Source organism: Photinus pyralis, unplaced genomic scaffold (assembly GCF_008802855.1).
Source record: "Photinus pyralis isolate 1611_PpyrPB1 unplaced genomic scaffold, Ppyr1.3 Ppyr1.4_LG6, whole genome shotgun sequence".
NCBI lineage: Eukaryota > Metazoa > Arthropoda > Insecta > Coleoptera > Lampyridae > Photinus > Photinus pyralis.
The window spans coordinates 37,561,891-37,706,069 of record NW_022170663.1 but is presented as its reverse complement, the minus strand read 5'-3'; the positions used below and the strand labels follow the sequence as shown (position 1 = coordinate 37,706,069).

The following is a 144,179-nucleotide window of genomic DNA, read 5'->3' as shown; positions in this document are numbered from 1 at the left end:
CTGCGAGCAGAGAGGTAGCGAATTTATCGCCGGTCACAAAAGCCATATTTTCCTGTACGAACAAGGTAAATCCAACACGATTTTCCAATTGCTGACTCTTGACTTCTGTAGGCGGTTCCGCCTCCTTGGCAGGCGCCCAGTGTTCCCTAGTGAAAAATAATCCCGACGGAACTTTCGACTTAGGTGAGCTACGCAAGAGAATAAGAGTCAAGGTGGATTTTCACGAGCCCATCACCTCCCTTATTCTTGTCGAGAACACCCACAACATGTGTGGGGGACAGGTAAGACGCTATTTTGAAAACCCAAGTACATTGTTTTTATTATTATTATTATTATAGTATTATTTAATCATAGATTATGGTATCTGTAAACTGGAAAGATTCGGTTTAACGCCAAACTTTTACTATCATTTAGTTCGCCTTATCACGTCCATTATAATTATTAAATTATATATAATGTTTATCAACTAATTGCAGTAATCCTATTGCAAAAGACCTCAATATCTTATGGCAATTACACATAGTTAGCAAATAGGTAAGTCAGGCGCAGATCGATTGATTTTTTTGGGCGTGGAGTTACACAATTTGTTTTTCTATAAAAGCGTCAATAATTAAAAAAAAGAGCGCGTTTTTATAAACAAACTATCCGCAATAGTATATCAATTTCTGAATGAAACGCCAAATGTACCGTGTGTCCTATTTTGGTTGAGACTGCAGTGTATCTCAGTTGTTTTTAAAAGGTTTTCGCAACTCAATCTAGTTACGTTTGTTTCTGAGACACAGGGTAGAAGTGAAAAGTTTGACTTTTATATCTTACTACCTATAGAAGGTAGCAAAAAGGTAAAACTGCCTATTTTAGATATTTATACATAGAATCCAGTGGCGTAGTCAAAAAAGGTTTTGGATTATGGCTTCTGGGATTTAACCCAATGTTGATATTTTTTAAATGCAACACCCTGTATATCTAAACGTAAGTTTTTTGCATTATTTTTCCTGGTTACGTTCAATCATCACAACCCATATTTTTTAAAATTTTACCCATGAACTAAAAGTAGAAACCTTATTTTACGGTTTTTAAATACCTAGTTGGCCATGGATTCATCGAAAGATTTTGTTTTGTTCATTGTATCTATCGGCTAAGGCAGCCCATACCAATCAATCAAAATGGCTGACGATGGAAACATGTCATTTCAAAAATTTGAACAATAGGCTAAAATATAATTATACAAAATATATGTAATCAGGAAAAAAATTGAAGTTAAGATATACAGGGTGTTGAATTTTACATATACCAAATTTGGGTAAAATTTTAGAAACGGTACGTGGTTTACCACGCCACGACATTTTACGTAAAAGTATCTACAATGAGCAGCTCTTACCTTCTTTCTATTTTACATGGGTAGCTAGATATGATATCATCCCCAATAGTCAAACTTTTTGTTTTCACCCTGTATCTCAAAAACAAACGTAGTTAGATTGATTCATTGGTCACCAAAATGAACCGTACACAAACACCTCAAATCTAGCTACCTCTCTAATTAAATCTCTCCCAGAACTTATTCGGATCCTGGCACAACAAAATTTCAAATTTTACTTCAAATTCCAAAGCAAACAATGGCCACCATCAAATTACTTAAATTCCAAAAGGATCACTTATACAAATTTTAAAAGCTCCTGAAGTAAACTTTGAGTAAGGATCAACAAAATTAATTATAATTAAGCATGAGACATCTATCTGGATCATTAAAGGAATCGAATAAACACACGATTTACTTGATGATTTGACACAAACCAAATTTAGTCTACACATACAAATGAAAGTGTGCACGAAATCTTAATTATCAAAATTGGACTACAACAGTGTCCTTTTAAACATATCCCGCATACGCATTCGAATAAAGTTAAACAAAATCAAGAAATCTTGGACTACTTACAGTTTTACAAATCTCAACAAAAAAAAATCGGGCACACTGAACACTTATTGCAAAGAAAGCAACGCACTTAAACAAAACGTAACTTGCTCTTCTTAAATTCTCTTCGAAACAGGTTGCAACAGCGTCGATTTTTTTCCAATGTGAAATACGTGACTGAACGTAAACACATGACCGATGAATCTATGACTGCCCGTTTAACGTGTACGACAACTTTAATGAAGACTGCTATCCCAAACTGAACGCTTCAAAACTTTGACTCGAACTTGGCTGAACTCTTGATTACCACGTACTGAATTTTACTTGACCAATAACAAAATTGTTTACACGACGAAAAGTAAAAATTTTGCCACCAAAACCATCTTTTACACTTCAAATGACAGCAACTCGGCCTCGAAATTGGTAAAAGGCTTCCTAAACAAACTGCCACTCGAAATTGGCAAAAGGCGACCTTTTCTTATAACGGACACTCTCTTCAGTCACATAGGCAAAATTTATGCGAAATTATCTGATCTAAAATACACAATTTTCTACAAAAACAATTTTTTTCTGATTAATCTCTAAATAATTACATCAACCTTTTATGAAAATAAACGAAGTACCCAATAAATTAAATTTGAACTGACACCTAATTGATTTAACAAAACAAAATTGATAACGAAGATGAGAGAAAAAAATCCTTATACTTAACAATTCTAAAAAAAATCTTTTAACAACGAAAAAAATAAACAAATAACTTGGCTACAAGCTAGATACGCAATAATCATTTTGTGGTTATCCGTAAAGAACCTAAACAGATTAATTAAATCAATTGAAATGAACATTTGATTAGTAATTAACGACCTGTCATTACTTCAGGCGACTGAACCTAAAACAACAACGTCCACATCGACATTGTTTACACAGCAATATATTTAGTTAAACACCTGACATAACCCTAGGTACCTACAGAGAATTTAATATCAGATAATAATAATAATAATAATAATATTTATTCATGTTTTATACACATGTGCATGTACATTCGTCAACATCAACAATAGAATTTACATAAATTAACTATAGATAGAAACTATTATACGATTAACATTATAAGTTAACGAGAACAAACAAAATCACACTTTAGGAACTCTTCATACGAGTAGAACGCTTTATCTTTGAGGAACCTTTTAATTTTATTTTTGAAGTCTCTAGGAGTTAGTATTTTAATTGTATCCGGAACGTGGTTATAAAATTGTTTGGCCCAGAATTCAGATCCATTTTGAGTTTTTGACAAGCGACAGAAAGGAACACATCTCTTATCTAGGTCGTAATTTAGGCTCGATTAAACACAAAGCTGATCATTTACAGATACAAAAATATTCGACTTAAATCAATCAATAATACAATTGAAATAAATAATGGCGATCAGGGCCAGCAGAAAAATACCACATAAAAGCGATCGATTGAACAAATTAATTAAAAGAAGTTTTAATTACCTTAAAGTATGAAAAATCCGTACATTCGGTCAATTGAGCACAAACACACAAACACCAATCGATATTACTCCAAATATTTACTTTTTTTTAAGTTTAAGAGTTATCGTCACATCAATTACTAAGATTATTAGTGACGTACTTATACAATGTATGTTGAAAATTAAAGTAAGGAATTGGTTTTGTTTACAGTATTCTAATATATGTTTAGGGTTGTTATATAACGAATCCGGGGCTATATGTAAGGAGGCTCTGATTTGGGAATGTTTCTTGTACTCGAATAATATGTGATGCACTGTCAGTGGCACTATGGAGAGATCACACATTGGTTGGCGTTCCTTCATTGATTGCAGTTGAATCTTGATTTAGACAACACTGGGAGCGTTGTAATTAAATATGTAAAATTGGCTCTTTGATGGTGTAAAAAAACTTCCTTTGACGGATGTTGGGAAACCTTAAAAAAAGGGTTTACTCAAGCAACAATCGCACGATGGAGACGACATTCCGACAAACTTTTTCGTTAGCGTAGACAAAGGATTCAGCGCAACCATAATTAACGTTCACGACGTATTCATAAAACAATATCTAACTGTATTCTATTGCATCTTTTCAGTTAAGCGAGACTGACTGTCTGTCAAAAACAAACTCGACTACGGCAGACTGCCATACACTAAAAGCGTCCACCAAACAAAAGGCAACGATTAATGTACACAATCAAAAAAGTCATTTTAGATTATAGCAACCACACTTAGGGCCAACTGCACCGTCAAAATTAAGTATCCCTTAAAGTTAAGCATAACTTAAATACCATAGCAACGATTGTCTTAATAATCTGTGCCATAGATTTTAACGACTTAGCTTTAAGCAAGGTTTAATTTTGTTGGTGCAACTGGGGCTGAGTGTCAAAAATAAATGAAACTAGACACATACGGAGTGATCAATTGTTATAGGCGCGGTATTGATTCGAATACAAAAACGGAAAAATATGATTATCTTAGTTACAGTAACTTACAGTAGCAATATCCTTGAGTAGTACACCTCGAGTGCGATCTTGTCTGATTATACGTCGAAGTTCAAAAATCCATGGATGGAAACTCCTGGACCTCGTAAAGAAATGCGGTTTGGCCTTTTTGAAATTTCACGCGATTGCACCCAATTAAGCAATCCGTCTGGAGGCGAAAATATCATTATAAGTTATCTGTGCACAAAGACCTACAGACGGACGTCTGAATTACGTCAGGATCACACAGCTAAAACTTCTTCCTGTTCAACTTTTCTTTGGATTAAAAAGTCTATAATTTGATTGACTTGTTTCACATTTACACGTTGTACACTTAAAAATTAGAATAGTTCCACGTAATTTTTCTTTGCAATGCAAACCTTTGCTTGCGCCGCCAAGGACGCAGTGTTCTGTTTCAGTCGCTATGGTACAATCTAGGATTTATGGTAACTTGCGTAATTGCCCACGGCGCTCGTACAAATGCACCTTAAATTGTTGAAACTCCGCCCATCGACCATTTGAATCTGTTCAACCAATAGTATTTTGAGGATACCTGCCTTATAGTGACACTACTCTATATTATGTTACCTAACGCAAAAAATTCGCGCCTACAAACATTCGATTTCAAAGTTAACTTTGAGGAAACCACCGTTAAAACCATTTTATCTACCAAAATGAGATTAAATTTTCGCCCACATGAATCGAGAGAAACTAAGAACTCCTAATTAAATAAAACACGTTCGCGGGCTTCCGTTACAACCGCTAATGCCAAAGGCGAATTAAAATTGAATTTATTCACTTGCAAATAAATTATCTTTTTTATGCTCAAGAACTGATCAGAACAAATCAGTCAGTGTACTTACCCGAAACAGCGCTAATACGTAAATTGTTTTTGGGAGTGGAGTGACGTTACCATTATAAATGTAATTACTTGTGTAATGTTCCTAGGGGGTCTATCAAGCCGACACTGAAAACGTTGACTTACCCTATACTTACCGTTGGCAATTCTGGGAAAACACTACAAGCAGAGCCACCTACCTTTCAAGTCCAAACGATGGAAGTTTCGCGGCACTTTTGAATTTGGGCGGCAGCAATCAAATGCAAGAGAAAATACACATAAATAAAACATCTCAAATTGTGTGATAAAAATTCACATAATCAAATCAAATGCAATTAAACAAGTTCATAAAAACAAAATACACAATAAATGCAGTGGAAAACATGATAAATCAATTCAGTACAAAAACACTTCAAAATACCTGTACGATCAATTGCGATAACACAACTCGTAAAATAATAAATTGCATGTACATAGGAAACATGTAAATGGTGTGGCTCTACTCCAGCCTTCAGTTAACATAATTTAGTTTAACACGAAAAGTACATGTGAGAATGCCAATGGCCAATAGCAAGTATTCATGTGAAAATCGATTATCGCTCAAGTAGAACATATTTTAAATAGTGGAAATGTTAATGAGAGGGCCCCTACTCGTATTGCTAAGATGCTAAGAACTGCAATTCGCACGAGACGAGTAGGCAACAGATACATCGAAAGATCGAACTGTATTAGGTACCTACTCCACGGAGACAGAATGAACCACTCGCACACACAAACATCGAAACATCAAATAAGAGAGCCCCCTCTTCGTATAGCTAACGCACAAGAACTGCAGCGAGCCACGAATCAGAAAGTAACAGATACAGCGAACAATCAAACTGTATTAGGTACTTCCCTCACAGAATATTTACGAATCAATCGGACAGAGCAACATCGTACTGATAATCAACTCCTCGTGAATACAGAAATAAATACCTAGTAAACAAAATAATGGCATAATCACCTGTACAGTATAACAAACACGATTCATCTAACGGTACTCAAAACAAAGGCATGGAGTACGCCATGATTCAGATATAGTAGTTTATGCAAAATCAGCAAAATGTAAATAATATCAAATTGTGTAGATCGAAGTTCGTGAATTGGCAATGTAGCCCAAAAAATAAAGTAGGCCCTTTTGACATCTCCGTTAGTTATGAACCGAATTGCATGAAATTCAATATGCGCATAGCTTTTAGCCATATAAAACACAATTCCAAAAGTTGAACCTAATCGATCAGCATTCACAGTGCCCTTTGCGCATCTCGACCATTTACAGACCGAATTGCAAACGTTCTTATTTATGAAGGTATTTAAATGAAATTTGATACATAGCCACTTGGAATAAAACCAAATTTAACGCCAGTTTCAAAATTTGGTTTTGCGCATGCGCAGTGACACTTTCTGATTTATAGGGGGATTTAAATGAAATTTGGTACATAACCACTTGGAATAAAAGAACATTTAACATCAGTTTCAAAATTTGGTTTTGCGCATGCGCAGCTTATTTATGGAGGCATTCAAATGAAATTTCATACATATACACTTTAAATAAAAGCAAAACTAACATCAGGTTTAAAATTTGGTTTTGCACATGCTACAGCCATACCCAGGAGCTCGTTTGCTATATTTGTTTAATTTACTAGTGGTAAGTATCTTCGCACTGTTTAATAATTTTTACTTATAAACTTGGTCCCTATCAAAAGGCACCCGCTTCTTAATCACTCTTACGATTTACGATCAACATCTTTTAACATAATACAATCTCATGATAAAAATAAAGTTAAAAATATAATGTGGCCTTTTATGCTAAAGTATCCCAATTATAAATTTTGTCGGGCGAGTCTGCACAGACATTAGTATTATTGCTGGCAATTTGGTAACCTTGGTTACAATCTAGTCTAGGTAATACGAACTACTTATTTCAGGTTATTCCACTATCTTGGCTGGACGAACTTCACTCAATCACATCTCAACACAAAATCCCGATCCACATGGACGGCGCTCGCCTCGTGAATGCTGTGATACAAAGTAAAGTGCCCGCCAGTCGTATAGTACGCGACATGGCGTCAGTGTCCTTATGCTTGAGCAAGAGTTTGGGTTGTCCAATAGGATCGATGCTGTGCGGTTCGGAAAAATTCATCACTCAGTAAGTAGGCCCATTTTGCGATTCGTTTTGATAGACCCTCTTTTTAAAGCGCAAGACGCATTCGGAAACTACTCGGCGGTGGACTGAGGCAAAGCGGTATAGTGGCGGCCGCAGGTTTGGTCGCCTTTGATGAGATGATCGATCGGCTACAGATCGACCACGACAACACCTACAAAATCGCAAAAGGAATACACTGCCTTCAATCCGAACTGATTAGAGTGGATCTGGATAGGGTTCAAACTAACATCTTAATGGTTCACGTTGCCGACGAAAGAATGTCAGCCGATGATTTTTCCAAACGAATGGCCACCATTAAAGAAACTGACACTGTTAAAGTGATTGTTAAAGTAAGCGTTCGACATGCGAAATGCGTCCGAATAGTTTTGCATTGGGAAATTGATGATCACGATGTTGAAAAGACTGTTGAAAAGATATACATGGTTGTTAAGGAGTTTGAAATGAACTCTTTTAGAAAAATGCAGGGTTTGTGCATCGGCAGCACCGAAGACTCACAGAAGAAAAGCTTTGACTCGGTACATCCTCGATTAAAAACGTAAATTAGGTATTAGATTACACAAGCGTTTATTACACTGTAACATATTTTTTTAATTAAAAACGAAAGTATCTTCAATAAGTAGTAAATGGTTCTTATTGACCCGTAGGGACTGACTCTCCCCAGTCATTTAATTACTCTTAAATGAGGTGACAACGTCTGCAAAATCACAGGACAGATCCTCCTCAAGATAATGATTGAATGCAGACATTACATTCTATGGATCAACAAAAACACTTTTGGGTTCATAATTTTCCAGATAAGGTACCAAATTTCGAAATGAAAATATTAAGAATTCTTTTCAATGCATATAATCAGATAATAAATAAAAGAATGAATATATTGTCGGAAATAATCTCGTTCCAACTCCAGTTTGGGATGATAAACAAAAATTTAACCCACACAAAAATGAACTTAAAAATCACTTCACAATTAATGATAAAAGCTACCAATATCTTTGGTTTGAGTTCACTTATCGTTCATAAACAAATTGGGTTACGTGATATCCCGTAAATCGACCCTTCAGGAACGTTAGAATTAAATGTAAATTTCTTATACAAAATTAATTGTCTTTAACCTTTTTACTGGTAGGTCACAGTATACTATCTCTTAAGAGGCCACATTCGATTTGCTTATATAGCAAATAACACTCTTTCAAGAATGTTCTTAGAATGTTCTGGAGTGCTTCAGAATGTTCTCGAACTAGCACGTCATATTTCCAGGAAATATTACGTTATATCCGAATACCGATAACTAATCTTTTGTGGCGCCTCGATATCTATCCCGATATTCGTTACAATATGGCAAACTCTTCGGATATTATTTTAGGAAGGTCCACACATCCTTAGCACAGAGAAGAACTATACACTCTTCGCCCAGAAAGAACATTAAGTTCTTCTTTTAGCGCATTTTTTAAGAATTAAAAAAAAATGCGCTATTGTTTGCGTTTTGTCCGTCCGGACCCACTTCTACCGTTTTGAACTACTTCTAGGGGAATGGTCGTAGAGTCCTGGAGTTTTTTGCAGTAGGTAGCCTATACCTTGAAGGTGTGCCAGACAACCATCAAATTTCGCTGTCTAAAAGGACCCCCTCCCCCACGAATTATTTCCTGAGATGCTGTTTTTGAAAGTAAAACGTGCATAACTTTTACATACGACAACCAATTTGATCTCAGATTTTGCATACGCATGCCTTTAGTGGCGCCAAGTTAAACTTTATGAAATGGGGGGGGGGGGGTAAACGCATGTTGTACCCTTCATGGTATTCTAATGAAAGGTCTCAACGAAAGGAATTAATTTCTATCAACTACAGCCCTCCTCCTCGACCTCTCATTGTGATCGGGTATATTCCCTTATACCTCAAGAACTGATTGTCGGAAGAGGGTACTCACAAAGGGCGATTGAGACGTCTGCAAGAAATATATCCATTGGTGATGTCAAAACAAAAGCTATTTCGGTAAAAAAAATGCACTTTATCTGCACGAGAATTGTGCACAATTTATACTTTTTTTAAAGTGTTAGGAGGCGATATTTCGGAAACGGTTTTAAATATTTTTATGAAATTTTGGTGGATGAGTCGAAAAATTTTAATATATTTTTGTGCCTAGTGGGGTGGGCGGAGTGACTTTAAAATTTAAATGAAATGATCCGCTAGTGTTTTTGTCCACATTTTGAAATATCTACTTGCATTCATTTCCCAGGTACCACTATAAATTGATCTCAACCTTAGACACCCTGTACAGCAATATGTAAATCTAGGGTAACATCGTTAACGCTGTATATTACATACAATTTAGGTAAGCAATAAAATAGTTGTACAATAATGGTTTGGTCGTTAGTGTGCCGTAGAAATTCAAATCAAGCACAAAGAAAGGGAGTAAATGTAAGTAATTGCGTTTCAGATTTTATCACTTACAAATTCGAATTTTAAGCAAAGAGCAAATAAAAATTATGGAAACGCACGTACGTATAATTGTCATATGCGTTTGACGTTGACAAATGATGGCGAACCAAAAATATCATGAGAATAATTTCGTTTTGATTGCTTGTAATTTAATCGACTTACAAACGAGAGTATATGCATAAATCCCTGATTGTTGTAAATAAACATTACAATAAATTACCTACGGCAGTGTAAGGACGAAATTAAAATATTCACTTGAATTCATGAAGAGTTTCATTATAAACTCAACAGGTAAAAGCGTGATTGAGCTTTCGTGAGATAAAGGATCTAGACCGTTCGCAATTAGTATTTCGTCAGTTTTTGTAATTTTTAACTTCCAGGTGTTCGAAGCTGTTTTCTAGACCCCACCAAAGAGCGATTATAATAAACTTGGTGGGAAAATAACAATTAATTGATAATCATAGGTCGCACTTATATATGATCTCACCTCTTCATATAACATCAAGTACGCATTCTTGTAACATTATTCTTGTGGTTGCATTACTCGATTGCGTCTCGTGTAGTAACAGCTATCGAAATAGTATATTGAAAGACAAGTGTTACAATGCGACCTATTGTAATACGACTATCTTGTGGCACGAGTGGCGACGCGAAGCGTAGCCACGAGTGTCCGCAAGATAGGAGTATTACAATAAAGCATTGTAACACGCGTTTTTCATACTATTTTTTCTATTTCGGTGCTTTAATTTAATTAAAAAAATCATTATCAGAAACTATAGGGAACATTAGAACTAACATGTTTTTGTTGGGAACACTTTTTATGCCGTTAAGTTTTAGGTTGGCAGCATAGTAAGACTGACATTTTGAACTTCAAACATGGAAGTACCCAACGAAGTACCTACTTGTACTAACTAGTAACTGCCAACTTAAGAGATGAGTTACCAAAAAAAAACGACTATAATCACTGTCTTTGTGCAACTGTTTTCGGCCGAAAACAGTTGTACAAAATCATCATTGTAACACCGAAATAGAAAAACGACTTTGTATGTGTATCATAACCTAAAATTTGTGTAAAACATAATTTTTTGTGAATATACAGGCTGTCCCTGGAGGAATGGGCAATATTTTGGGAAATTAATGTAGAGGTTTTTTAAAGACGAAAACGCTAATTAGGTAGGTAACTAAATTTTCCGAAGATTTCCCAATTGTTGTTTTATTTTAACTGCCTAGTTTTAATTAGGCGGCTTTTATAAAATAAATGACGCATTATGGGCCACTTTTCTCCTCCTTTTATTTTGAAAATTTTTTTTAAAAACTTCAGTAAAAAATAAAAACGATTTTGTAAAATTTCGTGTATTTTTCGGATATCTCCGAAAGTAGTCGGAATTTTTTCAGTTTCAAAACTGCATTTCGTTAAGCATCAAAATACGCAACTTTGCCAAATTCAAACTACCTACCTATCTCTTACAGTTTCCGAGATCCTCATGGTGACCCTCGAATTTGAATCAACGTGTATACCACAATTAATTTGTACAATGACTCACTGTTTATTTATACTCAATTGTTACCCCGAGGTCAAAAGATGCAGTAGTTTAAATAGTTTATTTTATAGCATATGTTAAATTGACATTTAAATAGGTTTGAATGAGTAGACTAATGGCCGTTTGCACCGACAAATTTAAGCGGTGCTTATAGCTTAAGCATAGCTTAAAATGCATGACAACGATTATTGAGACAATGGTTGCCATGGATTTTAAGCGATGCTTAAGCTAAGCACCGCTTAAATTTGTCGGTGCAAACGGCCATAAGTCACTTTAACCGTAAGGGTAGATAAAGTGAAACAAATGATTGTGCATTCTATTGACATCTGTCATCCTTATTTCAAATGCACAATAATGACGTTCAGAACATATAACAATTCTGTTTCTATGGAAACGATCGCGCCGGCTTGCTATTTTTCACGCCTCTAAATTAATTTCAGAATTGTCAGAAGCTTTACAATGTTTTATATGGTTTCTGCTATAAAACAAAGTTTTGTATTATACACGACGATAAAGGGAAAATATGGTAAATAATAAAATAAAATAGGCAACCTTAGATACATCAGGTGGTCAGGTTTGGAAAGCCGCGGATTTATCGTTGTCGCTGTCATAGGCCTGATGTGTCGTTTGTCTTCTTTTGACTAATAATTTGCTGTAATTAGGATTATTTGCAACAGTGAACGGTACAGTCCGTAACGAGAGGATTTACGGACGTTTTCACGTTGTCTTACTTGTTTCGTTTAAACCTCCGTAGCTCAGGTCAATCTCATATTTTAATGTAGTCTCTGTAATGCAACTAAGACTCCGTTGCAATTCGCATCAATTCTTCCAGCCACATGCACATGACACTCTGATTATTTAATAATTTAATATTTTGGCACCTTCACACCTTGAATGTACTTGGATCGGCGAGCAACCTTTGGATTTTCAATGGTGAGGAATGAATTTTGATCAGTTACTAAATTTTTGATTTTACACCAACCTTTGGACATTAAATGGTGAGGGATGGACTGTGACGGGTCGTCAACCTTTGAACTTTGAACCGCGGGGAATGGAGAATGCAACTTTGAACCTGGATCGATTATCGCATAGAGGGCTGTCGGTGGAGCAAGTAAATCTAGAGTAAATTAACCTTAAAACTTTATCCGAGCCCACCCTTTTTTCGATGAACCTGTATATTGTATAACATGTTACGTAATTTATACTTTCAATTTTATTATTTATTTATAATATACCGCCCTGCTTATTGACCTTTACTCAACCTCTAACTATAAAATTGTTAAAGTCTCCGTAGCTAGAATGGTTACGCGCTAGCCTTCAATTTCAGGTATCGTGGTTTCGAATGCCAACGTCAATAAAAAAATCTAGCAATGACTGATGACGTCAAAGTGTCGGGTCCAGCATCCAAGATGGATCCAGAATCCAAGATGGCGGGTTCAGCATCCTAGATGAGTCCAGCATTCCAAGACACCGGGTCAACCGCCAAAGTACTCCGGTCCAGCCATCGAAATACCCACGGGTCAACTGCCAAAATATAACCGGGCCCCTCGGTGCAGCCGACCAATTGCCAAATACACCCCGGACCAATTGCCGAAATTTGACCCGGCCCAACTGCCTCAATATTTCCACGGTCTCCAGAATTTTTTCCAGGCAGTTTCGAGCATTAATGCCGGCTACTCCGAATTAGGTTTTCCTGCAGTTTTCCTAATTCGTAAGGTAAATACCGGAGTAGTATAGAACAACTTAAGACCTTCTGCAGGGTGCTGGCCACTCTGTAATGGGGGGAAAGCCCGTTGAGGGCCCAGAACAAAAGAGGGACAATAAATAGATAAATAAATAAATAATGCCTACTGCTCTACTGGGTTTTGAAATAAATACGCGCGAGTGTAACTTTCGTAAGAAAACTCCATAAAACTTTACTAGTGGAAGTGTGATAGATTGAGCCGATTTCTTACCGCCTCTTTTACACGACATCGACCATAAACAGCATTTACTTTGCGCTAAAAATAGGGAGTTCATATAAGTTTTATTAATTTCCACCGTGAAAATAAGCAGCAAAAGAAAGCATTGAACTAGTACTTCACTTTTTGGTAGTGGTAGAAGGTAGTTAATTAATTAATGTTTTTGTTCCTACGGTAAGAAATAAAGACATTTAGAGCCTCTTTTTAGGCATACCACGCATGCAGGCGTTTGACAAATAATTAAAGAAAGAAATCTAAATCACATTGTAATGATACTAGAGGTCCCCCGCTCTGACACTGAAAATGGGGGTTTACCCTATACTTACCGTAGGCAACTCTGGGAAAAAACTATGTGCAGAGCCACCTACCTTTCAAGTCGAAACGACGGACGTTTCGTGGTACTTGTCAACTCGGTAGCAGTCGGCCCAATATGTAGGGTACGAATTGCTAATTTTTGTGTGTTCGAAGGTAATAAAAAATGAAATTTATTACGCACGAGGCTTGGTTCCGCGGAGCAAATCCAAACCGAAAAAACCAGGAAAAAAGAACCAGCAATAAAAAACCTGGCATAACACACAAATACACGAAATAAATCAACTGCAGCAACAAAATGCAAGAGAAAGTAAAAAGTAAAACATCTCAAATTGTACGATAAAAATGAGGTAATCGAATCAAATGCAGTTAAATAAATTCATAAAAACAAAACACACGAGATAATAAATCCAAGTGGAAAACGTGATAAATCAATGTAGTACATATACCATCAAAATCAATTGAAAACAACTTGTAAAATGATAAATTGCATGTACATAGGAAACATTAAAATGGCGTGGCTCCGCCCCAGCCTCAGTTAACAACCCGATTAACATACATTAATTTATATATAACTAGGTATTCATGGGAACACAATAGAGGAAATGTTAATTAGAGGGCCCCTTAATTCTCATTTTGCTAAGATGCCAAGAACTGCGATCCGCATGGGAGGAGTGGGTATCAGATACATAAAAAAATCAGATGGTATTAGTTACCTATTACACGGAGACAGTTGAACCATTTATACACACATCACATTAGAGGACCCCCCCCCCCCTCATTTTCATCTAGCTTACACACAGTTCGGCAGCGGGTCACGAATAAGAACGTAACAGATAGGTACAGCGAAGAATCAAACTGAACTAGGTACTTCCTTCACGGAATAGTTAAATTCAATCGAGCAGAGCAACATTACACTGATAATAGACTTAATTGTAAATCTAGAAATAAATACTTAATAAACAATATTACATTCTCAATTGGACCCATCTTCTCACCAGAACCACATGTGCATTACTTAAATTTCGCCTAATAACCAAACTTTTTATCGGAAACGTTCAGATATAACCTTTTAAAAATCACGCAAAACTCGACCACATGTGTCTTACTTGTGCCACCGTATCTAAATTGTTCAATTTACAAAAACGAAAATTCCGCAACTATACAAATTTCTAAAAGGGAAGCCAAATGCTGAAATACAAATTCAAACGAAAAGATCACAATTCACACTTTGCTTAACTTTATTGACAAAGCTCGAAGTACACGCGCTATTTAATAAGCGGAAAACAAAAAAGACGTGTGTACTTTGTTATCGAATGAGGAAACGTATCATTTTCGAAGGGAGTCGTAGAAAATATAGGTTCAATGATCTACGCAAAGAAAACTGGGGTAATATTTTTCCAATTGAATGACTTTTTCACACCTTCTCCAACTAAGCTGTGGCGTTAGCCATTGAGATACACTGAACAAGTTTGAAATCCGTTCCAAGCCTCGGGAATACGTGCGAGTATCACATTTATAGTGGTAACTTTTGCGACAGAGTGGATAAAGGTAATGTAGAAGAAATGTGTAAAATTTATTCACAAGATTCTGTTGGGTGAAAGTAAAACCTTTTCCTTGGGTAGGCTCTAAAAATTGTGCCCTCTAAATTATTTGTCAATATATCCTTTCACGTTTTGTTTTGGGATGTCGAAATTACGTAGTTTGCTTTTGGGGGTGAAAGTAATGCGTACAGATTTACAGGAGAAAGACGTATGCATTGCAAGGCTAGGTAAGGAAAATCATGTTCCAGCCAGGAAAATCCTAACAGTATAGCAATAATCAACCCTTATAGAGGTGGTGCCGGCGATAGTGGGGGCGGAACGCCCCTAAAGGAACCGCCACTTGCGATATTGCTTCCTGCCATTCCTGCCGGCGCTACGTGTTCCGCAGGACCTGCACTACACTTCCTGTCAACACTGTCTTCCTGCATCATTGACTGATTCCTGCTTTGCCCGTAAGTGTTACGGCAGGAAAGGAGTTCGCATAAAGTGGTGCGCAAGCAGGAAGGATCCAATACATTCCTTCTGTATTATTTCGAATTCGCGTGCTTAATGATATACCTATCTTTTTGGGTTACCGCGTGTGAGTCTTTTACTGTCCGTAGAGACAATTCGAATAATAAGACGTTTTTCATTTCTACTGTTTTTTTACGGTGGACCGATAATAAAATTCTTCAATAAAAGTGCTCCTTCTCATTAAAAACGCATTGATGAAGATTGATTATGATTGCGGCCGAACATATTTTGTAAAGGTAAGCGTAATTAGTTGCTCTTTTTGTATCTATTGTCAGCGTTTTATCGGTCGTTTTGGCTTCGGGCCAAAAGAACCACCAACCCGCGCACATTCTTACTTTTTTTTAAGGAAATATTGTCATAATAAATTTGTCTACATAACCATATCTCCTCAATATTCTTTCTTTGTTTATATATAAAGTTAAAAACCACAAATATTATCGCATGTTTTCTTTGAAAATCGATCCTAGTGCTTATTTCCCTACATTTTGATAGTTTCTGTGTTAGATGTGAAAACCTCCTAGCATGTAATTACCACCGAAGGAATTTATTCCTTGTTGTTAAGAATTATGATTGTAAAAGCAGTGATAAACGCAACTTCAAAGTTGCGGGCAGGTCTAATCAGATGGGGATGGTATTTTAATTTATTTTAATTTAACTAGCTATGGATTGCTTTCAAATAAATCTAATAATTTTAGAGAGAGGGCCCAATTTGTCAGTTTCCAAAATTTCTGTTTTAGAATTTGGAAGATTTGTCATAAACCTACACCTACCCTCAAATTTTGAAAATGCAGGGACACACTTTTGAAGTCCGAAATCGTACTTATAATTTATATGTCATTCACTTCCGTGCTATCATAAAAAACCCCTTTGTTCTACAATCTCCGTTTTTAAAGGGATGTACCCTGGGTATGTAAGTTTAGTAGCGATGGATCTCGTACTACAAAACCTCTAAACTTTAAACGTAAGGGTTAGTTCCATAGAATACGAGCCGGATTAAAAGTCGTGTTTCCGAACGCGAGCCGAGTGTCAAAAAATTTTCCTACTGAAAATCGTATGCGATTGGTCGTATCTTGCTTACATTATTTTTTCTCCGCCTCCTTAATATATAATGTACATAAAAATATAAAAAGTTCCTTGTCGTCCCCCTAAAGGGGAGTGAAAAAAAATTACGATTTTCAAGACCGCAACCTTGGCTTTTGAAAATTCATTTAAAACTGGCAAAGATTTTGAAAAAAACGATCTGTAATGTACCAAAGTCAAATTCTTGTCACGTCATCAAAATTCTGTAATGGACCAAGTCCGGCCGGGAAACGACTGCGCAACTCAAAACCAAAAATCAAAACTAACTGAAACCCCTGGGAAATGATCGTCAAGTAACAAATCTGTCTAGAGATAGGGCCCAAGTACGTTGTGTTGTTAGGATGTATGTGTGTCACTCTAAGGATCGGCCAACATAAATAAAACATAAGAAATGGGTGGAGTGAAATTTAGCTAAAAACGTTAATAACAAAAACAATCAAATCCAAATTTAAATTGCGGTTGCCCTCTTAATTTCACAGGAATAGCTCTAGGGACTTCTTTGATTACAAGGGAGGAAAGCTATTGAAAACCTTCAAGAATATGTACTCACTTTCTTCTTTTTATGACTTATGCAAAACCTTGTTAACGCACTAATAAATTATTATTATTATTATTATTTTTATTATTACTACTACTTTTCAAAGTTGCATTTTACAATTTCACATTATAATAGTTTTCAACTCGTACAACAACATCGGGAAATTTTAAATATTGTGCCCTCATCTTTCACGGAAATGAATCTATTTATTACGGCTGTTATGTAACGGAGTCTGACATATGAATATGGGTAGAACTCGCCTGCCATTTTGACCGGAACATAACCTGTTTCATTGTAACAATATATAGGGTTTGTGTTTGTGGATTGGGCTCAGACGCTCGTCTTTGGTTAGGACATGACCAGTCTCAATGTAATATAGAATTGGGAGTTTCGAGATGTATTCCATAACAGCTTTGATATAAAAATTCAAATATTCAGGAATCATATTTCACATTTGGCATTTATTCAAAATACGATAGCGGCAAAACAGCACTGCAAACAAATTCATCAAATATATTACGCCCCCACATAAAACAAACAAAATCTCCGACCCATCGCACAAGCCGACAACAAACATCATAATTGAATTTAAAAGTTGTAGCGAATGGTTAGAATATGAAATAGGTGCTTGGGAATTATTGCCATAAGAAATACACTGTAAACTTCATGGCAAAATGGCAAGTTGTGGGATTCGAACTGATCACCTGTGAGGTTAGAGTCCGAGTCTTAAACCGTTACGCCAAACTGGCGTAATAATACAGCTTATAGCGTCCATAAAAAATAAGAAAGTTGATTTTATTTAATCGAAAACTTACAAATTTTATTTTAGCACCATCGGAAAGCTGACCAAAAATTACTAAGGCTTTGTTAAAATAATTTTTTGATGTCTTTGAAAATAACTGAACGCCAACGCATTCTCGAAAATGACATTTTTCAGCTTTTTGGCTATAACCCTGTATATATAGACACGCATTTATCGAATACGCACCTGCAAATACTTTACAGAACATTACATTACCTTCAAAGATTGCATCCACAAACAAAGCGAACAATAAATATTTAAATAGCTGTTTAAAAACCTTTGAATAGCTTTTATGAAAGTTCATTCGATTATCAGGATGAATTTTTTGTAACACAAATTATCTGACCAACGACGGCTAGCTCCAAAACACAAATTCTATCTATCACCCTTTCCGTACGAAAAATTGTCCTGATATTTGACCCAAATAAAAATCTCTGGCATTTTTCATATTTATGTTTTTCTTACGATTACGACGAATACTAAAACCGTAATTCCTACACCGTGACCACGTTTCTTTCCTAACTTAACCCTATTTAAACCCGCAAAAACAATAAAAATGTGGCAATTTATACATAAATCAAACGCGTTATAGATAACATAAATTGTTATTTTAAGTAATCCAACAACTTCAGAGGAGAAAAGCAAAATTCCTTTAAAATGAGTTCACACAATTATTTTTTATATACTTAATACAATTCGCCCTTTTTGAAGGGAGCTGATGATTATTTGAATATAAATCAAAAAGGATTACGTTACCTTAATTACAGCATTTTGTAGAACCGATGGTTTCCCTATGGTACAATTCGATACGGCCCTTCTGGAAGGTGCCTTAAAACTAGACAATATACAATGAAACCTGGATCTCCGGAAGAACTACTGTTGAAATGTTCTAGATATTCTTTAACGCTACCTTTTTGTATGCAAATCATCTGGCAATGTACTTTCCATTTATAGTCTGCTATCAAAGAGGTTCAACGCTGAAACTGGGTTAATTTGTCTGTTTTAACTTAGAATGATCTAACCGTTACTCTAAACTCTGATTTATGGGAGGGAAAAGTCCACTCGTACCTTTGTAATTTTTTCGACAGTTCTGAATACGAGTTTGCACGTACAAAGACAGTTGATGATATAAAATTCAATTGAAATGCGTAACGCACTTTCATTCAATCCGTAACACTTTCGTACCTACTAAGTACTAATGGTTTTTGGCAGTTTTTTCAACTCTATTTTGTGGACTTACTAACGATCTGGCAGTAATTTTAATCACGGCTTCTTTAAATCGAAGGATTTTTAAATGCGGATTTCCCCGAATTGAGCTCTATGACGGTCCAAAACCAATTTTCCTCTTATTACTCCCCTTAAAATGAATTAAATGCCTTTATATTTCACGTATCTGAGCTTATCGCGTGCCAAGTTAGAGCCACTTAACCCTAACACGCAATTTAAACAAGTTAAAAAGTAATCGTAAACGATTTACATAAAGCGCATTTCCACTTGCATTCATTTCCCATTTGTAAGATGCAACTTCTATTAAAATCGTAAAAATCCGCCCACAAATATGAAAGATAGCGTTGCACATGGGCAATCCATTGTTGACGTGCTACTTCAATTTCAGTTTATGAGAAGAATTTCATTTCAATGCTTTTCTAAATAAAAAAGTTGGAACTGCGCATGCGCAAACCTAAATTTTAAAACTAATGTTAGATTTTCCTTTGTTCCAAGCGCCTAAGTATCAAATTTCACTTAAATGCTTCCATAGATAAAAAAAGTTGGCACTGCGCATGCGCAAAACCAAATTTTGAAATTGGCGTTTGATTTTCCTTTATCCCAAGTGCCTATGGATAAATTTCGTTTAAATTCTTCCATAAATAAAAAAGTTGGCACTGCGCATGCGCAAAACCAAATTTTGAAATTGGCGTTTGATTTACCTTTATCCCAAGTGCTTATGTATCAAATTTCGTTTAAATTCTTCCATAAATAAAAAAGTTGGCACTGCGCATGCGCAAAACCAAATTTTGAAATTGGTGTTTGATTTTCCTTTATCCCAAGTGCCTATGTATCAAATTTCGTTTAAATTCTTCCATAAATAAAAAAGTTGGCACTGCGCATGCGCAAAACCAAACTTTGAAATTGGCGTTTGATTTTCCTTTATTCCAAGTGCCTATGTATCAAATTTCATTCAAATACTTTTATAAGTAAACAAGTTTGCAATTCGGCTTATAAATGGTCGAGATGCGAAAAGGGCACTGTGAATTTTGAATCGATTCGATTCAACTTTTGGCATTGCGTATTATATGGCTAAATCTATGCCCGGCAGGCGACAGATAGCAATGCAAAATTATAAACGATCTCTAGGATCGTTAATAAACGGCAAAAGTGTAAAATTATGGAACATGTAAAAAACGGTTTTTTATTTTTTTTACAATAACTTTTTTTGTAAGCGGTACAGAAAAAATTCCTTCCTTGGTACAAGACTCGACACCATAACGAGCCAAATAGCGAAAAAAGTAGAACAATAGCTCTTAAGATAAAAAACTAGTAGCGTCGCAAAGTTAGCGGACGGACGGACGGACGGACGGACGGACGGACGGACAAAGTAGCCACAATAGCGCATTTTTTTTTTATTTTTGTGGAAATGCGCTAAAAATACCATGCCGCATCCTGTAACCATCCCAATGTTTCGATGATTCCCGGGCTCCTCACAACACAGAGAGTAGCCCTCGGCTATCTAAAAATTGCCACAAATCGGGGGAGAAGTCATAATTGGTAAAATCTTGTAAAAAGTCAACGAAAAAAATTGAATTCTAAAGAGAGTGTACCGTTACATTTCACGGGCGTAATGATTAGTACTTGTACGGTAACTTCGCCTACGCAAATTAACCCAATGAATATTTGCCATCAGTAGAATTCCCTCTCCCTCCACCACAGAATATTCGCAGCGGAAATATTAGGCCCCAGGAAGTTGCGTCTCCGGAAAATTAGCACGTGGAAGGTTTGACCTCGTCAGATACGCTCCCAGAATATTTATCTCCGAAAAGTTCGGCCTTAAAACTCGCGCGCGGAACATTTGCCTCCAAGGAAAGTCGCCTCTGCATTTTCGTCCGTGAGAAAAATCGCCTTATAAAAATTTTCTGTCAATACCTCGTTCCCAGGAACTTCATGATACTGTCTCACGCTTCTGAAAGGTAACGTCACAACCGTCTATGCCTCGTGAAGCTCTCCTAAGGTGATGCGGTAAATTCGCCGAAAAACTCGCCACTGGAATATTCGCATATTCGGACTCAAGAAAAATGACTTCTGATGAAGTCGCCCCAGATAATTTGCCCGCAGAATAGTCACCTCCGCGTTAAAATTCACGCTCAAGAAATCCAGATCGCAAAAATTTAAATTCTAATGTTTACTTCTATTTCTGGAACAAAATTCGTTCTGGTAAATTCGCGTCCCAAAATTTTCCCTCTATAGGCGCGCCCCTGGAGTTTTCCTCTCCGTAAGATCCGTTCGTTAAAAATTTGCTTCTGAGAAGGAATTGTTAAAAAAAACGTCCTTTTTGTAGAGACTACCACTACAGTCTCTACCATGAAAGATAGAAGAATTTTTAGCACACTCTTCCCGGGCCCCCCTCTATATGGAGGGTCTGCCCTCCAACGATTTTGTCCCTCGATTTGGAGTTCTGTCAGACGTTTTTGCTATTCTAGTGCGACTTCTGTCGGACCCACAGATACCAGGGAACACTACGTTCTGCGGTTTGTGAACCGAGCATACTATCTTGGAAACAGACCATAACGCGCAAGCTTAGAATGCAGGCCACTATAAAATATCATGTGCAATTTGAAATCAACACACCCCGCTAATCGGTCAGTTAGCTCCGTTAGCCAAATAGTTAACAGCGTAGAGAGATATGCTCTTACTCAGGATCGTAGGTAAGTGTATTAAAAACTTTGACCACAAATTATTATAAAAGGTTCCAAGTAAATCTCCGCCACTAATACTTACTGGTGCTTCGATTCAAGTCTTTCGGGCGCCACCTAATTCCTTTAACGATTTAATCTGCAGTCACCGGAATTAGGAAAGGTAGCTTCAGTATAAAAATAGTCAACAATTGACCCACAAGAAAGATTATTGTTTATTCACCAAAGAGTATGCAAAATACAAAAAAATTAAATCTTTCCATGAACTATTAACACAAAAATTAACCCACCAACAACCCCTGAAGTTATGTGACACCTCGTACCGCTAAGCAATGACAAGTATAATTAATAGAAATTAAAATTGAAATGATGTAATATAATCGGTAGCTTGAAGTGTTGAAGTTAATCGTAGTAATGAGCTCTTTACCGTACAAGTGATTACTTCTTAATTCGTATTTGATAGTTAAACAGTCCTAAAGATCAAGTATACTAATTACAGGTAAAAATTTCCACTTATATATGTGGGTCAAATAAACTGTTCATAGATATTTAGGTCTTAACAAGAAACAAAAAGGTTGAAGGTACGTCACCGCTAACGATAAATGGTGTCTGCAATTTCACAGGTTCCTGGTGTAACCAAAAATAACTCCTACGGAGGTAACAAAGCTTGTGCTACAGGTATATTTCTCCCACGATCTACGTTCGGCTGCCCTAAAGATCTTAATGATCCTACGGGATGTTTTACAGCTCACTCATCTGCAGTAGGCCGATTGTTTCCCCGGATTCAGCTGAATATTAATCCCCTTGCAAAGACTAAAAAGTAACCTAATTCGGACTACGTTATAACCCACAATAAATAACCTCTTATTCAGAGAGTATACAAAAGAAAAGAGCTGGATAGGTCCCAAATGACTTCAAAATTTACTATATGGTCGGTATTTGTTGCCCTACAATAGAAAAAAGAACATCGGTATCCTCAATTCGTGCACAAGAAAACACTTACGATTTGGAATGCTTGAGTTTTCCGTATTAAAAGTCCATTTCGGAAAAAATTGTAACCGAACGTCCAAAAACAAATTGTCGGCACAACGAGTAATCGATTGATTAAAGATGCTTCCGTTAAGTATTAAATCAATTCGACCATTGGAAAATATATCAAACACTCAAATTCGGGAATTTAGCACGACCGATTCTATTGCAGGTTGCTGGAAGACGCCACAAGTTTCGAAATTTTACCCAATCCAAAGCTACAGATAGTTATCTCTCACGAATAGTAGAGCAGTATTTGATACATGACCATATAAGGTAATTTTAATGGTTAACATAAAAAAAAACAAAACAAACTAAATGTCCCCTAACGACAAGAAGACAAGTTAAATCGGAGAGGCAAACACAGAAATGCAAAAGTAACTAGAAATTGGTCGCATTCAATGACTCGAGAAAATTTAGAAAGTATACAGGTGGAAATTGAAATATGGACAGAAATGTTATTATATATTTTAAAACTGCTACAAGACTGGTATAGTCGTACTTTAATTTCTAATAAAGTGACGTTACGGCAAAGAGTAACCATAGGATACTCTTTGGTTACGGTAAGCAAAACTCTTAATCGAAGACTTCGAGTAATTGATACTTGAACTACAAAATAACTTCTGATTTAAAGTAATTCCAAAACGACAAAAACCATATAAATTTGAATTAATTACGTTTGGTTGAATCACAAATTTGAAGTAGATAAGTATGTTACATAAGAGAGATAAATCAGAAAGTTTTTACAAGATGATGTCACGTCTGGTTCTCACTAAACTCTGACGAGTTGATCATCTTTTCATCGGCGGGTGGTTGTTTTCTTTTGTTTTAATATTCAATGAATTTCAAGATAAAGATAGAGAATGACTGATCATTTTCGGAATATGCATAACAATGTCTCATTGAAGTCCCCCAAACATCAAATCAACATATCAAACCGTTTCAGCAGGAGAGCCGCATTCTATTACTTTATAACGACCATGGAGCGAGCAAAAATGAGTGGAGGTCGAGTCGCCTTTGGAAGTTCAACTTAAGTACGATTTCCCATTTAAACAAAAATTCCAAAGGTGACTCGACAGCAACTCATATTTGATCGCATAGTATATTTTAGCTTAAGAATTCAAAGGTAGAAATTTTTTTCTGAAATTTAGATATTTCAAATTCAATTTCAATCCCCAAGGTTGGGAAATACACTGAATTTGAAGGTCATAGTTTTGGACCTTCAAATTCAGTGTAGATTATTTTAATTTTAAAACTTAAACGGCAGAATCGTAATTATGATGATGAGAAATCTTCAAATTCAGACTTGAGAGTTGATCCTTCAAGCTTCCAATTTTAATCATACCACATATAAAATTAGGCAAATCTAATGATGACAGACCATTTTTAACTTATCGAAGGATTCATCTCAATTTACTCTAAGAGTGCGAGAACTTATATCTAAACTACCCTTAATTACTTATAAGGGATTATGGGATTCCACTCGATAATTTCTTTTTAGTTTTTGGAACAATTTTTGGTGAATGTCCACAAATTACAAGAAATTGCGACAAGTAAAACGATTGATTGCGTTCCTAAATAATTGAGAAACCGCAATTTACCAAAAGAAGCTGTAAAAAGATAATGATTTCTCCTTGTGTAGCCCGCATACAAATTCTGTTTCAGCAAAATAAATGAAATAAAAACAGCTTTCACTGCTGGTATCAATAATAATCATAATTTACGAGTATATACTGTTAAGATGTCTCGATAGGGTTATGGATTTTGATGACAGACTCTAAGATTTAGCTGTGGTTTTCGCCAAGTTCATCTATAACTCCCTTGTACACTGGACTATATTTCACCTTTTTATCAGTTCCGGGCGACTACAATGCCCTTGTCGCCATAAAACAGCGCCACCACCTTTCTATTTTGTGCGTTGTTATCGTCATCTCTTCTTTATATAGACAAAAAAAAATATGTCTACGGTCTGATATACCAGCATTAATTTATTATACAAAACTGTGCTTCAATGATACTAAAGACAGTAAAACCTTTATCAAGATCCTTATAGTTGGCAACTACATTTCGAATTAGTTCGCTTCCCTTACCTAAACCTTTTATATGGAGGTAATCAAACGACACTTTACTGCAAAAATTAACGCGGAAAAAAATCAAATTACATTAAAAAGTTTCTGGCAGATGTGATGTTTCCCGGTTCAAAGTCATCTTAAATTAAAGAGACAAATACCCAAGCAATCAAGCAGTGGTACCTTGTTCTAGGCACTTATGAAAGTTTAGGAGAAGAGGTCGCCAGATTCAACATTCATCTCGGTCGTAATTTGTTGGGCTCGATTAATCACAGAACGAACCATTTACAAACGTCGACATACAACAATTATATAGGGTGAAAGTGAAACAGGCACTCAGGGCCAGGATAACACATACCGCGCAACAAGCGACCGAAAGAACAATTCATTAAAGAAATCTTAATTACCTTAAAGTGTCAATAATCCAAAATCTCCGGTCGTAGTTGCGATTTACAAAAAATAACGCACAAACACAAAACACCAGGTGATATTGCTTCGAAACTTCGTGTCTCGATTTCAATTATAGCACTAGAACTTCGATTTAGATGACACTGCTTCCGCTATAATTACAATTGACTCTTCAATGGTGGACAAAATTCAAAAAGTCTGTTCATCTGCTTTCGCAGCGATAAGGACACTTATCGCAACGACCGGAAAAAACATGAGATAAATTTGTATAAATAATTCCTAACTGATAAACCTAGTTTTAACACATAGTTTAAATTTACAAATTACCAAAACAAAGTAAACAAAACAATTAATTAAACAAAATCAAACGTCATTAATTCTGATACGAAACATAAACATCGAAATCAAACAACTTAATCCTACGTTTTTTAAAATGTGCACTCTCTGAGAGTAGCATACACGGACGTGGTAAGTTAATAATTAATTAATTACCTTACTCTTTGTACAAAGAATACATACTACAATTGTTTATTTAAAGAATAAACAATGAGAATACCTTTCTTAATTTATAATTTCACAATCCAGTTTATACACTTTCAATTTAAACACTTAAAAAGAAATCGGTCCTAAAATCTGAACTTTGCCAATCTTAATCTAACTAAAGATTATTGTCTCGAAGACTCGCTGTATTACATGACTGCTTGCTCCTTCAATTAGACGAAACTTTTTTCGTAAACGGACAACAGGCGTTAAACTTCTCACACCAACTTGCTTTTGTACAAATCACGAACTGCGTCTTAAACTAAAATAAATAGGGCCGAATGCCCGTAAAAAGATGTACACGCGCTTCAACCGTTGCGAAACCGACAGCCTCGTTTTATATTAATTCAGTATTTAAGGAAACACCACTTCCACTATATAAAACAAACTCCTTCTTCATCAATATTCAAATCAAGCGCCAATCACTTCATTTTTACACATGAAACGTGCAATTTTTCGTAACACCTTATCAGTTTAGCGTAACGGTTTAAGACTGGGACTCTAACCGCACGGGTTGTAAGTTCGAATCCCACAAGCTGCCAGTTTTAGTGGTACAGAACCTCTCTTGACTACCATGCTTCGGAGGGCATGTAAAGCTGGCAGTCCTGTCAGTGATACCACGACTGTTGTTAGGTCACACATACGGCTGCTGATGCCATCTGAAAACGTCTGTACCACGGGAGTGGGTGAGGGTGAGTGTGTAAGTTTAATTAATTTATAGTTCACCTGATGATGGCGATTATCGCCGAAACTATAGTCGTGTTTTAATAGTGCAACAATAAATTTATGGGGAAGGCTTTGAGATCCGATTTTCTTAATCTTTGATGTGCAATTTAACACAGAGAAAAAATTTAAACGAAAGTTACGCAGTTAGAAACAATTCTAAAAAGAACAAGTATAAATTTGCACAACTCATGTGCAGATAAAGCGCATTTTTTTAAACCAAAATAGCTTTTTTTTTTGACATCACCAATGGATATATTTCTTGCAGACGTCTCAATCGCCCTTTGTGAGTACCCTGTTCCGACAATCCGTTCTTGAGGTATAAGGGAATATACTCGATCACGATAAGAGGTCGAGGAGGAGCGCTATGGTTGGTAGAAATTAATTCCTTTCGTTAGAGTACCATGAAGGATAAAACTAGGTCCACTACATTTGTTGTTTTCTTTGAAAGTGAGATCCTTGAAGGTTGCTTATACGAACCCTCACGTTTGTGCATCAAAACGCAGCGGTAATAAGTTGCATTGATACTTCGGATGTGACTATTTTTCTTCTTCTTACTCCGGCTTAATCTTGGTAAGTACCTTCGTAAGTATCAAGGACATGTAGGAATTTTAAAATTATTTGTCAGGTTTCAACTAAACGATTTTTATTAACTTGAACAACAAAAGTAACGTAGCAAACACAGAACAGCAAATAGTAAAAACTAATATCAAATAATGATTTTTGGAAGGATTTCGACATATTTAAATTGACAATTAAGTTAATATTGATGTGTGGAATGGAAAACAGTCACTAAGCCACATACACCTACGTTGGCTTTAAATTTTATTAATTTGAAGAATTCAGTGGGTGGCCTCGATCAACTTTCGCCAATTCCAAAGAATTAACTAAACAATTTCACCTGACATAATTCTTGGGTACGACTAGAGACTAGAGTAGAGAAATCTGACATGAAAACTCTATCTGGGCCGCACTTTGGGTTCGATTAAACACAGAGGTAATTAATTGACAAAACACAATAATGTATTCCGCAAAACAGAAATTAAAACAACAATTGTGGCAGAATGAAAGGTATTTAGGGCATGTTTTTACAAATACCACGCACGCAGGTGGTCAATAGATAATTAAACAAAGAAATCTTAATTATTTACAGTTTTTCAATAATCCAATCCGTTAACACTTAAATCCCTCAATGCGATTACTTAATTTCTTTCACATAACTTTATTATAATATCGATTAATTACGTCTCCAATTAAATATACGGCCGACTGCTCAACATAACCGCGTAACAAATATCACGCACTCAAACCGTCATCAAAAAAAGTCCCGTTTAATCGTTGTCGTTAAAGGATCTATCATTTCCACCATAAAATAATCTCCTTCTTTATTAATTTTTACATAAACCGCCAATCACAATGGAATAACTCTCCACTTATGCCGAGAAACACGCACGTCTTCGTAAAACACCTGCATCTTTTTGTTAGAACCACATGTGCATTAATTAAATTTCGCCTAACAACAAAACTTCTTATCGCTCACCCAAAATTCGACCAGATGTGTCTTACTTCTAACACCTTACGTAAATTGAGCAATTTACAAAAACGAGGAAATTAAAACGGAAATTACGCATCTACACAAATTTCTAAAAGGAAAAACAAATACTGAAATACAAATTCAAACAAAACGATCACACTTTGTGTTTATTCGTAAAAACCCATCAGATTTGCTGTACAAATTGAAATAATTCACATACAGAGTGGTCCAACCTTATTGAAGGTGCTGAAACCACAATAGTGTATTCTGTCACAATTTTTGGAGGAAACTGTTTTTTTTTAAATCAAAATGGCATGGCACATTTACATTGTTGTCATAACGTGAACATTGCGCTAGAAGCTTTACTAGTGCACATCTAATGCTGACCTCATTTTGTGTCACTCACAATAAAAAGATGAAGCCAAACGAAAAAGTCACATTTTTAGACTTTTCCCGCAATTTTTTTTGCATTAATCATTCAGTTTTACACACCAAGACAAACGGATGTTTTGCTTTTTAAACGTTCACGTCTATTGAAGTTGTCATGGAAGGAAACGCTTTTTTAATGGAAATAATTGGAGCACGTTTGCGAATCCTACGTACCTATTTCTGAACGGAACCGAATTTCCAGATTTACAATCTCGCCCCCTTTTTTTGCGAGGAAACGCGTAACCTTGACATAATGCGACGTCGCGCGAAAAATTTCGAAAAGAAAAACCCAATTTGTCGCTGACTTCCAACGATATAATCTAAAAATAAAATTTGTAAAACAGTGCATAATGAGATGAGGGAGTTCTTCCTGTACGCTAATTGAAACGGAAACGAACAATCGAGTTGGCTGCGACAAACTCGCGTGGCCCGACTTCAATCTACTGATAACAGTACTGATAACGCGTATAAACTTATCACGTAATCATTACGTAAGGTATCGGGAACGAACTTTTAAGGGAAATAAGCGACCGGCGAAGGGACGTTCCTAAGATGAGCGGGTGTCGGTTGTTTCGGTGACGGTTCTGATTTGCCCACCATTCATGATTTGTGATTTTTTTAGGGGATTATCCTTCATAATGAGGTGAGTTGTTTCGTACAGAAAAATGTACTTCTTTGCATGGGATGCGTGCAGTTTACTAATAAGCTTTCGCAAAAATTTACATTTTTGACCAAGATACGAGTATTACTTACACATTGGGATTGTATTCGCCACATAAATATTATTTTAAAATTGTTCTGCTTCTGATCCTCAACCCTTTCCTTTTAAATCACTTCTTGTTGTTCGGTCTCTTACTAAGGCTGCACACTTTTCACAAGCATGGGTTGGGATACCATTATTGAGAGGAGTTTAAAGCACTCACCATTTCTACCACGAAAAGATCAGTCCCATTCCAAGGGAACACTATTACAGTATCACTAGTTCATCTAGTGATTTGTATAATTTTACTATACCTAATGTCTTCCTCCGTTCACTGCCACTGACCACGAGCACTTAAAAGGGAGTTCATGATTTCGGACTTTGTGTCCGTCCGTCCGCCTGTGTACATGATAACTCGCGAACGGTTACGAATTTTCCAATTCCGTTTTTAGTATTATGTTTAGCATGGCCTAAGGAAGAACTGATGCAATTTTCAGTGACCCATGAGCTCGTTTGAAATATATTTGTTAGGTACAAAAAGAAATGCTGGTTTATTCTTACTATCAAATTGCAAAATAAAAATTGTCACCACCTTTGAATACCGTATCATGCAAATACAAAATATTTCCCCAAATATTCAAAATTATGAACTCACAACTCTTAGTAAATTCACTCTACAACTGAAATTCCCTCAATTTACCAAACCCCCAATCAAGAATGATCGATTAGCAAATTAATTAGTGAAGCTTTCTGAAACTTTCCACAAAGAAATTGATATTCCGGGTAAAAATTCGCACGTATAGTGCCAAGTATAAGTAAAACATATAAGGCAACTCTTACCTTAAATAAACCTAGCAGTTGATGCCATCCAAATCTGTAAACGAAAAAAAGTATTACGTACACAAAAAGGAAAAAATTGGGAAAACCTTCTGTGGGACAAAAACCCCAAAATAGCTTACATAAATCAACTACGATAACAAAATGCAAAAGAGAAAAATTAACAAATAAAACATCTCAAATTGTACGAATCAAATGCAGTTAAACAAAGTCATAAAAACACAACACATGAGGCATCATAAATGCAAGGGGAAAGCATGATAAATCAATTTAGAACATACATACATTAAAACACACATACGCATTTAGGAAAACCATAATGGTGTGGTTCTACTCTGGCGTCAGTTGACGCAAATTAATTTAATTAACTAATTCTGTGCTTGTAACGAAATCCTTTAGATCAAAATTGCATTTAAACATTCGTATATACAGGGTCTCCACATTTGAATAGCGTATCACACAAATACAAGATATTTCTACAAATATTCAAAATCATGAATTACTTCACTCACAACTCTTAGTAAATACTTCGGGATTTTTGGTTTCTTCATCATCTTCCTCGGCCTCCTCGTTTTCCTGTGGTTCATTAATTTCCTTCTTTTCCTTGGCCTTTTCGGGTTCTGTATCATATTGTTCGGACTCATTGCTTTGACAAGCTCTTCGACTTTTTCGGTTTCTTTTTCATCTTCCTCGGCTTTGTCGTTTTTGTACGGTCTTGTTTATTTCATGATCTTTCTTCGTTTCTTAGTTTTTTCCCACGCTCAATTAAATTCTTATTTTCTTCGGGTTTTCTCTCTCTTCATCATCTTCCTCGAGCGTTTCGCTTTCCTTCGCTTCATTTATTTTCCTTCTTCTCCTTTGATTATTTTGTTTCTTCATTATCTTCCTCGGCCTTCTCGCTTTCATATGCTCATTTAGCTTCTTTATTTTTTCTTTTCTTCGACTTTGAAGTTTTTACATCATCTGTCTCGATCTCATCGCTTTCATAAGCTTCTTTAACGTTTTTTTCCTTTGTTTCCTTAAGTTTTTCGGCTTCTTCATCACATTCTTCGGGCTCCTTGCTTTCACACGCCCCTATTTTCCTTCTTCGGCCTCATCATCTTCCTCGGTTACTTCGCTTAATTCTTTACTTTCTATTATGCCCCTCCTTTCTCTGCTTTCTCGCTTTTGTACGGTCGTTTAATTTTCATATTTTACTTGTTTTTCTTGACTTCTCCCATTTCTTTCTCGGTTTTCTCGTCTATCCATATTTCCTTATTTTTATTTTTCTTCTTTTTTTTGAATTTTTCCGGTTTCTTGATCATCTTCCTCGACCTCCTCGCTTTTCTACGCTCACTTAATATCCTTCTTTTTAGCGTATTTTTAAGAATTAAAAAATTTTTGCTATTGTTTGCGTTTTGTCCGTCCGTCCGTCCCACTTCCACCGTTTTGAACTACTTCTAGGGGAAGACGGTCATCAAATTTGTGGTGCTTAGGTTTAGGAAATTTGGTGGGGGGGGGGGGGAGGGGGGTACCCTACCCTTCATGGTATTCTAATGAAATGTCTCGTCGAAATACATTGATGTGTACAAACTATAACTTTCCCGTGCGAGATCAGTTAGCGACCGGGGGGGGGGGGGGGTTAAAGATGTATTTTATCTCTCATTGTACTCGTATTCTAATTAAAGGTCTCACCGAAAACCGTTTTCTAGCAACGACTGTTTTTCTTTCTGTCCTCTTATCAAAGTACGGGGTGGAGGGGGAGGGGGGGTTGGAACTAGTTTTATCCTTCATGGTACTCTAATGAAAGGTCTCAACCAGTCTCAACGAACTAAACTGCACAGGGTACTTTTGATATACCGACTTTGTGGTTCAATGGTAGAGCGTTGGGCCATAAATCCGGAGGTCGGGTGTTCGGACCTGGGTTGAAGTGAAGTTTTTATCTGTGGCAGAGTTGGGAATTACCTTAGACCAGTTTTGAGCATTCTGCCGGCTTCTCCGAATTAGGTTTTCTTGCAGTTTTCCAAATTCGTAATGTAAATGCCGGAGTCTAGACCGGAGTAGTATAGAACAACTTAAAACCTTCTGCAGAGGCACCTTTAAAAAAGCACTATGTTGAGGGCCCAGAATTGAAGAAAATTGGTATAAAAATAAAATAAAATATAAAATTAAAATAAAATAAACTGATGACTGATTTACAATCCAGTTTTATGAAAATACATATAAAATAATAAATTTTTTGCCTAAATGTACATGTACAAGGGGCTGTACAAGGGTAAATATGACGGGAAACAAAATGAACTATTTAACAGAAAATTGAAATTGGAGCTATGTAATTCAGGGTGAATAAAAAATACAGTAACCAAATGTTTTACGGTACCTTCTAAATATTTTACTCCTGGAGTTGCGTTGATCCCGTAGAAGTTGTCTGAAGACAGGGTCCTCCTACGAGTTATGTCAAGTTCATGAATGGACAATGGCCCTCAAAACGTAAGTTGATTTGCCATACCTACGTCTCGCCCAGATCTATGGAATTGGTATTTCGTCAGCGTATCTTAATTTATATTATTAATTTATGAAAGTACGATATCAGGTCTTTTTCACCGCGAAAAATTAACAATGTGAGTATGGCAATGGACTAAGTTTGTTTTTTAAATGCAGTAGTTCGTCCCTTTCCACCACAACAAAATTCTTATACCGATCCGCTGGAATTTTACGGAAAAAACCACGAAACTAACTGCAGCTATGATTTCGCCAACCTTTTCAAACTTTGCGATCTAGCTTTCGTAATCGCAAACAGAGCGGAGTACCGGCTTGTTATTGCCTACCTCTATCTATCCCCTTTTTCTCCCTTTTCTATTTATAATTGCCCAGTAGAAAAATCGAAACGGACCCAACTTAAATACCGAGACCGCGTCCGTTTTCAGCCAATCCGAGAGTCCCGACTTTTGCCCACTCTGAGAGAGAGAGAGAGAGATTAGGCTAGCTTAGGATTTGCCATTGTGCTTTTTTCGTTTACTAAACAGTTACAATTGCTTATTTTGTTACAGAAAAAAGTGCCAGTTACGAAGGAAAATGTACGAGAGCTCGTGCTCGTATCAGAGTGCCCTCGAACTCAAACGTAGTGGAAGTGCCGCGTGCCCCTTAACCATTAAAACCGAAGAGTTCGGCACCGCCGCGGACTGGCCCGCGTACCGATTTTGCAATCCGAGCACCTTCGAACAGCTCAAGCAGAGCGTCGAAAAGGCGAAGGCCGCCCTTCAGGTAAATTCCATCGTCGATTTCCCCAACTTGAACGATCCAACTAAAAATTGGTTACAGGACCGGAGCGGTTTTCTGGGGGCCGGTAGTGCTTTTAGTGATTTGTATAGTGGTGTTAGTAGTACAGGAAGGACCCAAGATAGTCTGCAGGATTCGAGCCGATTACGCGATACCGATGTCGACATTAAGAGATCGTCGCAGGGTAAGCGAATTTACAATTCATTAAAATAGGGCTATAAAAGCGCGCATTTATTACAGTCGAGATTTTCGTTTTGTGTTATAATTTTAATGTCGGGAGAAATTTTATGTGCCTACAAAAGTTTGTTGCAAATTCGCCCTTTATAAAGCGCTGCGGGTAATGTGAATCAATAGGAGCTAGTTCAGACGCCCTACGTCCTTGCGGCGATAACGTGCTCGTCTCAACAAAAACTTTCTTTTTGTACAAAATGAAAGAGTAGCAACGCTTTGATCGCAAAAAAACCCGTAACATTGATATTAGTGAACAACTTCTGTTATTTTTTGTTAATGTCATATGAAATCTTTTTCCACCGTACGGAAGTATACAGTGCGTTCGAGATGAGAGGCTCACCTGAATATTTCTTTTATTTGGCGAAATACGAAAAACTTTACTAACCTTCTAATGTTAAAACTGTAGCATGAGAACTTTGATCTTGGTCGTAACTGGGCTCGATTAAACACGACATAGAACATTTACATATGAAACAAATTAATTGGACAAAATCAATCAATAAATCTGAAATAAAAATAGGCACTCAGGGCCAGAATACACATACCACGCAACAAGCGATCGATTGAAACAATGAATTGAAGAAATTTTGAAAGTTCCAAAATATCCGGTCAGTTGCGCTTTCTATAACTGATGCACAAATACACACAACAACCAATTGATGTTGCTTTTGGAACGTCACTCCGTTACTTTAATTGCACTTAAATCCAGATTTAGATGACACTAGGTTCGTTTGAATTGCAGTTTGATGGTACTCAAATAGTATATTAAGAGACAAGTGTATAATCAAGTCTTTAAAACACGCGCAACGAGTTTAATGGCTCAGTTCGTAAATATTCCTCGAGAATAATAGCTAGCATTATTGACTCGTGATATAATCTACTATTACTTGATCCTCCTATTTTTTGAGGGACAAATATTCCTGTTGATAAAGTTGATATCAGTCCATATTGAAAAAAGAAGTAGGTAGTAGTAAAAAATTTACCGCTTTCTGTCGCTACATAGTATTGGAAATTTGAAAAAAATTCGCCAAGTTGATGTGAAATTTGTTGGACTCCATCAAAAGGTATTCTCAAACGGAAAGATAAATAGTCGAATTTTTTTAAAAGTGCAAGAATTTTTTATATCCACCACTTTCACTAACTTAACTTTACATGAGCAAAACAGTGACACTTTGTTTTAAATAAAATTGTCAGTGTCGGCCATTAGCTATCGTATCCCGCTTAGGAATTTAACTAAAAAGGGGAATTGTATTTATATCGGTAGTGTTTCTTTTATATAACATACCACGACGTTTCCTATGTTTATGTTCCGCTAATAAGTGAAAAAATGCATATGTGTCATTTGTTATCTATTGGGCGCAACTTTATGGAAAGCAAAGGGCATGTGCATCTTTTGCTTTTGGTCGAATTTTTTGAAATAGATAATTTTCACGAAGACTTACTCTTAGTCCAGTATGCAGATAATTTTGACCTGCAAAAGGTGGTGTAAAAGATTTTATTGTTTTAAATGGTCCATTTGGGTTCAAATAACATGTATTTGAAGAGTGCGCACAAATTTTCCCGGCACAACTTTTGGCAGCGAAAAAACCTCAAAATGTTTGGCATTTTTTTTAGTTTTTCGCCTAAAACTCGAAAACGGTCCATATTTTATGAAACACTTCGTTAGTAAATTAAAGAAAACAAAATTATGCGTCGATACAGAAAAAACAAACAAAATCGGTCCAATCGAAAAATTTTTACAAGCGATCAAAAAACGCCCATTTTTTCCAACGAATTTCAAAAATTGGTCCAATTTTAAATTGGTGGTACTTTTTGAAATCTCTGACTGATGTTCTACAATATTTAGGGAGGGGGGTAGTGGATTTTATCGTTCCTTTAGGAGCCACAACGCATTAAAAAAAGGTTAACTCAGTTCTTTAGAAAAGTTGGAAAAGATGGGCGTTTTTTGATCGCTTGTAAAAATTTTTCTAATGGACCGATTTTGTTTGTTTTTTTTGATCGACGCAGAATTTTGTTTTCTTTAATTTACTAAAGAAGTGTTATTCATAAAATATGGACTGTTTTCGAGTTTTAAGCGAAAAACTGAAAAAAGGTCGAACATTTTGAGGTTTTTTGGCTGCCAAAAGTTGTGCCAGGAAAAAATTGGTGTGCACTATTCAAATACATGTTACCTATTTGGACCCAAATGGAAAAACGTTAAAATCGTTTATTTTTTTATTTTATTTTATTTTATCCCTCTCTTGTTTTGGGCCCTCAACAGGCATGCGCCCAATTACCTACAGAGTGACCCGCATAATGCTATTTAGAGGTGCCTCTGCAGAAGGTCTTAAGTTGGTCTATACTACTCCGGTATTTACCTTACGAATTAGGAAAATTGCAGGAAAACCTAATTCGGAGCAGCCGGTAGAATGCTCGGAACTGGTCTAAGGTAATTTCCATCTCCGCCACAGATGAAAAATTCACCTCAACTCAGGTTCGAACACCCGACCTTCGGATTTATAACCCAATGCTCTACTACTGAGCCATAAATCCGATTTACACCACATTTTGCTGGAATCGGCCCTTCTGACTGCTCCGCATACTGGACTATCTGAGGAAACTGATAATTTTAGATGAGAAATATACACAAACGTGTAATTTAATGATATTTGATTTGATCTAACTAAACAAAGTGCTGCGCTTCTGGTAGTTTGAAAGCATTGTTATAAAACAGAGTTCATATTCAGCACTACTTATGATATAATATTGTAGTACCTAGTATTGTACGTACCCCCCGCCCCGTCAAAGGGAAATATTATTACAGCCTCATTATAGGGGTTTTTAAATTTCTTGAAGCATCCTGTTGGGATGCAAAAGGTTTTAGAAATAAAAAATTATTTCCTATGTATCTATAATAGGATATCCATTTTTCGTCTTGGATTTACATGATTTACAAATCAACAGCATTCAAATAAATAAATAATAAATAGTAATTTATCTAATCCATATCATTAGGAACGGCGTAACAATGTGTAGGGTAATGCCAGGTAGTTTCTTTTGTTTTCCCTTTCAAGTAATGAGTTGTCGCCTCAGGCATTATAAGTGCAATTTAAGTTGCCTATCCTTACGTTAGCGTTTTGATTTTTTTCTGAAGATCGCGAAACATATTTTTTAAAATATATGCCTTATCATAATAGATGGAAATAATATCTTTAAGTACCGCCGTAAGAAATACTGTCGGATTTCCAAATTGGTGCTGTACGTTTTTCTACCCTCATTACAACGGCTGTTATCTACAAAAAACGATTTTTCTATTCATCGATCTTCCTAAAAAACTAAGACCGATATTTCAATTTTTTTTAAGTACCGCCGTTCTTTTCATCATTGCAAAGAATATCCACTATCGAGAATTTGTTAGACTTCAACTACAAAAGCAGCATTTCATAAGGAAGTTTAGCTATTTTTCCAATATGGCGGATTGACTACAGAGGAGCCTAGCCATGTATTCGAGTATAACATCCAGAGACTTGCTATAAGTCTCTAACGTCAATATGATTTCATTGTATTTCCCCTTATTTTTAAATTATATTGCAGGTATAATAAAAAATACTATAAGAAACACGTGTATAATTGGTGTTTAAAACACTTGCAAAGTTTAAAGGCACTCCGCTACGCGTCGTGCCATTAACCTCTTTGCGCGTTCTTTAAAGACTTTATACACTTGTCTCTTAATATAGTTGAACTAAAAATGGTAGCGTTAGGATGTCCAAAAATAGTCAAATATCGAATGGTTTTTGAATGCTACCAATTTTTTCGCATAAACAGAGCGTGATGGGAGATGATGAGCATCAGGAAAAGCAATTTCATATCTCACAATTTGCATCGAAACAACCTCTAAAATAAGACTGGGGTTAGAACGCTCATTGTTCCTTCTGGCATTTCGCACAGGTGAACAAACCTTTTATCGTCTTTTGCCTAAACACTATACCTACCTAGATATTTTATTGTGTAAGTAGTCGATAATTGCAGAAAGCTTATGGGGAGCCAGTTATTATCTGTCGGCAAAAAATGGGGTTGCAATATTTCAAATGTTGCAAGCCTCGTAAATATCGCCTCTTTTTGTCTGTTGGAAGCCACTTTTTCAAAGTTATACTTCTTATTGCTTTTAGATTTGTTCCTTCCTTCGAACGGGTAAAAAACGACAAAACTCATTTCGTATAATTCAATTTGTTGGCGGAATTTATCGAAACGCGCGCCTCTCGCAAATAACAGCGGCCACAAAGGGCCCTTAATTTAGTAATTGGTCGCAAACACTAAAAATCTCTCCGACGCTGAAAGCTCGAAAATTTAAGATGGTAGTCGAAGATGAAACGTGTATCCATAGCAACCCCCGTCACAACCCCATTGGCCGCGTTTTATCTCTTACGCTAGCGCAGTCACCTCGTGCTTTTATAGTATGGAGATTTCAGACGCCATTGCTCATAGATATACAAGATCGCAGATTACGCACCTTGTTAATGTAAACACGTGCACTGACCTAACGTAACCGCATCGATTGGACCACGTATATATGACCACCGTTACGGACACGTGGCGATACCTCTCCAAACGCGGAAAAATGCCGGAGAAAAAAAGCTCTAAATTACGAATTCAAAGGAAACAAAACGGGGGAACGTGACAAAGGAGCGGAGACATTGTAAAGTTCTTGAAAAATATAAAAGGAAAATAACAAAAGTTCGCTTTTCAAATTAATGATTTATTTTGGTTGAGGCCAAGATGGCGGGCCCGGATGTGCCCAGAGAGATGCGGAACTCCGGAAGTGACGATCGTGGCACTTCTGAACACCTGAAGGAATTTTCTTACGACTTTTTTTTTATTAAATTGTTTGGCTCACCCTCGAGACATTTTCGAGAGGCGCACGAAAAAAGTCCCTGTTTATGTTAATGGCGTGTGCTGACATTGTCCTGTAATGGGGGAGAATGAATTACGCCTTCAGCACTAAGGAGAGTTGCCATTGTACTAATAGCACGGAAGAAATTGCTAATGTCGCGTTTGGTATATTTAATTATTAAAAGGTTATACCTATAGAAGACGTAACAAAGTTATTAACACAGGTAGCCCCAAAGAAATGTACAGCGAGTGCTTTCATATTGGAATCGGTATAGGTAGGTCTAGATCGTCGTCACCGCAGTAGGTACACAATTTTCTTCCTGAGGCATAGTAGCGACAGCGTTTTTGCGTAGCATTTTTGGACAATTTCTAAAGAGCAGTCCTAAGAAGTGAATGACATTTAAAAGTAGCTGTACTTACTGAAAACTAATAGCCGGTAAGTTGTTGTATTTATTGAGAAACATAACCTTTACAATTAATTTCGTTTTCAGCCAGTGCTTACACCTGCTTTGAGGGTGGATTGCACGATTGCTATCCCATCTTTTAGTGCACGTACAATTTCTTATTCATAGAAATAGAAAATTATGAACCTAATTACAAGGTATCCGCTATTTGAAATTGGTAGTAAAAGTAAATTCTTTTAAATCCTTCTAGGTGGATCCGCGTATAAACGTTGTGAAAGTTCCGATTAATTCTTTTTACCCTTAAAGGCACGATAATGAATTGAACATACAAATACAAGAAAAGTGAGATTCTCTTATTTCACAGTATTAAAGACAGAAATCATTCGAGTCAATCACGGGTTTCTTGGATAACGTAATTCCAATTGTCGAACCAAATCAATGGGTGGAAATCTTAAGGGAAGGCAGTTTCGCTTTTGCTCGGAGATTATAAAAGCACACAATCCGATACAAAACGTATTTTGGTAATGAAGTTTAATTAACTGCGAGCAATTTGTACCACTTGATGCCGGCTTGGGTAATGCTGTTTATATAGGGTGTTAAAAAAGAAGTGTGTTCATGAAATTTGAATAAAAAGGTGAGTTCACGTCCGATTTGGAGATTTTGTATTTTATTTGTTTGTTTGGTTGATGGCAATTAGGTGTAGACCATAATATCATTCAAATGTTCCCTTTGTCTACATTTTCGATGGCTTGGGCGCATAAATGCCCCTCCGCGGTGTTTATCGATGCGATGATGGCCGTCTTTAACTCTTGAATACTGTTTGGATTACGCACATATATAAAAAAGTCCAATGGGGTCACAACCCACGATCTTTGGGGCCAGTTGACATCACCGTTTTAGGAGATAATGCATCCACGGACCTAATCGCACACAACCGGACTTGACGAACACGTGTTTTAGACGCTGGCGTAACAAATTTCTGCACGATTTTGCCAATTGTGATTGCGGAAAACCAGTTACGTTCACCAAAATAATCGCACAAAACGCGAAACGTCCTTTTTTTTGAACGCTCATTTTCGTAAAACAGAACCTCACGGATGGTTGCTTTACATTTTTTCTCTTGCAGCGGATTTCCCTTTCTGTCTTAACTGATTCACCACTTAAAGATGACTTAACTATGACGCAAAATATTACTACCCTGCTATACTTATGCAGACGGTCTTTTTTTGGTCGCTCTTCGTAAAACTCGCGCTTTCGTGGCTTGACACTTAATGTCCCGCGACTTTTATGACCGCGCAGCACGACGCTCGCTCGGCTCTATCGCGTAAATGTCTCCAACTACCTTCCACGAACGGGCCTCTCACCATGTTCTTTTTTAAAGAAAATGCCACAAACCTCGCGCTAACAATTTCCATGCAGGGTAATACCCTGATGGTAAAGCGAATGTAACACATAAATACGGCCACGTACTTTCCATTACTTGTCTCGTGACGCGATAATCTAGCGTTTCTAAGTTTTAGCACGCACTGACAGGTCAGAGCCACACTTGGGAACCACTCGCCCAAAAATTTACGTTGACGAAACCCGCCCATATCTTCCTCCTGCATGACTTGTAACACTCAATTCCAAAGGGAAATCGGAAAAATTTAACTCTGTAGTGAAGTCCCGTTACAGGGGAATATGTTAGATTCTTAATTTAATAAGCTGAAAAGTTTAATTGAGGTGAAAAGGCCCTCCAGAGTTCAACTTGGCAGTTTACTTCAATCGAAGGAGTCTGGAAAACATTTATTAATAGACATTTTACCTGGATCGGGAGTAGAATCGTCTATAAATCCTAATTAGGGTACTAAACATTCATATCCAGTTTTATGTCTTTCGTCTTTGGGTAAGATCTTAAAATACACCTTGGAACATGTTTGGTGCATTCATTTTTTTTTCTATTTTCTCAATATTGCAGCGAATATTCTAAAAATCCATAATCATCGTGGTGGCATCAGCATAAGGAATGATGGCGGATGTGATGCATTCTTTCCGGGAAATACGATGTGTTTATTCAAGAATGTTCTATAGAAAGAATATTGTTTGCTATGTAAACAAGTTGAATTGTGTTTAGTATGTCAGTTCCAACATTGACGCTGAACTGATAAATAGTTCGCACTCGTTTACATGTTATAAATTGTGTACAAGTGAGTGATAAATATTGAGCATTATAATTTCAGCTTTACCGGCTTTTGTTTTAGCTGCCATGGCCTGGTGACCGCGGTTTTGATTTCTTGCATTAATTTCAAGCAGTTATTCCATTTTTTCTGGTCACTACTGGCGTCAACTTTTACTAATCGTCAACTTAAACACACCCCACGCCTGACACAATTGTTACTTAAATTTAATTACGTAATCTATTCATGTAAAACTAATTATTAATTGAATTATTTTCTCTTACATGTACATTAATAACATGAGTGCGAATGTCACTATTTATCACTTCTGCATCGAATTTGGCACTTCCACCAAACACGATTCAATAGAGCAAAGAAAAACTAGAGAATTCTCGAATAAACACATCATATTTCTCGGGAAAAAAGCGTTACATCCGCCTTCATTCTTTATCGCCGGTGACTTATCCTGGCGATTTGACGGCGCCGCGATGTCGCTTTAAAATATTCACTAGAGTATATTTATTACGCGTTATATTAAAATTATGTCAAAAATACTGGTACTTGATACCTTAAAACTAGTTGTCGCTGTTTACAAGAATGCCGAGTATCTCGGCTTAAAGATGGAGATTTGTGGTCTTCACCACCCTGTGGCACTTTTTTGTGAAGCTTTCAATACCACAGACTCAATCTAGCTACGTTTGTTTCCGAGACAGTGTGAAAACGAAAAATTTGGCTTTTCAGGATTTTATTACATTTTACTACCCATGTAAGATAGGAAAAGGGTAAGGGCAACGTTTCTGAGAAGACACCTTGTATATCTTAACGTCCATTTTTTGCATTATTTTTCTTGATCACTTATTAAACACGCAGAAATGGCTTGTTAAAATTGTTTCATGTTATCTCCGGGCGTTGTGATAAGAAGTTTCTTTGTAGCTACGGAAAATAATTAAGTTTAGATAAGCAGATGTTTTTCTGTCGACCTAAACACATGTGGTAGTTATTATACGACGTAGTAATTTTGATAAAAAGGAGGAAATGGTTCCGAAAGTTGAAAAGAAAGCAAAGTTGTTTTAAATTGTAGAGGAAGATCGTTGCTGTTTTGGCGGTGGAGGGTTTTGGTGTATCATAGTTAGCGGTAGTTGGGTGCAATAAATTGCAAGAACATTCTTGGTATTCTTGAATAATTACTGTACGAGTTGATACCAACATCGTTAACAACTGCGTTTCATGCCTTAATCTAAGCATCAACGACGCAATCACATATCAGCAAAAGCAGAATCGAATGCTAACGCGTTTCTAAATTATCGTGAAGTTGGGTGCCTGGCACTGTCCCAGGTTAAAGGAACGTAGGCAATGGGTCCGAGTTTTCTTATTTAGGTGGGTGCGACTGAGCATGCGCTATACACTACTAGAAGCACAATCCGAGCCGCCCGCAACATCACCGACCCTCCATATTTTGGATCCAATTTTATTGGCTTTATATGCCATGTTATACTTCCCGGTAAGTGTTAAGTCAAGAGGTGAGATTATACTCACTTCTTTTTTATTGACACGCGTGGTGTGAAGTTATTTAGTGAATATTTTATTGAATTGTGTTATTTTCGAACATCCTGGCAACAACACTAAAGAGAATGAAGCGTGTTGACAAATTATTATCAATGTAAATATGGCACATTGACGTTCATCTTCATACACGTTGAAAACTTTGTGAAAATGCCACGTATCAAAAAAAGTGAAAGACAATTTGAGTGTCGAAAACAATTCCGTAAATGAATACCTATATAGTTGAAAAACGTGATTAATGAAAAAGGAAATTGTAAATGGAGAGATATTTCACATTTTCTCTGCGGTCGTAAAAATAAAATTTAGTCGTATTGTGTATAAAATTTATTTTTCGAAAAACAATCAGGATAGAGTTTGATGGCAAGTATTCCAATTAAGCTCTCGTATCAAATATGGCGACCGGAATCTGAGCATCAATCACTGTGCACACGTCAATTAGTATCCGGAAACACGTCACTATCAATTTAAGCAACGCCCGCTCATCACCGGATCACATAACCTATATTGATTTGCTACACTTTTTATGAATTGTTGGAAAAATTGCTTGTCGTCGACGTTTCACCGCGGCGACTGCTCACTTTTAGTTTATTTAACAATCATTTTTAATTGCATTGTGCAGCGCGCCGCTTTGTTTGGTTAGTGGTTGTTGTCACGCATCGACATCAAGTCACCCGTGGGAATCGAGACTACCCCTAATAGAGAGACGCACTTTATAATGCGATTCTGGAGTGCGTGTTTGGGTCCGTGCCCCAAATCGTTAAATGGATCGAAACATATGCCTTCGGTCCTCCAGAGACCCCTGTCAACATACATTTGTAGCAATAATTTTTATCTCCCCAAGCACCGCACCTGAATAACTCCACCAGCTACAAGAAATGTAAATTAATAATAGACTGGCGCAACTTTTCGCACTTAACAAACGCCAGGGAATCTCTTAGGGGATGATTTTAGCGCCTTTTATTATCACCCCAATCGCTTATCATCATACCACCTACCGGCAAAGGAATGACTTTGCACAATCGCGAAGCGAAGCGGAGTGCGCCCCCTTCTCGCATTGTAACACTTTAGCGGGGTTAAACGCTGAAAGATCGTAAAATAAAAACGCGTGCACCTAAAATTAGAATGTTTGTCAGGGACGTAATTACATTTATCAGCGTTTCTTCGCATCGGAAGTCGCCCGTCTCCACAACACCAAAACGTCGCTGACAGAATCTCGATTTTGTTCGCGCAATTTGCGAGGAAGACAAAAAAAAACGAAAACGAAGCCGCACGTATAATTGATTTTGATCGGCTGTCAGATGAAAGTGCAGATATAAATATCTGGTGTCATAAAGATGTGGGGGGTCGGAGTGATACATACAGGGTTGTTGAATTGTGACCGCCACGCCCTGATGGTTAGCGGGTGCTACTAATTGATATATTGGTAATGGTTCGGGTATCTGTTTGATGCGTGGGAACTGACGTTTCTTTGTTGGAAATATACTTAACGCGTATTTTACACACCCTTTTACCTAAGGGATGATTACTATATTGTAAGGTAAACAACTGTTTCAAAACTAAACTTTCTAATTGTTGAGTTTAGACACTAGCTTCTTAATTGTCGCTTATGATAAAATGAATACCGATATATGTCATACATTTTATGACACTTTTCGCAGACGAGGGCGACGTAAACTACAAAAACTCCCTGTATTCAAAACGTTAAACCCCAATGATTAAATTGAACAATTTCAATAATTCTGTCTACGCGTCTATGAGCATTACGGTGCATATTCGAGCATCCTCTCAATTCTTTTCACCACTTTCCTTTTTATAAACAAGCGTCATTGCGAACCACATCCACTTTTTTAAAATCCTACATTATTTTTGTGGAAATCACATAAACAAAATGTTATCAATTATTGTGTTATCTAAACCCCCTTACTTTTACTGGTTTGTAAATTCCTACCGGGAAATACTTTTAAAAGGGCCCCCTATAAGGTTTTTTTTTTCGGGAAATCGTGTAGGAGGCAACTGTTACCATGCAGTTAGCTGGCAAACGAAACAATAGAGATAGATACCTACACATAACAGATAAAATAAAAACATCGATTATTTCAAGGTAACATCTACATGTTTTATTACACAAGTTTCTATTATAATTGATTGTACGGTTGATCCGTTTCTGATTTCAAAATTATTTAGAAAAATCAAATGGAGGCTAAGTGAATCCCCAGTCCTCCAAGAATTGAACTTTTGTATGTTGAGACGACGGTATGCGCGATTAGATTGTGTTTAATTGCACTTTTGTGTCTTTTTGGTTTGAGAGATATTTGTTGGGGCACAATGAACGCTTAACCAATAGTAGAGGAGCCCAATAGAGTATTTTGGAATTTACTGGAACGCGTCAAATTAACGTGGGTTGACTACGTTTTAATAATCTGACCATTTAAGTGTCGCGTGAAGGAGTGTGAAGGTCACAAACAAAAAAAAAACGTTACCTCTACGTCCTCGAGTGCGTTGGAATTTTTTTTCCGAATGAAATTATTCAAGAATAACCGAGGTAATATAATCTGCCGATTTCCAAACGCCAAAGTGAAACAAAACGTCAATAAAGTTCAGTGGGTTCAGCAGTTGAAGCATGTCAGTTGACTGATATTATAGGCGGCCGTGTCATAATTTAGAGTGCGTTTATGTTGGAGCCGCGATAAGTGATAAGAGCGTCGATACTAGCGAAGCGAATAGAAGTGTGTATGTTTGCGCATGCGCACATCTGATTTTTACGATATGCGATATGTTTGTCTTTACTACAAGAATCTTTGGTTAAAATTTCAAAAAATATCTACATATATTGTTGGGTTATTTTGTTTTAGTTGTAACTTGAAAGAAATTATAGAGCGTCTGGATGTGACAATTTTGTTTAGTTCAATTAATTAACCGGGGGGATTATTAATAATTTGAGACACAGGATTGCGTAAATTTCATGTTATAGTTTTGGTTCAATTTCTTAGAAGTGTTCTGTTTTTATTTTATTCCTAGAATTTTTTTCGATGTAAATTTCTTTTTAAATTTTATTTGCCGTTAACGAGGTATAGCGCGAAGTAGAGATAAGGTTCTTCGCAGAATTGCCGGGCGTACGTGCCGTTTAGCAAGAAGTTGAAAAATCGACGCTTCGCGTGATTGGCGGACGGGATGTTGAAGAAAGGAGAAGGGCTTTTGGCTTAAATAGAAAATTTTGGAAGAGAGCGGGGCTTTTTGGTCGTTACAAAGCCAACCGGCGCTTCTTCGGTTACGTTATTTTTTTGAATCTTGTGGAAGTTTCTTGCGTAGTGGATCCAGGTTTAATTAGAATTTTGTGTCTGCCGTTTTAAGAAGAATTTTTTGAAAAGTTTAAGAAGTTTGTCGTCGTCCTGTTTTTTTTTATTTTGCGGAAACACGGAAGTTTTGAATTTGTGGGTACCCGAAGAGAGAAGACGTCGGTGTTTGAGTGTTTGGTTTGCGTGTTTGTGTACGGATACCTCTTTTTATCGGAGTACGTTACTCGGACTAATTTTAAAAGTAAGTAGTAGTTAGTGTTTTGTTTTGTCTTGTTTTTTTTGTAATGTTTGAGTAATTTGTTTTTTTTTTGTGTGTCATTTATCTGTTTAAAATTGTAACATTTTGTAAAACAGAAATTTACGCAATTTTTTGTTTGAAATTAAACCAGTCATTGCAATCCAGGTTTTGTTTATTAGAGTCAAGGAGAGGTAATTGTCGGCGTCTCTTACTTTGTTTCAAGTTTTTTTAAATCTGGGGGTAAAGTTTCATATTGGAATTTAAGGATTTGGTTAAGCCACCTATTTATGTCATTGTTGGAATGCTGTAGGGTGGCAGAATCCAGCTGGACCTTGAGATGCGGGTAAAATTTTGTTTTCATTTTAATTTCAACTGAGCTAGCTAGAGGTAAATCGTGGGATTCCCAGAAGTGAAGGTTAGGTCTCACAACAATATACATAAGAAAGATGGCAGTCTGCGCATATTATTCGTCTAGATTTTTCTTGGTTGAGGTGCCAGAGGTATAAGATACCGAAGCAAAAAGAACGAACCAAATATTTTGAAAGTGTGTTAAGGCCGGCGGACGGACGGACGGATAAAGTTGCCATAATAGCGCCTTCCCCAATTTGTACACAAAATTGTATAAGTTTTGAGTATACACTTAGCCGTCATTTAATTTTTATAAATATCTCCGAAACAGAGGGGCAGAGATTGTGAGAGTGGAAGGACAATAGAAGTACCTACTATGCAGTGCCGTCGTTCCAGTGTGAAGGAGTTTAATTTTTATTTTTTGGGCAGGGTTTACATATATTAGTGTATTATCCTGCAAAGATTATTTATAGGTAAAGGTCCTACCAGGGACGGACCTAGACAAAAAAATCGGGGGGGCAGACATGACATTTTGCCAACTCAACTGTAAAAATTCCAACTCAAACGGAGTAGTATCTATTAAGTATTAAGTGGTATTTCTAATAATCATGTAGAAAATGTAAGATATCAGTATACGGTCTCTAATACTAATTAAAAGCATTACCAAAATACCAACCTTGTGTTGAAGAAGAAGGAAGCGACTTTCCTATTAAAGAGTCCTTTTTTATAGATTTTGCCGCAATTTCTCATTCCTTCAATAGTCGACTTATCACATTTACGATTTACCTACTTTCGCGGCATTCGCCAACTAGTAATGAAAATTACCAACTCTTGTCAAAATTGCCAAATAGTTAAGTATTGGAGGGGCAGCCTCCCCCCCCCCCCCCCATAGGTCCGTCGCTGGGTCCTACCTAACAATATTTTATCGTGCCATAAACTTATTAGAAAGTTTACGTTTAACACAAAAGAAACATTGACAAATTCTTGTTTTGAAAAGAAGAGGAATGCTTTAAATCTCACCGTAAATCCTTTTTCTTTAATACCTTTTCAAAATAATATCCGGATGAGCGGGTAATCCGTGTAGCCAATGCCCAGATAATCGAGTTTCTATTGTAATAATAGCGATTTACTTATTAATAACAATATTAAGCATTGAATTAGCCCCCCCCCCCCCCGTGAAATCTCCCGGAATCCCTCCTGTCCAGTCCGGCCCTGAACACACACGTTCAATTTAATAGGTAAATAATTTATATAAATTCGAAAATTCGACACGAAGAAAACACCTGCACCTTTGTCATGTTGCAATGTCGTATCAAATGTACGAAAACTAGTCGACAAAAAAGAAACGAAAGAATTTGGCCTGACCGCAGAGATCAGTAACTGACCAAATCCCATACATTTCTCTCTGCATTCTCCAACAGTTTTACGTTTAGTAGGCTAGTAAGGGATAAGCACACTCCATACTCTCAATGATGTTTTTTTGACTCAAAATGCCCCCTTTTGAGTTCAGTTCAGTTTGACGCGGCATTGTTTCTTGCACCTAGCATCAGCTGCAATTAAATCCTATACAGGAGGAAGACGATGCATCACCTCCTCGACGTCCAGCTGCTTCTAGAAAACCTGTCAAAAAACTGTTCAGTAATTTCGTCTTCATAGAGAAAACAAATATTCTGCAGGTTACAGGATTCTGAAGAGCCTCTTGATCTTCTTTATGTTGATGGTTGAGAAGGTTCATCGCACCGCAGCTAACCGACGTGACATTATGTACCTCTTTCTACGTCAGAGTTGGACTAGGTCAAGCATAACGTGACCCAGTGAGTCTACTGACCCAGCGACCCAGTGACGTAGCAACCCGGTGACCCAACTTGACTCGGTGACCCATCTTAACCTAGTTACCCAGCTTATACCATCGATCTAGTTTAAGTTTTCACTTTGGCGCAATTTATTACCGCAGAGAAAAATTCAGTCCAATGGAAACAATGGATATTGACACATTAGGGATCTTCAGGGCGTAGACGTGCTCATCTTTTCTTGTAACCTTGTAAGCAAATGGTAAGCCCTAAAGCAATGAAATGGAAAGTTTGTTCATTGTCACAGATCGAGTATATTATTTTCAGCAGATTCGTTTATTTCATAATCTGTACACTTGAACCGAAGTCACAGACTCAAACTGGGTTAGTGGACCAAATTAGGTTACTGCCTACTAGTTGAAACTGAGTCACAGGGTCAAAATGAGTCATTGGGTGAAATTGGGTCAAACTGGGTCAATTTGAGCAATTGAAGAAGGTATAAGTGACCTAGTGACCCAGTTTAACCCAATAACCCAGTGACCCTGTGACCCAGTCCAACTCTGTTCTACATGCGTTGTGAACAGTGATTTCATTCAACCTCTGTAGAAATCATTTATTCTGCAGTAGACCACGTTTCTCACTCACTCTAATTGAAAAAAGAATTCCGCATTTGCAACTACAATTTATCTTCCTCGACTGTATATTGCAACAATTAAAACATCCCCGCGTACGGAGAAGGAGAACTCTTTTTCTGAAGGAAAGAATGGAGGAGTCTTTCCTACAATTTTTCCCGTAAAATGAGTAGTCTCCTTGATATCAGGGTCGAAAAATGACCAGATTTTAAAATTTCACTTTTTTTTAAAAAAAGTTATCAACATTTGAAGGGTTGTATTTCGGCAAGAATTGAACCTACGGAGCTGGCTCTGATTTCAATTTGTAGAATTTTAGTCTACTGTAATAGTTATTTATACAACTAATTTTGAAAGTGATACTTTTTTTCATGAATTTGCAGTTTGATTCATGGAAAAAAAGACACTTTCAACACGTGTTGTACACAAAATTTTTTTGCATAGTGATCCATAATAACCCACAATTGAATAATTTGATTGACATTCGCCATTTACTGTCACTCAAAAGTGGATGCTATTGTTCATAGACAAGACTAAACTCCATGGAAACGCATAGTAAAAATCGTGAAAAAGAGTACCACTTTCCATACGATTTTTCGTTTAAAAAAGTCCGATAATTTCATCACTATGTAAAGCAAACATTTTTAATAAAACGCATAGTGCGAAAATGTCGTGGTTTTTCAAGTGCTGCAAAGTTAGCACAGGTCTTTCAAAGCCGGAAACTTAGATATACACTGCTGGTAGTGGTCCTAAGAACATGTAAAAAATCAGAAGTAGCCGTTAGTTTGCGATTTTAGCGATTTCTAGTGTTAGATATGATTGGCCTATTTACTATCAAATGAAATTTGGCATTTCGATAGTAATGTTACTCGTAAATGCGAAAAGGTTCGGAAAGGAAGGAAACGTGTCGATGATGAATTGGGTAAGGGATTATTTTGGGAGATTTTGGATCCATTCGCGTTTCAGCCACCGATGCGACCAGTGCGTGGTCCATAGTAAAATTTTGCATACTGTAGTGTGGGTCACTAGACCAAGCAGTGTTTAGAGAAAGAAGTAAATTAATTCTCCGAGAGATTTTAGTAGTTTACTAGGTAACCCGAGGACGTTTTAGAAGGAATCCCGTCGGGAACTACCAAGAGGTAATCACGTAGTTTAGTCGCGAAATAATTTCGTTCTAGCTTTGCAATAATATGAGGGTTAACAACCTTTAATCGTACTAAATAAAATTAATCTTCTACTGTAACTGATAATTTTTTGTGTAACGCAAATTGTTTAACTGACGACTAGCTCCAAAACAAACTTCAATGCCCTTACCTTTGAATTCTGAAAATAAAGGCTTATCGCTTTGGTTTGACTGCAGACAATAAATACAAACTTAAAATGAAATGATTGTATATATTGGTAAACCAAAATTAATCCAGACTATTTTTCCTTCTTTAAATATTTTATACGTTGACAACGTTTACTCGAGTGGCAACGTTTCTTTCTACCCTACATTTAAACTTCAATAATCAAAAATTTGGGAATTTTAGTAAACCCTTTATAACTAATAATGTTGAATTTTCTCATTTAAATGACAATTTAAGTACTATTTCCAAAACCACTAAAATTCCTTCTATATGAATTCAATTCAACACACGCAGTCAATTTACAGAGTTCAGCTCCTTTAAGAATTTTCTGATTATCTTCAATATTTTCACAATTTCTTAACGAGAATCGATCGTTATTTTTTACACAAATCAAAAAATCTACGTTACCTTAATCGATGGTTTCCCTATGGTATAAAACGGGACGGCCCTTCTCGAAAGGATGGTGCCTTAAAACTGGCCGATATAGGAACACGATTGGGTAATGAACTTCTATTTATGGCCCGCTGTTAAACCGCGTTACGCGTCACCATGTAAGTGATTATTAGTGCACTATCAGCCCAAACAAATACAAGGTTACTTTGATTTCTGTCCGGAAAAAATTCAGCCGTACTTTTATGGTTTTTTGACAGATTTTAAAACGGATTTGAACAAGGATATAAATTATTCGCCGAAGTTGTTACCTCTTTTCAATTTAGAGTAAAAAGAAAAGAATTCATTGACCATAATTACAATTTTTTGACTTTCGGTTTGGCTGGAAGCAAATTAAATTTAAAAAAATAGAACATACCTTATACTGTTTTTTATGATTGAATACGCAATAAAAAAGAACACAAGTACTTTTAAGTTTTATTTTTTTACTGCGTTTACGTGGGCCTCTTTTGTCAGTGTGTAACAAAACTGGATCACAAAATAAGAACTTGTTTTGCAAAATTAACCTTAAAAGCCAGTTTTTATTTCAATGGAGAAAAACAAGATTGAAGATACCAATGTGAAGTTTGCCAGAATATAATGCATAAAATCGGGTTTTACCAATTCTTGTAATTATACCTACTGTAGTGTTTATATCAAGGCAGTGACGAAGAAACGCCGAAGCAAGGACGACAATACGCGACGCCTTGCGGCCCATCCCCGCGAATTCCCGCCGGAATAGTTACACTACAACGTTGCCATTTTAGATAGTGTATGGTTGGTTGCCTAAGTGCCAGTAAACTTTCGATTATCATTACATTTGTCTATGATTGTACCTTCCTCCAACATTTTCGAGATATTCACAAATAAGTTTTTACATCGCCAGTAAATATGTCTCGTCTAGACGATCTTTCCGCACTTTGAAAGCACCCTCTTCCCACACTTCGTTTTCAAGATATTCGCTTTGACTTCACCAATATGTCTTGTCCAGATGATTCATTTTGCCTTTGTGAGTACTCTTCTCCGACAAACCGTTTTGAAATCACCATTGGATATATTTCTTGTAGACGTCCCAATCGTCCTTTGTGAGTACCTACCCTCCTCCGGCAATCTGTTTTTGAGATATAGGGAATTATAGCCAATCACGATAAGGGTCGAGAAGAAGAACTGTGGTTGGTAGAAATTAATTCCTTTGGTTGAGACCATTCATTACAGTACCATGAAGGGTAAAAAAAGAAAATCTATAAAACATTTCCAATTGTGTAACAATACAGGCTGATTAAATTTCGAGGGACAGGTAGGTAGTTTAAATTTGGCAAAGTTGCGTATTTGATGCTTACCAAATTGCCGTTTTGAAACTGACAAAATTCCGACTACTTTCGGAGATATTCGGAAAAAAACGAAATTTTGCAAAATTATTTTTATTTTTCACCAATGTTATTTAAAAAGATATTTTAAAATAAATGACACAATATTATGGCCACTTTTTATCTTCTACAAGATGCTAGTTTTAAATTTTAAGTCTAACGTTTCGTCTCTGGTCATCCATCATCAACTTTGTTTTTTTTTATGAAAGTCATTTTTACTTTTTGTCATTTGATAGAGCGTTTTTTGCTGATTTCAAAAATGTAAACATCACTATCGCTCCAGCTGGTTGTTGAACATTACAAAGGCGATAATTCATAATTCATCATCATTTACCGTCATATCGTCGCTGTAGGTCTGATTCGGCGCCTGTATGAAACCATCAACATCGCTAAGGGGTTTCTTACATTGAGAGAGGTTTGCCCGATTTAGAAATTTGTTAAATGGAAGTCGCTGTTAGGAGGCTAATATTTAATGCATCCGCAACTCTCTGCGAAATGAAACTTGTTACGTATACGAATTCTTTTATTACAAAAATAACCACTCACCTCTCCCAGCAAACACACGTTACGTTTAAACACAGTTTTAAAGCGTTTTGAAAGGATAAATTCGGTATAGGTAGTATGGTATACGTTTTTGTGTAGACCGATTTTATACCCACGTTTAAAATACGATTTTTATTCATATATATAAATCATAGAGTTCAATTTCTACGTTGATAATACGTATATAAATAACCGTTTCTTAGCAATCGTTTTAGTCCGTATATATATGTTTTACATATTTTTTTGTAATTCAACAATTTGAGAAGGGCCTAGATAAAAACAAAAGTGGATCGCAGAGACGCAGACTACACTTAAATTAATGTTAATCTGTTATTGGTTTCTAAGTGTTATTCTTAACTATTGTTTATAGAAATAAAATAAATACAATGTAAAACTAGCACTGGCCTACTGACTAGTAAACAGTGTATATACATATAACTACCAACAACAATTGAGTACCAAATTCTTTAGGGAAATGGCAAAACTCTCTCCTTCGATCGGTAAGAACAAATGAGGTTTGAAGATGCAAATATACAGCGATATAAAGTCGCATCTAATTGGATTTGCATGGGGCGCAAGATTTGCCCTTAAGTGGACGAAAAGTGAAATTAGTTTCGGCGTTATCAATAAGTTTGTAAACTTGGGCGAAGTTTCGGTAGCGTAGAGATGATATCTTTAATAATCATCATTTCGTATTTATGGCCCTGAAAATGTAGACGAACGTTTGTGCAAATCCCCCCGAAGCATACTTGATTAATAGACTACAAGCAACCCATTTAGTAGTTTGTAAGTTTGCCATTGGGGTTGAATAATCTGATAACGACTTTATGCCACTGTAATAGGGTAAAGTTTTGATATAGAGCGCCGATTAACTTTTGTAGTTTTAATTTACATTTATTATTTCTATTTTTTCAGGTACCGATAAGACGTCACATTCGCACCTCTCCCCTAAGGGTTACAATAGTATTTCGGATACATTAAGTCGATCCAAATGTGGTAAGTAAGTAACTATTAAATATTCGAATTTGATTTAAGTACCTAACGGTTTTTATGGCAAATAAATTTCAACAAAGTATACCGTACACGTACCGTTAATTTTACACCAAAATTCCTTTGTAATATCGCCTTTGTTACCTCCCGCCATAATGCTGCACAGTCTACTTTCAATATTTAGTAGGTAAATGTCTACTTAAGATGTTCAATTGAAATGATTTTGACGGCAAGTAATACAGCGGTCTCACTCGTATCACAGATTTAAATCTGTGCTCGTATTAAACGGTTTTTTGACATTATACATGTATAACATAACTCGGATACTTAAATTACGCCGAAGATATTTTCCTCGCTGATTTTTTGCGTAAACAAACGTTGAATTCTCCCTGACTTTGAAGCTAATGGGTAAATAGTGATGCAAAGTTGCAAATTTTCCATTTTCTCCTAATTCTTCTGGTTGATTAAATTAGGGGTGGTTCTTGTTGTATAATTATAATGATATACCGCGGCTGCTCGTCGGTCAATAGCCCTCTTCTGGCCTCCAGGATTAGAGGTAAAACTAAAAGATGAAATAAAATATCAAATATCTTTATTCAAAGTTAACGATTCTTATTTTCATATCGCGTTTACTGTAAGAGAACACATTTTAGTGATTGGAGGGAGGGGGTTTGAGGCGAAACGATCCTGTAAGGTAAATGGTTAGACCGCATTCATACGTAAAATCCTACTTCGCATTGGTAGGAAATACTTAAACTTTATTTATAATCGTATGTGAAACCAACACAAGGTGAAATGAAAATTACTTCTATCTGTACAAACAAGACTGTTCCTCGAATCCTCGGCCATATCTCGGGAACCGTTCGTCGTTTGACTTAGTGGTAAAAAAATTATTGGGTAAATCGGTCATGAAGAATCGCTGGGAAATATTTTCAAGTTCTAAAAATGACCACCAGAGGGCTTACCTGCCATCTTACATTTTAAAATTGCATTTTCTTTAAATTTCGCATAAGAAACTGAACATTCTTTTTTCACATTTTCTATCATCTTCGTAAAAACAAAAACTCAGTTATTTCAAAAACAAAGATGGCGTGGGGCGTTCAATTGTTTTTGCAATCACCTGCTTTAACTTTTTAACTGTTTGAACGATTGTAACAAATTTCGTATTGTTGAAAAAAGCATTCATTGGGCAGCAAGAATCAATCAAAATGTAGTTAATTTAGTTGAATCCTTCTCCGCCAGGGGGCTAGTTTTCACACTATGATTTCTTTATGAAAAAGTAGCCAAATAACACCCAAAGAGGTCAGAGAAAAGAAAACCGTTTTTCAAAATCTTGTTCCTAACCTCAAATATTGGGAAAATGAGATTGATTAATTAATTAATTAATTAAAATGCTTATAAATTGTATCTTATTTGACGTATTTTTGGTATTTGTCGATGGCGCGAAAGATTGTTTGGAAAAGGACCCTACACTTTTAGGTAGGCCTTGGAAAATTAAACAAATGAAACACGATGATTTATAAGATAATAACAGCCGTAATTGTAAATTATTCTGCTGTGTTTACATACAGAAAGTGCAGTTTTTTGATTTTGTAATCTTTTCTAAAATGCCGATTTCTAACCAAGAAGCATTTAATAAGCTGGCGGGGTTGGTTCGTGGTCGATTCGGATAACGTAAATAGAAGATGCGGGCAGCGATGGTCGCATTTTGAAAACACTCAAAATATATCGCCAGCATATTAAATGCTTCTTGGTTAGAAATCGGCATTTTAGAAAAGATTACAAATTCAAAAAACTGCACTTTCTGAATGTAAACACAGCAGAATAATTTACAAATTACGGCTGCTATTATTTTATAATGCATCGTGTTTCATTTGTTTAATTTTCCAAGGCCTACCTAAAAGTGTAGAGTGCTTTTATCGACAAATACCGGAAATACGTAAAAAGTAAATTTAAGATACAATTTAAGCATTTATATTAATTAATTAATTAATCTCATATTTAAGGTTAGTAATGAGATTTTGAAAAACGGTTTTCACTGGCCTCTTTGGATGTTATTTGGCTACTTTTTCATAAAGAAAAAGTCATTTCATTTCATTTGATTTTTTTAGAATCTTGGATCGTAGTGTCAAAACTAGCCCCCTGGTGGAGACGGATTCAACTAAATTAACTATATTTTGGTTGATCTCATTGCCCAAGCAATGCTCTTTTCATCCATAACAAATTTGATAAAATTGGTCAAACCGTTAAGAAATTTAAGGCTATTACAAATTCAATTGAACGCCCCACACCATCTTTTTTTTGAAATAACTGAGTTTTTGTTTTTACGAAAATGGTAGATAAACTGGTTCTTTTTAAAAATGTGAAAAAAAATTTTTTGTTTATTATGTGAAATTTAAAGAAAATGCAATTTTAAAATTTAAGATGGCAGTTACGCCCTCTGTTGGTCATTTTTAGAACTTGAAAATATTTTCCAGCGATTCTTCATGACGGGACGAGGGTGGTGGCACCTTCTTTCCTGCTGCGAGTTTTCATAAGTATCGTAAATTGCGGTGTCTGGGCGACACTGACCTGTTGACCGGACTCAGTCCGGTGGTGGTTGTGGTGGTGATTGTGGCCGGCTGCTGTCGGTTAAGGCGGGTGGTGGTTCAAGCGCGTTGCTGAGAAGTTGGAAGACGTAGGTAGAATAACGTGGCGGTTTAAAAGAACACATATTACATTGTATACGGTCAATAAAGAACAACATATATACATCTTAAAATATATTCAGGATCAGATGGCGAGTATCAAACTACTAAGGGGTAGTGGTACATAGGTCAGCCGCCTCTAATCGCTAGTTAGAGTAGGCTTCGCCTGCTGAGTAAGGGTAACATTGTTGTCCTTCCAGCTTTCTCACGGTTAAACCAGTTACCAAATTCGTGACAGAACAGCTTCCTAGCTCAATCCTCTTTTAGAAGACTGTCTTCAAAAAATAATAAACTTAGACAAAAACGTTCCCCACGAAAGTTTATTATTTTCCGATGTAGAATAAGAATATTCAAGGTATCTATTTGAAAAAATTAAGTTGCCCTACACTTTACCGGAACTAGCAGTCCAAAAGAAATGACCCTATACGCCCTCGTCCCGTGTATCAATATATTTTATGCAAAAATGCTTGCTTCAAAACTAACAAACCTCCTCTCTACCTGGTCTCTACTTGTCCTCTACCTGCGCATTACCTGCTCTGTTCACTATCACTACTCCACCTCACTGGGTTTTGATTATATAAATAATAATAAATAAATAAATAAATAATATAAGTAATCTTGCTACTGGTTTATTGATCTGGAATGTCTTATCCTCGTTGCCTTTTTACTTATTCGAGACTTGCATACCACGAAAGGGTTGGAGGCCGATCAAGACGTCGTTCGGAACCCTTCTCCATTTCGGCGGTCTAGTTTTCTTGGAAAGCGCAGTAAATTTATTACCCTTTTCAACAAAATTACAATTGACAAAATTATTTAATACGATTCTGAGTTACTGTTTTTATTTATAAATACAGATTGCTAATATAAACATCAGATTTTACGTTCTGAATCACTTACAGCTACGTTTGGTATTATTGTCAATTCACAGAGGTTTCGTAACGCTAATAAGCCCCTCCCCCAAGGGAAGATCATGAAATTAATAAAAAGGGATATAGAGCACCTTAATTAAGCGTATTGAACAATAAAATTTGCGGAATAAGCCCTAAATTTTTCACAATCTTAATTAAAAGTTTAATTCGATGATGTACAACTATTATACATGTGTTTTTAATTATACCATAATAGCAGTAAGTAGTTCTCTAGATAGAAAAGGCGTTCCAAGTTAATCGGTGATCGCTACCAAAGAGGCGATCTACGGAAGGTGCGAGAGATATTCCTTCCCCTCTCGACTGTATGAGGCGGTGGATGCTACCGCCAACTTAAGAATGACGAAATATAAGTAAAATTACACCAGATTTCGAGGAAATGAAGTGAACTTTCAATTACGATTGTGGAAAATTTAGGGCTACTTCCGCAATTTTTTATTATTGAATACGCTTAATTAAGGTGCCCTGTAGCCATTTTCATGTACCCGGAATTTCTTTAGGAACCTACTCTTTAGATGATGTCACGCCAAATATGGAAATCGAGTATAACAATTTTAAATTTGTACCACATTTTACTACGAGTACAAAACATGGACACAACGTTTCACCATCGCAATCATCGTAAGCAATCGATAAGCATAAATCCACCACCAATCATCGTGCCAATACCGACCATCACGATATCTGTCTGATGACAAACTGTCGCCAGTTTCACTTTTGTTTTAAATTCCACCAGTGTGAAGAATCCCGTTATCATGCTTAAGACGCATCCGACGAGTAAAAAGGCCTTTTCAGTCGGCCTGTGAGGTTCGTCAAATGCGTACGCCATAATGATGGCGAACAAAACCAAGGTATAACCATAAGCGCAAGCAATATTCATTTCCAGTAGACCTTTGCGAAAACACCAACTGATAGCACATCTCGAAATCAGAACGCAATTTATTACACAAAACACCTGCAAGCGGAAACGGAGATGCTTATGCAAAACGTCATAACAGTTACTTACAAGTTCTATTATTTTGAACAAGAATCCTAGTTCTTTGAAAAGATCGATCAATGTTTTTGGCATTTGTAAGTTTTGCTGCCAACTTTAGCTGTCAAGACGGCAAGTAGCCTACTCGATTTCACATTTAAATCAGATTTTGACACTCCATAGCACTAAACCCAATTCTGCTGGGAGCGAAATAATATGCAAGAGAAAATAAAGCGCGTTAAGATTAGAACGAGTGTTCAAGTAGATAGGGAGTCGAAACGCCACAGTGCGGCCGGTTTTAAAAAGCGTCGTGACGGAATATGAGAGATCTTGTTTCTGCCATGTATAAAAAAAATGAATAAACGCTTGGTTTTCGTTAGAGTCGTTTCTGCATTCGAGCCCGGCGAGTATATAAGTAAAAATCGGGTGGGAGAGAAGGATTCTTAGCCAAACTCTCGAGGCTTGTAGCTTAATTCCTACCGACCTTGTGAATTAATTTACGCTCCTTTCAAAATTACGTCTAGTAATTAATTGAACCATCTTTCTTCAATAGCCTATCGGAAGCTATGGACCCCACGATTTCCTAAAACCATAAAAAGGTCAGCACGCTATAGAATTCAATTACGCAGAAGAAAAATATGATGGCTAACTTTAAATGGAAACGCTGAACGCAGAACTGGTTGAATGCTACTTGTGAGAGAATTTCCAACCTTCCAAATACAGACTGCAGGGTTGTCCTATAAAAAAAAAAACAAATTCGGAAACCAATTTTGCTCCCAGTTTCAAAATCTGATTTAAATTAGAAGTCGAGTAGGCCACTTGCTGTCTAAACCTTGAAATGCCAAAAACATTGATAGCTCTTTTCAAAGAACTAGGCTTCCTGTTGAAAATAATCGAACTTGTAAGTAACCCTAACGACGTCTTGCATAAGCATCTCAGTTTCCGCTTGCAGGTGTTTTGTGTGATAAATTGCGTTCTGATTTCGAGATGTGCTATCAGTTGGTGTTTTCGCAAAGGTCTACTGGAAATGAATATTGCTTGCGCTTATGGTTATACCTTGGTTTTGGTCGCCATAATTATGGCGTACGCATTTGACGAACCACACAGGTCCACTGAAAAGGCTTTTCTACTCGTTGGATGTGTCTTAAGTATGATAACGGGGATCTTCACACTGGTACAATTTAAAACAAGAGTGAAATTGACTGAAGTTTGTCATCAGGCAGATATCGTGATGGTCGGTATTTGCACTATCGTTGGTGGTGGATTTATGCTTATCGATTACTTACGACAATTGCAATGGTGAAACGTCGTAGTATTAGTAAAGTGTGGTATAAAATTAAAATTGTTCCTTGATTCTTTTGAAGAAAGTCACGTTATTATTATTTATTTTTAACAGAAACTCAAATAAAGATGTTTAAATTTCTCGTGATATAATGAAACTTAAGTAACTTAACCTAAAGAAAGCTACAATTAAGTAACTTAATAAAACTTCAATTTGAAGAAGGTAAACGGAATCCAGCAACACAACATGTGGAAAAGAGGCATGGGGAAACGAGGGCATCTTCTGTCACATAACAAGAGAGAAAAGTAAAGTAAAGTAAGTAATGACAACCGCAAGAGGCTCATTCAATTTGTAGTGTAGTAGGGACGTATGTACCTGGACCAATCCAAGGTAATTCGCCGTCTGGCGGTGACGTTAGAAAGTAGGTCAAGCTGAAGTTCAATGATAGCTCACCCCCAAAGGTCAATAACCGCATTTTTTTGTGGTGTAATATTTCGGTTTCCACATCATCAAGGTTCAATGACTCCAGTTTTGTGACACCACTGTTGCGGTGGCATATTTGATTTGCCTGAGGGAAATGACCCTTTTTTGATGTGTCATATGTCATTAGGGGCGACCTTGGAAAATAGGTCAAGGTTAGGTTTGAAGGTCGCTCACCTTCTGGAGGTGACCTTGAAAAGTAGGTGAATGTGAAATTTAAAGGTCGTTCGGCTCTTGGAAAGTCTTTGAAGATGTAACTCTAAAGGTCCGTTGCTTCGAAAAATGAGTCAACACCTAGTTCGAACGGTCGTTAACCACTGAACCTCAATCCCCTCTCCAAATATCAGGTGGAAAATGGGTCAAAGCACATTCGGTCGTTCAACCCAAGTGTCAGGTGGGAAATTGATACATAAACGCTGTTTGGTCGTTCACCCCGGACAATCGGTTTAATATTAGCCATTAGACCTTATAAAACTATGTACCTTGCACTTTATTCTTTGGTAACATGTATTTACTTTATTTGATCTACAGCGCTATTTATTGAAAAGTAGACAGTAGAGATTTACGTGTATTGTTTTTCCCTGTCTACTTTTAAATGACAAATTCCTTCTGAAGGCCGCCTAATTTTATGCAACCAAAATAACTTCTAAAAACAAATAAAGATCTGGCTGTCAATTAATGAATTTGAATATTGTTGCGTTGGGTTGACAGAAAATAAATCCCTTACGCTTCTTAAACTGCTACCGCCACTCAATTGACAATATTAACGTTTTCTTCAGTTGAATACATCACGCGCGAGAATAAAAATACGGAAGCCAAAACGACAATATTCAAATTAATTAATATCACCGAAGTTTTGTACAAACCAATTTCATTCGATTTTGAGACCTTTCATTGGAATATCATGAAGAGTAGAACATGTGTTAACCCCCCCCCCCCCTTTTTGTTAACAGTTTTACTTGGCATCACTAAAGGCTTGTGAATGCAAAATCTGAGAACAATTGGTTGTCGCATGCAAAGGTTATGCACGTTTTACTTTTAAAAACAGCATGCCAGGAAATAATTCATGGAGGGCCTCTCCCTTCAGACACCGAAATTTGATGGCCGTCTGGAACACCTTCAAGGTATAGGCTACATATTGCAAAAAAATCCAGGACCTAGGACCATTCCCCTAGAAGTAGTTCAAAACGGCAGAAGTGGGTCAGCCGACAAAACGCAAACAATAGCACATTTTAAGATTTAAAAATAATCACGTGATCGATAGCTTGAGTTACTTTTCAAAACCGTGTAAACAATTCTCCAACTTCACCTTGACTTAATTCCCAAGGGCCCCACCAGGAGTCACCGACCGTTGAGCTTCATTTTCACCAACTCTATAAAGTCATCACCAGGAGGTGAGAGACCGTTAAGCTTCATCTTGACCTACTTTTTTTGGGAGAAGAGCAAGAGTGACTTTAATTAATAGCTACAGCTGTAGACGAGCGACCTACTTTTCAAGGTCACTTGGAGAACGTAACTTTGACCTATTTTCCAAGGTCCCGACTAATAAAATGCCCCATAAAAAATGGGGCCATTCACATCCGTGACTTTTGAAAATGAATTATGACACCACAAATCGGGTTACACAAATGGAGTCACTGAACTTTAATAAAATATGACACAAGAAATGGGGTTATTAACTTTTGGGCGCGAGCGATCTTTGAGCTTTTCCAACGGGATTGTTACATTTACAGGGGTTGAACACCCTGCTTCATTTCTACGGCACTGGTAAAAATTAATCTTTTGTAATTAATAATATACCACGGCTAGCTCAGTAATATATAAACTTTTAATTACTATTACCACAGATATACGTTATGTATATCTGTGCTATTACCCTGCAGAACGTTGGTTTTTTGCGTCTCTTATAATCTGAAACTCAAAAACCTGATGCTCTGGTTTGATCACTCTGAAATAAATACTCATAAATTGACTGATTTGAAATATTATTAAACTTAAAAGATGTACTTCATGTAAAAAAAATAAATTAAAGCCCACGCTAAAAAGTAGTATTTCTGAACTTGTAGTTTACAATTAAAAAGAGAGGCAAAAAGAAAGAAATTACCATTATCTGTAGTCTGAGTGCACTACTTTTTACATTTAATTTATAAAAAATACCCAAATCAGCTCACAGGATAAAACCGTATAAGTCGACCTCTTCAGCAATATAAAAATGACTTCTAGCGTACTTTTATCGATGTGTTGAAATTTTCTCCAATTGTCAGTTGGATTTCAACAGCACCTCTTGTATTACCAACTGTGTGTAAATGTTAAAAATGTACCCTTGTAACTTAGGGTTTTTACAGATAATTAAACTAATTGTCTTTTAACCTTTTTACTGGTAGCTGTTATGTTCATAATTTTTGTTCGCACTTCATATAAAGACATTGGATGCACAACTTTGATTAATAAATTGGTTTTTTATGTAACTTGGCACTACAAATATGGTGCAATGGAATGTTTTGCACCTTAGACCCTAACACTTTCGTGGTAACAATTTATTTAATTGCGAACACCAATAATGCACCAAAACGAAAAATGTTGGCTTACGTTATTAATACGGTAACGTTTCGCAATATTCAAGGTTGATGATTATATCAGCAGTCCGATCGCTTCTTTCGCCACGCAGTGAGGTTCTCCTTTTTCACACTGTTACGGTAAATTTTTAATTTATTTTTTGCGCTATTTATTTTGAGTTTTAGGTTAGGAATTTTGTTTATTTTGTTTTGAATATCATCCGATAGGCGTACTCATTTCCTTAAATCTTTTCTCTTGATTTCTTCGCTTCCTTCGGTTCTTGCACCCTTCTTACAATTTTGATCCAACTTTTCACAATCTAAACGCTTCTTCTTTCCTTACTGTTGTCACTCTTCTAATTTTCTAAGTATATGTGTAAAACATTTTATTCAAAGATACGCTTCTGATCCACCATCTGTTGTCATTTCTTCTAAACTACGCTATTCCTCCCCGCTCTTTTCAAAATTCTATTCTTGTTTTCCCGCTTACTTTTTATGTTCCTTAATTATTGGTAGTACTGATAATTTTCTACGTTTCGTTTCCGTTGTTATGATTTGTCAATTTTTGTCTTGTAGCCGCTTAAATCCAAAAATGTTGGGATTTCTACCTTCTTAAAATTCGCTCTACTTATTAGAAGGGATTAGAAGTTTTCCTTATAAACCCTATTTTGGGGATCACGAGTTTGTGTTTGTGATTTTCCATTTACAACCAATATATACGGGGTGAATATTCCAAAACCGACACATAGGGAATTAACATGGGAATAACGTTTTTTTGTAGATCGTTGCCCCCCATGTTAACTTAGAGGGTTTATAATGGCACCAATCGAAAGAAGATTTTTTTTCTTATCTAATGGTATGCGAATTAGTTAATTTTCAGTTGTATTTCTCCTTATTTTATCAAAAATTCGGCAACACTGTTTAGTAGCGTTTCGACTCTTATCTGATTGTACACTTGTTTCTTATCTTAACGCGCTTTCTTTCTCGAATATTAGTTCTGTGCTCTTTCATTAAGAAGCGGTACACATATAAAATTTATTATGTCATTATAAAAAATCTTTAAAGGATAAACGACCACCCAGGCCAGGTGACCACCTGTTATACTTCACCTTGACCTACTTTCCAAGGTCACCGCTAGATGGCGAACAAAATGGAACTGATCCAGGTACGCCCCTGCTATACTACTCACAAGGTGTTATATGATAGCAACCTGTTTCTTCTTTCGAACACTGTGCAAATACCTTGACTACCAAAATTATAAATTTTTTGTATGGTATGCAAAATTCTAGGAACAGACATTTACCTGTACGGAGAAAAACGAGTTTTTTTGACAAGATCATGGGGTGGGGAGCATTTGCTGTATTTTCTGGTAGTTGATAGGATGAAGAATGCAGAGAGAAGAATGTACGAGATTAAAACAATTCTTACATAAGCAAAACAAAAAAGTCAAAGAGGCATATGAGAACAAAGGTCAAATACAATAATTAATTGAACAGAAGATAAAAAAGAGAGAGAAGAGATTTTCGATTAGTGCAAAAAAAAGGATTTAAACGAAGGGAGCATGGTAATGAGGAAGAATGCAACAGGAAAAGTTTTTAAGCGACATAGAAGAACGAGAAAAAGAAGAAATATACATCATACAAAAAATGAAAAAATAAAGAAGTGCTGAATACAATGGGATAACATGTGAAAATGTAAAACATGGTGAAGAGGAACTAATGCAAAAATGTGATTTAGTGAACGAAATATGGAAAAAAGAAAATATGTTGAGGGATGATGTCATCATACCCATGCGCAAAAAAGGTGACAGAATAGAATATGAGAACTACAAAGGCATATCGTAATGTATCACATGAAGTTTTTGAATTGTAGTTGAAACTGAGGTAATTGAATCGCATTTAAAAAAATATCAACCTGGTTTTCAGAAGGCAAAATCCACAACGGATCAAATTTTTGTGGTGGTGGTTTTGGGTTAAGAAAAATTGCTATCGTAAACAATATGTAATTACTGAATTTACGCAAACTTTCTGTCATGAGTTACTAAGTGTGTTTCGCATACGATCCAAATGTAGGAAATTCAAGGAAGCGGATATGCATCTTAAACAGTTCTACTTTTGGTCGAGTTGACTTTGTAACGTGTGGTTTACCTAACCGCTAATTAACGACATACCATTACAAATCGCACGAAATAAAGGATCTTATTTCCGCCAAAATTCACTTGTTCTCGAAATATGGTTTTAAACGTAGCCAACATTAAAAGTATAATATTTGAAAAAGTAAAATTTACATCAACGTATACAAATTATAAACATCAGAAGAAGTGCAATAACTAAACCAGAAAGGGGATCGGAATCCGGGACTCCGGAAACAGTAGGGACGTGTGGCTCTACCATTCCATTCCGGAAATACTGTGTATTAGTCATAGTTACAGAAATCTATTGCTATGCAAGATGCTTTTACTTTGCCAAGTCCTTTTCGTTACATTATTATCATGTTTAGAGGTGCATTGTGCGTTTCATTCTTCCACGTTAAGGATCCCCTTTATTGTCCCTTCCTAACGACCTTTACAGAAGGAAATTCGAAATTCAGTTGATTTCGTTAACTTTTGTGTACCGTTGTTTGGCGGGTGCATTAATACAAATAAAAGGACGCAAGGGCGCGCGTGTTCCTTTTACAGTTGGAAACAATGACGGAAAAACTCGAATGTGGCAGCTACGCTTTAATTATTATAAATGGGAGTTTACAATACGTTTCTGCTAAACAATGCTTCTAATTTTTTTCTTTATTCTCTTAGAACAAAGAAAGTAGTCGGTTGTTACAGAAATGCTTGAAGCATGGCACCGCTCCCGGTGATCAGTGAGCGGTTTTGGTAGTTCATACACCATCTGATTTAAAGTGAATTTTTCGTACTCCGTCATCCACCGACAGGTGTAATTTATCATGTGTAGAATTCAAATAAAATGTTAAAAAATTTTCACTTCACCTAATAGTCTGTGGAGATGGATTTTTGGTTGAAATTTTTCGAATGGCATGAAATCAGCTAACCTTTTTCTTCACCGTTTTATTTCACTGACTTAGAGAGAAATATTTACAAACTGTCTTTAACTATTTGTTAACTCCGGTCCCTCTCTTTATGTCATTCGGATGAGGCTGTCTTTAAAGCTTAGAACATTTTAAAAGCCCTAAACATAACCAAAATCCTTTGTTTGGATTCGATTCTTATCCATAAATAAAGTAGAAAATCTGTTTCGTGCAATTAATTCCCACGGGTCGTTTCTTTTAGGAATATTAAAATTGCTTCGAACAAAATGGAAATTCCTCGAAATTATGAGCCACTATTTTAGAACAATTAAAAATTGTAAAATATCTTACAGTAATTGACGTAGATAATATTTTCTTCTGGTAACAAATTGATATTGTCTCCTTGTTACATGCTGCATACTTTAAAAATATATTAACATACCGCTTCGATGGTTCAATTAACTTTGTGTACCAGCCCGGTAGCGTTCGTGATGAATGCAAAACTAGGCGGAAGACAAGTTCGTATGAATCGCGAATCCAAGCAAACCGGCTACAAATTCTCGAAACTATTACTCGAGATCGTGATTATGACCAAAAATAAAAATCCAATTTCCGTTGTGTTGATATTAATTTAGCCCAATTTATTCACTAGGAATAGGTATTGGGGCACGACCGGGGTGCTTTTGGCAGTTTAGACCTATTTCTGATGAACAGACGTGTTCCTCATCGATGCATCTGTTTATTTAACCAATGTTTCAGTTAAATTGACATGTTCCCGATGAATTTGTGTTCAGGTTCGGGATTTGGATCTGCATTCAAAGAGGTCAATGACACTTAAACGACCAATAATCCAATGGCAATAATCTTTAATAAAATTTAATTAATTACTCCCTTCCCAGACGTTTTAAAAATACGGGAATGGTGTCAAAATTCAAATTAATTAAGAGCGCTCCTCTGGGATAAGGCCCAGCTCAATCGGACATATTGTCTGCAACTTCGCATTCGGGATTAACCCGCGGAGTCGGCGCTATCAGGCTGATAACGACTAAACTTGTATGACCTTGAAGTTCCAATGGTAGTTTTAATGTACCATAGGAAAAAAACCTGCTAATAATGGCTTATCATGGCTGAAATTCTAAAATATTAATTTGCCTTCTTCCCCTAAATGACGAGAGCTTTCGGACAAAACAAAACCCACTGAAATATCTGGGCGAGAACGGTTGCAACCGGAGGCGGGCGGATTAACTGCAGTGTTAATTACGGTAGCGGCGTTTGAAACACAACTCAAGAAATTAAATCTATTACTTTTAGCTTCTATCTTCCACTCCTGGACCTATCACTAATAGTTTCGGCACAAGAACCGCCGCTCTGTACCGACTCCACAAATATACTGTGTGATCATAACTGCGGGTATGAACTTAAAGGCGGGAAACGGGTGCTTCGTTACAGTGCCTAAGCATTCCGGGCCAACTGCCGAAATATAGCAGACCGGGCCAACTGCCGGAGCACTCCCGAACCAAGGACCGAAATATGATCTCGCACCCTGGATCAACTGCCGAAATATAGCACCCCGGATCAACTACTGAAATGTGATCTCACACCCCGGGCGAACTGGCGAAAGATGATCTCGCACTTCAGGTCCACTGCCAAAATTAGGAGGTGGGCCATTCAGAATTTTCCCACCGTCAAGTTTCCGAATACCCACCACTAGGTTTTGTTGCCGGTAAATACAATGATTAACTGTCTTTAAATTCTCTACCGTATGTCATTGTATACATAAACTTTACTAAACTTTGAGACTTTAACTATTAGCGATCCGAAAAAATGTAAAGAGAGTTAATATTAGTTTATTTAATACCGTTTTTCTTTGACAAGCGGTTCTCCGATTCGAAAATGTTCCTTCGCGTAAATTTTATCACTCGTAAATTAACTGGTAATACTTTATCGTTACCTGATAATAAGTTAAATGCTATTAGTCGCAATTATGCAAAAATAAAATTCGCACACACAAATAATACGTGCGAACTATAACTCGAAAACCCCCTTACAAACAATCTTATTAGCGTTTTATCTTGAAAATGCACACGTTGTTATCTAATTTTATGTTCAGCAGACATACTTTTGTCTACGTTGGCTATGAAGCGGTATATGTGTAAATTTTCTTATTCTTATTCAAAACCAAATTTTTGAAACGGAAAAGCGGCCACCTGCTGCATAACATAGAAAACTGAAGCTTCGTACGTTGTTTCTAACAGGAAAACCATTTACACGTGGTATGGGCAGTTTTTTTGCTATAACAAGCATAATTCTCACCCCGCCAAATTGTCTCAACGCCCAAATGGCAGCGGTCAGACGTGATAGAATGCTCTGAGAAGGTACATAAAGCACCGGGGAGGATTGCTTCGGAAAAGCTTTATTATGTTACTCTTGAAAACCAGAAGAAGAACGAAAAACCAATGTTAGGCAATATTCCATTTTAGAAGAGTTTCTAATGTTACATTTGCGCTTTTTAAAACTAAGAGAGCCAAGCAGCACCTGTAAAGCTAAAAGCTATAAAAAAAGACGTTTGAAAGACTGTAAGGGCGCTGAAACATCTTTAGTGTGCTTCACGGAGCGCTTTCCAGAGTGTTTTGAGAGTAGAAATTTGACAAATTTTTAGACCTGATTTCAGAATTTTCAAGGATTTTTGCAGAGCTAGACGAGTGTATAACGTTCTTGAAAGAATCAAAAGTCTATTTGGTAGGTCGTGTACTCGAACAGGATGTTGAGCAGAATTGAAAAAAAAAATATTACGACCCGGGCGTGTTTGTCTTAGGGTCGTGAGATACGGCGTGATTGTCTAAGGTTACAGTATGTTTACGTTACAATCGCTGCAGTCTAAATCCAGGATCGTAATTTGGGCTCAAACTGATACAAAACTGTTCATTTAAACACAATACAAATTTATTCAATAATTGCCGTAATAAAAAATTGTGACAGTGCCAGCCACAAATACCATGCACGCAGGCGTTCGTTCAAAGATTCAACTACCGCGTAATGTCAATAATCTAAAAATCTAGTCTAAACTATTCCCAATTCGCCAGTGCGCACAAGAAACACCAACACTAATCTGTATTTGTCTCAGAAACTCCAATTTCACGTTCTTCAATAAACCTATAATCACACAGAGCAGTTGGATGTACGGCTTCAAGAAATGGGTGCGACTCCAACCAACGGCCAAAGCGTGGCGGCAGTGGCGGTAAAAAAGCCAAAGGCGGACGGCAAAAACCCCACGGCCACGTTAAAACACTTCCCTTTTTCGTCCCAAATTCAATTCCATTTTCTAATTCTTTAGTTACAATAAACAAAAATCCTTTTATCTAAACGCGCCCCTACGACAAACATCTGTTTACAAAATGAATTAATTTTGAGCGATAAGTGCAAAGCTTATCTACGACCGGAGAAAAACATGTGATAAACTTTTCAAATATGACACAAATGATTTTACCTATCTTACAACACGCAAATTCTTAACAATAAATAAAGAAAATGAACAAATTAAAAAAAGAATTTAATTAAATAAACATATTTCAGACTACGTAACTTTACACAACAATGTACTATGATAAAAAGTGCTTAATCGTCGTTTTCGTATTAAATTTTGTTAACTACGTGTATTTTGAAAAAAGGCGGCGACGCCAGGCATATTTCAAAGTTTCAAGTTTCAAGTTTCAAATGTTTGTGGTTTCGTTCACTCCATCGCTGCACATTTTATATATCCTTGGCTTTGAACTCAAAAACAGCACGAGGATATGAAGGTGTGACACCAAATTCGAGTATCTATCCATCTGTCTGTCAGCACACTTATCGATTTTGCACTTTCAATTGATACCATACATGCCTTCATTTTAATTTAGTGAATTCTTATGGTACTTGCAATAATTTCTTATAAATCGTGCTACTTTATCGCGTATCATGAACGAAACAAATTCCTGCAATGCCATTTAACTTATTCAAATCCCTAAATTATGACATAGCAAAAAATTAATTAAAACGAAAGCTATTTCCTATAATATCAATGTCGATAAGGAAACATCAAATGTAGAGCTTTAAAGTTATTGACCTTTGCCTTTATTTACACACAAAGATTCGTACGGCTTTTATTGTGTAGATGTCGCCATAAACGCGGACGCTATAGGGTTGCGAATTTCCCTTACAGCTTTTCCGATCAATGTAATCTTACAGCAGCCCTTCGATTACTTAGAGGCGTCGCCACGCAGATGGCGACTCCAACGCGAATGGATAACGATTTTTGTCGCGTCTATTCTGGATAGATGCCTCTGCAGTCTTAGTTAAAAGGGGTGCGTTTTATATTGTTCATTCTTTATTTTCCAATAGAGAAAATTTATTGGATTTCCATTCAACGTCGCCGTCGGTTCGGTGTTCTCATGATAGTTGTTCAGGCAGCACACCTTTACAGTTTTGAATTACTTTTAGGGGATTTGTTTCAGTATTGAAATTTCTCGAAAAGACCCGATAAGTTCGTGTTATGTACCTTCAGTTGTTTATTTAAAAACAAACGCTCCACCCCGCATCAATTATTAGTGAGATGGTAATGTGACATTAATTTAGATTTATAAAAAATATGATATCATAGATTCGAAGTAAATACGTACAAACTGGAGCAATATTACGAAGGCGTGGAAGGGCCATAAGTATTTTATTTTATAATTCCGAGTTCAAAGTCGGAATTCCTACGTTTTGAAAGACCAGGTCGCGCTCCCTCTGCCCAAGCTCACTATCGGAAAGGTAGAACGCAAATAACACACTTAGTGAATTGGAAAAGCAAAAGAGAGTTTATTGACTACCTAATTAATCAAAAGTATAAAATGAATCAAAAAGCCAAAAGAGTTCCTACAAATTTAGACAGAACCTATTTAAAGCCTTGTTCCCTTAGAACTCATCGGACAAACGAACCAAGCCGAGGAAAATTCAGAATCATTGTTCACAGAGTTTAAATATAGGTAAAAAATCTGGACTAATATCTACAATATACAAAAACTAGCAATATCTCTTGAATTTTAATAATTTAAATCTAACCTTAATTGAATACGAAATTTGATAATTCTCAAAAGTAGTCAACTCAAACAAATTTGAAAGCAACTCCACTCCTTTCTCATTTGTGAAAAATAACATTCCAAAGTCTCTTACATAAAGTACATAAAATACTTTGTTAATTAGCGGGACCTTCTCCAGTTCAGAAGGTATCTGAAGGTACCTAACCTTAGACTGAAGTTATATTTCGAGTTGAATGCCACTAAGTAATTTTAACACTCCAGCATTTACCTCTGCATGGACGAAACAGTTAGCGACATTCAAAAAAGGCAGCTTCATACACAAAGAATTGATATCGCTAATCAAACTAAATCAATTTAAATTTATCTCTAGCGGCGGCGTCTGTAGATACGCCAACGGTACTTGTCGTTTGAAATTTCGAAATCAGACAGCTCATAATGGATAAAAATACCATAGTGGAACCTCCAAGAGACGAGCGTTCTTTTTTCCGTTAGAGACCCATATGTAACTACACGAGATCCTCAGATTTGAAGAACGGGAAATCTAATTTAAGGCACTGCTCCCTGTCTGGAAGAGTGACTCTTTGGTTTTACTAAGTCAGCTCGGATCACATCCCTTCTTGCGAGGACCGGATTGGGTCTGAGGGTTTCCTCCCAGATTTGCCCGTGCGCAAAGTTGCTTAGACCCCTCCACTTATCCTTCCGAGCCTCTGCGTGTAAAGGCTCTAGTAGCAGAAGTGCCTCCACGGCCAAAGTTGGCCCTAGAGAGTCCCACACAGGCGAGTCTCGGTACCTTACCTAGCTGCTTCCTGTACAGCAAGGTCTGAGTTTCATTAAGGTGTTCTCATCGTTCCTCGAAAGGTCCGCAGTTTACAGCTATCCTCGTATGACGCTGTTACGGCGTCGCTTACTAATGCAGCCTCTTCCACCTGCTCTGCTTTCCGACATTGAAAAGGAAGCCAACGTCAGATCGATAACCTGCCCCCGCGATGTGGCGACGGCTGCTCCATGATTTAAAACATTCAAATCACTTGTTTGGAAGAACCTCAGAAGGTGGTTGCCCCTCATGGTGTGCGTTTGCATCACAGCCAAGCACATGAGGGAGCCCACCATTTCGACAGTACTCTATCAACTCAACCAGCTCCCTGGTAGGTGGAACCTCTGCCTAGTTATACGGGAGATAGGCTGAGCAGACCATCAATTGCTTGCTGCGTCCTATGCCATCTTTCAGCTGAAATTTTATAGATCTACGAGATCCCCAGAAATCAGCCATTAGAAAAGACTCGAATCGTCTAGCCATAGACAAGTCCTAGGGTTCAGTTGGCTATGCCTCTCGTAATAAAGGGAGCCTGGTCCAGACCTCCTACGCGTCCTCGGTAAACCCAAGGATCTTGTATCTTGTATGAGGCATACGCCTGTCTGCTTTACAACAAGTTGACGGCTTCAAATGCTTCAAATTGTTCTGTAAGAAGGGTACTCCGTCCATCACGGATATACTAGGTTCCCCCTCCTCTAGTGATTCTGACGGTTCGTCTTTGGTCTGAGTCAAGAACCGCCACACGAGCCAAATGCTCGTCGACATCTTTCTTTACCTCTGAGGGCCCAGTAGTAATCCCAACACCTTTTGAAGGTTGACAACGAGGCATTGAGCGCTCTCCCTTACCTGGTGCAGCCGTAGCAGTCGCTTTATTCACAATTTGACGTGCGAGACCCCCGCGTGCGCTTGAAAGTTCTGTCGCTGGAGTGCCCAATAGGATTCACCAAATGCGAGGAGGACCCTACCAGGCTCCTCCCTGGGGAAGAACCTTCTCCATAGGCCCGTACTGAAAACAACATTTTTCCTCTGGAGGTGTTTCAAGATAGTGAGCGTGTCATCCGGGCGCCCGTATAACACAGCCACAACCGTGCCTCTGCACTTTCAGAGAGAGTTCAAGAACAATGGCCGCCAGAAGTCCCACTCCAGCGACTTGCCCATAGGTTCGTGGTGCACCAGCATAACTTTAGGTGCCCCACAACCGATGGCCTTCTTCTCAGACTGTCCTAATTAAACCCTGGGGTGCTTATCCCTCCGATCTGAGACGCTTGGTCGCTAACGTCGGGTCCTGACCACCAGGTCCTGGAGCCGTCCCTTCTTTCGAAGAGACTGTTCCGTTACCGGGCCCCTTTTGAGGGCTCGGTTTGTTGGTCCCCTCTGACCAGGAGCACAGAAAGGGTTTGTTTGAATAATCGTGCAAACAATTCCCACGGGTAGTGCGGAAATGCGATTTAACCTAGACAGAGAGCCCCTTGCCTAGGGTTTCGCTGCTAGCCCCTTCCCGAAGGAAAGCAACCACCACACAGAGGTCGCCCGGTATCGACACAGCACCCCAGTGCAGTCCTCGGCTCGGTCGCTAACACCGTGATTTGGGAGGTTGGGCCGAAGCGACGACCTTCGTCGCTACCGGTCTGTGTGGGCGTCCCCTTATTCGATAGTGTTTCCGCCGCACGGGCACACTAGAAGTGTAAGGATAGCATGCAAAAGTCATTGACGTTTAACTTCTTGGTAGATGATTAACGGGAGGGGGGTAGGAGTTCTTTATAAATAAGCATTTAAAGACTTTCAAAAATATATACGTCATATAATGCAAAAAGAATTAAGCCATTGGGAAAATTTGCAGTAATATTGCATTTTTGCTGTGCAAGTATAGTACCACGGAAATAAAATCAACCTGGCAACGTTTAAAAATGTCCACCGGAATCGACCGGAATGGCCATTCCCTCCAAAAGCCAACCGGATTCGGTTTAAATTTTTGGCTAAGGCATCAGGGTCCCCTTACGTTAATCTTTGCACTTTTGATAGTGAATAATCTCGATTGAACAATAATGAAGATGAAGATATAAGATAATTTTTTGCATTAACGATCGATAATAAAGCATGATAATATCACATGCTCAAAACATAATATAAAAAAGGTTAGAAGGAAGCTGCAAAACAAACAAATGATTGGGGTGCAAGCAGATAACAAAACAAGGTTGTTGTACAACCAGTGACTCACAATTGGGGTAATAAAACCGTTTTGTTAAAAGCAACATGGAAAATTACACAGCTTTTGGAGTCAAATTCAAGGTTAACAACAAAATGCGTGGATACGAAATAATTGCAAATATCCCAATAGATTCATAACCGAAGAGTTTTTGTTAGCAGGGTCCCCTTCCTGGGGACATGTAACTTGTCCCTCGTGCTTCCATGCCTAGTTGAGATTTGAGATAATCACAGCTCTAGATGTCGTAACTAGTTTTGTTACAGTAACGTGTAACTCAGGGTCAAAAGTGTTAGTTTACACATCAATTAGATAAATTTCACAAATTTAAAAGAATGACCAAATATATCATTTTAACTTGGGACAAGGCCATGTAATCAAAACATAACCATAAATTGAGAAAACATTTACACCAAAAATATATTATAGTAATCATCTTGTTTATGTACAATTTAAGATGTTACCAATCAGCTTTCATGACTTAAAATAATCTTGAAAAATACTTGGTAAAAAACTATACAAAAACAAACTTAAAGAGATCCAATTTTTGCGCGAAAAATGTGTTTGGAATTGCGTTCTCGATTAGACTGACGCCAGTCTGCTTGGTAAAGGGGCTCCTCAGGTTGCAATCGAACCAAAACCTATTCAATAAAGACTAGGAATGATGTCACTTAACTTTCAAAAAAGCTCAAAATATGGGTTGGTTAAATTTGTTCAACTAGCACTCGTTCTCTGAATCAAAGTGATAAATTGTACGCATAATAATTTTATATTCGCAATTCAGAAATCTACACAACTCAAGATGGTTATTTTGACATGGTCGGAAAAGTATCATTTCCAACAATATTTGTTATCCACTTTACAAATGGTGGAATTTTAGTGTATACTGTCGGTATGTCAACCTTTTCACAACCTTTCCCCCACGAAATAACGCCAATTAATACCTCGCCATCCACCAAGGGACTACCTGTATCATAACGACAATCGAGCTTCTCTCTTGTGTACGATCCACCACAAGTCATTGATTCTGTAAGCAACTCCCTGGTCGCACTAAGCAAACTACTACAATATTTCCGACTGAAAATTACAATAGACGTGGCAAGTTCGATAAGTTCTTCATCGAGACCCACAGCACTCACACTAGAATTCACTAAGTAGTTATAGTCACCGCGTGGCAAGTGAATACCAACTCCGATGTTGTACGGTTCAACAACTTTCAGTAAACCAATGTCGGCATCTAAAGTGCTACTGTTAAATTCTGGGTGACGTATGGCCACTTCAACATCGTTAACCAACTCATTCAATGTACTCGCCACGTATGTGATAACCTTCTGCTTCGCGTAGAATTCTACCACGTCTACGCAATAACCGGTCGTCACAATCCAGTGAGAACTTATAATGGCGCCCCCACAGTGTAGTTCTCCAACTTCGTTGGCGAATGTCACTATTTTGACTGCAAATGAGGGCTTCTCAAGGGCACGCCTCGACGGTAAGTTTCGATATTTTCCGTCGCATTTCTTCAAACCGGTTTGCCACTTAATTACAACTCCTATCAAAAGAAGTGCATTTAGAAAGAAGAGGGAAATGAGCAGTGTCATACACTGACACTGTATCTTATTCATCTATTGTGATGTACCTAACTATGTAATGACAAAAGAAACACACCTACTAATAACTCAATTATTTTCCGCTTTGCCAAGTCGCGATTATAGAAACTATCCATAGGTACAGGGTGTTAAATTTGAGCTGTACAAAAAAAAATCGGGCTATAGAGGACAAAACGAATAAAGCGAGGGTTGCAAATGTTTCATTTGGAAGGTACCCCGAAAAATTCCTCAAAATTCATTTTATCGAATACTGGCGGACCCGAAAATGTATTTTTTCCCGAAGGATCCATGAGGCTCAACCTGAAACACACTTATCTCTCTGACTTTTGTCAGGTGGTTTATTTGCACTTTTACTCTCAACGCACAAGTCGAAATTTCAAACTTGAGGAGGTATATCACATATTCAAAGGTTAAATATTAATTATTCCCTGGTTCAAATATTGTAAGGAGCGTTTACGCTAATTACCATTACAACAAAACAATGAAACCTGTGGCAAAATAGTAGTACAAAGTATTTGATAGGATGTCAAGTGCAAATATTCATGTCCCTGAACTGAGCAGGCCTACTACAGCAGGCCATGGTTCTGCTTACTCATATCGTTAGTGTTCCGTTAGTGCACGGGTTGTAGATGGCTATATAAAACCGAACAGTTGGACTTAAAATGTGATACTAGCAGTTTATAGAAAAGAAAGTTGCAATGAAGTGTGTAGTGTACTTAACCCCAGGTTCTACACTAACTTCGCGCTACAAGAACACGGAAATAAAACCAACCCGGCAACGTTTAAAAATGGCCACCCGAATGACTATTCCCTCCATAACTAAACGAGATCCCGCTTAAATTTGAAAAGTAGCACATGATAAGATATCTAAGGCAGGGCCTCCGTAGTAGTAAACAACGCTTTGACCTGAAGCACAGTAGGGAAGGAACGTAAAATAAAACACTCAAATTGTGAAAAGTTTGTTTAATAATTATCGCAATTATTATTAAGATTGTGAAAGCTCGGAAATTTAAGTCGAAATAAATTACATTGCAAAAATAAACTTTGAAAATGGTAGTTCACTGAATAAAAATAGAAATAGGCTGGGAAAAAAACAACTTACCAATAAAAAAAACCAGCCGTCAAATTAATATCAAATTGTGTTGTAAAATTAATTGTTTGTATTGATGTGAATGCGTAACATAAAATTATAACATCACAAATGTAGCAGGTAAACTTCAAGAGGTAACATATAGGTTAAAAACAAGTTTTGGGAATTATGGGTCAGGTAAGCAGGTACCAAGATTCTAAGAAAGGGTGAAATACACAGGATGTGACTCATCTCTGGTGCAATAAAGTCATTTTGTTAAAAGCAAGATGGAAAATTACACGGCCTTGTAGGCAAATTTAACTAAAAACAAGATATGTGAAAATTATCTAATCGCCACTCATTTATCGCACATAGATTCTAAACTGAAGAGCTTTGATTAGGGTAATCCCGCTCCTGCAAGATGGGTAGCCCGCCCCCGGTTTCGGGGTTTCGAGCCTACAGTTGAATGTCGAAGACAATCACGGAATTAGGTGTCGTAGCTCAATTTATATTACAGTTTTTACCACCCCCGTGACTCCTTCATTCACGGAGAAAATTGTTAGTAACAAACAACAAGTCAGTACATACATCAAACGAATCTGTAATTTCCACATAATAAAATAAAATTATCAAAACTTACATGAATGTTACTTCAGGGACAAGTCCAAGTAATCAACACCAATAAACATAAATTTAGCAAGCATTATACCAAAAACGTAAACAATTACAAACAATAGCACACATATGATTCTGCATTGCGGTTAAACCAAGTAAATTTCAAAAACAAAGATTCAAACACACAAAAATATAAAAGGTGGCATTCAAAACACAAATACGATATAAAGAAATGCAAAAATTACTACCTGCATTAAAAAAACCCAAATAACAACAAACATTTATGGAGCGACGCATTCACGACCGCCATTCAAGACAAGATGATCAACGTGCTTTTCGTGCTTATTAGATGGTGCAGGCAGCTTTTTCCCCACCTAGAAATTGCATGGTTGCCAACTCTCAAAAATGTATGTATCGTCGCAAGTTGTATAGGGTGGAACCTTTAAAGTTTCATCTTTTTTTCCAACAATCTCTTCGGGTAAAGTAAAATGAAAAAAGGAAAATCTGATTTTAGTTTTTTTCGGTTATTTTCGAAAGTATTTAGAATTCATTCCTTTTCTCAGCAGCCTCCATATTCCATATTCTCTATCTCTGGGCCCTATCTGGGTCGCATTTTGGATTCGAATAAATATACAATTAGGTAATTGATTGACAATAAGAAATATTTATTCCGAGATACATCATAAAAGAATTAAAACAAAGTTTCCGAAAGAAAGTAAAATTTACAAGGCCTATTGGGAGATATTACTCTGTACGCAGGCGGTCGGCAATTAAAATAAAAAAATCCTTAATCATATACTTACAGTTTTTTTCTTAATAATCCACGTAATCAGGTCGTAACAGGTTTGCGATACTAGGCGCACTTATGCTGACTGGTTCTGAACTTTACTTTGCTTTATAGCACAGAATTAACACAATTGGCTTGATAAGTAAGATGACCAATTTTTGGTGACTGTTGGGACGGTAGAACTTTTAATAAATGATGTAGAAAGATATAATGCTCCCAATTTTCCACGGCTATTGGAATCGGGGTTGGAAAATTGAGAGTTCAAAGTGCTGGTTCGGGTAGCTCAAGTCGCAGCAGGGTTTGGTAGTAAAACCAGTAAACAGCGGAGACCGCTTAATACAAATATTGTTCTTCAATACAAAAGAAATAATGTAACAATAATTTAAATTAGCACGCCTATGTTGACTGGTTCCGTACGTCAATGGGTTCTTATCGAAATTGACGGTCAGTGTGACACCTCCAGTTGACGCTAAACACTTATCGGGTGCTTGTGTTTGTTAAAATGCTTTAACAATCGGAAGGATCGCCTAAATAAATTATAAGTAGTTAACGAAATTAGTGTCCAAACAATAGGTGAGTGACCTTATTGTTTATTATTTAGTATAATAATATACGTGGATTCTAGCTTTGTAAAATTCCCGTAATATGAAAAATGAAACGGTTCCAAAACAAAAAATAACTGATTGGAATAACATGAAACGGGTATTTGATTACTATGTAATTGAACTTTAGTGAAGAGGAAAATAAAATTAGAACGGGTTTTAATTAACTCAAAAGGTGTACAGGAGTCTTGAGATTAGTAATATGCAATTCAGGATGGGCCCCAGAACATAGGTAGAAAGTATGGTTCTAAGATACCAAGTTTTTGACAATGGCTAGAACAATAGGAGGTCCGGAAGTTGACCAGCAATTCTTCGTAGCACTTGCACCTCTCATATCACCGAAAGAACAAGGACGTTAAAACTCCTTATTGCAACGACCAAATGTAATCCTTTATAAAACACACAAATTTGACCAGATGTGTCTCCTAGCACCTTACCTAAACTGAATAATTTACAGGAGCAATAAAATAATAAACTTTCTAAAAGGAAAAACGAACACGAAAGTACAAATTTAAATAAAACGAACCAACTCTGTGTTTAAAACGGATTTTGTTATAGTTCATTTTGTTTGCTAGAATTTTGTGATCAATTTGATTTGTGCTGTTTTAGAATAAATTTTTGTCTGTCTTAATTCATGTAAATGGAACCCGATCCCGATAGACGTCTTCAAAATTTGTTGAAGTAATCCTTTTGGAATTTACGGAATTTGATCGTGCCATTATTTGCCTTAGAAGTTAGAATTTGAAGTCGAGATTGAAATTTTTGATTGTGTCGGGATTCAGATGTGTCCTGGAAAAATATTATATTATACTAATAAGAGAGCTATTGCTCTTCTAGTATAAAAACGGTCACGTCAATCATCGCAGGTAACCGCCCACTGCAAAATTGGTCGCCCCTGAGGTGTACACAAATTGTGCTTTAAATTTTTATCTTTATCTAGCAGTGGGTAGCCACTAGCCACCGTGTAACTTGTAGCTTATGAGTATGCCAACAATGAAGTTGGATTTTTTTAATGGTTCAAAACAAGTATCCTTAAAGAATCAACGCCCTCCAAATTTTAAAAACTGATGGTTCAGTCAAAAGTATGGATTTTTTAATCAGTACTTGCAAGTATCAAAAATAAGTTTCAATTTTTAAACGTAGTTTACTTATTACAAGCTTTACAGAACAATATAATGTAATTTGTAAATTGTAACGTGGTCACACGCCCAAAATCCAAGTTGGTTGCAAGTCACTTTTTGCACGTTCTATAAAGATTACTCTTATGGCATTTGTATCATAACATATCATTTTGGTTCATTATTCTTGTTTATTTTCGATTCCAACTTTTATTTTCTTAATTTATATATCAAATTGACCTTGTCTTCAACGAATCTTGCAGATAACACCCCTTTGCATAGGAAACGTATTAAAGTGCGTACATACATATGTATCTAGTGACAACGAGAAAGAAGGGTGGATATGAATTAATCTGTTGAAATATTTTTAACTTCTGGCCCGATTAACCCCAACAACTACAGCTTAAAAAATTACAATTTTACATAAATACATAATTTCTTGTCGTGATTGTAGAGGCGATATGTATATGCACTGGCAATCGCCCCGGTCGCGTGGCGCCCCTGGGGTGCCGGGCGCAACTTGCCACGCGGCCACCACTCAGCGGAACAGTGCACGTATACATATTAATATATCACGCTTATTTCGCCTGACCGCCCATCAATACACCTCGAGGTTCGTCCATAGTTCGAAATTATAAACATTCGAAATTTTATGATCTATCTGCTTGATAAATTCAATGATTATTCTTGTTTATTGCCGTCGTTTGGTTGCTGTCAAGAAGAATTAACGGTGCTCTCTTTTGCCAATCCTAAATCGCAGTTAAGTAATATTGTCAAGAGATTGGGACTGAATCCAATCCGAGGACTTTGACATCGAATGGTTTATTATTAAAGATATTAACGGCCAGTTGCTCAAAAAAATAATCCAGGATAATTTTTAGTCCGGTATTAAGACATTTGATTGGCTTTAGACTGCAGTATGCAGCCAATCAAATGTCAAAATTCTTGTTTAAACTCAGATTTGGCAAATAATGTAGGATTTTTATTATAATTCGCTTTCCTGCAACCGGCCGAAAGCAATGTCATATGAATCTATGCACGGAGTTTTGCAAGTGATTAAACCGAAATAGAGCTACAGATCATAGAGACATAATGGCTGAAGGTTGTTCTGATTGGCAGTATTTCACCCATTTTACTAAGGATCTACTTTGTGCCGACGCGAATTTTGCAAATTGCGAAATTCGACATTTTGAAATTGCGCACTTTGCCTGCTCCTCGTTAGGGATTTTCTGAAATACCCAAACATTGAGGCAAAGTGAGAATGCTCGGCTATTTTTTATAGATTGCGCGTACCAAACGGGTTCAAGGTCATCAAGGATCAATACCCTCAATTTTTTTGTGGTGTCCTTTTTATTTTCAAAGTAATCAGTGGCCAACGACACTTTTTTAATTGTGTAATGTTTCATTTTCGAAGTTACCGAAGTTCAATGTCCTCAAAGTTCTATCTCTCCTCCTGAGGAGAAAGTTCAAATGTTGCTCACCGTTCAAAGTTTAAAGGTTGCTCGTCGTTCAAAGTCAAAAGGTTGGTCGAAATTTAAAGTCCAAAGTTTCTCGCCGCTCAAAGTCCAAAGGTTGCTCGCCTTTGAGACCCCATTTTCTAATGTGATATTTTATTTTTAAGGTAACCAGTGGTCAATGTCTCCAGTTTTGTGGGGTCATATTTCATTTTGAAGGTTATCAAAGTCCAATGATCTCAATTTTTTGTGGTGTTCTATTTTATTTTCAAGGTCATCAGTGGCCAACGACACTTTTTTAATGGTGTAGTAATGTTTCATTTTCAAGGTTATCAAAGTTCAATGTCTTCAAAGTTCTAGCTCTCCTCCTGACGAGAAAGTTCAAATGTTGCTCACCGTTCAAAGTTTAAAAGTTGCTCGTCGTTCAAAGTTCAAAAGTTGGTCGATATTTAAAGTCTAAAGTTTGCTCGCCGTTCAAAGTCCAAAGGTTGGTCGCCGTTCACGACCCCATTTTGTGGTGTGGTATTTTATTTTTAAGGTAACCAGAGATCAATTATACTCAGTTTTGTAGTGTCATATTTCATTTTCAAGGTCATCAAGGAAACGACGTCAATTTTTTGTGGCGTCCTATTTTATTTTCAAGGTCATCAGTGGCCAACGACACTTTTTTAATGGTGTAGTAATGTTTCATTTTCAAAGTTATCAAAGTTCAATGTCCTCAAAGTTCTAGCTCTCTTCCTGACGAGAAAGTTCAAATGTTGCTCGTCGTTCAAAATCTAAAGGTTGGTCGTTATTTAAAGTCCAAAGTTTCTCGCCGCTCAAAGTCCAAAGGTTGCTCGCCTTTCAAGACCCCATTTTCTGGTGTGATTTTTAAGGTAACCAGTTTTGTGGAGTCATATTTCATTTTCAAGGTTATCAAGGTTCAAGGGCCTCAATTTTTTGTGGTGTGCTAATTAATGTTCAAGGTCATCAGAGAGAAACCACATATTTTTAAGTTGTAATGTTTCATTTTGCAAGATTGTCAAAGTTCAATGACCTCAATTTTTGTAGTATACTCCATTTGCAAGATCATCATATCGACACGCATGATTAACGTGTTTATTGACTAAGAATACAAAGAAGTAAATTGATTCTAATCTTGATTTGGTGAATCGATACTGCACATGTACTAGAAATTGGAATGTAAATATGAATGAAAGGACTTACGTAGTTGTTGTTTCGAAGTTGCTTCAATCAACAAACGAAGGCAATAAACTCATAGGGTAAATATTTTGACGGCGAATATTTTTGGGGGTGACCCCTTAGGCGAATCTTTTCACGGCGAATTATACGGCGACGAATCTTGAAAGAGAGAATATTCCAGGGGGCGAATCTTGTTGAGGCAAATTTTCTGGGGCAAATCTTCCAAGAGCAAATTTTCAGGGGCGAATATTCCGTGTTTGTAGGATTTCAGGACGCTTCATGAATAATTCCTGGCGACTGTCTGGGGCGAGATAAGGAGCGATAATTTCAAGTCACATTTTAATCATTAATGCGGGTCGAGCCGACGTAGACCTCGTTAGTTCATTGTAAAATATTGAGAGCGCCCAACACTTAGGGCCGGTTGCACAAAGACAGTTTAAACCTAGCTTGGAGTTAACCAGTGGATTACGGTCTAGGATTGGTTGAAATTTGACGTTTTGTCAAATTTCCACTAATCATATGTCTTAATCCATTGCGTTAATTTAAACGAAGTTTAAACTGCGTTTGTGCAACCGGCCCTTAATTGGTGTTTATCCTGTGAGGGTTCTTCGTGGGGCACGCGGGTAGCTTCAGTCGTGACTCCAAGATTATAAGAGTTGAGTGGGAAGAGTAACAAATTGCTAACACTCCGCCCACTATAAAATTAAAAAAATAAAATAAATAAAAAATAAGTAAAATTTATAAACACACAACTTACATCTTTATTTGCCATTATACATCTTATACATAACATATCATCAACAAAATTATGTTGGTATCCCTGGATGGATTTTATTATATTCTGTGGTATCACGGTGAGCTGTGGGTGTACAGGTACTTCAAAATGGCGTCGATAGGGCAATGGGAGCTGCGATATAATATTTCGACTAGCTGTAATTAACGGTTAAAATCGATTTCCAGGTAAACTAGATCAATACATTATCAAATTACTAGTAACGCCGGGTTTTGGTTAGTATGAAACCACCACTTCCGATGCACAGTTTGTTAGTGTGGTATGATGGTAACCAGAATCTGAATGGTATACTGGACGTGACGTAGCCACGACCAGCTAAAATGTCGAAACAAACCCAAAGAAGCGCAAACTTAATCTTGGCCTACTTTTTAAAGATCATCTCCAACCTTTAAACCTTACCTTAACCTACGAAAAATGGGACCTTTTGCCTTTTGTTGACCTTGGAAATGAAATGACACCCCAAAAAATAAGTCCTTTGACCTCTGATAACCTTGAAAGAAAAATAGGACAACACACAAATGGGTTCATTGACTTCTACTTACCTCAAAAATGGAATGACACTAGAAAAAATGGAGTCATTGACCTCTGATGACCTTGGAAATAGAATATGACCCCTACCAGAAATGGAGGCAATTGAGCTTATACTGGAAAATGAAATGACATCGCAAAAACTGGGATTATTGACCCTGAAAATAAAATAAGATATGGCAAAAATGAGGTCATTGATCTTCCTCGGATGAAAACGAATTCCCTTGAATCTTGACATACTGCCTGAGGTCACAGCCACTTGGCGCGCAAATTTCACCTTTCGCAAGGGAGGGAGCGACGTTGAACTGGTCCAGGTTCTAATTTCTACAGTAATAAAGTAAAAGCAATTTAATAAATCAATTAAATTTAAATTAAACTTGCCATATTCATGAAAAGTAAATGCAAATACGTCAAAATCATTCCTAGACGAAACGTAGGGCTTAACTTACCTCTGGAACTAAGACGGCTACTCATACAACAATGAAATTAGAGCAGCGACCTAAAGAATGCATCAGATTACCAGGTGGATAAGACAAGGTTGCCAAACTTACATAATTAGTAAAAACCAAAATAAGCCTCCACAAAACTCCAAGAAAAATACAGAAATCCGTCTCCCAACTAAATCGAGATCCACAAAAGTGTAGGTTCAATCGCGAGAATATTATAATCGGAAATTGTAATTACAACTACATGGTTTTCACCCTACGCTACTTAACGTGTCGAACGAAATCGTGCTTGTGCTCTAATGCAGAAAAGCAAATGCGCCTTGAAGCTATAACGCGTAAGCTTAGAATGCATGGCACTGTAAAATAGCATGTGCAATTTGAAATCAATACACGCCGCTGATCGGCCAGCTAGCTCCGTTAGCCAAATAGTTAACAGCGTAGAGAGATATGCTCTTACTCAGGGTAGTACGTAAGTGAATTAAAAACTTTGACCACAAATTATTATAAAACGTTCCAGGTAAATCTCTACCACTAATACTTACTGGTGCTTCGATTCAGGTCTTTCGGGCGCCAGCTAATTCCGCTAACAATTTTATCTGCAGCCACCGGAATTAGGAAAGGTAGCTTCAGTATAAAAAGAGTCAACAATTAACCCACAAGAAAAATTATTGTTTATTAACCAAAGAGTATGCCAAATAAAAAAAAATGAAATCTTCCCATGAACTATTAACACAAAAATTAACCCACCAACAACCCCTGAACTTATGTGACCCCTCATACCGCTAAGCAACGACAAGTATAATTACTAGAAATTAAAATTGAAATGATGTACTATAATCGGTAGCTTGAGGCGTTGAATTTAATCGTAGTAACGAGCTCTTTACCTTACAAGTGATTACTTCTTAATTCGTATTTGATAGTTAAACAGTCCTAAAGATCAAGTATACTAATTACAGGTAAAAATTTCCACTTATATATGTGGGTCAAATAAACTGTTCATAGATATTTAGGTCTTAACAACAAAAAAGAAAGAAAAACAAAGGTTGAAGGTACGTCACCGCTAACGATAAATTGAGTCGGCAATTCCACAGGTTCCTGGTGTAACCAAAAATAACTCCTACTGAGGTAACAAAGCTTGTGCTCTCACGATCTACGTTCAGCTGCCCTTAAGATCGTAATGATGGGATGTTTTACAGCACAATCATCTGCAGTAGGCCGATTATTTCCCGGGATTCAGCTGAATATTAACACCCTTGCAAAGATTCTAAAAAGTAACCTAATTACGACTACGACATAACCCACAGTAATGCTAACCTCTTATTCAGAGAGTACACAAAAGAAAAGAACTGGATACGTCCCAAATGACTTCAAAATTTACTGTATGGTCGGTATTTGTTCCCCTACAATAGAAAAAAGAACATCGGTAACCTCAATTCGTGCGCAAGAAAACACTTACGATTTGGAATGCTTGAGTTTCCCGTATTAAAAGTCCATTTCGGAAAAGATTGTAACCGAACGTCCAAAAACAAATTGTCGGCAAAATGGGTAAACGATTGATTAAAGATGCTTCCGCTAAGCATTAAATCGACCATTGGAAAATATATCAAACACTCAAATTCGGGAATCTAGCACGACCGATTCTATTGCAGGTTGCTGGAAGACGCCACGAATTTCGAAATTTTACCCAAGCCCAAGCTACGGATAGTTATCTCTGACGAATAGTAGAACAGTATTTGATACATGACCAAATAAGGTAATTTAATGGTTAACATAAAAAACAAACTAAATGTCCTCTAACGACAAGAAGACAAGTTAAATCGGAGAGGCAAACACAGAAATGCAAAAGTAACTAGAAATTGGTCGCATTCAATTTAGAAAATATATAGGTGGAAATTGAAATATGGACAGAAATGTTAATATTATTTTAAAACTGTTACAAAGCCTGCGTGGCAAAATCCAGTTGACGCCATGATTTATGCTCAACTCAATCAATTACAGTGACTGCAAACCAAAAATATCCTATATGTGCTTAGGAAAATATACTGTTACAAACGAATAACCAACGACAAAAGGTAAGCGGTCCCGTTATCCCACTTCCCCTTCTGCTTAAACTATTTTCCTTTCCCCTTCCTAATTCTGTATTTTTAGCACAAATATATATTATTATTATGGTCTGTGTTTCTTGTGAGAACTCAGGTCTAGCCTGGTTAACTAATCGCACGGATTAAAATCAAGTAACGATTAGTGTCTGTGTCTGTGTCTGGTGAAGTTATGTAGGGTCCTTAAAAAAAAAAAAAATAAAAAAATAAAGAAAAAATAAAAATCACACACGTACATTGGACATCTAGGGATAATGTAATTCGTACTTACCAACACACCTATTGATGGGCACAATAGCCAACGCTATCAGGAAAGAGGAAAACAAAACAAAACAAAAAAAATCATTATAATAATTCCTGTAATTTTATTAAATGGAGTTTATTGTGTAAGTGTTTCTTTGGCTTTGCGTTTGGGTTCAATACGAGTGGGTTGTGATAACGTGGTGTGTTTCTGTGAAGAAGGAGTTTTGTGTTTTTTATTTGTATTTATGGTGTTTCTTTGTTCCTGAGGTCGTATTTGTGAGGTTGCTTGGGTTTTTGGTGGAGATATTGCAGTATTTTGTGAGCCTGTGATGCTGTTAAGGTTTTTGAGCTTCGGTTGTATACGAGTGGGTTGTTTCTGAGAAGAAGGAGTATTATGTTTTTTAAGTGTGCTAGGGCGTGTAACTTTATTGGATGGACCTGTCTTTGTAGTGCATGTTGCGTTACTTGTATTTATGGTGTTTCTTTGTTCTTGAGGTTGTATTTGTGAGGTTACTTGGGTTTTTGGTGGAGATATTACAGTATTTTGTGAGCTAGTAGTGCTGTTTAGATTTTTGCGCTTCGGTTGAATACGAGTGGGTTGTTTCTGAGAAGTAGAAGTATTGTGTTTTTTAACTGTGCTAGAGCGTGTAACTTTATTGGGTGGACCTGTCTTTGTGGTGCATGTTGTGTTACTTGTATTTATCGTGGTTCTTTGTTTTTGAGGTTGTATTTGTGAGGTTGCTTGGGTGTTTGGTGGAGATATTCCAGTATGTTGTGAGCCCGTAGTGCTGTTAAGGTTTTTGCGTTTCGGTTGAATACGAGTGGGTTGCTTCTGAGAAGTAGAAGTATTGTGTTTTTTAACTGTGCTAGGGCGTGTAACTTTATTGGGTGGACCTGTCTTTGTAGTGCATGTTGCGTTACTTGTATTTTTATTATTATTATTATTATTATTGTCGGTGTTTCTTGTGAGAACTCAGGTCTAGCCTGGTTAACTAATCGCACGGATTAAAATCAAGTAACGATTAGTATCTGTGTCTGTGTCTGGTGAAGTTATGTAGGGTTCTAAAGAAAAATAAAAAATAAAATAAATATTCGCACACTCACATTGGAAATCTAGGGATAGTATGTAATTCATACTTACCAACATAGCTATTAATGGCCCCAATAGTCAACGCTATCAGGAAAGAAGAAAACAAAACAAAAATATCATTATAATAATTCCTGTAATTTTATTAAATAGACTTTATTGTGTAAGTGTTTCTTTGGCTTTGCGTTTGGGTTGAATACGAGTGGGTTGTGATAACGTGGTGTGTTTATGTGAAGAAGGAGTTTTGTGTTTTTTAATTGTATTTATGGTGTTTCTTTGTTCCTGAGGTCGTATTTGTGAGGTTGTTTGGATTTTTGGTGGAGATATTGCAGTATTTTGTGAGCCTGTGGTGCTGTTAAGGTTTTTGCGCTTCGGTTGTATACGAGTGGGTTGTGACAATGTGGTGTGTTTCTGTGAAGAAGGAGTTATGTGTTTTTTAAGTATGCTAGGGCGTGTAACTTTATTGGGTGGACCTGTCTTTGTAGTGCATGTTGCGTTACTTGTATTTATGGTGTTTCTTTGTTCTTGAGGTTGTATTTGTGTGGTTGCTTGGGTTTTTGGTGGAGATATTGCAGTATTTTGTGAGCTAGTAGTGCTGTCAAGGTTTTTGCGTTTGGGTTGCATACGAGTGGGTTGTTTCTGAGAAGAAGGAGTATTGCGTTTTTTAACTGTGCTAGGACGTGTAACTTTATTGGGTGGACCTGTCTTTGTAGTGCAAGTTGCGTTACTTGTATTTATGGTGTTTCTTTGTTCTTGACGTTGTATTTGTGTGGTTGCTTGGATTTTTGGTGGAGATATTACAGTATGTTGTGAGCGTGTAGTTCTGTTAAGGTTTTCGCGTTTCGGTTGAATACGAGTGGGTTGTGATAACGTGGTGTGTTTATGTGAAGAAGGAGTTTTGTGTTTTTTAATTGTGGTAGGACGTGTAACTTTATTGGGTGGACCTGTCTTTGTAGTGCAAGTTGCGTTACTTGTATTTATGGTGTTTCTTTGTTCTAGAGGTTGTGTTTGTGTTGTTGCTCGCATTATTGGTGGAGACATTACGGTATTTTGTGAGCCTCTAGTACTGTTAAGGTTGCTGCGTTTGCGTTGAGTACGAGTGGGTTGTGATAACGAGGTGTGTTTCTGAGAGGAAAGAGTATTGTGTTTTTTAGCTGTGCTAGGCCGTGTAACTTTATTGGGTGAGGGCGTCTTTGTAGTGCATGTTGCGTTACTTGTATTTATTGCGTTTGTTTGTTCAGGAAGTTGTGTTTGTGTGGTTGGTTGAGTTATTATTATTATTATTATTATTATTATTATTATTATTATTATTATTATTATTATTATTATTATTATTAAAATACGCACAATTCTCTAATCTAAACGCGCACCTGCGATAACACAACACCTGTTTACAAATTAAATTAATTTTTAACGACAAAAATTCTTATCTACGAAAGGAGAAAAAAATATGAAATAGTAAATTAAATAAAAAAAATAAACAAATTATACATGTCAATATTTTGATTGTGTTTTTATTTGCCATCAAGGTTATTGAAGGGGGAAGAGAGCATTTTTTTCAGGTATAAAGCAGAATTGGATCAAGTTTATTTTTAATGAGCTAGCCGTGGATACATTTTTGGCCAAAAATTTAACTTTACCGTTCAGGGATTTGCCCAAACCCTTGTTACAGTAGTTGACAAGTAGACCTTTCTTTTTGTTTAAATGTTTAACCCGAACGTCATGGCATTGCAAACGATGATTTTGCAATTTCCAACTCTTGTTTTCTAAATCACGAAAGTAGTAAGACTAGCGACGTTTTGGTTTGTAATATTAGACCATAATCAAGTCAAAATTTGCGGTGTAATAGTTTGCCACACACTTTTTTTTTCAAAATTATTACGGCGAATGGTAATAAAAGAAGAAAAAATAGAAATGTAATGGGTAATATGTTACTATAAAACCTATAAACAAGGAAAGTTTGGAAAGTCGTATATCACGGTTGAATTTGTTTTTAAATTGGCGAACTTTGAAAAGTGGGTACATAATTTATATCACATAATCGCCGTATACCTACGAATAAAATCTGTAAAGAAAGCTGTTATGAGAAATTCGCCATTCCTCGACTTATAAAACTCGTGACTTCGTTTTCAGGTATAAAGAAATTTATATGCAAACGGGGACGGCGGCGGCGCACATTTATCAAAGGGCGCGGGTTGGCAAAAATCCAACCGTGTAACTATTTAGCCTATTTACCTTTTATTTATTTTGTAGTTAGAAAATGACATCCGATAGCAAAGTACGTAACAAATAAAATAAATTTGGAGTGAAGTGGTCGTAGCAGTGTAGTCGGAAGAGCTGGATGCCGGCGGATACCGCTGTCTCCGGGACACTTCCTCCCCGGGGCGGCCAATTTCACTCAGAGCGAGCGCTTTTCCGCACTCCGGACTTGCTCGTGCCATTTGACCTCTCGCTGATTCGTCCCATTCAATTTCGTTCTCTAATTTATAATCACTTGCAAAAAAAACATTTGCGAAACATCTCTCGCTTCGAGTGCATACCTATAAAAAGAAAATCGTCGAATATTAAATTTCGACGATATTTTGCGTATTCCGCGGTTCGCCAAATAAATTTCCAGTAAACCGAAATCAAATTTCAAAAACATAAATGGATTTCCAACAAGTAATGGCAATATTAATAGCAATCTACCTCGAGCCCGACTTATTTCCTGAACTACAGTCAAGTTTCTGAGCGTAACGAAGAGTCTTTGAAAGATAGTACATTAGATAATCCAGGCGACGCTGAAGCGTCGGGGGGATGAGGTGTTATCCGGGTTTAATTTAAAATTAATATAGCGCAGGCGGCGAGTGCCGGAAATGAGCTTTAGGGGCTCTGACGGGGTGCGAGAGGAGTCACTTTGGAGGTGGAGAAAAAGCGTTAACTTTGCAAAGTTAAAATGTCTACATCGCGTTGTTTTTGACAGGTTTATTTTACTTAATTCGCACAGATTTTCAACCGGATCCTTTAAAACGTACTTTCACTCACAACCCTATTGTACAACATTCGGGCTACTCGATACGTTCGCTATTTTTTTATAGACTAATCATTTCATTTATCATACCTTTTGTGGATTAGTTGAATTTATTTTAGTAACACACTGAAACCATAAATAGCAATGCCTTTGAATGGACTCGTTTCGATTTTAGCTAGACATTGCGCATGGAAACAATACCATTATGTTATGCGTTGAGACATTTTCGTAGCAAAACCTGTCAATAAATAACGGTTTTAATATGGATTGATCAATATTTAGGTACGTAGATAAGGTCAAGCAATTGCAAAAATTTTTCTTGGCTCAGACTGCAACGGCAGTTTCCAAATTGAAACCCCCCGAACTCACTATTTTGGAAATGAGACTAAAATTTGGATGCAGCCGCGACGTCGCGCCGTTGAGTTATCCAGTCAGTCACCCCCTAGGTGGTAATCCCTAGGTTCAACATATTCAATACTTCCGAAAAATAAAAGATGCAAACCTCCCCTTAATTTAGTATGTTACTTTTGTAACGGTAGTTATATTCCAGGGTTAAAATACCTAATGCGTTAAAAAAATTTATGTTTATACATGGTGTTACATGACCGCATGTAAAAAAATTGGGTAATAGAGCGGATCAGGACAAACATTTTTTCCAAATAAACCGAGGGTCCAACTTCCAACTTGTTTCGTTTAGGACCTCCCCCCCCCCCCCCAAAGAAGTACTGAAATTTGGATTTTTTCTTTAATTTTTTTCTCAGCAACCATAAGAGTTACAAAGTGGCACGTCTTGGAATAAGTTTTCGGGTATGCCCTATCCGATTTTGAAAATTTTTTTTCAAAATTCCTACCACGAAAGGGCGCATCCCTACTTGGGGGTGCAAAAAAAATTCCGATTTCGACGAAATTTGGTATCTGGGGGTTTTTGAACATGAAAATGACGAATCTGGAATTAATTTTTGAAAATTGCATCCACCCAGCTTTGTAACTCTTATGGTTGCTGAAAAAAAATTAAAGAAGAAATCCAAATTTCACCACTGCTTCGCGCGTGGCTCCCAAACGAAACACGTTGGACCCTCGGTTTATTTAGAAAAAGTACTTGTTCTGATCCCCTCTATCACCCAATTTTTTGTTACATGCGGTCATGTAACACCATGTATATTACTAGATTTTCCTCTGCGACTTCATGCGCTCGATATTAACGGATTTAAATACGGTTAAAACACCAAAAAGCAAAAGCTGATGATTTAAATACCTTACTTACAAATATAATTGGCAAAAGCCAAAAGATCCCCCGTAAACAACGGCTCTACCTCATACAAAATTCGTCTGTTGCCGGGAGGGAAAGTAGGAAATTCCAAATCGGTCGGCGTGTCGTAGAGATAAAGCTCCGAAATTAAAACTTTTTTAATTAATTAAGTGCGACCTGTTGCCATTCTAAAAATCTGCAATTGCAAATTAATTAAGCGCGCTTCCAATGACACCCGTCCCAACATAATCAGACGAAGTTTGCTGCAAGAGAGAAGATATTTATCCTCATTGAAATTTCCAAATTAGGTAGCCCAGTACTACCCATCGTCACCTGGAATTTCGGGTCAATCGTAGAAGGTCTGCAATAAAAAATAAACTGCAAGACTTTGCAGCTTTTAATGCTCGTTTAAATTTACCAAAACCTGCTAATAATGGCATATCAAGTATGAAATTCTAAAATATGAATTTGCTCTCTTCTTCTCAGGCAAAAGAGCTTTCGGCGGCTGTACAACCAATTTAAATACCGGAACGATTGAAAAACTTATAAATTCACTACTTAGCGTACGTGCATTATTGGCGGTAAAACAAACAATTAAACAAAATGGAAGCTCATTCTTCGTCTCCTGGAGCAAATAAGTAAATTCAGAAACTACTTAGTAACGAAGCGACCAACTTAAAACGCTTCTAGATACCGGGTGTTCAGCAAAGCTGGTCGTTAACTTCGGGTATGAATTTCAGGGCGGAAAATGGGTGCTTCGTTACAAATTTGATGACTATACGCCAATCCTCTCGGCTTCCGGTCTGGGACAGTCGCCCCGCAGTCTTTACACTTATCGTCCTCTTTTTCTTCATTTTTTAAAAGCTTTAACTATTAGGTACGATACAAGTATTGACCAACCTCGATTGTATTGATTAGAATTAACTTTCTATTGCAACAAGCGAGGAAATATTGAAGTACGAGGCCCTTTGAGGCCGAGTATTTTAATTTTCGAGTCGTGGTATTTTACTGACGAGCTTTTATTATGTTTTATCCGAAATCGTCTTTTTAATATTTCAATTTTTATATAGAACTGTATATTAATATGAATGTGTCAGCTTTGACAGACTAACTGACAGGAAGCAGGAAAAGTTTATTTGGCCCACGGCTAGCTCCAAAACAAATTCTAATGTCATTACCTTACACCAAGTTGGCCTATTCTTTTAGTTCTGAACATGACAGAACTCTTTACATTCTAACCAAAACTAAAATGCGATTTTTCCTTCTCGTTTCCATAGTATCCATTTCTTACTATTCCCCCCCTCTTCCAGCACCTACAATTTGGTGTCCTCCCTTTAACCCCAATACCCAGTTATAATACCTTCTTTGTATTCCTTCCAGTTCATCCCATTCTTTCCACCTCCATATCTCCGCTCCCCTCTCACCATTGCATCGAAACAGGTGTGTTTTTGTTTTTAAATTGTTCTTGAAGCCCCTCTTTTCTATTCCCCACACCTGTCTCATCGCCCACCGCCCTCCCTTTCCTTATTTGCGCATTTGTTACCCTAAATATTTAATTTCTCTAACTTCTTCTATTCTTTCCTACCTTCATTTCCATTCTATCTTCCTTTCCCTACCACCCCCTTCCCAAACATTTAGGTCCATTCCTTTCCTTTCCCAATACCTCTCTATTCTTCCCATCGTTTCCTTCATTTGTTCTACCTCTGTTGCTGTGATCACTGCGTCGTCTTGGCCGCGTATATGACATGGACCATATCTTTCATCTTCCCACTACGATCCCTCCACCTTGGCGCTGTCTTAATACTTTTTCCATGCCTCTTACGTAGAGATTATATAAGGTTGGGCTAACTGGGCGTCTCTGTCTTAAGTCCTTTACATGTTTAAAACACTTTAGACTCCTTCTCTCCTCTCCTTTTCCTCAATCTTGTCTCTCCATATAGTACCTTGTTTCTGCCCCTTAACCTTTTGCCTATTTTCTCATCTTCCATAATTTTTCTCTCTTAGCTTTGTCAAATGCTCCCTTGAAAAAGGCAAACACCTTTCCGCCGTTTTTCCCAATACCTTTTCCACCAATATGTGTAATACATATATACAGTCAATCATTCCCCTCTCCTCTCTGACGTCCACCTATGTTTCCTCCGCCATCCTCTTCTCTTCCATTTCTCTTTCTAATTGTTCATTCAGTACCATTGCTTGGTTGTTATCGTCATTCCCCTATAATTTTCAGCATAGTCTTTGCCGCCTCTTTTGAAAATCCCTTCCTTCGGGTAAACCCCCTCCTTTCCATATATTTCCAAATTCCTCATCTTTCCTTCTCTGGCAAAAATCCCACGCTCACTTCCTATCTTATCCCTCCCTGCCGCTTTCCACTTTTTAAGTTTGTTTAGGTGCTACTCGATCTCTTCTGTTGTTATCTCATCTCCTTCATCCTTCCCTCTTCCTATCTCTTCCATAGCCTCTTCTTTCTCCTGCTTGTCTTGTAGTACCTTGATAAAATGTGGTTTCCATTCCTATAATTGTATTTTCCTCCCACTTGTTATATTCTTATTTTTTCCTATGTTTATCACCACTTCCCAGAATTCTGTTTTTATTGCCTTGATTTGCTCGTATTCCATCTGTTTTCATCTTTTTCTCTTTACATTTTCTTTTGTAGGTTTTTTGTCTGTTTTCACGCAACTCTTCCATTTTCCCTTTTCTTTCTTTCTTCATCATTTCTCTACATTTGTCCCATCATTCCTTTCTTTGTTCTCAGTTTTTTCCACGTTATTGTTTTTTAATACTTTAATTGTAACTGTAACTGAGAACAAAGAAATTCTTCATCTATTTCCTCCAGTAGTTTTTCATTTATTGCTGTGTAATCAATTACCGACCTCGCTCTACCTCCCATGTATGTGAATTATCCATCTCTATCTCCCTCCATATTTCCATTTAAAATTCTCCAATCCCTCTTTTCTAATAATTCCAGTGATACTTGTCCTCTTTATTGCACTCTTTATCACTTGATTTTATATCTTCTGTCTTTCCTCTAATTCCTGTTCTGGCATTAACACCCCTCCCCCCACCCCCCTTTATCAGCCTCTTATTCTCCCTCACATCATTCTTTCTCTGTTGTACATCGTTAGCACTCTCACTTGCTTTCCTTCCACTTCGACTCGCCCGTATTCCTGTATTCCTTGCTCCTCTTTTGTCCCATCCCCTCATTCCCTTAAATAATGTTTGAACTAGTCGCACTCCTGCTTTCAACCACTTGAACGCACATAAGAAAACAATCGAGATATTAAACAATTACGTATATTAATAAAAATGTCAAACATCCACAATCTTAATCCTTTTTTAAACAATAGTGATAATAATTACTGCCTCGTTTTTCAATACAATTCACAGTCTCAAAAAATGGGATTTCCGAATCCAGCTATAGAGTGCTCCTGCCAAGTTTAAACCTTCTAGATTAAAAGCTTTTTTTACTATTATTGGACAAGGTACGAGTAATATTTTAACACCCTTAAAGGAAAAGACAATAAGATGAATAGAAAGTTGCAGAAAAATGATTACCTTACTTATAATAATTAACAGAGCGGCGGACTGATCTGCTGGGATGATTCCAAAAGTTGATGATAAAGAATCAATGGATGGAAAATGCCTCGTAAAGGAATACAATTTGACCTTATTGAAATTTTACAAGATTGCACAAATTACGCAATCCTCCGGGAAAAAAATTTGTTTGCGTGCAAATAGCGACCGAGATAGCGACCGTGTTACACAATGATTCCTTGTCCTGAAACTTATGCACTATTGCTCTTCTAGTATAAAAACAGTTACGTAAATCATCGCAGGTAGTCGCTCACTGCAAAACTGTGAGTTGTACACAAATTATGGTATTATATTTTCATCCCTATCCAGCCAATGCGAAGAAATAGACAAAGTTTTGCAGTGGGCGGCTACCTGCGACTGTTCTTATACTAAACGAATATAAGACCGTTTATTCTTTTAAAACAATAAACTGGCCTTACCGCCTCTGTATCGATTACAACGCGATTGGGATAATCTACACTTTCGTGGAAAGACTCGTCACTTTTGAACCCTCGTAACAGTTATAATTAATTCACTTTTCTTTATTTGCGAAAAAAAGAGATAATAAATAACATTTAACAATATTAGTAAATATACTAGTTAACCATTGATAAAAATTCGCAGATTTCAAAAGCGACCCTCTCTTTTAAACGTATCGTATGCACGTTAACGTATAATCTCGCACACGTCGGTCGAGTGGTTGATGCTCACTTCTTTTGTTTACGACAATGGGGTTTGTTTAGGATGGCAATTGACATACGCTGACAATTTAACGACAATGACAGTCGTTAACGCGAAGTGAGCTCGCTGGTCGATAAAGTGGTTACCTTTGTTAGGTGAAGTTACCCTGTGGGAACGTTTAGCGACGATTTTCGTGTTTTCATCGAAATGGGGGGTTGGGATGTTTAATTGAGCGCGTTCGTTTTATTCGCAAAACATGCGCGTTTTTGTAACGAAACACGTCTAATTTCTAAAAGTCACAACTGGTACATTGTATATCAACGCGCGATCTCCCGCCGGTGGGAATTTTCGGGCGGTGCAGCTTGTAATGATATCCCTTAATAATTAACTGGTATCATGTTTGCATGTAACATAATCCCTATGACTTTATATACCCTATTATGTTCACCCTTGTTAATCAATCGTGTGGGTTAAATATAAGATTTTAACTTTTGCACTTTTTTTTTAGTGATATCCTCTCATCAATTTTTGTAAGCTTGTCCTTATCTCACTTTTGAAATGTACTTGCAACATAAAATTCAGGAATTTTTCACCCGCGAGGGTATTTTTCAGTCAGATTGCATATCTATATTTTAATAGTGTTCGCTTCTGTATACATAGGTCTTTATTAAGAAGTAGACATAGAGATTTATGTGTATTGTTTTCCCTATGTCTACTTTTAAATGACAAAATCTCTTCTGAAGGGCGCCTAATTTTATGCAACTAAAATAATATTAAGTAACAAGGGATTAAAAAGAGTTTTTGTTCCTGAAAGAATGGTTTAAAGCCGAGGGCTTTAATATTCTTGAGGGAATTATTAGGTACCCTTGACACATTACAGTCTACACAAAGGCTTGAAATAAGATTATAGTTCTCTCATAATCAATTAGATCTACTACATACAGGCACTGCTACCAAGGATACAGGCTGTTTCACGCAAACCGTTACCTACTAGAAGTATTCAGACTCCCATTAATAATTTAAATCTGAAAATTTGCATACCAACATACAATTCAGTCGACCTACGTAGCTCAGATGAGTTAGTAGCGCTAATTTGACTACAAGGGTCCTGTGTTTGAATTCCATGTAAGGCATGGCTGTTTGTGATTGTATAGTGGGTTGAGTGGGGAGAGTAGATAATTAGGTAACACTCCGCCCACTGTAAAATAAAGGCAATAAAAAAAACAAAAAAAAGCATACTTTTTTATGATCTATCAAAGGAAAATATTATCATGATCATTTCACTTCCGGGTTTACCAGATGTGGATAGCAACATTCTTATTTTAAATAGAACACCCTGTATTTTATTGCATTTTCGAAATCTACATGAAAATCTATGTCGTTTGATACCCCATTTCCTTACACCAAGCATCAAAGGTTTTCAAGTCATTCAAGATTTTTCAAAATTTTTGATGTTTGACTGCTTTTCTTGAGCGCCCTGTACCTATGGCTCCGTTGACTTCAATTTCAAACAGTCTTCCAAAATCAATATCGACGTGATGCTTACACGCGAATGATTTAAATTTTGATCGCCCAGGGTGTTTTAAAATTTATGGTCAAGATTAATAACTTCAAACCTTAAAAAGTTGATTTTTTCAAATGAAACCGGCTGTATTTTTTTGAACCTTTAAATGTAGAAAAAAATTTTACATCAATCAATTATTAAATTCCCTATACCTATCTGTTATGATTTTCGTTTCATTGAAGATTTTCTAAAATTGTGAACGTTATATGCATAATTTTCTTAGGTGGCCTTGACATAAACGCGTTACTTAGGACACGAAGAGCCCCAAATTAAATGTGTAGTTGTTTAATTCGTATAAAAATATGAACTTTTGTTTTGTGTAACTTTTAGGTATTATCAATGCACTTCTATTAACGATTTGGCTTCAGTGCACTTATTTTTATTTTATTTTGATATTTTATTTTATTTTATTTTATTTATTTTTTATTTTTTTTATTTTTATTTTATTTTTTATTTTTTTTTTATAGTGGGTGGAGTGTTAGCTAATTAGCTATTCTCCACAGTCAACCCACTTTACAATCACAAACAGCCATGCCTTACATGGGATTCGAACCCAGGACCCTTGTAGAAGGGGTCAGTTTCTTGCTCCGCTATGTATGATTTCCCAAAAATTGCGTCGCAACTGAGGACCCACCTTCGTCTTTCGCGATATGGACTCGTCCGTCGTCACCTTGACGTTAAATTTTTTTTCTATTTCGATGTGGAAACAATACCGAAACCGTACTTGATTGGCCCAGTTTGCGTGCGTTTCTAGACAGAAATGATGCCGAAAGAAATAGAAACGCATTATTTTTTTATTTTGTTGGATTGGTACCCCTCGCTTTTTTGCTGTCAACGGTATCCGTCAAATCAAAACTAAACATAACGTACGAGGAACTTGACCGATGGTATTAATTCCGATTAATTTTGAATAGGTATATACTCCAAAGGGTAGAACTTTTTTTATTTTTACTTAGCGTAGTAAAATATGCCAGCAGTATATTCTTGCTTACTTTTTGAACTCCCTTCTCGGCCAGCCAGTTTTCAAAAATGTTGTACTCCTCGTACTTTACTTTCGATTTTACAGGCGGTAAATTTAACGTCGCTTCATTGGCAATCTCTTGGATCTTTGGTGGGGTACAAGAGACGTGTTTGTCATCCGTATTCATCATAACTGCCGCAAAATGGAATTATGACCAAATACCTAATTAAAAGTTTGAAGTTTGAAAATACAGGAATCAGGTTAGCCAACGTGAAAATAAATGAATTGTGTCTATTACCAACATACACTGAATGATAGTTTAAAATTACCTAACAACGCCTAAAGGCAATATTTATAATTTGTATAATTTATTATTTAAAATAAAAGTCGAAATAGAAAAAATAGTATAAAGCACACGTGTCATTTGTCTACTTGTCGCGCTCGGCTTTTGCCGCATTCGCCGCTACGCGGCTTATGCGGCAAACTACCTCGTGCGACAATCTTCGTCAAATGACACTTTTGCTTTAATATACTATTACCATTCTCATTTTAAGGAAAATACGCCTTTTCGCGACGGTAAAAGGCCTAAAAAAATTTAAGACCCTTCACGAATGTTTCTGCCCCTATTTAACTCAAAACCGTCAAAAAACGCTTAACTGATGACGTCATCGGTGCATGATTGTGCACATTTAAGGGTGAAGGAGTGAACAAATCACATTTTGAACATATGAATGTCACCTCAACTTTTCACGGAGGACTTGATTCCGTCGAGAAATTTGACGTGACATGACCATTATATTGAATGAGTATTATAATGTATGCAGGGTAGTTTCATCATAGAGTAGTTTACTCCAATCACCAATGTATTGTTGCTTTAGTGTTTTTTTAAGTCAATAGTTTTAAGGTACGTCACTGGCCGGTTAATTGCGTGCGAAGGTAGGTAGATCCCTGTAAGGCCACAGTGACTCAAAGGAGTAAACTGCTTTTTACTGCACTGCTCAATACCTTTCCTTGTATATGCCACAAACCCCTGCGATTCTGGATCGGCTGATGTATGTTGTGCTGCCTACCTTCCAGTGGTGTGCATAACTTTACTCCCTTTTTAGCGCATTTCCACAAAAATAAAAAAAAAATGCGCTATTGTGGCCACTTTGTCCGTCCGTCCGTCCGTCCGTCCGTCCGTCCGTCCGCTAACTTTGCGACGCTACTAGTTTTTTATCTTAAGAGCTATTGTTCTACTTTTTTCGCTATTTGGTTCGTTATGGTGTCGAGTCTTGTACCAAGGAAGGAATTTTTTCTGTACCGCTTACAAAAAAAGTTATTGTAAAAAAAACAAAAAACCGTTTTTTACATGTTCCATAATTTTACACTTTTGCCGTTTATTAACGATCCTAGAGATCGTTTATAATTTTGCATTGCTATCTGTCGCCTGCCGGTTGGTCTGTCCGTCTGTTCCTTTGTCTGTCTGTCCATCTATCTGTCCGTGTGAACGATAACTTTGTTTAGAAATGTTCGATCGCTCTTACATCTCCGTTAGTTATGAACTGAATTGCATGAAATTCAATATGGGCATAGCTTTAGCCATATAATACGCAATGCCAAAAGTTGAATCGAATCGATTCAAAATTCACAGTGCCCTTTTCGCATCTCGACCATTTATAAACCGAATTGCAAACTTTTTTACTTATAAAAGTATTTGAATGAAATTTGATACATAGGCACTTGGAATAAAGGAAAATCAAACGCCAATTTCAAAATTTGGTTTTGCGCATGCGCAGTGCCAACTTTTTTATTTATGGAAGAATTTAAACGAAATTTGATACATAGGCACTTGGGATAAAGGAAAATCAAACGCCAATTTCAAAATTTGGTTTTGCGCATGCGCAGTGCCAACTTTTTTATTTATGGAAGAATTTAAACGAAATTTGATACAGAAGCACTTCGAATAAAGGAAAATCAAACGCCAATTTCAAAATTTGGTTTTGCGCATGCGCAGTGCCAAGTTTTTTATTTATGGAAGAATTTAAACGAAATTTGATACATAGGCACTTGGTATAAAGGAAAATCAAACGCCAATTTCAAAATTTGGTTTTGCGCATGCGCAGTGCCAACTTTTTTATTTATGGAAGAATTTAAACGAAATTTGATACATAGGCACTTGGGATAAAGGAAAATCAAACGCCAATTTCAAAATTTGGTTTTGCGCATGCGCCGTGCCAACTTTTTTATCTATGGAACTATTTAAGTGAAATTTGATACTTAGGCGCTTGGAACAAAGGAAAATCTAACATTAGTTTTAAAATTGAGGTTTGCGCATGCGCAGTTCCAACTTTTTATTTAGAAAAGCATTGAAATGAAATTCTTCTCATAAACTGAAATTGAAGTAGCACGTCAACAATGGATTGCCCATGTGCAACGCTATCTTTCATATTTGTGGCCGGATTTTTACGATTTTAACAGAAGTTGCATCTTACAAATGGGAAATGAATGCAAGTGGAAATGCGCTTTATGTAAATCGTTTACGATTACTTTTTAACTTGTTACCCTCAGTTATCACCACATGCATTAAACTACTCCTTGTAAATGTGATATACTATATCAAATAAATTAACAAAATAAAAGTAATTCAAAACAAAACATAAATTAACTTCTGGCTGAATGCGCCCCAAATCCGGAATTAACAGGTGGCAGGCCTGCGTTTTTCGTTATCTGGAACAAAATGCGGTTTATCGCCACAAATTAATATGGCAGATAGCTTTGGGGCAGCACAATTAAAGCGGTCTTACATCTTGGTCAATGAATAAGGGAAGTCAACATTGTAATTAACTTGAGGCCCATTCAACGGTATATCCCTAGTTGGCACAGGTAGAGGGACTTCTCACACGATCGTACGAGAGGAGGTTGTTAATAACCGTACGAGAATCTGGCACTCCGCGAGCTCGTTCTTCTGATCGTACAATATTTAGTAAACAAGTGCAGGTATCGGAAGCAATCCAGCGTGTTCATTTAATCGCATAAGGTTTTGCTAAGATCGGGTGTTAAGTCAGGATGGCTTTCAGTGAAGGTATCTCAAAAGATCCCCTTTCTGGTTGTTTTCTGGTTTATATATCATTTTAGAAGGAAGTGAGAGTAAATGGTGGGAAAACTGGCTAATTGTATTCGTAAATGTAGGATTGGTTAAAGGGAACGAGGTTTATTGGTCGAAGTATAGATGGCCGTCGGAACGCTGTGGCCGCCATTTTGTAGGCGTTTTTTGCGACATCCGTGAGTTTGAATCAAGCCAGTAAGTTAAATCGACCATCCGTAGAAACCATTGGGAAAATTAGTGTGTGGGATACACACTAATTTTTCCCAATGGTTTCTACGGATGGTCGATTTAACTTACTGGCTTGATTCAAACTAGTGGTTTTCAGAGAAATTTCACGAAGCGAAACTTTAATTGACAATTATATCAAAAGTGTAAGGTGCCCAACCTGAATTAAATTAATTGGTTATTAAACCAAAGTTAGTCTGTGCGATTTTAAAAAACAATATTGCGCAATACGAACGATAGTGGAAATCAGACGCGAGAATTTAAAAACCTCGGATTTTTGAGAGAAAATTTGTTCAGTTAAGTGACGTCAGCCTTACGCTTCTGTCGCAACAGCGTTTCAATAAAATTAACATTTGGATTACGTAACATCAAGCGTTATTTTGCATTTCTAAATCAATAGAGCTTTACACCACGAGCCAAGATTCGGCATTAACAATTTTCGACCTAATAGACCTAATAGAGGATGATCCAGAATTCCAAGGTTGGACGACTCAAGAGGTAGTTTTAGACGCATAATAACTAAGGTAAAGTGTGATCTTTTGTTTGTATTCAATACAGACAGTTTCCTTTAAAGATTTTGACGAGTTGGAATTTGGACGTTTGAATAGTACAAAGGGATCGTATGTCTTCTAGTTGTGTAAAGTAAAATATAATAGTAAAAAATTTAGCAAATACTGTAATACCTAAAGGAACAAATTGTAGGATCCTTCAAATGGACGAAATGTATGTGTCATGGTTGAATCTTGTGTAACTGAACGTTTATTTGTAACATACACGTTTCAGAGTAGCACGGTGTCGGAGAGTTGGCATGAGTCTTTCGCACGAGATCATTCCCAATTCAATCGGATGTAAACTAATACTCTTCATCCGTGATTGTAACAGATAAATGGATTTTCGTCTCTAGGTCTCGGATATGCCACTGTCACTATCATTATTTGATTCAAATATCCGTTTTGAATTAGTGATTTTCGTGATTTTAAATACGACAAACGAAGCACTAACCCTTTAATATCATCATATATGAAAATCTGAAACAAACGTTCCGTAAATGATGGGAAATCTAACACGTACTATTTAATTCCGCGACAAAGCACACATTTCACTAAAAATGTATAATTTAGCACTCGAAGCGCCCCCCTTCTCTATAGAAACTCTCTGTATTTTTTGAGCCGTAAATCCTGAAAATCTTTTAGAACGAAGATGATTGCTATCATTATTCCAGTGCAGCTAGTTTAGCTTGAAATCGGAACTAACCCCTATTTTTTGTAAAATGTTTCTTTGATTCTCTATACGTATTGCGTTTTAAATCCGTTTTGCAGTGTCTAACACTAGAAGCGATTTTCCTTTTCTTTCGCATAAACGACACGCAATATAAAAATAGAGACGAGGAGAGAAAAAAAATATTGAACAAGAGCGCGGAGTGAAAAGTGCCCCAATCACCGTCTATATTCATTAGTCACTCTTTCGCAAGTAGTTTCTAAAGTGTTAAATGACTAGCGCAGTTGTGACAGGCATGTGATAAATTATGTTGCTTTTCGCATTTTCCATATAAATGTCGTCATCGAGATTTTATGTAGGTCGATTAAGTGCTAATGATGCGAAATTGTCTATTCTTTGTTACCTACGAGGGATTCTATTCTTCTTGGTTCAGTTGTCAAGTAGGGAATGTATGTACAGGGTGAGTCAACGATTGCGCGGAGTAATTAATGCCTTGAAGATTAGATTTTTCGATAGAGTGCTTTTGGATTATGATATGGTTGAATATTCTCCACATTTTAAGAATATTTGGAATTATACAGAGTGCGCCCACAAAGTAGGGCGCCCAAATGGTACATTTTTTTTAATAGAACCCCCTGTATTTGAATGCATTTTTGAATTCTACGTGTAATTGTACGTCTTTTTTATTATATAGTTAATATCCGAAAAACTAATAGTTTTAAAGATAATTCGATTTTTAAGAAAAATTAGGCATTTGCAAGCATCAGTATATATTGTCAAAATTATTACTTAAATTTTGATTCCAGGTTTTATATCAGTTATCCTGGGTTAAGTAAAAGTTTTTTTTGGTAGGTCCAAAGATGCAAAACTTCATATTAAAAAATCTGACTTTTTTTAATGGAACACTCTGTATATTTTTCTGTCATCATTTAGCTCCTCCAAAAACCTTCAACTTTTGATAATAATGTCCTATCTCTGATAGTTATCGAAATATTTTGCTTTTCCGGGTTTTTATATTCTAATCATGTAATTTATATAATAGCAAAGAATACTTAACTAATAATAGAGAGGTGGCCATGCAAAAAAATCCAATTTTTATCTATCTCGTCCAAAACGAAACTCATATCGATTAATTTAGTTTTCAAACAATTTATTTTAAGTCCAAAAACTGGAACATTTTACCTTACAAAGATTAAAAAAAAGCAAAACGTTCAAGTATAAAAAATAACCATCGACCTTATTTCATTATTTTCAAAATGGCGGCCATTTTAATATTTCAAATCTAAATAGCTAGCTATTAAACTGACTGACATTTTGGAAAAAAATGGACACCGATTTTAAACATTAATAGGGTTCGCGTTCACGTTTGGGTTCGCGTTTACGTTTGGGTTCGCGTTCACAACCCGGTGAAATGGAGAAAGTGACTAACAAGGGAATATTTGTGGTATTGTCATTCGTCCAGGTGCTTAGACTTAGCGGTTTACCTGCATCCCATAATGGGTAATATAATACTTTCTAGTCTAAACGCCAATACACCCCCAAAAGACAACTCGCCCCCGCGGAGTAGGACCCAAGAAGATTCTCCCTTGCCAGATTTTAGGTGCGGTTCCAAACCTGGCATCCTTAGACATTTTTTTAAGCGGCAGAGCAAACCGATGCAAGGGGAGTCGATGGTGTCCGTCTGTCCGTGAACACGATAACTGTCAAACGCTTGGACCGATTTGGTTCAAACTTTGCACAGTTGACGTATATGCCACATGTAATAATCCTATTGAAAATGGGTCAAATCCAATGACTCCGTGGGGTCACACCGAGGTGCTCTGCCGCTTTTTTAGACGCTCTTTATGAGTTTATTTTTTCGAAATCTGAGTGAACTTACAGCATTTACAGCATACGCTGTATTTAGGGGAAGAGTTCCTTTCTGCATTTAAAAAATGTTAACTTACTAGCCATTTTTTTCGGCTACTGTCCCCTTGAATCTTTCTTTTGTGTTTCTTTAAAATCACTGTCCCGAGACTTAAAGAAAGCTGGTCGTTCATAAGTACAGTATAATAGCGTACATTGCAGTGACGTTGAATTTCTTAAACCTGCTATAAAATTTCATTAAATTCACTCCTTAGAACTACAAATTTGACGAATATTTATAGACGTCCGAGATCGAGTTGAGGTATTCTGTAATCTTTTGATGTTATTGTATGTTCTGTAACGTAAATTTAATTACGTGATTTATTTATTTACATTCAACTAACAATAAATTTATAACGGTCTTGAAATGGATTAATTTATAACAAATTTTTTTAAATTATCGCTCACAATTTATAACATAACACGAGCGGGAGCTTAATACTTCAGTTCGCATCGATGTTAGCACTCACTGAAACACAAATTTTATTTGATTATATGGCATACTTCCCTCTTTCTCGAAAGTTCTCGAATGCTTCCGCACATTCCTGAGTATTCTAGAATGTTCTCGGACACACACGTCATATTTTCCAGAAAAAACGCGTCCTATCCATCACTTTCGATTTCCTATGTCTACTTTTAAATGACAAAAATTCTTCTGATAGACGCCTAATTTTATACAACCGAAATAACATTCGCACGCATTTTGCATTGTCATTCTAGATTTGCTAGATGCTTTTAGGTTATGATAAAGAGATATTAAACACGGCCACTATTTCCCTTAAGTTTCTTATGGGGTTCTCTTCCACAAAAATTAAGACATTCAGTTTCATATCCTCCGTTAATATTAACGGTTGTTTACGGTGTCTTATGTGGATCGCATTTAAATGACCACTAATTTTAAAGTGATCAACATAGAAAATAAGTGTTACGCTCCTTAAACTATCCACGACCCTATACCAATTCACAATATCAACTTTTTCTTCAGTTGAATACATTGCACTCGAACGAAAATAAAAATATGGAAGCCAAAGCAATAATATTCCAATTAATTCATACGACAGCAAAATCATAATTTGTTTTAAGGTTGCATAAAATTAGGCAGCCTTCAGAAGAGTTTTTGTCATTTAAAACTAGACATAGGAAATCCCTATGTCTACTTCTAAATGAATATCACGGTATATTACTGTGGGCAAACATTCAATTAGCTAATCTCTTAGATCTGACTGCTTCAAACAAATTTGGTGTTACTTTGTATGCCGTTTGGTATGGCGAACGCATCGGCTACATATTAGTTGAATGGTATCAAGCCGAACCGGACTATTTAGCATTAAAAATATAGAAAAAGTTTATACAATTGGACGAAAAAATGGTTTGATATTTTTTAATTTCGGAATTTAGAACGAATAATGTGCACTAAAAATGCACTGAAACGTTTTAGGCTCATTCATTCATTCGCTCTAACAAATATTGTGACTTTTTTTATTAACAGCGAAAATAGAGCTTTAATCAATTCCTTGTTAAATGGCAGCGTTTTAAAGCAATTAGCTACCCATTAGCAAAATTGAATTCCACTCATTTCCCATTGATTTCGAATGCAGTGTGACGCGTCATCTCTTGCGATACATACCTATACCTAGATAATGTATGCGAAAGGAGGAGCTTTAATTTTTCAAAAACGGCCAACATTATAGCGGAGTGTGGGCCCTAACGAGGATTACATAATTCGAGTTAACACGCTAGCAACGTCAATCGATGTGGCTGCCTGGTCGCCATAGAGACACTTCCGGCGCACAGCGCCGCTGTTACGGAGCGACGCCTAACTAACTCTCGAGAAAGATAACAACAAGACGCTTTTCCCGAATTACTAGACTAATACCAACTTATAATCGCAATGTGTTGTATTATTCCCTCCTTTTGTTATTAAACAGAGGCCCGAAGCGAGCCATTGTCTTGCTTTGAATGTAAAATGGAACCCGTTTGAGGGTTTTGATAACGAAACAAATAACGCTTTGTTTTCGGCCCTTCTCAGTTGCTACCTATTCCATTTTTTATTTCTGATTTTAAGCAGACGCGCTAAATTTCATTGTGAAAATTTCAATTCTAATTGCTTGCGTAGTTAAGGGAATTTTATGCAAGGTTGATTAGAGCCAATGAGTAGCAAATGAAAGTGAGAAATGTAAACAAAACTGGTTGCTCACCAAGTGAGACCTGAACTTCGACCAGGCACTCATCTAATCGGACTTTACCCGTCGATTCCAGCAGATTCAAGCACCCCGTGTAGGTAGTTCAAGAGCAGACCCAATTTGACCGTACGGATACGCCTTGCCTCTCTGGTATGACTTGATCACCCATTCGCCTGGACCCAGGACCCGACTCCTAGTCTTCCTCAAGTTTTTGATAGCATTTGATTTTATCATTTGGTCCAATTTACTTTTCAATAAAATTTGTGGATTGAAAGAAGCGTAGGTTTTTTTTTCTATAATTTTAAGGGAAAAAATTGGGAAAGCTTTTCTCAAGCCCCATTCAGTGATTAGAGACGAGTTTGCAGATGTCAGAGGTCTGACAACCCACTTGAATCTACCAGCCAACTGGGAAATGTTAATTTTCTCCTTGTATACGAAGGGTTTTAACAGTTAGCAAAAGCACTAATTAATCGTCTTTAAACTTTTTACCGCTGACCGTTCAATCCAGAATCTTATTATGAAACCATATAAACAAGAGACGCGCACAAATTTGATTAGTAAACTAGTTTTTTTTGTCGTAAATAACCACACCAAGTTTAAACACAATGAAACATTCTGTACTTTTGACCACAATGCTTTCGAAGCTCTCTTTTTGCATAAATAGGCCACTTTATATTAGTTTTACTCGCAAAGGCAACTCGCAGAGAATTTAAAAGCACACACGACACTAATTTGTCGAATTGACGGCACAGTTTTCCCTTGTAATGCGGTAATTAATTTCAACGTTCGCAATAAAAATCTCACTTACGATTAAGCGGCTGTTTTAGTCTTTTGTATACCTTGATTATAAGAATTAGCCTAAAAATTTTCAGTTGGTTGAAAATAGTTTCGTCTTGAAGGTTCAGCGAAAAACTTCTCTCTCCTCCCCTTAATTTTCCTAATGTAGTCGTCGAATCAAAAAACCGAAACGGACCCAACAGAAACCAAGCTTCGAGTTTTTTAGACACATGCAAAGATATAGCATAAAATCCGTCCCTCATGCTCCGTAAAAAGATCTTTAGAACCGGCAACACTGTGATGTTTTCAGTCTTATAAGCTTATCAGATGACACGGATTATTTACCGTAACTTCTTTTTGACGCACCAAAGCATTTAAATGGTACCTAAAGCAAAATCGGTCTCGATATCGCCAAGTTTCTACGCGACTTGTGGAACGAAATCTTCCCAAATTGTTTCGGTGATTTATCGGTGTATGTAGTAATATAATAATAATAATAATAATAATAATAATAATAATAATAATAATAACGCAACATGTACTACAAAGACAGGTCCATCCAATAAAGTTACACGCCCTAGCACAGTTAAAAAACACAATACTCCTTCTTCTCAGAAACAACCCACTCGTATACAACCGAAACGCAAAAACCTTAACACAGGCTCACAAAATACTGCAATATCTCCACCAAAAACTCAAGCAACCTCACAAATACGACCTCAGGAACAAAGAAACACCATAAATACAATTAAAAAACACAAAACTCCTTCTTCACAGAAACACACCACGTTATCACAACCCCCTCGTATTCAACCCAAACGCAAAGCCAAAGAAACACTTACACAATAAACTCCATTTAATAAAATTACAGGAATTATTATAATGATTTTTTTTGTTTTCCTCTTTCCTGATAGCGTTGGCTATTGTGCCCATCAATAGGTATGTTGGTAAGTACGAATTACATTATCCCTAGATGTCCAATGTACGTGTGTGATTTTTTTTTTTTTTTTTAATGACCCTACATAACTTCACCAGACACAGACACTAATCGTTACTTGATTTTAATCCGTGCGATTAGTTAACCAGGCTAGACCTGAGTTCTCACAAGAAACACCGACCATAATAATAATAATAATAATAATTAGTTAACCAGGCTAGACCTGAGTTCTCACAAGAAACACCGATCATAATAATAATAAATGTCTTTATTAGGCAGTTGTACAAAGTAAATATCTAAATAATATGTACTATATTAAAGCTAACTGCCTAAGGGCGGAGTTCAGTCAATCATACAAGCATGCTTGACTGCTCTTCCACTCAACCCAAATATCTATAGGTAATTTCTCTAATCCGATACAATTAAACTCAAAAATTTCTGTTTTAAAATTAAATTAAAACCTCAAAATTTTACAAGTTCTGAGGAAATGTTGCAGGAATGTTGGTTTACCAAAAAACCATCGCAGACAAGGGCGCTGATTAGCTACGTCACCGTGAAATCTGAGATCCAATGTAATCCAGGATATCGAGTTATCTACAACTTGTTCAAAAGCATATTTTCCAATGATTTTAGCGTCGTCTCATCTCCTTCATTACATGTGTTCAAGTGAACCAAAACGTTTCCACTCGGTTCTGACTGGCACGTATGTTGTTAAAGAACTGGAAAACAATGGAAATTTCAGATTGAAAACTATCTGCAAGGTTTTTTGTTGTAGAAAAACTGCGAGGAACTTCGTTAGTTCGCACGCAATCGGTAAACTTTAAAATTAAACGAAAAATTAATAAAAATAATATAGAATTAATACTCAAAAAAACTCTACTGCGGAACGATGAACTCGGCCCTCACCAAGGGATGCTGCAACGTTTCCTCTAATCAAGATCGGGGTAGGAATGGTTTGGTGAATGAGTCTCGGAAGTGTCGGGCAAACTCAAACGGAGTAAACGGCAGCTCTGGGAATTTTAAAGGCAAGCGGTGCGGCGGTCGACTACTGATGAGTGCTGAAACTAAATTAAAGCGCACAGCATTTGCCTGGGAAGGAAAGCGACAAAACACAAATTCGCGGTATCTGCGGGGAAGAAAATGCAGAAAATCCGATCAAAATGTTCCATTAATGAAACAGAAAGTAACAAAACGTAGCTCGCGAAAGTGCAAAAGGTAGAAAAGATTCTCTCTAAACAACGTCTATGCTTTTTATAAATCAATGGTTTTTCCAACCGACACAGCGTATTCGTATTCAGTTATCTACATCAAACAATTAAAACTTCTTTAAATTTTGCGGCCTGTTGACGTCTTATAAATCTGGAATTGGTCTCAAAATTCAAATCAAATAGGGCAGAAAGAAGGACAGTAGTAGTATTCGTTGAGACCTTTAATTAGAATACAATGAGAGATAAAATTAATTTCTACCACCCCCCTCCCCCTTCAGGCCCCATCGCTCACTGACCTCGAAAAAGAGTCGCAAGGGAAAGTTATAGTTTGTACAAACCCATGAGACCTTTCATTAGAATAACATGAAGGGTAGAACATGTGTTTACACCCCCCCCCCCCAATTCCTAAAGTTTAACTTGGTACCTCTAAAGGCACGCGTATGCAAAATCTGAGACCAGAAGAAGAAGTTAGAAGTGTGTCCGAACGGACGGACGGACAAAACGCAAATAGCACATGTTTTTTAATTCTTAAGAAATACGCTAAAAATATTATAATACGCCACACGCCACTGAAATGCCGGGAATGTCAACTCAGTTCGTATTGTAATGGTCTTAGGAGTCTATCAATCCGACACTGTAAACGTTGACTTACCCTATACTTATCGTTGGCAACTCTGGGAAAAAAACTACGAGCAGAGCCACCTACCTTTCAAGTCGAAACGATGGACATTCCGCGGAACTTTTGAATTTGGATGGCAGTCGGCTCGATATGGGTGGCACGAATGAACTCCTACGTTGTGTAATCGGTTCTTGTATCGGGAAGGGAATTAAATAAAAGACAGAATTTTTGTACGTAAAAAATGACAAGAACAAATAAATATATTACGCACACAAGACCATGCCAGGGAAACCTTCTACGAGACAAAAACCCCGGTATAGACCACACAAATACATGAAATAAATCACATACAGCAATAAAATGCAAGAGAAAATACACATAAATAAAACATCTCAAATTATATGATAAAAATCAGATAATTAAATCAAATTCAATTAAACAGGTTCATAAAAACAAAATACACAAGACATCATAAATGAAGTGGAAAACCTGATAAATCAATTCAGTACAAAAACACATCAAAATCGAGATCAAAATACCTGTACGATCAATTGAGGCTCTACTCCAGCCTTCAGTTAACATAAATTAATTTAACACGAAAAGTACTTGTGAGAATACCAATAGCAAGTATTCATGTGAAAATTGATTATCGCTCAAGTAGAACATATTTTAAATTAATAACCGACCTGCGTAGCTCAGATGAGCTTACGTTAGTAGCTCTAACTTTGGGTATAATGGACCTTGGTTCGAATCCCAGGTAAGGCATGGCTGTTTGTTGAGTGGGAAGAGTAGCAAATTGCTAACACTCCGCCCACTATAAAATAAAGGCAATTAATAAAATAAAATAAAATAAAAAATAAAATAGAGGAAATGTTAATGAGAGGGCCCCAAAATATCTCGCGTTGCTAAGATGCCAAGAACTGCAATCCGCACGAGATGAGTAGGCAACAAATACAGCGAACGGTCGATCTGTATTAGGTACCTGCTCCACGGAGACAGGTTGAACCACTCGAACACAAAAGATAAAATAAGGGAACCCCCATTTTTGTATAGCTAACGCACAAGAACTGTGGCACGCCACGAATAAGAAAGTAACAGATACAGCGAACAATCAAACTTTATTAGGTACTTCCCTCACGGAATAGTTACGATTCAGAGCAACATCACACTGATATAATCAACTCCTCGTGAATACAGAAATAAATACTTAATAAAACAAAATAATGGCATACCTAATCAACTGTACAGTATTATAACAAACAATGTAGATAATATGTTGTGACAAGAAATTCAATGATTAATAGTTAGTACAAAAAAGAATAAAATGTTTACTACCTGTAATTACACCTTCAAAACACAACTAACTAAATAATCAAGAAGAAAAACCCAGGAAAGCGTCATGCCCTCCATTGGCTCCGTCTTCTTTATTCTGCCACGCTCTTTTTTTCTCCTAGCTTCGTTATGAAAATCTCCTAGTCTTCGACATAGATGTAAATGTGTGTTGCCTAACCATAAGGGTGGATTATCACAGTATGATCGGTATTCTACTGTTGGATGTCTCTTTCACATATTTAGGAACAAATTTAGTGACTGGCAGACTATGTCTATGAAATATATACAGAGTGGTACAACGAAAACGAAACAGACTGAATAACTCGCAAGGAAATAGTTTTTGCAAGAAACGCAAAGATAGGTCGATTTTGATTGAAGGGAGGATCTTTTACTTCAAAATTTACACTCCTGCTGTCAACCCCATAAGCGAGGTTGCCACCCCTTCAACAATTTTAAATTGAACGTTGGGTCGAGTAACATCATTGGAAAGGGCTCTTAATTTCCTACACGCTTATGGTTTAGTTTTCAAATTCGAGCGACTATTTTTGGAAAATACACTTGACTGTAGGGCTTAGGTAAATGCAACAAATAAGTACTATCGATGATGACGATGATCACGATTCGTGGAAGTAATGTAATTTCTCATGGTCGGTGAGCACGTACAAATGTAAGAAACGGTTTCCTGCAAATTTACTGCATATTCAGAAAAATAGAGTTTCGCCTGTGAACAATATTGACTGTCGTTATCAGATGGGATTAAATTTCTTGGAGTAACAGGTAGCTGTACCTTCAATTCCAAACTTCATTCGATAGACTCCTTGGATTTTGTTGTGTAGGGAGTAGGTAACGATAAACTCAAACAAAAGAATCGGCTTTGTAGCTCAGTGGTAAAGCGTTGAGATACAAAACCGGAGGTCGGGTGTTCGAACCGTAGTTGAGCTGAATTTTTGATCTGTGGCAGAGATGGGAATTTCCTTAGATCATGTTTCCAGCATTCTGCCGGCTACTCCGAATTAGGTTTTCCTGCAGTTTTCCTAATTCGTAAAGTAAATACCGGAGTAGTATAGAACAACTTAAGACCTTCTACAGGGGCAGCTCTCAGCATTATGCGGGTTACTCTGTAATTGGGCGCAAGCCTGTTGAGGGTCTAGAACAAGAGAGACAATAAATAAATGCCTACATAAATAAGTAAATAAACACTTGCTACTTGAAAACTGCAGTCGGATGCAAAATAATTTGAAATTGTATGTGGATAATTATACCTTCCACCATTCAGAAATTAGATTTTTACATCTTTTTGGCAACATTGTCTCTTAATCTTTGGTCATGAATTGCGTCTTTGGTAGCGCCTAATTTGCTCTTTTTACCTTCTGTTTTACAAGTTACCGCAAGTAATTCCTTAGGATTTCAATCTTTTTTGTTATGCTTTTAGACAAATTCGATTGCATCCGTGTTAAAACTGCTACTTTATGTTATTAAATTATAATCCTCGAGGTAAAAAAAACCGGTGTCAGTGAATAAAACTCAAGAGCTGACCCACAACACCAGCATAATTCAGATGACCAATCGATCGATCGTATGTACTTTACACCAATATCGGATGTATACCTAATTATTCTTTCCGTCGCACCCTCATTCGTTAAAGGTGCTGTGCTGACCTTATTACATTACCTATCCATTTATTGTCGGTAATTAAAAAAATCTGAAGTATGTACTCCACTATTACTTGCAATTTTGGCTCTACATCTTTGATTTGTTTGAATTCCAGAATATTTTCTGAAATTAATTTTTTCCTTTTGCAACCCGTAAGCGCAAAGTAAATGTTGGAAGCTGATGGATTAGTATTAAACAAATAGTAAAATAGAAAACGTTTAGTGTACCTACTATTCAAACGACCCAATTTCTCAAATTTAACGATAGCAAATGGTAAACTCGTACATTATCCCAATTAAACACATTACAATTCGTAAACAACAAACATCTTTTGTGAGGTGCTTCGGGCTGCGATTCTGTAGGTAAGCGAAATAAGGAATATCTGGAGCAACCCCCACCCTCGCGCGATAAAGCTTAGGGTGGGATTTGTTTGTGACGCAGAGGGCTATTTGTAAACTAAATTCCGATTGGCTTTCTTTCGACCCCTAGCTCCACCTTTAAGTGTGTACCCCGCGTGAAAATTCCTGAAAAACTTTCCAGTTGATCATAAATGTGCCTCATATTCAGACAAGTTGACAGATTGCAGTATATATCTCAGTTACTCTAATGTTGACACATTTTAAATTTGTTTGCCTAGATAAAAGCCCTCGATTAATTATACATCAATGACAGTTTTATTAATTTTTTCTGTTCTTTTAAACAAAAACGAAGGTGACGTTCCCTTAAATTTCAATTCGCCTTTCGCAATTATCGGTGCTTCCTTCATTACGTAAAGTTCGTACCTATCGGTGGTATTTCGTTAAGGGTTGAATTTGAACAAGAATGTAAGTGTCGTGTACATTTTTGAGGTGTTAATAATTTTTTCATTATGTTGGATATTAAACCTAGTGCGGAGTATTTGAGTAGAAGCTCTACGTTCAGCAATTTTTCTATGCTTTTTGCCGGTACGTATATATCTCATCCTTTTTATATATAACAACACACAGATAATCCAGATTCAGTTCTATGTGCACATTCAACTCACGAAAATTCCCTTAAATGATAAGAGTAAATAAGTTTACTCCAAAGGCGTTATAGACACTTAATTTGGCAAATTTAAGAGAGTCAGATCTTACACCATTGCCAAAGATTATTTGTGATAACTTTCAGAGGATTGACCTCATGTTGCGTTCTTCCTAGTAAACAAACATGTCATAGGTACTCCTTACCTGAAAACACACCAAAGATACTGATACTTGCGCGTCGCTGGCATTTTAACATAAATGTTAAATATTTTGGCTCGCCATGTACATTGTAAAGGTGGAACATGTAAAAATCCAGACACGAACATCTTGTTGGGGTTTAAAAATGGGTTTTATTTTCCGTATAAGTAAGTATTATGCTTACTGTAAGACTATTGTTTCAGTCTTCCTTCTTACCATAGGCCATTGTTCGAACTTTTCTTTGGACGCGGTCCGTCATCTTTTGCTCGAGTCCTGTTCCCACTTGCTTGGCTGCCAAATTCCATTTCCAGTTGACATCCTTCGCTTTAATTGCAGTTCCACCGTATTTCTCAAGTCCAGTTGACCTTAGTATTAGTCCGATTCATTTGCTTGCGAACCAATCTGTAACGCCATTTTCGTGGTACCACTGTTTGGTGGAATTAGATTAGTGGTAGCTTGCCAGATGGGTAATCCACCTGATGCCGCAGTTCCGTAAGCACTTCTGGTAGGTACATTTGCTGGTTCATGGTCCCAGAAGTAGCGAAAGTTTCACTTTTCAGTCCACAACTGCAGATTGCTTGTCAGACATGGACCTTTTTTGGGGAATTTTGGCTTGTTTTTGATTTTGCATTCTGCCGGGAGTCGGGACACTCTTCCGGTCAACCAATGTATAGAATTCCTGCCCAGGAATTTAATAGAAAACTGCCAGGCAGTACGTTTTGACGTCCATAACCACCCAATCGTATTTTGTTAACAAATTTTCTCAAGCGCTGCTTTGCCTCCAAATTCCGCTTTACCGGTCCGGCCCCATCCGAACATTAAAACTCCATCCAGCTCTCTTCTCCGCTTCGCTTCGCTACTTTCAGGTTTCGTCTCGTGACCTCTAAGTCTGGTCTCGCCCTTGTTCAGTCTCGTCATACTATCCAAAAATGATGTAGAGCATATAAAAGGCACCAAGAAGGCATGACAATAATAATAATGACCCATTCCTTATCTATCTGCTAAATTTGTAAAATCTTACTTTCATGGTCTTAACTACGCGCTAAATATGTACCTAAGTAACCTATACCTACAGTAATTTGGATATGTCATATGTTCACAATATACATCTTACCTTCAGCAGCGCTTTTATTTACAGAATTTCGCAAGAACACAAAGAAAAGTGTAAACTCATACTAAAGTACCTATAGCATTTTAGCCCCAATATGGCGACCAGAACGAACCACCAATAAAAAAAGATATACCCGGTTATATCCACTGTACTAATTCAGTCACTGTACATACCTATACCTAGAAATGATTGGATTTAATGCCATAAACTTGTGAAAATACAATGATAGAGGGGTTTTAGGAATCCGCGAGATCCTATTAAGTATTATAACCAAATCTTGTTTTTCCCGCATAGACAATTACCATTATTTGAGTAAGCAGGTATTGCTATTGCTATTGATGAGGGTACAGGTTTAATAAATCAATTGTCCGCCAATAAATTAAAATAAAGCTGATGTCGAAAGGCTTCCTGGATTTAAGAAAAATTACAGTTGTAAGACCTTAAGTCCTAAATCAGTAAGGTCAAGAACGGTTTATGTAAACAATTGGAATTCGTGCTACTTCAATGGATTTTCTTGATTAAAATTTAAAAAAAACAGTACAAATAAATTACAAAAAAAACTTCGAGATTAAACGAGAGTCACGACAGAGTCTCATCGAGACTCTCACCGAGACTGATGGTTAGTCGAAAGGAGACTGAACCTTGGTCTCGTTTCGAATTTCTGCCTAATAGACATTAAATAACCTCAAATCTTTTGTATAAAACTTTTTTTGATACCTTGTATATTTGCCCCGATAATAGACCGTTTCCAGACTACAAGTAAATACGAGAACTAATGACTAATTGCCGCTTAAAAATACGCAATACTTCAAAACATTTAAAGTGTACACATGGCAATTTTGCAACAATCTTTAACATATCCTGAAATTACAACTCTCAAGGACCAAGTCTTCAAAGGATTTAAAATGTGCACAGTGCCATTATACAACGAACTACTGCACCCGACGCGTAAGAAGATCATGCACCCCCCATTATTCATATTCTATTAATTGCACATATTAGTGCGCCACGGTGCCAGTTGGCTTCTCTTGCAGACTCTAAATTAGTCATATGTGCTGTAGACTTCTTATATGCCGATACCAGAAATTTAAGTAGGTATGTCAAATATTTAAAATGTGCACAATGTGATTTTACAAAACAGCAACACCATGTCCTGAAGCGGCATCTCTTAACTCACAAAACCTAAAAGGATTTAAAATGTGGACACTGAATGGTGTTATATGGAAATGTTAGGCAATGTCATATATAAGAAGTTCGCAGGGATAGGCGATGCAACGTTCATCGGGTGTGCTATTATCCATATAAGCAAAAACGAGTGTTTGTCTGTACGTCTCTTATGACTGTCTAAGCCGTTCATTCGATTCCGATGACACTTCATGGAATGGTTGGACGTATGCCCGCGAAAGTTTCTGAGTTAGTACAACACTTTCCGAAACTCCCACGCGAACGGAAACAGCAAAAACAGGCTATTCTATTTTACAGTCAAAAATATACTTGATATTTCGAAAGAACTTCCCGAAGTTGGACTTCCCAAAGGCGGTACGAGGTTCGCCGCGACTGCTAGTTTCTAATAGTTCAGTGATTTTTGATTTTCAATGCCTCTCGGTAATTAGTAGGCCGTTCAAAATTGTAAACAATAAAAATGTTTTTTTAATTTCCTCTCAAAATATAGAGGTTTCCGAAACATAAAAAATTAATATCTCGGGAACCAGTTGATTGATCCGGCCCATATTCGGTCATTTTAAATAGGACATTAATTTTGATCTAAGTAGGCCTCGTCGTTTTTGGGTTATCGCAAAAAAATCATATTTTAAGCTGATAAATTTGATTTGAACCGACCAAACGTCATTCGGTCAAAAATGTATTCCGATTAGTGCGGTTTGTTTTGGATTTTTGATATTGTTAATAGTTTTGTTGAAAACAATTTAAAGGTGAATAGGTGTGTTTTAAAAAAAAGTCATGTCTTCGGAACCGTTGACCGATCGGGCATTTTAAAGAAGACATTAGACGCGTATACAGTATAAATTTGCTCCAAATCGGTTGTAAAAAGAAGGAACGCTCGATATTGCTCAAGATTTAATGTAAATTGTTCCTCTTACATCAGTAGCGTCGTTGATTATCAGGAAAGAAAGCGAAGCACAAAGGGCTTATAAATAAAGTACCACGCACAAGCGATCGATTTCACAAATTAATTAAAGAAATCTTCATTACCTTAACGTGTTATCCGGTCGTAACTGCGATTTTCAACAAACAGAACGCACAAAAACCAACCAAAATTATAGTTATTTATTATATAAGTCAAGAGTACCAAGCTTAAGTCCTGCTGTCGCGATCGTTCCCATAGAAACAGCACTGTCATATGTTCGGAACGTCATTTTATACCGTGCGTCGCGGCCCATTTGAAATAAGAATGACAGATGTCATTAGAATGCACAATCATCTGTTTCACTTTATCTGTCCTTGCGGTTAAGGGGCGACTTAGCTTGCCCATTCATACTTATTAATGTCAGTTAATTATAAATTAAACAAATTAGAAGGCGATTATTTAAACAAAATTACACATCATTAAATAAATAATTCTAAATAAATTCAACAATGACCTCACATTCAAATGATATGATTGAGATTGTATTCAATCTCCACATTTCAAGTTAAAAATAATTGAAATTCGACACATACACTGAAAGTGCTGAAAGCAAATAAAACGTTCGCATTATGGGGTAGTTTACACAGAAATGCTTTGCTACAGAAATAAAACTAACGGACTGTTGTTCTTGTTATGCCCAGGGGAATATTTAGAGTTTCAACTTTGCATGCTCGGGCTGTTGCTATACCCTGAGACATGTTTTCTCACGATTTTCTTTTACGGCCTGTGGACAGGACGCTACAATTACATATATGGACATACCATATAACAGTAAGAGTTGCGTACTTCTGCGGTTACTAGAACATCCAACAGACACTTACCTAGCTAGCTCAAATTACACAATTTAGTTTTTTTCCTTGTTAAATTTTCCCTAAGGCCAAAACTGGGTTCGGATACAACAAGAAAATCAATATTGATTTAAAACCCTTAGAAACTCGAAAGACTCGATGGACTCAATCAAATTCCGCAAATTTCAAAGAAATCACTACTCACATTTTCAATAGAATCCGAAATAACATTCGGATAAGAAGAAATGAAAACAATCTGACATCATTATTCGCGACGACACTCGAAATTCCATCCACACCGCAAAAATTGATAAAAACACCTGCATCGCTTATCTCGCACGTGACATTGTTTGTCAAAAAACCAATTAATTATTGTCCGATAACAATTTTTATCAAGAGCTGACCAGGTAAAACTTTAAACTCGCAAAAAATTTTTGATAAAATGTTACAGGTTTTAAATTTATAAAAAAATAAATTGTTTCGTAAGTCTGTCTGTGAGTATAATAATAACAAATAGAGCAATGTTATCCTATATTCAATTTAAGACACCCTGTATAGTTGTAACTTTCTCTTAATCCTCTTTTCTTCAAAAACCAAAGTTTGGACGTCCGGGTAAGTGCAATGGTACCCCTGGCACTTCTCTTTGTGGGTCCATGGATGTAAGGAACCAAGATCTAGTGTGTCACCAACCACATTGTAGAAAATCTGGCTTTTTTTAATGTTAAAAAAACGGATTGCTGTAAAGATTCCGATTTTATGAAGACACCCTGTATGAGGACTATGGTAATACCTTCAGTTGTCAAATTGAATGCTCCAATTGCTTTTAACCCTCACCCTGAGATTTACAAGGATTAACCAATCGTGTGCTATAATCTTTAGTGCATATGGAGCAAAAGTACTGCCTTACTACTCCTCTTGAGGGAATAAAGTACAGGGACTACAAAAATGATATTTTGTATATGGGTATGCAGTTACCAGTTTCGTTCAGGCAGAAAAGACAGCGGTGTCGCATCACGTGATGATTGTACCGTACTCGGTCGTATTCGGTAGGTTAAGGAAAAGTCGCGGATACTGTCGAGACGGTACTTACTTAATAGTGCGCAATTGTTTTGATAATTCCAATCTAAAATTCTCGCATATCTCCTTTAATAGGATTACGAGCATGTTATGAGGCGTATTATTCAGAAAGTTTACTTTTGCTACACGAGCGAACTTGCGAACGAGTCGAGCAAGTGATCCCGAGTAAATAAGGGTTATTTGTGTTACATATGACGTTATTTCCAATGTCTCTGATGGTCGCATGGATTGCTAAGTCTTCATTCATCATATTTAACTAAAGCTGTAGTTTACAAAAACCGATGTCTTAAATGAATGAAATTTATGTTTACAGAGTTGTTAAAAGCATATCTTTGTTTCAGATACTTCCTACAAGGGATCATGGAGCACTCACGCTGCCGCACCAACGCAAGGTGAGTAGTTAGTTTAGTACGTTCATCGTGAATTGCTGGAAATTCGTAATCCGTCGACGCGTATCCGTCACATTTCATATCGCACGCGCGCGGGTGCGGAATGCGTATGACTTATCGATTCTTGGGCGAGAAATGACAATTTGTATTGAAACGCGAAACAATACAAAACATTTACAGGCGAACGCTAAATGGAAGTTGGCAGAAAGGATATGAGCTGTGAGAGTGACGGAAGCGTCCCTGTAGGAGTTTGTATTAGCCCCGGCGGCAGGAAACCGCCCGCGCCTCACTCTTTCCCGTGCCAGCTCTCGAATTTCCTGCCGCACTCGTAGGAATCCGTTTTCCCAGGAACCGCCACTCTTAGTCCAGGAATTTATGAGATTTTATTTTAGCTGTTGAGGAAATTTGTATTAGTGGATTTGTCGTATGGGCGTTATCGGATTTATAAAATCGCGAACTTCGCTCTACTCGTAACATTGACGGAGAAAAATTACGAATTTGGGAGTAATATTATTTATTCCCTCGTTATCCTTCATTAAGTTGTATACAAAGCTAGCAGGGCGATAATTAAGGGATGTACAGAATTTACGGGCGAAATAAACCACATGGTGAAACTACTACAAAGCGCCGCGAGATTAAATAAACGGAAGAAAGGAAAATATTCCTTGCATTTTTAAATTAGAGCCACCTATTGGGTGCACAACGCATTTGTGAATAAAATAACACCCCCATACATACAAAGTTTGGCTATTAAATAACAGAAACGTGTAAAACGGTTTTTTTTTGTAAAAATTATGAATCATTTTCCATTGTTGGAAGCAGCCGTTTCTGTTAAGCTTTTACAGAAACCCCTGCAGAAACCATTGCCTTTTTGGCCTCTTCTTTCAAACTTTCTCGCTTTGGGTTTTCAAAACTTCCCAGTTTGACGCTATGAAAAGTTTTCCAGTGCATCAACCGGCGTTGAATTCGGGGTCATATTGAAAAAGCCATGCCATGTCAAGTATCACACCGTTTCGCTCACACTTTTTCATGTTAAAATCTTCAGTTAAAATTTGTTGAACTGTTTGCTTATAAATGTTTAAATTTTTCTGGCTGTGTGTGTACCGACGTTAGGACCTACCTTTCGTACTTACTTCCCAGGCTAGCTCAGGTAAAAATGGATTAAGAACATGAAGGAATTAATTTTTTGTCTACTGAATGATAATCTCATTAATAGTCAAAACTTTGTAATCAAATTTTGGAAAAATACTAGCTCAAACTGATACTGATATACAGGGTGAGTTTTTTTTTCATTTTAAGCATTGGGATCTCGGAAACCATTCGGTTAAATGAGGAAAGAGTTGTCGTTTTAAGAGCTTATTTAAGATATGCTTTTGTTTTTTGAAAAAATGCACAGTTCACTAGATTAGAGCGAAAAACAGATTTAGTGATTTTTCATTTAATTGTTGTAGAATCGTTATTATTAGAAATACAACAAAATGACACGAATAAAAGTTTTAGACATTTTAATGCTTAACATGATGAACATACTAATATATTTTTAGATCTTACAATTTTTGAGTTATAATACAAACTTTAAATTTTTTAAATGGTAGTCATAGTTGGCTTTGACATTTTTAAAAAGGACAAATTTTTCTCTTTATAACGATATAAGGCTTGTCAAATGTACTTTAATAAATAAACGCCCTGCAGTAATTTTCGTATTATTGAGAGGTAAGTAAACAGAGTTGGCCATGGAAAACAATATCTAGTGAGATGTAAGTTTACGTTATCACTTGAAAATTATAAAAGAAGAATAAATATTAATAAATGTACCTTATTACCTAAGTGGAAAAAATTTACAATTTTTGTTCTTTGCATATTTCTGTATTTCTAATACTAACGATTCTACAACAGTTAAATGAAAAATCACTAAATCTGTTTTTCGCTCACATCTAGTAATCTGTGGATTTTTGTAAAAAAACAAAAGCATATCTTGAATAAGCACTTAAAACTACAACTCTTTCCTCATTTAACCGAATCTGTATGTCTTACGGTTTCCGAGATCCTAATGCTTAAAATGAAAAAAACTCACCCTGTATATTTAAAGAGATTATGCAAATTCCATACTGGCGTGTGTTTGATACAAACTGTTTACTCTTGGTAAAAAGCAATAACTATCATGAAAATTACAAAAGAATATCTCACAATAGAATACATTTTGTGGGGTATTTAACTCCCAAGTTCTACGTGAACTTCACACTACAATAATAATATAAACTCAAACTGGCAACGTTTAAAATGGCCACCAGAATGTCTACTTCCTCCAAAAGCTAACCGCAACCCGCTAAAATTTGAAACGACGTTCTAACCAACTGAGCTAATGGTCCTACACTCCCAAGTGACTTTTTGAGATGCCCTTGCCGCAGATGTTGTGGAATTTAGTGGGTCAAAAAGCGATTGGCCATGGGGGGATCGAACCCACGACCTTCGCGTTATTAGCACGACGCTCTAACCAACTGAGCTAATGGGCCTACACTCTCAAGGACTTTTTGAGATGCCCTTGCCGCAGATGTTGTGGAATTTAGTGGGTCAAAAAGCGATTAGCCATGGGGGGATCGAACCCACGACCTTCGCGTTATTAGCACGACGCTCTAACCAACTGAGCTAATGGGCCTACACTCTCAAGGACTTTTTGAGATGCCTTGCCGCAGATGTTGGGCGAATTTGGTGGGCCAAAAAGCGATTGGCCCATGGGGGGATCGAACCCACGACCTTCGCGTTATTAGCACGACGCTCTAACCAACTGAGCTAATGGGCCTGTACTTTCAGGGACTTCTTGAGTTGCTCTTGTCGCAGACGTTGGGGAATTTGGTGGGTCAAAAAGCGATTGGCCCATGGGGGGATCGAACCCACGACCTTCGCGTTATTAGCACGACGCTCTAACCAACTGAGCTAATGGGCCTATAATCTCCGTACTTGCTGAAATTTTATCTGCGGCAGCCATAGTGTAATATTATTGTTCTCAAGTATGTAACAGTTAATAAATAAAGTTTGAACTGCAACGTCCAAATCGGCCAATTCTATTATAATGCACTTTTAGTCTGGTATATTGTATTATTATCCGTTCATTGAATATTATAGCATATTACAACATTTCGTAATGGGCTCTTCATTTTCTCCAGATTAAGGAATGATAGCAAACAAAATTTCAGCATCACATCAGGACACAATTGCGTCTTTCGACAATACCAAAAAATAACATTTGGAACCCTCTTTTGTCAATACGAATTGAGCTCGGGAGTCGGGGCTATTAATATTTTTCATTATAAATACCTACAGGAAGCGGATTGGCCATATCTAATCCGATAGCACAAGTTTCTCTCTATTTAAAAATTTAACATTATGCCAATAAAATCTATTAAATCAAATCGCGATACAATTTATTATAGTATGTAATACATAATATATACTTTAATGTAAATATTCATTTATAAAAAAAAATCTGGCCCATGGGGGGATCGAACCCACGACCTTCGCGTTATTAGCACGACGCTCTAACCAACTGAGCTAATGGGCCTGTTGCAAACAAGTAATATTCTGTGTTATTTCCTAGCCATTGATTTATTTGTAAATATCAACATGGAATGAGTTACCTATATCGTTGAGTGAAGGTTCAATTCAATGCTTATATATATATATATATATAAATGAGTTGCTGTCGAGTCATCTTTGGAACGGTTTCCCATGTAAACAAAAATTCCAAAGGTGACTCGACAGAAATCAGCAACTCAGGGGTGGATGGGGCCGGCGGGATACCGGGAACTTTCCCGGTGGGCCGGTAGGATCCATGAGCGCTTTGCGGCTGGCAGCATCACTCAAATGAAAACACAAAACAGAGATATAGAGCCAGGCTACGTCACCACTAATTGCAAGGAATTATTTTAATTAATATTCGAAGATGACGGTGCATATAACATATTATCAAAGTCCTCTCAATAAGATCTTGTTGAAGGCTACCACATTCGCTTTGTAGGTGCCCACCTCCGACGTCCCGTTCACCCGCAATTCGTATTTTGGTGGATCTTGCTAAAAACCCTCCACAAAACAGTACCTACTCAATTTTAGGGGACTTCTCATAGCTCCAGCTTCTATTGGCGACACGAGAAAGAGAGACCGCGATTCGAGCACTTAAGAAACTTTTAGGTGCTCACAATCGGACCAAAACTGTAGAAGAAGAAGGAAAAATCGCCACGTTAGTACAACACGCTTCGGGATGGCTCCCAGATGTCGCCAACCGCATCATGTAGTAACTTGTTAATTACACGACGTCGGTAGCACTCCTTGTCTTCCTCCAAGCGTTTTTCTACAGACCCGCATTTGCTGCCAGCCAGCTAAACTACCGTTGACACAAATTTGCAAATATGCTCTAAAAATAAAATAACTAATAGTAATAAGGATATTTAAATGAGTAAATTGGAAGAAAATTGAGAATTTGTATGTTAAGACTCTTAAAATCAAGCCATTGAATCGATTAAAGGTAGATTTTCACAAAGTATACAGATTTCTGTATGGATCTTTCCTTTTTAAATGCACATAATTTCCCTGATATTAAAAATGAAGTATTGCCTAATAATCTACTGGAAAAACGTTGGGAAAAAATGCCAGACCTGTCGGGGGCAATCACAATTGCTTCCGAACGATGATGCAGATAAAAAACAAAGTGTAGATGATTTCTCTAAAAATTCCGTTTGTGGTAGTTGGCTAAACTGTTTTAGATGCTCTTATAGTGCGATTACCAGTAGAATTTATATCAAGAAACATTATAGCGAATATTCCAGAAATTCCGAGGCGCCATGAAAGAAGAAGAATCGGCGATAAAGAGCGAAGACAGATGTGACGCAATCTTTCCGGGAAATACGACGTGTTTGTTAGAGAACATTCTAGAATACTCGGGAGCCTCCAGGGAGAACGGCGTTTTCTATATAAGCAAATCAAATTGCGTTTCAATCAGTTCCAATTTCAACGCCGAAATAATGGATAGTTCGCGCTTATAATTACTGTTATAAATTAATCCATTTTAAGACTTATACATTAATTAATTGATTCTTATTCTTTTGCAATTCTGAAATGTATAATTCCGATTAAGGAACAGATTGTGTAAGAATAATCTAAAAGCATTTATGTTGTTTGGTAACCATATCGTAGGCCCCTTCTTTTTACCTGGCAATTTAACAGGAGAGGTGTACCTGGAGTTACAACGAGTACTTGGAAAATCGTCTAGTATTTCAGCAAGATGGTGCGCCACCCCACTATGCTGCAAGAGTTCGTCAATATTTGGACCAAACGTTTCCAGGACAATGAATTGGAAGAAGAGGAGCTATTGAATGGCCTCCTCATTCCCCGGACTTAAATCCGTTGGATTTTTTTTATGAGGCCATTTAAAAACTACAATTTATGGTAGTCAGCCAACTTGCGACAAAGAATAATTCGCGGAATAATTGATGAATGTCGTCAAATTACACCAGAAGTTTTTCAAAATGTACGGGAAAGGTTCGAACAAAACGTGTATTATTGAATGGAAGTCGAAGGCCAGTATTTTCAACATTTACTTGATTCATTTTAGCTTTAAGCACATAAAATAAAATTGATTTAAAACTGAAGGGTTATAATCCACATAAAAATACCTTCAAAATAAGGTATCACTCGATTTTTTCGTAAATGTTTTGACGTCCCCAAAATAGGCTCTGTTTCGTTTTCAAATGGCCACCCTGTACTTTGGAAATTAATGTGTATACTTCTACATCTCCTCAGATTCCGGTATAATTGCAGATTTTTACTTTTTGGTGTACTGAATCGTACTTAGTTGTGCGAACTAGGATGGCTTATATCTCCTTAAGGGGTCATCTACGAGAAACATTTTTATCAGACTTTTTTAATCAGAAAATAATGCGGAATCGCGTAGTGAAGCGCTTTACCTATAGAAAAGGTACACCCTGTAGATAACTGTCTGTAAAAGTATCTACGTATCTCAACATGTACCGGGTGTGTCCTATTTTAGGCGAGACAGCTTTTAAATTGTTTTTAAATATAGAGACTTGCGACCCTGTGCCACTCTTTTTGTGAAGCTCACAACACCACAACAGAATCAATCTTAGCTACGTTTATTCTGAGATACAGGGTGGTACGTAAGTTTGACTTTCTGGGATGTTATCATATAAGTTAGAAAAAAGGTAAAAAGTGTCTATTTTATATATTTATACGTACAATAGAGTAGTGTAGTACAACGAATTTTTGGCCACCATTTCTGAGATTTGACCCAATGTTGGTATTTTTTAAATGCAACACCTTGTATATCTTAGCGTCAATTGTTTTGCATTTTTTCTCAATTACATTGATGTATTGTGATACCTATTTTCCAACGAAGTTGGGTATACTATTGCAGCCACTTCTCTGAATGCGTAAGCTGCACAATATCAATATTATTTTATTTATCCAGATATTTTTTTGTAATTTGGTCGCAGATGCCTCTGTTAAAGGAAAACACCTCACATTGTAAACATTAGATGTGCGCAGGTGCAGTAATGTGCCAACTTCTCTATTTATGATCATATTTATTGCTGACGGTATAGAACCATGTCACTTCAAAATTTTTAAAAGTATGAAATAATACCTATAATACAGTGTGTTCCGTGATTGAGTTCACTATACGTGTAATTGATCACAAATTTTTGAATTTCGTTTTAATGCTTTGGGATTCAGGCCTGCTTGATCTGAATTTCAAGCACATTTTAAAATCCAAGATGATCGTGACAACTGACAAAAAAGTAACTTTATGTTGAAATAAAGTGCCATTTCGGTCAAGAAAAGTTGATGAGAATACGAAATTGATGCAAAATTTCGCAACATCGGATCACTTTCATTAAATTAGTATTTGATTTGTCTTCCATAGCAACCACAGAAACAAGTATTCTATGAAATAAAACAAATGAATTATCATTATCTTGTCATTAGAATTAAAGTGACATCTAAACAATCTGTTATTACATAGTAAATAGTTAAAGTGATCCGACATTTGTGAAAGTTTGCAGTACAGTTTGCCGTATTATTGACCGAAATGCGAGCCGAAATGGCACTTTACCTCAACATAAAATCGTTATTTTCTCAATTGTCACGGCCATCTTGGATTTTAAAACGTAAAAATGTTCTTGAAATTCTTTTTAGATCAAGCAGGCCAGGATCTCAAAGCATCAAAACGAAATTCAAAAATTTGTGATCAATTGCACGTACCTACAGTGATCTAAATCCAGGGACACACTGTACAGTACATATTATTAAGCTCGGTCTTTTTGTATTCGGCAGCTCTGCTACAGCTCTGGCGCGTGAGCCAAGTAAAATCTGGACCATTTAAGGCGCAATAACTGGGCAATGTCGACTTTCTTATTTATAGATGTTTTGCTTTAGTTTAACCACAGGTGGTTATTGTAGTAAAAACGCCACATCACATATTGTAGAAATCAGATGTGCGTATGTACAGGGTGAGTCAACGATTGCGCGGAGTAACTTAATGCCTCGAAGATAAGATTTTTCGATGGAATGTGCCACTTAACTTTTGGAATTGACGGTTACTTCTAGTTAAAAGGAAAGTGACAGGAAAATGCTACATCTTTGGGTCTTTGGACAAGTGTGATATTCGAAACGAAATGTAAAAAATGGGGGATAACTCAGTCTTCCATTCTCCACCATCTCGAAGACCAAATCTAATCTACAAACCTTCTCCGGATTGATCCCTACCTATTTTTAGATTTTTAGTTAATTTATTACCGAAAGTTTAAAAGATATGGAAACAGGGAATTAATTGGGATCCATCTCTGGACGAGGTGACCGGTATTGTACTAAAGATATGATATTACAGTCTGCAGACGTGGGGAGTAATTTTAACTGGTATGCGGTATAACTCCAAGAAATGCTTGTGTGCATTGTCACAGCAGTTATAAACAAAAAATTGCTCGAGGACTTTTTGTTTTTGAGGATTCTTATTACCTAGACTGTGTATCTGTTGAAATCAGATTCTATTCACTATAATGATGTGCAAGCAAATTAGGTACTTCAAATGTGAGTTCGTAAATCGATACCGAACAAACCACTCTTGTGGTGCATTAGACGTTCGATAGATAATTTTCATCCTTGCTTTGACTACCGATAGTGAATGCTCGCGAAGTCGCGGAATTACGGCAAACACAACAAAACGCGTATAAAATATCGCATCTAACAAAGCTGTCATACACATAACGGGAATTGTCCTGGGGCGTTTAGTTTACTATCCAAACTTAATAATGGCAGTCAAAGCGCGAAGCCATTGCTGATTGCGGCGCCTTCACACCCGGATGCGCGGCATCAGAAGGCTAGAGACGCTCGAGGCTACTAACAGCGGCATCAAAGGATTCGTTATCCTGGCACCATTTCACGGGCCACGGATTCTTTATACAACTGCGGCGCTAAAAAGTCCTCGAGCAATTTATCTCGCGATTGGCTTGTATTTTTTTAATAATTATCCCGACGCTGTTAACGAATTAAGGAAAAGTTTCTGAGTCTTTTATGATCTTTTGCTCGGAAAGGTACCGTTCTTTGTTTTATCACGGCCTGTAGCAGGATTTCCATTCCATTAGTCGTGTCATGCACATTTTCAGTCTCATATTTGGGTCAAAGCATAAGAACATAATTGTCTCAAAACGATTCACCGATTGTCATTTGTCATTTTGATTAAAAAAATCAAAAATTGCACATGCATTTAGCTAGTGTAGGAAGTTCAATGAAAAGTAGGGAACAAAGCGAAAATGATTTCTTTAATTAAACAGAAAAAGATTTTCGCCTCAAAGGCTAGAAACTTGAGCGAATTTTCCATGCACAGATCAGCACTTCCCGAAAGGCTATATGACTAGAAGCATCTATGGTTAAAAACTCAAAGAAATAGCTTGATAAATCAAAAAGTTGGCTTCGCACAGTCTCCGTAAATGAAAGAGTCGACATTGCGCAATCAGTACAGGGTGGGTAAACAATTGCGCGGAGTAACTTAATGCCTTGAAGATAAGATTTTTCGATAGAGTGCTTTTGTATTATGATATGGTTGAATATTCTCCACATTTTAAAAATATTTGGAATTATACAGGGTGCGCCCACAAAGTAGGGCGCCAAAATGGTACATTTTTGAATTCTACGTGTAATTGTACGTCTTTTTTATTATATGGTTAATATCCGAAAAGCTAGTAGTTTTAAAGATAATTCGATTTTTAAGAAAAATTGGGCATTTGCAAGCGTCAGTATATATTGTCAAAATTATTACTTAAATTTTGATTCCACGTTTTATATCTTTTATCCTGGGTTAAGTAAAAGTCAAATAAATACATCTACTATGAAACATTAAAAATATTGCTTACAGGGTGTTCTTTTTGGTACGTCCAAAGTTGCAAAACTTCATATTAAAAATCTCACTTTTTTTAAATGGAACACTGTATATTTTTCTGCCATCATTTAGCTCCTCCAAAAACCTTCAACTTTTGATAATAATGTCCTATACATACCTCTGATAGTTTTTGAAATATCTTGGATTTCCTGGGTTTTATATTCTAATCTTAAATAAGTTATATTATGAGGTGGCCATGCAAAAAAAGGCAATTTTTATCTATCTCGTCCAAAACGAAAATCATATCGATTAATTTATTTTTTAAACAATTTATTTTAGGTCCAAAAACTGGAGAATAAGTAAAAACATTTGACTACAAAGCAAATTTAATTTAACTCCTGTCATCCAGTCAGTGATATTAGTTTCATTTTTTTCATATTCACCTCGTTATTATGTAAATTAGAACTTATTTCAGATTAAAATCTAAAAAGTAGGAAAACCAAGATATTTGTTTATGTTTTTACTATCAAATTTATTCTCCAGTTTTTATAGACTTAAATGAATTATTAGAAAAATGAATTAATAAATATGATTTTAGCGTTGAACGAGGCAGATAAAAATTGCCTTTTTTTGAATGGCCACCTCACTATTATGTAAATTACGTATAACTTATTTAAGATTAGAATATAAAACCCAGGAAAACCAAGATATTTCGAAAACTATCAGATAGGTATAGGACATTATTATCTAAAGTTGAAGGGTTTTGGAGGAGCTAAATGATGACAGAAAAATATACAAGGTGTTCCATTTAAAAAAGTGAGATTTTTTAAGATGAAGTTTTGTAACTTTGGATCTAGAAAAAAAAACACCCTGTAAGCTATTTTTTTAATGATTCATAGTAGATGTATTTATTTGACTTTTACTTAACCCAGGATAAGATATAAAACCTGGATTCAAAATCGATGTAATAATTTTGACAATCTACTGACGTTTGCAAATGCGCAATTTTTCTTAAAAATCGAATTATCTTTAAAACTACTAGCTTTCCGGATATTAACCATATAATAAAAAAGACGTACAATTACACGTATAATTCAAAAATGCATTCAAATACAGGGGGTTCTATTTTAAAAAAATGTATCATTTTGGCACCCTACATTGTGAGTGCACCCTGTATAAATCTAAATATTTTTAAAATGTAGAGAATATTCAACCATAACATAATACAAAAGCACTCTATAAAAAAATCTTATCTTCAAGGCATTAAGTTACTCCGCACAATCGTTGACACACCCTGTACAATGTGATTAATTTTGCGTGTCCAAGCGTATATTTGTTTTATTATTGGAGATATGAAAAAAATGTACCTCCGTGTGCTGAACTTCGCCTCTCATTATACCGTCAATACTCGGGCCACTACTATTTTCGATCTATACCCTTAATCTACAGTCCTCTTTAAAACTAGGCAGTATTCACATGTATGCTGATGATTGTCAAATATATTTTAAAATACTTCCTAAAGAAATTAGTACAGTTGCAGACTCTATTAACAAAGATATAGCCGCGTTTGTAAATACAGCAGAAGACCATTGTCTCAATGTGAATACCGCAAAAACACAGTTGATATTTTTCGGTACAAAGTCAAATCGAAATCTTGCCGAAGAAAAAATATCTATCCAATTTAAAGGTGATCGTTTGAAACCCTCGAATGTAGTAAAAAATCTTGGACTATACATGGACAACCAATTAAACTTCCAAACCCATGTAAACTCAAAAATTCACAAATCATATAATAATTTGCGGCGTTTATATTCATATAGGCATGTGCTGCCACAAAACCCAAAAGCGTTAATGTCTAATTCCTTAGTGCTGGCACCTTTAAATTACTGTGATGCCGTTTACGGACCATGCATAACTAAACAAACCTGTTATAAAATTCAACAGGTCCAAAATAGCTGTTTACGTTTTATTTTTGGAATACGTAAATATGAAAGGATATCACACACCCTCAATAAATTAAAATGGCTGAACATGGAAAACCAAAGAAAACTGCATCGACTCGGACTTTATCATAACATATTAATCACGCATAAACCCCCATACTTGTTCGAAAATATTTCTTTTAGAACAGACGTCCATAATATAAATATTAGGAAAAAAAACTTTCTCACCATACCTCTCCATAAGACATCACAGTATAAAGGGTCGTTCTCCTACAATATTGCTAAAGATTATAATATGCTACCGGAACGTTTGAAAGCAATTAGAAACCCTGGAACTTTCAAGGTCATTCTCAAACAATACCTTTACAATTCTCTCTAACTTGAATGCCATTTGATGTCAGTGATTCGATAGTAGATAACACTTACCTACTTAAGTATGTAAATTACAAGCAGTATTAACTGGTTGAGTGGAAGAACAGCTCAAACAAAGTTCGTTAGTATGATCATTTAGAAAAAAGCTATGCTGAACTCCGCCACTTACTACCTTAATTGTTTGATACCTAAACTGTAATTTCTTTCTTCACCAAAACTTGCAATTGAGGTAATAATAAAGAGTATTATTATTATTATGGTCGGTGTTTCTTGTGAGAACTCAGGTCTAGCCTGGTTAACTAATCGCACGGATTAAAATCAAGTAACGATTAGTGTCTGTGTCTGGTGAAGTTATGTAGGGTTCTAAAGAAAAAAAAAAAAAAATATTCACACACTCACATTGGAAATCTAGGGATAGTATGTAATTCGTACTTACCAACATACTATTAATGGCACAATAGTCAACGCTATCAGGAAAGAGGAAAACAAAACAAAAAAAAATCATTATTATAATTCCTGTAATTTTATTAAATGGAGTTTATTGTGTAAGTGTTTCTTTGGCTTTGCGTTTGGGTTGAATACGAGTGGGTTGTGATAACGTGGTGTGTTTCTGTGAAGAAGGAGTTTTTTTTTTATTTGTATTTATGGTGTTTCTTTGTTCCTGAGGTCGTATTTGTGAGGTTGCTTGGGTTTTTGGTGGAGATATTGCAGTATTTTGTGAGCCTGTGATGCTGTTAAGGTTTTTGAGCTTCGGTTGTATACGAGTGGGTTGTTTCTGAGAAGTAGAAGTATTGTGTTTTTTAAGTGTGCTAGGGCGTGTAACTTTATTGGATGGACCTGTCTTTGTAGTACATGTTGCGTTACTTGTATTTATGGTGTTTCTTTGTTCTTGAGGTTGTATTTGTGAGGTTATTATTATTATTATTATTATTATTATGGTCGGTGTTTCTTGTGAGAACTCAGGTCTAGCCTGGTTAACTAATCGCACGGATTAAAATCAAGTAACGATTAGTGTCTGTGTCTGTGTCTGGTGAAGTTATGTAGGGTTCTAAAGAAAAATAAAAAAATAAAAAATAAAATAAATATTCACACACTCACATTGGAAATCTAGAGATAGTATGTAATTCATACTTACCAACATAGCTATTAATGGCCCCAATAGTCAACGCTATCAGGAAAGAAGAAAACAAAACAAAAATATCATTATAATAATTCCTGTAATTTTATTAAATAGAGTTTATTGTGTAAGTGTTTCTTTGGCATTGCGTTTGGGTTGAATACGAGTGGGTTGTGATAACGTGGTGTGTTTATGTGAAGAAGGAGTTTTGTGTTTTTTAATTGTATTTATGGTGTTTCTTTGTTCCTGAGGTCGTATTTGTGAGGTTGTTTGGGTTTTTGGTGGAGATATTGTAGTATTTTGTGAGCCTGTGGTGCTGTTAAGGTTTTTGCGCTTCGGTTGTATACGAGTGGGTTGTGACAATGTGGTGTGTTTCTGTGAAGAAAGAGTTATGTGTTTTTTAAGTGTGCTAGGGCGTGTAACTTTATTGGGTGGACCTGTCTTTGTAGTGCAAGTTGCGTTACTTGTATTTGTGGTGTTTCTCGTTGTATTTGTGTGGTTGCTTGGATTTTTGGTGGAGATATTACAGTATGTTGTGAGCGTGTAGTTCTGTTAAGGTTTTCGCGTTTCGGTTGAATACGAGTGGGTTGTGATACCGTGGTGTGTTTATGTGAAGAAGGAGTTTTGTGTTTTTTAACTGTGCTAGGACGTGTAACTTTATTGGGTGGACCTGTCTTTGTAGTGCAAGTTGCGTTACTTGTATTTATGGTGTTTCTTTGTTCTAGAGGTTGTGTTTGTGTTGTTGCTCGCATTATTGGTGGAGACATTACGGTATTTTGTGAGCCTCTAGTGCTGTTAAGGTTGCTGCGTTTGCGTTGAGTACGAGTGGGTTGTGATAACGAGGTGTGTTTCTGAGAGGAAAGAGTATTGTGTTTTTTAGCTGTGCTAGGCCGTGTAACTATATTGGGCGAGGGCGTCTTTGTAGTGCATGTTGCGTTACTTGTATTTATTGCGTTTGTTTGTTCAGGAAGTTGTGTTTGTGTGGTTGGTTGAGTTAAGGGTGGAGATATTACAGTATGTTGTGTGTCATGTTGTGAGTCTAAAGTGCTGTTTAGGCTTTTGCGTTTGGGTTGAATACTAATGGGTTGTGATAATGTGGTTTGCTTCAGAGGTGAATCTCTGAATGTAGTATATGTTGTATCATTTGTTGTACTTGTTTGTTCGGTAAGTTGTATTTGTGTGTTTGTCTGGGTTAGAGGTGGAGATATTACAGTATGTTGTGTACCGTGTTGTGAGGGAGTGCTGTTGTTTACATGTATACGTTGTGGATCATTTCTGTATGTAGTATCTTGTGTTATGTTTAGAAATTTACGAACAATATGGCATGTGTTGATAATGACTGCTTTTTGTAAATGTTTGTATGTGTTTTTGTCTAAACCTAATAGTTGTAAATTGTGGTGTATTGTCTTTGGTATAACTCCGGTAGCACTAAGAATAATGGGAACTATAACAGTAGATTTCATTCTCCATTGCGTCTTAAGCTCGATAGCTATATCGGTGTATTTGCGGTGTTTTTCTGCATGTGTTTTAGTTAAGTTGTTAGTGTTGGGTATGGCAATGTCTATAATACAAATGGATTTTTGCGTTTTATCTATAAGTGTAATGTCTGGTCTATTATTGTGGATAGTTTTGTCTGTGAGTAGTGTCCTGTCCCAATATAATTTGTGTGTGTTGTTTTCGAGTATGATCTGTGGCGTGTATTTGTAGTATGGTGTCTTATCTGTTATGAGATTGTGTTTAAGTGCTAATTTTTGATGTATGATTTTAGCTACCTGATCGTGTCGATGTTTGTATTCAGTTTGTGCAAGTCGTGTGCATGCCGATATTATATGTTGGATTGTTTCTGATGTTTGTGAACAGAGTCGACAAGAATCGTTTGTCACTGTTTTGTCTTTATGTATGTGTTTTTTATAGTTGCGTGTATTAATGACCTGGTCTTGTATTGCTAACATGAAACCCTTATTATTATTATTATTATTATTATTATTATTATTATTATTATTATTATTATTATTATTATTATTATTATTATTATTAAAAAGCTCGGAAATTGAAGTCCAAAATAAATTACATTGCAAAAATAACTTTGAAAATGGTAGTTCACCGAATAAAAATAGAAATAGGCTGGGAAAAAAGAACTTACCAATAAAAAAAACCAGCCGTCAAATTAATATTAAATTGTGTTGTAAAATGAATTGTCGGTAATGATGTGAATGCGTAACATAAAATTATAACATCACAAAAAGTAGTAGGTAAACTTGAAGAGGCAACACATAGGTTAAAAACAAGTTTTGGGAATCAAACACACAAAGAATATAAAATGCGGCATACAAAACACAAATACGATATAAAGAAATGCAAAAATTACTACCTGTATTAAATAACACAAAATAACAACAAACATTTATGGAGCGACGCGTTCACGACCGCCATTCAAGACCATATGCCGAACGTAACCCCCGTTCGTTCTTTTCTAGATGCCGCAGGCAGCTTTTCCCCACCTAGAAATTGCATGGTTGCCAACTCTCAAAAATGTGTGCATCGTCGTAAGTTGTATATACAGGGTGGAACCTCTCAGTCCAGATACTAAATTTAAAGGGTAGGCCACCCCCTTTGCACTCCAAAAATCGGGTGACTGAAGATTTCGGCAACGTCAGCGACGATGAATCGTCGTTTTGTTATTTTCTGCACCGGTAGATGGCTTCAGATTCAATTATTGCCATAGATATATAAATACATAGATACAGCCATACCCCAACATAGTTCAAAAGGACGTACCATCTATTACCATCACTTTCGGCACATTAATTACGTATAGCGCTATCCTTTATAGAGGTACCCTGAGCATGGAAGACAAGATTCGCATTATTTATTATAGCTGTCAATCAAATTGTTAGCACAAATCACACAGAAAATTATCAGATTTGAGACTTTACAACATAAATAAACCGCCTTTTTATTTATTTAAATCGCATAGCAGCAAGAAATGTTACATTTAAAATGGAAGATGTTACTTAGAAAGCTGGAAAATGAAGAATTTGAAAAAATTACAGCTGACAAATGGAAGAAAGTGTGTGAACATGTGGAAAGTGATTAATTTAAAAGAGAAGTTATATTGGTTGATGTTTCTGAACTTTATAATAAGTGTTAATCATGACAGTGATGATTCGGATTTGTCAATTTCATCTAACGATGATTCGGATTGTGAACTTTTATAAATGTAATGAATGTTCACTAAATGAGTATTATCACCAATTGGATATCATTGCTAAGATGTTGTATTTATTTTAAATAAATGTACACGTGTAGCTTACTTACTACAATTAGCACTATAATTTCAAAAAGAAACTCCACCGATTGGACATATGCCGAAAGGTAGGCAAGACGCGTAGCGACCAAAATTTGATATTGCACGCACACACAGTCTATAAATCTCGTTTTCCTAAGAATATTGCACGGATCCTTCTTTGTGATCATGATACAAACGCACTGCATCAACATCATATAGGCCAAAATGATAATTGGAAACGAATTCACTTCCTGTCGCAACTTAATCTCCGTAACCATTACGCCTACAACCATGTAATTAAAATTAAATTGTTGAACATAAACTTTACTTACTTACGGTTTTTTTTGATATTCTACAAGCCAGCAATGAATTCACTGCAGCACATCATGCCAAACAAGGTAAACATAGTCCCAAATTTGAATGGCGTAGCTCTATGTAATAAAACTATTTCAGGAATAACAATTATGGACGCGTCTATCATTATGGCAAGCACTAATGTTATTCGTATTCAATTGATAACGCAATAATCACATAATATTTAGTGAAAAAACCGCCCATCATGTTTAGGGCGAATATTTTTAGTTAGATTTGATTTCGCGCAATCGTGAAATGTGTCAACTGTCACATGACTTATGGGACGCGCTAAGTTTGTTTTAAGCGTCCGATTCGCGTACGACATAGTGGTTAATGCAATAAAAAGAGATAGAACATGTTTCTTCTTGGTTAGAAAGTAATGGAGAGATGTACAAATTTCTTTGATATGTTTTTTAAAAACCGAGGTACGTTTGTTAAGGATGGCTGTATCTAGGTATTTATATATCTATGATTATTGCACGTCCAAGATGCAAACATTATATCACATTCACTCACGGATCGGCGGCAGATGGATGTAGCTATTCAGTCCCTTTTTTTTCAAATAAAAATCAGATTTTTTCAAAACATAATTGTTTTCGTTGTGCCTTCGTTCTCATGTGTGTGTTTTTTTTGTCGATTTTGATGGACATCGGCGATACGTTTATGCTAGTATGAGAACATGCCAACTCCTACCAAAACAGTAACTGTTATTAAACGCCCATTACTAAACGGGAAATGTATAGATTATATGCAATTATATGCATAGGGAACGCAATCCCGCAGCAAAATCTGAATCCCGGTATTTGCGGGATCCCGCAAATTTATAAATAAATTGGCATGAATAAGCAATTTTGTGCGGTTAACTTCTGTATTAAAATAAATCGCTAATTATCACAATAATTATTCAACAAGAAAGTACCTTCAGCCTAACTTAGAACTCAAAAAAATCACCTGTAAAGCACAAAAAGGTGAACTTCTAAAGTGCCTCAAAAATCATAGTACATTTTTAACGAAAAAAGTTTAACAATTATTTTAAAAATAATTTCTCCGTTATGCATTAGTTTCATTAACAAAGCAAACAGCGTCGTCCCCTTGGTCGACAAATTCCTCAGTCCCGCAAATCCCGCGGGATCCCGCTCCATTTATGTGCGGGATTAATCCCGCAAAAATGCTGCGGGATCCCGGTATTTCGGGATCCCGCGATCCCGGTATTGCATTCCCTATCTGCAATCCGAAGGTCCTAAGTTGGTTTAGATTTTTACTAGCGTCTGTTGATAATCTTCGCTACCATGCCATTGTTCTGAAATAGTTTATGCATTGAGTCCTTTTTTTTGTTGATCGGTGCTTCCTTATATCCTGGCAGTTGACCTGGAATTGTGGTTTGAATCAGTCTGGTATGTTTATGGCCTCGTACTAGTATACTTCATCTGTTTCTGGCGATTTAAATCGCTGATAGTCGGTAGTGACTAAATACTCCACGCCTGTAAAAAATGAATGTTGAGACGGATATCCAAGTTTTTGCTCAAGCGGGTTAGCGGGTAGGATTCCGAGCTTCGGTTATCGAAGGTTAACAAGTGGAAGTTAACTTTTGCTAGTCTACTGCAGTGAATTTACGTGTAATTGTAGCCTTATCGCTCACAAGGAATGATTTACACTGTTAAGGACACCAACACTGCAACTAAAGAGATACCCACCTATATGACAACACCACCAACAAGGACCAGTACTTCCCTAAGATACCCCTCCATAGCCAGTAAGTTAGTTTGCACAGGTATCGGGTAGCGATCGGGTACCAATCTTTCACCGATGCGCCGGGCGCCGGTTCCGTTGCCGGTTGCCGACCGATTTATATGTTGCTAGCGTTTTTTCCTATAGAACAGGTTTCCGGTTTCCCTTCCACCAAGTTATTAATCAAACGGTATCAATATTAATATTACCATCTCGTCACTATTACGAACAAAAGGTAAATATAACCTCTAAATACAAACTTCCAAACAAGCGGGCGAACAGACTGACACCGACACGTGGGAGAACTCTCATTAGGTATGATGTCCTATAAACCGGGACCGGCACTCGGTCTTGTTGTAAGCGCCCCTGGCATCAAACAGATATTGCCCGATATGCGAGCATCGCTCGACACCTGAAAAACTAGCAAACTGCCTCATACTGATGAGTGAAGAATTTGTTTACTCAACGCGTCTTACCCGATACGCGTGTTATGTGCAAACAGCAAAAGGCCTAATAGTATGTATTTGTATCGCATTAAATCGTCTAAACGGTAATTGTAAATTCGGAACCATAGATGGTCGGTCGTTATCTCGTCATTTAAGTAACATCATTTCAGAACCTTTACGTCGGAGAAAAGGTCTACGATATGTGGCGAGCAGTATAATCTTCACCGCCGCATGACGAGACATCTTAATTATAAATTAATCAAGGAAACACAGAAAATATAATTTAGACTTCTTGTTCTTAGTCTTGCGTTAGGATGCCTCACCAAACGGACAACGCACAGCTATCTGAATTTAACTCGCTAACATCTACTAAACTAAAGATACATATGTCAGAAAATAGAAAGGGTTTTGATGTAGATTATGTCCCACACACACAAACCGAATTCACGAGGTAAGATTAACTGGACCACACATTACGTAATGTATTTCATTCTTCACAAGTAAAAATAATTTAAAACTTGTCATTCACTATTAATCGAACCGCGCCCTTTGCAATTTGCACTATATAACAGTTTCTCCAGTTCCACCTCGGCAGCATTATACGACGACAGTACGATTTCTGTATCTGACAGGAAGTTGTAGCAGTCTAATCGGACGCACAATAATAGCATAGTGGACGTCAGCGTGTCACTCAGGCTGTCACTAATGGTATCCTCTACACATCTACAATAAACGAAAGGGTGGAAGCGTATCTTAATATACAATTACGATACGATTTCTATGTAAATTTAAATATACGGAAATTGAGCTTTTTTCTTTTCGTAAGTAAACAAAACAAGAATAACGATGTAATCAATCAAAGTTAAACGCGTCTATTGAAAACAGCTGATGCTCACGACTTCTAGTTATGTAATTATGTTATATGTTTTTAATCTAGTAACTTAGCCGGACTACTATTAAGTAATAAACTTGTTAAAATAAAAACAATAATTCGTGAGTTCGCTTTACTACATAATAGATTCATAACTATCTGATTTATCTCTAGCTGCGGTAGTTCTAAACAGCTCCCAGTTCATGGTTAGTGGTCAGAGACAAATGTGATCATATAAAAGTGGTATCTGATGTCATCTTCTCTTCCACTTTCCTTCGGAGACCAGTAACCAAAGCCAAATAAATAAATAAATTAAACAAATATAGCAAACGCGCTCCTGGGTATGGCTATAGCATGTGTGAAACCAAATTTTAAACCTGATGTTAGTTTTGCTTTTATTTAAATTGTATATGTATGAAATTTCATTTATAATTGCTCCCATAAATAAGAAAGTTGGCACTGCGCATGCGCAAAACGAAATTTTGAAACTGGCGTTAAATTTGGTTTTATTCCAAGTGGCTATGTATCAAATTTCATTTAAATACCTTCATAGATAAGTTTGCAATTCGGTCTGTAAATAGTCGAGATGCGTAAAGGGCACTGTGAATGCTGTTCGATTACGCTCAACTTTTGGAATTGTGGTTTATATGGCTAAAGCTATGCGCATATTGAATTTCATGCAATTCGGTTCATAATTAACGGAGATGTCAAAAGGGCTACATTGCCAATTCACGAACTCCGATCTACAAATTTGATAAAGAATCCACCTGCAAAATTTCATCGTAATCGGTCCATTCGTTTATGAGTTATCATGCTAACGGACGGACGGACGGACGGACACCGCAAAATTATAAACTCGCTAGGAGCTCGTTAATAAATAAATAAAAAATAAAGGTCGTGGAAATTCTATAGGGGTAAAAATTAGAAGATTGATTTTTAGATGATGATGTTATTAGTGGAATAGTATCCGTAAACTGTGATGGAAATAAAACTCATCTTGTGTGCGTCGTTTAATTTCAAGAGTACATGGTTTCCTTAACAGTTTCGGAAACCTACGCGACGAGATGTCTGGAATGGGGGTCATATTCAATAATTTGATTTGGGACTCGGCGTGATGTCATGTAGCAGCGTGGAAACTGCAAATTTGGCAATATGTGGGAATGATTTATCACCCTACCTTTTATTTGATTCGTAGGGCGGGATTTAAACGACAAATTAACGATTGACTATGACCGTCTACTTTAAGAACAAGCCATTTTGTGAGTAGTCATTAATTAAATAACAAACCATCGCACACAAGAGAACATTGCCCGTTGTATTGTATTGCATTGTATATAATATAATTATAAAACGTGAGACGGGTATCTAAAATTACAATTGACCAGTTTTGTAACCGTTTCTGTGGGGATAAAATAGTTATTTATATAACAAGAGCGCGAAGTTCAATTTCGCGCATTGAGACTGAAGGTATTTTGACGAGGCGAAGCCGAGTTAAAATATCAGTCAAATGCGCGAAATAACTTCGCGCTAGCGTTATATACAATATTTTTTCTACAACTGAACCGATTGTTAATTAAATTTGCTGTTTAAGTTCAACTTTGTCACGTGCGCGAAATACTTTTTTTCACTGTTGACGATTTCGCGCACGTTGTCAAGGGCAACCTTACTTATTAATTAACCGTTTAAAAATCTAGTACTTCGCGCTTCGAAATTCGTCAGAAAATGACAGGTTTTTTTGACAGTTGTAGAAAAAAATTATTTTTGCAGGTCTCGTCATTTGGAAGATCAGTGAAAATTAATATTTTATGATTTCGATTCCATTTATTATTTAGTCGCCGATGTTATGTCCGCAATGTTAGTGAAAAACGGGCAAGGGCTACGCAGGAGTGTGCTTGGTGTTTTGAAGCGCACTTACTTATTTTGATGTATGAGCGGGGTCCCAGATTTTAATCACGTCGGAGAGCCGAGAAATCATTAAAGACCGGTATGAAGGAGGTATTTTTTGCATTTGTTCCATTATACTTTCCGACTTCCCATACAACGCGAAGCGGAGGCCCTTTAAACGTTGCGAGTGCTTTAAAGACACGTGTTTCTTATAGTATTTTTTATTATACCTGCAATATAATTTAAAAATAAGGGAAATGCAATGAAAATCATATTCGCGTTATTGTCTAATACATGTCTAAAGTTCGATTCGCATTTTACGGAACGTCAACGTCACGTCACGGACCGGCAACGTCAAGTAAATCTTGCTGCCAATTCACACTTTACGTCAATAGTTTCTTAGGATGGTTGCGATTGGATTTTTTATTCTGGACTCTCGTTCTTATCATTGTCAGATTAAAAAGTATATTATCATTACCGTTACGTTAAAGAAATGTTTGAAACTTATCTCGACGGTTCGGACGTTACGTCTATATGTGAATGTTATCATAAGAAGTCTATAAGACAATATTTTGACGTGACGTCGGTCCGTGACGTGACGTTAACGTTCCGTAAAATGCGAATCGACCTTAATTCAGTGCGCTGTGTGTTCGTACCTCCATTATTGCGATGGAAATGTCAGTTGTTTGCTTAAAATCACCGTCTTTGTCAATAAAACGATTTCAGTTGAAAAAGATATTCGGCACCGTCCATTAAATGGCTAGTTTTTCTAATGAAAAGTTGGTAGGTGTAAAATCGAAATCCAGTAAAGATTATTATAAAGAATATAAAAAGTGGTTTTCGTGGATAAATAGGAAGCTACTTACTTACGAACACAGTCCTAAATGCATCGATAATACTGCCACATATGAAGGAAATGTCAAAGGTATTATTTCTTCTATCCTTTGGTGCATTCATTCAAAACTTCAAACAATGCTGCGATTAAAAAATGGAACAGATTTGGCAACATACCCTAAATTACGCGCGATTGTAAAAGATTCAAACAAAAGATAGGTACAAGCCAAATAAATGTTCTGCATGTACAAAAAGCGACCTAAGAGATTTTTTATTTCAGCCTAAGATGACAGTTTCAAAAGTCATACCTACTTGAAGTATCTTTACTTGCAACTTTAAAGCGCGTGTGTTTTAAAGGCCTAATTTCGCACGGATTTGAGTGTTCAAAACGGAGATTGTGATTCAGGTATAATAAAAAATAAATTATGTTCGTGTGAATTCATGTAAGTCGTATGATTATTCGAACCCTTAAACGATCTAGATAAATTTATCACGTTCAATGATGATTAATTTTTTGATCAGTACCCAAAGTTAGTAAATAATCTTTTTGGATTTGATCGCGGCCATTATTAACGAACTCCTAGCGAGTTTATAATTTTGCGGTGTCTGTCCGTCTGTCTGTCCGTCTATCTGTCCGTCCGTCCGATATCACGATAGCTCATAAAAGAATAGACCGATTACGATGAAATTTTGCAGGTGGATTTTTAAAAAAATTTGTAGATCGGAGTTCGTGAATTGACAATGTAGGCCAAAAAATAAAGAAGGCCCTTTTGAAATCTCCGTTAGTTATGAACCGAATTGCATGAAATTCAATCTGTGCATAGCTTTAGCCATATAAAACGCAATTCCAAAAGTTGAGCCTAATCGATCATCATTCACAGTGCCCTCTTCGCATCTCGACCATTTATAAGTCGAATTGCAAACTTTCTTATTTATGAAGGTATTTAAATGAAATTTGATACATAGTCACTTGGAATAGAAGCAAATCTAACGCCAGTTTGAAAATTTGATTTTGCCCATGCCTAGTGGCAACCTTCTTATTTATGGAGGGATTTCAAAAATGGGGGCATAAATGAAATTAGATACATATAGCCACTTGCAATAAAAACAAATGTAGCGCCAGTTTCCAAATTTGGTTTTGTGCATGATGTGCAGTGCCAACTTTCTTATTTATGGAAGCAATTAAATGAAATTTCACACATATACCTTTTAATTAAAAGCCAAACTAACACGAGGTTCTAAATTTGGTTTTGCACAGCTATAGCCATTCCCAGGAGCTCGTTTTCTATATTTGTTTACACGATTATTTGTCTTAGAATTTGGAATTTGAAGTCGAGATTGAAATGTTTCCTTGTGCCGGTGTTCGGATGTGTCCTGAAAGAATTTTAATAAGAAAGTTAGCTACGTCTAAGGTGTTTTGTGTGTGTTTGGTCGGGCCATTGCACACAAAAATATTTATTCCATAAATGATTATTAAATCAATTGAAAGAACAAGTTTTGGTTGTATCTTCAAGTATTCAAGATAGGGCTCGATTAACACGATTCGTCCTATACTTTGACAAGTGTGTCGACAGTAATTGAGGCAGCACCTGCTTCAATTCTGATTTTTTTTTTCGGAGATACA

The 144,179-nt window shown here is 36.7% G+C and overlaps 2 protein-coding genes, 2 long non-coding RNA genes and 4 other non-coding genes across 8 annotated transcripts in view; 3 read left to right on the top strand and 5 right to left on the bottom strand.

Moving 5' to 3' along the window:
- The window catches only part of LOC116174625 (probable low-specificity L-threonine aldolase 2), an 8,309-nt gene extending 321 nt beyond the window's left edge, over nucleotides 1-7,988 (top strand). Inside the window, exons 2-5 of the mRNA XM_031492565.1 lie at nucleotides 1-65; nucleotides 112-281; nucleotides 7,211-7,431; nucleotides 7,481-7,988. The exon at nucleotides 1-65 is cut by the window's left edge and continues 10 nt beyond it. Coding sequence (XP_031348425.1) covers nucleotides 1-65; nucleotides 112-281; nucleotides 7,211-7,431; nucleotides 7,481-7,988 — 964 coding nt within the window. The remainder of the gene's footprint in view (nucleotides 66-111; nucleotides 282-7,210; nucleotides 7,432-7,480) is intronic.
- A 21,287-nt stretch (nucleotides 7,989-29,275) lies between these two features.
- Nucleotides 29,276-120,346, top strand: LOC116174624. The gene is made up of 5 exons (XM_031492564.1): nucleotides 29,276-29,460; nucleotides 33,384-33,597; nucleotides 33,655-33,796; nucleotides 53,740-53,820; nucleotides 120,288-120,346. Exons 1-5 carry the CDS (start codon nucleotides 29,420-29,422, stop codon nucleotides 120,344-120,346), a joined length of 537 nt encoding a protein of 178 aa, XP_031348424.1. The 5' UTR covers nucleotides 29,276-29,419.
- LOC116174159 lies at nucleotides 59,188-59,822 on the top strand. The gene is made up of 2 exons (XR_004146048.1): nucleotides 59,188-59,301; nucleotides 59,353-59,822. It is a non-coding gene; the product is annotated as an uncharacterized LOC116174159 (long non-coding RNA).
- A 2,429-nt stretch (nucleotides 120,347-122,775) lies between the features above and the next one.
- On the bottom strand, nucleotides 122,776-122,848 carry Trnai-aau. The gene has a single exon. It is a non-coding gene; the product is annotated as a tRNA-Ile (tRNA).
- Nucleotides 122,849-123,061: 213 nt separating this feature from the next.
- Trnai-aau lies at nucleotides 123,062-123,135 on the bottom strand. Its single transcript has one exon. It is a non-coding gene; the product is annotated as a tRNA-Ile (tRNA).
- Nucleotides 123,136-123,205: 70 nt separating this feature from the next.
- Nucleotides 123,206-123,279, bottom strand: Trnai-aau. Its single transcript has one exon. It is a non-coding gene; the product is annotated as a tRNA-Ile (tRNA).
- A 541-nt stretch (nucleotides 123,280-123,820) lies between these two features.
- Nucleotides 123,821-123,894, bottom strand: Trnai-aau. Its single transcript has one exon. It is a non-coding gene; the product is annotated as a tRNA-Ile (tRNA).
- A 14,040-nt stretch (nucleotides 123,895-137,934) lies between these two features.
- LOC116175039 lies at nucleotides 137,935-139,063 on the bottom strand. Its single transcript, XR_004146228.1, has 3 exons — nucleotides 138,487-139,063; nucleotides 138,215-138,273; nucleotides 137,935-138,160 (listed from the first exon to the last, which is right to left on the bottom strand). It is a non-coding gene; the product is annotated as an uncharacterized LOC116175039 (long non-coding RNA).
- Between the last annotated feature and the right edge of the window lie 5,116 nt (nucleotides 139,064-144,179).

Excerpts from the sequence above, each read along its gene's own strand:
- LOC116174624 (XM_031492564.1), top strand. The coding sequence starts at position 29,420 with ATGATTTGTGATTTTTTTAGGGGATTATCCTTCATAATGAG. Across the intron at positions 33,598-33,654 it reads AGGCGAAGGCCGCCCTTCAG|GACCGGAGCGGTTTTCTGGG; the intron begins GTAAATTCCATC and ends AATTGGTTACAG. Across the intron at positions 33,797-53,739 it reads CATTAAGAGATCGTCGCAGG|GTACCGATAAGACGTCACAT; the intron begins GTAAGCGAATTT and ends CTATTTTTTCAG.